The following is a 144,179-nucleotide window of genomic DNA, read 5'->3' as shown; positions in this document are numbered from 1 at the left end:
AATTTATCTTACAGGAATTTTCACTCGCCACTCCTCCAAAATGTTTTCCCATATAGAGGTCATCAGGGTTGTGTTATTTAAGATAGGTAGCTCCCAGTTCTTTAGCAATTTGGACTGGGAAAGGAAACCATGGGAGAATGTTTGAGTGCTTTTTTATTATTATTATTATTATTTTTAATCATTCAGCAGAACAGACTCCATAGAGAAAGAAATTGAAACATAGTTTAAAATTGTATTTCATATTCGATGGGTTTTGGGAGGTTTTTGTTTTGTTTTTGTCAATTTCAGATCATTTAGGAAATTATATCACTGGGGGAGCCAAATTTTTATCTAGAGTTCAGGAATTCCATCATTTTTGCTTCAGGTTTTAAATACTGTTAAATGTCATCACAACTGAAACTGGTATTTTTCTTTTAAAAATAGCCTCGTGTTGCCATAAAATCACTTATCCACCCTTCCCTCTACGTATGAATATGTGCCGCGTTGAATCATACCCCATTTTATTAATGATTACTTTGGATGATCAGATTTGGGTGGAGTGGGGTTTTTCTTCATTGCCATGTTTCATCAATGATTCACAAGTAAAATGTGTCATTTTTTTTTAATTAGGATCTTTGAGAGCAGTTTTAGGTTCCCAGCAAAATTGAGGGGTGCCAGCACAGAGATTTTCCACAGATCCTCCGTCTACACACACGCACAGCTTCTGCTCACGTCCCCCAGCAGAGGGGTCCACACATCGCCCCCCACCAGCACAGTGTGCATCACAATTCACTCACGGGGTCGTGCATCCTGTATGTTTGGACAAAGATATGAAGACGCGTACCTGTTAGGATATCATGCAGAGTGTTTTCACTGTCCTACAAAGGTTCAACGTTCTGCCCACTAGGCCAGTCCCCCTTCCCCAACCTTTGGCCACCATGGATCTTTTTACTCTCTGTAGAAGTTGGCCTTTTCCAGAATATCATCTCATTGCCATCAGATGGTAGGTAGCCTTTGCAGACTGGTTTCTTAGTAAATACATTTAACGTTCATCAGTGTCCCTTCCTAGCTTGACAGCGTCCTTGTCTTTCCCTTGGGAAGGATCATTTTGCCGGGTGCAGAGTTCTACGTTGGTGGTCTTCTCTCAACCCTTCAGATATTTCACTCCGCTGGGTTCTTGCTTGCACGGTTTCTGAGAAGCTGGATGAACCTCTCAACTTTGTTCCTCTACAGATTGTTTCTTCCACCAGCTGCTTTCAGGGCTTTTTCTGTATCTTCAGTTTTCTGTAGTTTGAAAACGGTATGACTGAGTATCTTTGTTTGTTTGATTGTTTGGGGGTTGGTTTGTGGTTTTTTCTGTTTTGTTTTGTTTTTGCACTTCTCCTGCTAAGTGTTCCCTGGAATCCCTGGATATGTGATTTGGGGTCTGACATCAACTGGGGGGAAGTCTCTGCCATTTTGTTTCAAATATTTCTTCTGTTCCTTTTTCTTTCCTCACCTGTTATTCCTCTTAAGCATATTTGACACCTTTTGTAACTGTTCCTCAGTTCTTTGATATTCTGTTTTGGTTTTGTTTTTGTCTCTTAAAGATTTTATTCTCTTTGCTTTTTGATTTTCCAGGACTCTACTGCTATGTCCTCAAGACCTGCGATTCTTTCCCCAGCACCGTCCAATCTACCAATGAGCCCGTCAAAGGCATCCTTCATTTCTGTCACAGTATTTTTTATCTCAAACATTTCTTTTTGGTTTCTTCTTAGGATTCCATATTTCTGCTTACATTTCCCATTGGTTCTTGCATGCAGTCTGATTTACCCCATTAGAGTCCTTGGCATATTAAGCAGAGGTGTTTTAAATTCCAACCTGTCCACCACGTCTGGATCTGATGCTTGCTCTTTCTTTTCAAGTCGTGTTTTTGGCCTTTTGGCAAGACTTGTAATTTTTTCCAGATAGCCAACACGAAGTGCCCAGTAAAAGGAACAATTGTAAATAGGCCTTTAGTAATATGGTTGGGAGGTGTGTGTGTAGGGGGGTGTGGGGGGGGAGTTGTTCCTTTAGTCCTGGGATTAGGTCTCAGACTTGCAGTGAACCCAGGCCTCTGGACTGAACTTCCTAAGTGTTTCTCAGTTTTTTTCTCCTCCTCGGGGTGGGACCAGATGGCTAGTGTTGGCTGGAGTTGAGTATTTCCCTCTTCCCTGGTGGAAGACGAAAACTGGCTTAAATTAGGTATTTGCCTTCCCCCAGGTCAGAGAGGCTCTGATTATACTCTTGGAGGGTTTATTAGTTTCCCCTGAGGGCAAGCATATAAAGAAGAACAGCCATGTACTAGTGTACATGGTTCAAAATGGTTGCTTTCCCCCTCCCCTTGCTGGGAGCAGAAGACGATTGTTCTCCATATTTACTGTGGAAACCTAGTCAAGCTTCTGGAGGTAAGTCTCATAATATTGTGGGGGTTCTGGAACCTTCCATGGCTGGGTCGCTATGGAGTTTTTAACTCCTAGACTTGCCCATGCTGAGCCATCAACCATTTCTCAGTTATGTTTCAGGTTTCCTATCCTGGCACTCATTCTGACGGAGGTGTCTGCTCTTGAGTCTCTGCTCTGGTAACTTTGTGACCCCCTGAATTCACCTGTCAGCCCCCCCAGTCTTGGGGGCAGCCATTTGTCGCATGTCCCCCCTTCTCTTAAGAACCTGAGAAGAGTTGTTGACTTCTCAAACTGTTTAACTTTTAACTTTTTACTTGTTCCAATGAAGTGGCAAGTTCTAAGCTCCTTACATGCAGAAATGAAAATCGATGTTATTTTTAAAGTAATTTTGAAACAAAAGTAAAACCTACTGAAGATTAAAATACAAGTAGATAACATTATCATTGATAGCACGGTGTAAAAGACCATAATTTTTTAATCTATAGAGGAGTTCTCCTTAACAGATGGTTAAGTTTGTATTTCTTCATAAAACATGTACATTGAGACATGTTTGGTTTCCTACATGTTGCAACTTATATCTAGGACTTTGATAGCTTAATGAGGAATAATATTTGATATTTGAGTCAGAAGTATCGTATTTAGAAGTCTTTCAGACATTAATTTCACCTGCTTGACACTGAATTCTTATTCCATTAATTTATTCAAGATTATTCTAATCTTACATCCCTTCTTATTGACCTGAAATTTCCTATTTTCCGCCAACTAGTTGAAAAATTAACAAATTATATATTTCTAACATAAAAAATAGTATCTTCCTTTTTTTCTTTCTTCTTTTTTAACCAAGACTTAACCCAGAGTGAGGATGTTTTTGGTAGTTGAACCATACTTTACAGGGTGCCTAAAGTTCTCTATTAATTGCTTTGCCTATGTCAGGTTTTTTAAACATTCCTCAGACCATTGCACAGTCTACCCGGTACCAGTTACCATGTGAAGAATTCATAGACACTAAATATAAGTTGGCATCTGTGCATGACGCAGGAACCACAACAGACAAGATCATGAACTGTGGAGGCAAACCGATTGCAGTTGAATCCTCGGTCCATTACTCATCAGCTGTGCGACCTTGAGCTGATTGTTTAACTGTCTTCTCATCTCTTTAATGAGGATAATAACAAGGCATGCCTTATAAAGTTGTTGTGAGGATAAAATAAGTTAGATAAGTCAAACATTTGGGTATCTCCTGGTGCATGGTAAGCACCAAGTGTTAGCTTTTATCTTTATCGTGAGAACAAACATCCAAGTATAACTTTTTCTTCCTTTTAGAACTTAGGAGTATACATTGACTGGTTACATTATTAGAAAAGCCATGTGTTAATTTGAAAATTATTTTAGAGAGTTGAAACAGATTTTGTAACCGGAGAATGCAGTTTAGTAGGTTGACCGTACAGTTTGGGTTACCTAGAGCAATCTTAGGTAACAATTATTGTTGTCCTGGGATTCATTTTTTTTAAAGATATAACTGATAAGTAGCTTTTGTAAGTTTAAAGTATAGCTTGTGTTGATTTGATCCATTTATATATTGCAATATGATCATCATAGTGTTAGCTAACACCTGTATCAAATTATTTCTTTTTCTGTGATGAGAATAATTAAGATCTAGTTTCTTAGTACTCTGAAGTTGATAATGCAGTATTGTTGACTATAATCACTATGCTGTAGGTTATTATCTACTAGTCGCAAGATGATCCCCCTTAACATCTCTCCAATCCCCTCACCTGCCACCTCTTGGTACCACCATTCCACTTTCTGTTTCTATGGGTTGGAGCTTTTTTTAGATTCCACATGAAAGTGATACACAGTATTTGTCTTTCTCTGACTTATCTCACTTAGCATAATGCCCACAGGGTCCATCTGTCTTGTCACAAACAGCAGGATTTGCATCTTTCTTGTGACTGAATAATATTCCATTGTATGTATCCATGTATCTATTGACAGGCACTTCATGTTGTTTCAGTATTATTGGGAATAATGCTGCAACGAACACGAGAGTGTAGATATATTTTCAAAGCCATTTTCAGTTTCTTTAGTTATATACTCAGAAGTGTGGTTACTGGATAATATGGTAGCTCTGTTTTTAATTTTTTGAGGAAATCTCATACTGTTTTCCACAGTGGCTGTAGGAGTTTGCATTCCCACCAACAGCGTAGGAGGGCTCCCTTTGCTCTTCATCCCTGCCAACACTTGTTAGCTCTTGTTTTCTTGATAGCCATCCTAAAAGGTGTGAGATGATAATCTCATTGCTCATTGATTTGCATTTCCCTTGATGGTTAGTGATGTTGAGCATCTTTTCATGTACCTGTTGGCTATTTGGATGTCTTATTTGGAAAAATGTCTGTTCGGTTCTTCTGTGTCCTTGGCATGCTTTGAATACCCTTTCTCTCTCAAAAGTAAGCCAGTTTGGATGATAAATGTTATGAATATTCTGTAATTAAGAGAGTAAAACTGTGTCACTGGAAGGATATGGTTAAGGTTAGACCTCAAACTTTTTAAAATTACTGTTACCTGATAAGTTGAAATAAGATGTTTTAGGCTTAAACACCTATTAGCAATTGGTAATTCATTCATTAGTTCGTTTAACAAATGTTTATGTAGTGCCTGTTTTGAGGATAAAGGTTTGAGCAAGACAGAAAAGCTCCCTGCCCATAGAGTTGACTTTTTGTGAAAAACATAGATAGTAGTAAGCAAACAAGTACCTAGAATAATTAACCAGAGTAGGCATAGTAAGTAAATGCTTTTTAATTGTTTTTGAAATAAATGAGAGATAATTGGTTTTGATTAATGCTCTGAAGAAAATTAGAAGGAGAGTATCTGGATGATATACAAGAAAATGGAAATGGCCTAAATGTTCAATCTAAATTGCCTGGATTTGGACAAGATAGCTGCGACCAGCCCTACTCCCATCCCCAGCCCTCTTCCAATGGAGGGTCTACCTCTGAGTTCAACTGGAGGAGAAATCGTCTCTCTCCACCTAGGCCCCAGGGTCTCCATAGGCTGTCAGTGGAAGTCCATGGGCAATTTTAATACCTGTAACAATTGACCTTCAAATCTAGACTGACTCTCTGGCATCCAGGCAGGATGATGTCCTTCATGAGTGAGGTTGTTCTAATGCCGGACTTACTGAAATGGAGAGAACTGAGGGAAGAGGATTTCTCCATCGTAAAATAGATCAAAACTACATACTCAAGATTGGTCTTCAGCCTGGCATATTTCTCTGGATACTGGAAGAATCCATTGTATCCTTGCCTTCTCTCTAGATGATGCTAACCTCGAAGCTTTTGTATTTTATTTTCAAAGTAATGTGAAATTATTGAAAAGCTTAAAGTAGGCAATGACATGATCTCATTTAAGAAAATGATTCTGTTGACTGTGTAGATAATGGATTGGAAAGGAGCAAGAACAAATGCAGGAAGGTCAGTTCACAAGTTGTGGGGATGGTGTGGCTTGGACAAGGACGCTGGTGGCATGAGGGGAGGAAATAGAGCAATTTGAGATACATTTTGCAAGACTTGTCGATGAATTACATATCGGAAATGGGAAAATGGAAGCGTTAAAACTAACTTTGTGTGTGGTGGTGGTAGTATTGTTTTCTTTGAGTCACTTGATGGTGATTTGGGGGCCTTGTCCACTTCCAGGGATCTCTCAGTGGTATGCTGGCCTGGGATGAGGAATACCCAGAGTGGTCACTGTACCTTACTGTAGTTCACCATTCAGCGGTAGTCATCGTTCCATAAAAACACGTGGGATAAGTTCTCTTTGTAGTACTGATTGTATTAGTGAGAATTTTAATACAGATGGTGGGAATATTCAGATCCAGTCCCTTGGGTCAGGATTCCATGAAGCCAACCTGCTCATCAGGACTCATCTACTAAGAGGGACTGAGAGGACTTCCCAGAAAGGGATTAGGGTATGGATCACAGTATCTATTTCAGTATTCCTTTAGTCCTTATTTAATTAGAGCTTTACTAGTTCAATTTCCACATTGACGTCTTTCCTAAGTATAATTTGGGGTGACAATTACTTGGATTTAAGATCATAAAGTTAAAAATACAGAGCTCCTAGTAAGCAAACTAATCCAATTCCAAGTAGGATGCAATATTGACAAAACATGTTGAAGTACCTGAAAAGGGGGAATGGGGATTAACATGATGCATAGGACTCTGTGTTTTTTTCCCAACTATCTTTGACATTGCACCAAATTTGGTATTACTAAATGTGACACTTCACCTATCATACTTTAAGTTTCTTCAGGGAAAAGAAAAATAAAGCAGTTTTTCTCTTGAGGAGTAAAGGACCAATGTTACGTTGTTATAGCAACAAAGTCACAAGACATTAGAGAGAAGGTTGGTTCTTCAAAAGTTGCTCTGACATGGTAATCATGCAGGAACAATGACATTTGTTTGAAATGCGCTCATTGTTACCTGATTATAATTGTCCCCAGAATGTTCTTTTTTTTTTTGTCTTTAAGAAAATGTCTATTTATTTATTTATTTATTTATTTATTTTTAATAAATTGATTTTTATTGGTGTTCAATTTACCAACATACAGAATAACACCCAGTGCTCATCCCGTCAAGTGTCCCCCTCAGTGCCCGTCACCCATTCACCCCCACCCCCCGCCCTCCTCCCCTTCCACCACCCCTAGTTCATTTCCCAGAGTTAGGAGTCTTTATGTTCTGTCCCCCTTTCTGATATTTCCCACACATTTCTTCTCCCTTCCCTTATATTCCCCTTCACTATTATTCATATTCCCCAAATGAATGAGAACATACACTGTTTGTCCTTCTCCGATTGACTTACTTCACTCAGCATAATACCCTCCAGTTCCATCCACGTTGAAGCAAATGGTGGGTATTTGTCGTTTCTAATGGCTGAGGAATATTCCATTGTGTACATAAACCACATCTTCTTTATCCATTCATCTTTCGATGGGCACCGAGGCTCAGAGCCCTTCCAAGTTTTAGAATTCCTTCCTCAGAGCCCTTTAAAAAGTTAATAAGCCGACTATTTATTACTTTATTAAGAAAATTAGTCCCGACATCTCACTGGGTCCAGTGTATTTAAGTCTATTTTCCAGTAATTTATGTATATCTGGAAACGGTTATATTGGCAAAAGGTGTGCATCACTTCTAGCTAGGCAGGAGTAGTGACCAGCCACCCTTACAACTATTTAGTTGGGTTTTGAGTGGAGGGTGACATCAATATTTAGATGATTTTTATTCTTTATCGACTGCCTGGTCACAAATAAGATTGTCATGTATAAAATGTAAGGATCATGAAGTATATAATAAAAGTGTAGGTTGCTATCAGTCAATAAATCCATTCCGTTTCTGAATAGAGTATCCTAGTCTTAAAATCCTTGGTTTTGGTATGTCTTCAGTAAATGTCAAAGTTTGATTAACTCTAAAATGGAGAATATATTACTTAAAGTTTTAACAGAAATATTTACATTTATCCCCAGTTTTAGTAGCAAAACACAATGGAAATGTCCCCAAATCTAATACAGTAACTTTCAGTCTTGCACAAGGATTTTTTCTACATACAAATTTCAGGTCCAATCCTTAGAGATCCTGATTCTGTAGGCTTGGAATGGTTCTATGCTACCTACGTTTGTTTCATTGGTGATTCTGGATTTGGACGAGAGAGCTGGGACCAGCCCTACTACTTCCACCCCAGCCCTTTCCTGATGGTGATTCATGGGTGATTATGTGTAACCTCGTCACTGTTTGAGGTCCTTGGGACTGATATTGTAGACAGGAAGCATCTTCTTTTTTTTTTTTAAGATTTTATTTATTTATTCATGAGAGACACAGAGAGAGAGAGGCAGAGACACAGGCAGAGGGAGAAGCAGGCTCCCTGCAGGGAGCCTGATGTGGGACTCGATCCTGGTTCTCCAAGATCATGCCCTGAGCCAAAGGCAGGCACTAAACCCCTGAGCCACCCAGGGATCCCTGGGAAGCATCTTCTTAAGTATTGTGAACATTGCTGAGAATTCTATAATGGGAACAGGCAAGATCATTCTTAATGTTGTACCAGAACTTTATTTCTAAAAAATCTATCAGTTCTTCAAAATCCACCTGAAAAGGATTCTCCTGGACAATGGTCTCCATCCAACAGTGTTTGTCAATAATTCATAGCTGGAAGAATGTTCTGGGTCAGAGGGACAAATAGGTGGCCCTGATGCCAGCTGGGCCCCTGCAGCCTTGCTGTAGTGGCTTGCACGGTGTATTTTAATTTGTTTTTAGTTGAACTAAACACTTTTTAAAGATCTATTTCAGAGCACAGGGAGGGGGAAGGGCAGAGGAGAAAGGGGAGAGAAGCAGACTCCCTGGTGAGCACAGCGCCCCAAGCAGTTCATAGCCTGAACCGAAATCAAGAGTCTGATGCTCAACCGACTGCACCACCCAGATGCCCCTGAACAAAACATTTTTAAACTATGCTTCAATTTTTACCATTTAGTTTTTGTTTCTTTTGGAGAAGCAGAAGTTCTGGCAGCATGGGGCCTGCTTTTCCACTGAGGCTGGACCATGCTCTCCCCTCACACGCAGCTGACTTCTCCAGGTTGTCACAGCTGCCCTCTCCCAAACCGAATGTGCAGGAGTGTGCATTTGCATGTGTCCCTACTTTGCCAGGGCCAGCCTCATGGGCATGTGGTCTATGCACTTCCCCTGGGCCCTGCCAATTAGGGCACCAGATGGAGCCTTCATTTAGGCCACGGATCTGATTGTCTTTTTCAACTAACGTACTCTTCTACCATTTTCAAGATTCGGCTCAAGTATTTTCCTCCAGGAACCTTTATCAGAATTACCAGATTAACTTAAGTGCCCCTCTTCTGGGCTCCCAGGGCCCCTATTTATTTCGAGAAACAAATACAACATTACATTGAAAATATTTGTTCTTCTTCCACTAAGACCAAGGATGGGAAGTAGGTGTTGTACACGTGGACTATGTGTAGGCATAGAAAAGGTTGGTGACAGTCATTAGGAACCCCAATAAGGGCAGGGACTATGCCACTTAGACATGCGTACATAAGGATCTGAGCTTCCACTTGGGCCATAGCAAGTCTAGGATTTTGCTGACTACCACAAAGGCAAAGTCTTTGCCCATAAGAGAATTTGCATGTTAGTACCCAGAGCATAATAGGTATTAATAATAATTTAAACTCTCAAAATCAAAAGAATAATACCATTTCTGGGGGATTCTAATGATTAATTGTTCTGTTTTGATTTTCCTCCTGCAAAGAAGATAAAGTGATCAATTTGCTTCAGGCTCAGGGTAGGAAACCATATCAGCTAATAATTTCCTACCTGAAGATTAAAGGTGAAAGCAAAAGATTTGTCAGCAGATGGGCTTTGAAACTGTCCTACCCCCAAGAGCCTCGTGCCTTAGGAATGAGGAAAGGAGAGAGTGGAGAAGGAAAAAGGTGAACGAGTACATAGCTGTGATTAGCTGGGGGATAATAGAGCAGGGAAGATTCCTGTACAGAAATAAAGTACAAAAACACACCTTAACTAAATGAATGCCCTTAATATCTCCCAACAATAGCAACAGCAGCAACAAATGAGCATCAAGAGGAAAGCTTAGCAGTTACAGGCAGGTGAGTCACAGAATGAAGAAAGTCTTCTAAACCTTGTCAAGAGATATGTGTTAAGTTCTTGGTTAAGATCACTATGAAAAGCCAGTATCTTTGTTCAGTAACATGGAGCTAATTTTGTTTTCTTTCATTTTTGGGTTCTGCAGAGAAATGGGAAGAAAAGAAGCAAAAAAAATGGGATAAACATGAATTTACCTGGAGCAGTAAATGTCTAAATAGAGTCCATTTTTATTTTTAGAGCTCTCCATCCATGTTCTAGTCACTGAAACCCCTTCAGGGATAGATTTGTGCTTTGAGGCTAATAGGCAACCACGATATCACAGAGCTCTCCCTCCATGGACTGGGAATGCCTAGGTGCACACAGTTCGGAATATTTCTTTATTAGATGAAGTATTTTTATCTGTCAGTTCATTTTACAAAGAGATCCTCCAGTTAGAGCTGTTATCTTTAAGTGCTGGAAAATAAAGCAAACCAAAAATCCAAAACTTATATTTGAACATTTTTTTTTCAAAAAAGCATAATCCATAGAAAAAGTATAGCAAAAAAGAAGAAAACACGGAAATTCAAATGTTGATTCTGTTGTCCTTTCATTTACATTTTGGTGTATGTTTCTCTAGATTTTAATGACATAAGTTTAAAAAGATTTTTCCCCTTGCTATGCTTCCTTCTCTCAGGAAGATTTGTGTGCAACGCTATTTTGGGGGGATAATTTCAGAAGATATATTTTCTGGGCTTAATCCAGTGTTCTTAATTGTCCCTTAGGGAAGTTGTACGGATGTATATATGCTCCACACTTGGAATGAGAGGGCTTCTCTCTATGTACTCAACCCAGCACTGAAGAGTGTCCTTTTTATTTGGCAGCAAACACATACCTTCTTTGTATAAAATATACTTCCAAATTTGTGATTTTATTTTCCATCTCAGTCTTACAGTGTATGAGGCTAATTTAATGCATATTTAGTTTAGAATGCTTTTTGTTTCGAGTGACGGAAAACTGAACTCGAATTGGCATAAGCACAAGTGGCAATTCATTGATTTGCATTGCTAAATATTCAGTTAGATCTCACTTCAGGCATTACTGAATACAGAGGCTCAAAATATTTTACAAAAAAAAAAAAATTCCCCCTTTCTTATCCACTGCCTCTGTTTTGACTAGACTCAAATAGGCTCTTCCTTATGTCACAAAATGGTAGCCAGTAACTCCCAAGAACAGATACTTCCAGTTTCAAATAAAGCATAAAAGAACAAGTGCTTCTGTGCCAGCAAATATCCTGAGTCACTCTGCTGGGCTCAGGATTGGCCATGTGGTCATATAATATCCGGTTACTATAGGCCATGTTGACTGGCTTGGTCCAAGTTACCAACTTCTTCTCTAGGATAAGTAGTCAGTAGCTCATAAACCAATGTGGGAAAAGGGAGCTCATTAAGTGAAAACCAAGGCTAAAGGCCAAAAGGAGGTGTTGAGGTAAATTACAAATAGTCTCTATAACATCATCCCTGTGTGTGTCTTATTTTTTTTTTTTTGACAAAACCGGATTGATAGGTTGTCTGTTCCTGGGTTTCCAAAGAGTAAGTGCTTGGGTGCTTGGATTAACTTGAAAAACCGTTTTCTGGGCGGGGGGGGGGGAGGAATCTCTACCTGTATCCTAATAATCCTTTTCATCTGCTTTCTTTTATTTTAATTGGTCGGTGTCATTCTAACGTCTTGACTCACATGCTCTGAGTTTGTCATTTAAGTTAAGGTGAAACCAGTTGGGCAAAAGCATGAAAACCACGTAGCTTTACAGAATGGATTCGGTAGTACGGAAGTCGGAATATCGTACTTATTCCAACTCAGCTTCTTGATGAACAGTTTCCAGTTGTCATGTGACCCAACGATACTGATGGAGAAAAATTTTATCATATTCAAGTAAAAGGATTATCAGTGTCCTGTGAAAGGTGAGTTAAAAAAAAGAAGGCATCCTGAGGGAGTCCGTTGGGAATCACTCTAAAGGTGATATTATATATAGTTATGAATTGAGGGCCCTTTTGGCGCAAAAGGACATGGGTTACAAAGTGAGGTAAGGGGTATATAATGCGTATAAAGTTTCTTCATTGCAATAAGAACAGAATTATGTAGGGAAACGTACATCACACTATTTCGTGTTCATGAAACAGCTAGGGTTGCTTACCACTGTATCTGCCCTTGGGTTTGTGATGGCACTTCTTTAATTCACACGTGCTAACTACTTCCTTCTGCTTCTTAGAAAATAATAAATTGCTTACTATTATTAAGAGTAGCCATGGGATCCCTGGGTGGCGCAGCGGTTTGGCGCCTGCCTTTGGCTCAGGGCGTGATCCTGGAGACCCGGGATCGAATCCCACGTCGGGCTCCCAGTGCATGGAGCCTGCTTCTCCCTCTGCCTGTGTCTCTGCCTTTCTCTCTCTCTGTATGACTATCGTAAATAAATAAAAAAAATTAAAAAAAAAAAAGAGTAGCCACCATTGGCTAGGCTGAGACATAATGAAGTGGAGCAGTTCCTAACTCTTGTACTCAGGCATTTAACTAGCAACAGTAATGTCCTTTGTGTCCAGGACGATGTGTATTTTCATGGAAATAAACCACACAAAGGCCTCCAGACATATGCTTGCTAAATATCCCTGACTCATTTCTCACTGAACATTTTTTGAGCATTTTCTTTAACTTGATGCTGTCAAACATCACCCGCTCCTGTTGTATTTTTGTACCCCACAGTCTATACAACCGCATTTCAATCTTTTGAATAAAATATCTTAGAGCCGTGTTTGTTAGATGATAGTCGAGAAGCCAGCCACTCGGGGCCCAGATGGCGTTGCCTCTGAGTAAATGAGGAAGATCCAAGATGAAAAACCTTTCACTTCCCAATGCAGTCTGACTGGAGCACAAGCAAGGTTAATTTACAAAACAGCATGATAGTTGACCCTGGCGACGCCTCAACACATTAATCTTGTGTCTAAGTGGCAGGCGGTGTGAAAGACCTCGCCTCATCCACCTCATGAAACACTCTACATAAACACAGAGTGAAATTCATAAATTATATTTAAATATGGCTTTTTGTGGAGTCTGGTGGTGGGGACAGTAGCGCCGCGTTGCCTGGGTTCAAGTCCTGCTTCTGCCTAAGTGGTTCTGTGACCTTAGGTAGTTGCCTCATCATCTTGGTATCTCAGTTTCCACATTTGGAAAATTAGATTACTACTAGAAACCTGCTTCCTAAGCTTACGGAGGAAAAGGTGGAGCGAGTTGTTCTATTGAAAGCTCTGGTAACAGCGACTCCCTAGAGCAAGCGTGCTAGTTTCGCATTTATCTTTTGGTGGGGCTGCCCACACGTCCTCTACCCTCTGCCCAACGTTTTGGGGCCTACCCGTTACAATACACGGTGCCCAGGTGTTGAAAGTGATGATGCCTGTGACCTTAAAAGGCTGTTCACACAGTGAATCAAACAGGTGTTTGGCCTTCTGTGACTTGGCCCCTCCTCAGTCTGTGGAGAAAAGTGGCAGCATGAGAGGATCAGAGACTTGGTGCCTGGTTCCCCCCACCACCTCCCCCCCATGGATCAGGGCTTCTCAGACTTCTCCAGGTGGAGGGGATGACCCCTAAAAACAGGAAAGAGGAGGGAGTGTGTGATTCCTGGGGGGGGGGCGGGGGTAGGAAGACCACAGCCCCTGCCCCATGGGGGGGTGGCACACATAGTCTGTAGGCCTCTCAGCACGAGCACTGTGGCCCGCTCTCCTCTCTGGATTCCTCCGATGCCAGCTCCCAGAAAGCCCGGCTGCCTCACCCCCTCCAAGCTAGTCCCTGACCCTGCTCTCTGGCTTCAGGGTAGCAGAACTAATCAGCCTAAGCTTGCTGTTTTCCTGCCCATAATGTTTGACAACGCTGAGCCCATGTAACCCCCCAGAAGGCGTGGTGCCTCACTGGAGACATGAAACTCTTCAGGTGAAACCCTGAGAGCAGGAGGGCTGTTAGTCTTCCCAAAACAGATGCACTGAGGAATGCACCTGCTCTCCCTGGAGATTATTTCTCTGCCAGAGCAATTGGTTATAAAGAGCCTTTTTTAAAGTCCTGGTTCAGCTTCACCTTCAGTTTAGAGGCCAGAGGGGTGAGGCCTCAGCCGGGTGCCAGGCGGGTGACAGGGCTATAAATGCTCGCCGCAGCTTATGGTTATGCTATCACTGTGGCTGAAGAGCGAGGGTAGCCATCTACAAGGACAGAGAAGGTAACCAGACGGGGAAAGAAATTTAAGAGCCTTGGAGAAAATCAAGCCTTAACAATAGCATCAAAAAAAGTAAGTACTTGAAGTGAAATTGGACCACTTTGGAGAAAAAGTGAAAATGTTCACTGCCTAGGCATTTCCTTAGACTCTGAGAAGCAGCTCCACTTTCAGCCTCAATCTGCTTGCTCCTTGACTTGTGGGATCTTCCAGATGGCAAGCAAATCATGGTTCCAGGCTCACTTGGCTCAGAATCTTGGCTCACGTTTCTTATTCCATTTGGACTTGTTAACAAGGATCCAGATTGTCTAATTCATGAATAGCTTATAAAGCACAAGACACCCTAACACTAGGAACTGTCCCCAATGTTGTCTCTCTCAGCCCTACGTGGGGTTCTTAGAATTCCCACCATAAGAGAGCAAAGATGGCCCCAGGAAAAGGAGGCGGCATCTCCACCGTGTCCATGTGGACAAATAGCCAAGGATCACTAATATCTGGACAACTGAAAATGTGAAGTCCATGTTTGCTCAGAAGCTCTGCTCCAGGAATGGTGGCCTCTGCTTTCCTCAAACCCCAGAAAAGAAGTACTTTCATTATTACGGCCCCATTGTACAGTAAAATAGCTGTTAGAGTTCAGTCATCCTAAACCAATTTTTTTGTACCTTCAAAGGGTCTGAAAGAGTAGATTTTATCTATTTCATCAAAATATGAGTGTTTAAAGTGGGGAAACAATGAAGCAGGATCTTACTTAATGCTCCCAAAAAAAATTTCAGTCTGCACATTAAATATGAAGCCCTCCAGGGGTCTACAGTTTCCTTTTATTGGTGTGCTCTACCTTGTTGGTTGTTTACAAAATTGAGATCCAGATTATTTAAAATCAGATAATCATGACTTTTGACTATTCTTTTTACGATAGTACCATGCCCCACTCCAAGTGTTTTCCTCCTAATATCAGTGATTTCTTTCATAGTTTTTATGGTAATCATTATTTTTAAGCTGTGTCTTAGCCTTTCTAAAGTTCATTAGAACCAAGATTTGTTTTTCTTGTTCAATGTTAAATTCTCAGCTTCCAGTACAGAGTCAGTACATAAGAAGTGCCACATTAATGTTAGTTAAATGTATTAACCCGGCCCTGTTTCTTGATGTCACATTTACAGATGAAGAAATGAGATTGAGTGGAGTTGTATTTGGTATGTTGGAGATGTTTTGTTCAAGGCAAAATCCAGAAGCGAGCCCTGGCCTGCTGACTCTTGGAGAGATGTTCCCTTTTAGAACAAGTTGCCTCTTTTCATATGCTTAAAAGAAGAAAAAGTTCTCAGCCTCCTCCAAGTGCATCTTAGAATCACCGTGGGAGCTTTGTCAAATCCCAATGCCCATATGCCACTCCTCATCAATTACTTAGAATCAGTATGTTTGAAGTTCTGTGGAAGATTCCAATGGGCTTTAAAGCCAAGAAGCTCTGTGTGTGTGTGTGTGTGTGTGTGTGTGTGTGTGTACATGACCATTCTGTGTGTGTGCACCCACAGGTGTGCAAGGGCAACCCCAGAGTTTGGATTTCATTTAGAAGCCAGGGAAGGGTTGGTTACACAAGCTTTGGCCAATGTATTTAATCAAGCCTGTGCTTATCCAAAGTGTAAAACTGGTCTGTTCAGAAAACCGGTTCAGTTTAAGAAAAGCTCTGGCCGTCTCGTGATGACTCTTGAATCCCAGCTGTTGGTTGGCTGTATTGTTGACATCTTCCCCAGATGATTCTCCAGTCACCATGCTTTGAGAAGTCCTACCTGGCTTACTATGTAGGACAGTTCAGGGGAAGGAGTGGAAGGACAGCAAAATAGCCAATTACTCTTCTAATGCGGTTCTCTAAACAAAAGTAGGGAAGACTTGAACTCAGGTGGTAACAGTGGCGACACAGTGGAGGGAATAGGAAGGATATTGAGACATTGTGCAAATAGCTCTAAAAGAGTTGGCATCTGATTAAATGCGAATGCTATGGGTTGTGGGGGGGACTTCGGAGAGCCTTAACAATGGTGCCTAGCCTGATTCCAGAAGTAATTTGTTACCCACATGTGGTAAATTAATACTTTGAGTGACAGTGTACCAATTTGCAAATTACTTCTTTCAGGGCATTAATGACTGAAGAGCATAATCACCATGGCATTATTTTTATTAGCATTAGCATTAATAAATATTTCATGAGCAACCAAAAATTACAGTGCCTATACTTTGAAGAATAGGTATTCCTCCAAAATATGAAATACAAACCTCAGGCTATCACCAGTGCCAAAAAAAATTCTGTAAATATTTATAAATAACAATTCATTTGAGTAGAAGATTAATTGAGATGAGTTGCAATTATGCTTAATGTTAAGTAGTTTTGTTTATGTCATTATAAATTGGAGGGCTTGAAGAATTGAGCAGCATGAATTCCAGTAACAATTTAGTGGCAACATTGGAAGAGTTTTATAAACTCTCTACATCTCAGTTGCCTTATCTGTGAACTGAAGAAAATAATGTATTTTAATCCACCTGACAGCAACAGTCTGAACCAGATTTTTTTTCTCCCTTACTGTAGGTCTTCAAGTTAAAAAAAAAAAAAGAAAGAAAGAAAGAAAGAAGAAAGAAAGAAAGAAAGAAAGAAAGAAAGAAAGAAAGAAAGAAAAAACAATGGAAGTAGATAGTTTAGGAAAAGCACTGGATAACGAATCTAATGTCTTGTGATCTAGTCTCTTTTCCATATGATGCAAGAATTAGACAATTTCTTTTTTTGAGCTCTAATGTTCAAAATTCAATATCACCGAATATGCTATTTTCAGGAGGATGAGGGGAGCACGATAATGGGGGAATTTCTGGAAAGATGAGGAAGCACAGTCGTCTGGATCTAAGGGGAAAGTCCTAGAATTGCTCTCGAGATTTTCTTTGTCCAACAATTGTATGAAAGTGCCAGAAGCAGGAGATGACAATGCGAGATCTTTCTATAATATTTTTAAAATTTTTTTCTGATAGAGGTGATTTTGTTGCCATTTTCAAATTTAGGGAGACAGGCTTTTTTATTATGGGAAAATTTAAGAGAATTTGCAAGAGAAGTCTTTTGCTTTGTCCAAATGCCAAGGATGCAATCAAGAAGGCACTTGATTTTGTGGCATTTTTGCAGATTCCTTTTCACCATGCTTGTGTAGGCATGTAAGTAACATAAATTAATGATTTAGTAGGATTGAGTTGATGAAGTGCAGCAATAAAGACTGCCAGGTACAGGAATAATTCAGCCTTTTATTTTAAGCCACTCGAAAGCTATAACACCAGAGGGAAATAGTCACACCATCAGCAAGCCCATAGAAAATGCTTTCACACCATTGGGAAAGGCTCTGCCAAATTTCTCAAGAAATTATGAAGTGAACTAGACAAAATAAGCCAAGCCATCAAACATCAACAAGACAGGTGTGAGTGGCTGGTAAGCACCATTTCCCTGACACATGTCATTTAGATGAGCAAGCCAGAGGATTATATAAAATGCAAATAGGAAATGATAATATCTAGCATCGAGACCACTACTTCAATAAGATTACTTTGAGGGGGAAAAACGTTAAAATTAGAATTCTTAAGAGTGTGGTACTGAGATCTGATAAAAATGACAAAGTTACTTAACAGGAAATGTAGAAAGTACCAAAGTTATTCAGTTTGGAGGAAAGAAATAATTCAAATATATATTGAAGAAAGACCTATGTGCCAGACTTTGAGCTCAGGTACATCAGATGCCTCGGTGGAGCTTACATTCTGGAGAAAGAAAAACAGACAATAACTATAGTAAATTAGTGTGTTAGAAGGGGTGTGCACTGGATAAAAAGAAATAGCATAAGGGACTGAAGTTGGGGGTTCACCCAAGGAGGATATAGACAGAGTAGTCAGGGTAGGAGTCACTGAAATGTAAGCAAACACTAGAAAACTCTAAGAACATTGGCCATGATGGGCGGGGTAGGGGGGTGGGGAGGGGGTGTTTCTTCCTCCAGACAGAAGGAACAGATAGAGCCAAAGTCCTGAGAGGTGAACATGCAGGGCATGATGTGAAACAGCAAATTTAGTTAGTGTGACTCCAAAGGCAAAAATGAGCAGGGGAGCTGGAGGTAAGCAGACGTCAGAGAGCAAGTGAGGTGAGCAGACCATGCAATCAGGTTGAGCCTGGAGGCCAGAGTGGGAAGAATGTTGGATTTTATGCAGGGTTTTAGGTAGAGGGGTGATATTATCGGCACAGAGGAGGCCACACTCCTGTGTTGAGACTAGACCGGGAGCTGGGCCAGGAAGCCTACGAGGAGGCTGTGGGGTATAGAAAAACAAGCAGCAGGATTTTCATGAAATGTGCTCCTCGCTGATTATCCACGAAGGGCCCGGGTTTCGTGGTATTTATCACTATCTGCTTCCCCAGCCTGACTCATAGCCAAGTGCACATGAAGCCGTGGATTTCAGAAGGCAGGAAGAGAATTGCTCAAATCTGGAGATTTGGTTTCTTTTCTCTTCAAACGTCTCCTGCAGAGACTGCCCCCCATTCTTCTAGTTCAAGTACTTTCTCTTCTGAAACCAAAGCCATGTTGCTGGTTCCTTCTTCTTGCCTGGGCCCTAATTCTTTGCCTCTAAATAACTTCTAGTTGCCACTTGGTCGCAAGAAGTCTATCAGTTATCCTGGGTTAAAACCAGTCTTTCATGGTTCCTTCTCTCATAGATGAAGGTTGTCTGTGAAAGGCATTAATGCTTCTTTCTTGTACAAATTGTTGGGCTTTTCCCCCTATGTCTATCACCTAAAACAAAGTACATCTCATCCTTGTATTACTGTACGTTTCCCAAGAGTTCCCTACTAGAGCCTACCTAAGACTCCCATAAACACAATATTCATTGATCTACAGAACCCTTCAAAGGTCTACAATGTATAACCTGGCATCTAAAGAAGGACCATTGAATGTATAAGTATTGTTAGAAGGAACAAAGGAAAAAGTCAATAGTTTAGATTGGATGATGATTAATGCCACAGTATATCAAAAATGTAATGATTTGAAAGATAGACAAAGCAGGAAAAGTAAGTTTTACCAATGTGAGTCCATGTTGCCATAATCCAATTGGATAAGCTGTTTTCAGTGGTGACATTGGTTGTCAATAGGGTATTGGTGGGAGGTTAAACAGATACAATGTTTCTATAAAGCAATCTGGCAATACCTAGTGAGAATTTTTTAAAAGTCCCATTAGCAGTATAATTAAAAGTTTGTTCATTTAATTAAGGATGGAGAATTTTAGTAAAAAGACATTTATATATTTAAAAAAAGACATTTATAAATATATTTTCAAAGAATTAGTTTCAAAAACTAGTTTTTCCCTATCCATCCCATCTTCTCTGTCTTTACTGTTCCTCTGTCTAGAGGCCTTTGTCAGCACTCTTAAGTGTTCTTCTCACTGGCCTACAGTGCCCCCTTCTAATGCATCCTCCACACTTGCCACAAGAATGAACTTTCTGGAAACGTTGTTCTCAGTGACACTGTCTGCAAGGATGGGAAAGTTCTGTGGATGGATGGTCCAGTATAGTAGCAGCTTAGTTGCATAGGACTATCGGGCAGGTAATGTGTGGCTAGTGCAACCGAATTTTAATTTTATTTGATCTTAACTAAGTTAAATTAAAACAAAATTGCACGTGGCTGGTGGCTACAGGATTGGATATTGCAGATCTAAAACACACATACCTTTTGCTGACTAGGCATGATCCTCTGAATAGCTTGTTAGTAAAGTAGATGCCAGGGTTTTATTTTGTCTTTGTTTATAGAAGAAAACAGCAAAGCCCTATTGGACTGTAGTCATTTTTCCCCAGAGACTGAAGGTAAGGGGCTAGATGAGTTGGGCATTTTCCTCTTTCTTTAGAGATGGACAGAACCAACAAAGGACAGTAATAGCCTTGGCCTAGGCTTGGACAGATGGTTGACACAGGGCTGACCCAACTTTCACCACCCCCAAATTCAAAGGTTTATTTATATTTTAAACAGAAGACATAGTACTTTCCTGTTCCCTTCCATACCAGTTATTTCAAGGGCAGAAGTCAATATGGCACATAGTAAAAACATATTAACTCCATTGCATTAAAAATTTTTGTTTAAGCCACATGAGTAGGATAAATCTGTTAGTAGGTCCTCTGAATATGAATTATCAATCTCCAGTGATTTTGAGGGAATTCTGGGCAAAATTTAAAGCACAAAAGTACACATTTCTTTCCATGTTATATAAAAAACATTCATGATCTGGTCCTTCCAACTCTCCAGTTTGGTCTTGTGTATTACTCCATGTTTTCCCACCACCCTATACCCATTTTGCCAAGCCATGTGAGCTAGTTGATACATATTGAGTATTCCTACTCACTGGGAATTTCTTATGTGCTAGATAACTGTCATCATTTTTCAGTTAATTTTTTACAATTTCATGGGAGTAGACATATCATCCCCATTTCACAGATGAAGAAATTAAAGCTTAGCTTAAGTAATTTACCCATTACTATATCACCAATATTTAGCATGATAGCAGGAACTGTATGCCAGAGCAATTGGTGAGATATGCATAAAGCAGCATGGATGGATCCCAAAAACTTGATCTGACTAAAAAAAAGAAAAAAAAATCCAACGTGCAATATCATTTACTAAAATTAAAAACTATATGCAAAAAATCTTGACACATTTAACGGAATATATGCACACACACCACATGCATATGTGTATATATATTTATGCATATATTAAGATGAATGAGTGGGACAGATGGGAGTGGGGGACATGGATAAAAGAAAATGAATGAGTGGATGGATGGATGAATGAACGAAACTAAAGAAGGGTCTTGTTTGAGCCAATTATAATATGTCAGCAGGACCTGGAGATAGAGGCAGGGACAGAATAAAATAATGTGTGAAATCGAAAAGTTTCCTTTGTGTAGAAAGTACTTGTATTGGAGAATGATGATACGAGGAATTGTGAATTGCCCTCTGAAGTTTTAAAAACAAATCTATCAGAGTACGTGCATTGCTGAACGAAAGCACTGGGTGCCAAAAGTGGGTATTTTAGCAACATTCCCGTTATTACTCATAAGGGATGTTATGTTTCACCACCGGGAGCTGAGAGAGCAGTTGATGTCATTTTATGGTTGGTTTGCTGTTTATTTTCCAGGTATCTTAGTTGTCTACTGCATGATTATTTTTACATATTGTAAAAAAAATTCTCAAAAGAGTTGTTAGATACTTAATTTGCCTGGCATATTTCTTTGTGTATTATATTTAACAGAAATATATTATATTTAACAGAATTATATATATATATATATATCTGTATCTGTCTCCTACTAGGTGCCAGAAACCATGCTAAGTTCTTTAGTGAATATCAAATACTTCTGATGATTAGGAAATAGGAAGTAGATAGCCTCCCAAAGCTTGAATTTTTTTTTCTTACCATCAAAGCTTATCGTGTTTAGTATTAAATTTAGTCCTAACGTCTAGAACAATCAAATTTATGCTAGCACATGCAGATTGTTTTAATTATATAATCCCGGCCCATCATTCCAGGCAATGATATCAAAGAAAGATTAAACTGCAGCCCTGTCTAGCAAAATGTGATACTTAGAAAGATCTTATGTGCAAGAAATTTGATCCACATTAAATTACTCTTCAACGTGTTTGTCAACATTTTGCTTCCCTTTGTGTTCATCCGTGTACATATTTCTCACCCAAATGACTGGCATCAGGAAAATATTTAAAAAGTGACATCTGGTCCAAAAAAAAACCCCCACCATTCTTTCTCCTTGTTGTTGTTGACTGACTAAATCTGGTTCTAATACTGAGTGGAATTTCCAAACATGACCCTGGGGCAAGAGAGAAAGCAAAAGTCAACATATTTCCCAAGGTATTAAACCTATCAGAAGGAAGTTCTAGTGTTTCCTTAAACACACACAATGCAAAATGAATCAAGATATGATGTCATGCTTTATTGAAGTATTTGTTTTCATTACAATTCACACAGTTCTTCAAGGTCAGAATGACACTGGTCCTACTAGAAAATATGGGATTTGTGTTGCATAAATCATTCTCTTTAGAAAACAAACCATGAATTTTCATGAATTTGGGACATAGCTCTAGGAGCTAGATGATATCAAAATTCAAAGATAAGGGACAGAATGTCTTTTTTAAAGGCTTCATTGGAAAAAAAGTTTAACTTTTGTGGTTATGCTGGAAAAAAAAATGCAAAGACCAGTACAGCCTATCCTTTTTTCTTTTAGAAGTTGTGGAGGTCTTTTTTTCAGCAGTGTGATTCCCTGACATCCCCCGACTCTGCCATTCTACTCAATTTCCTCTCACATCTTCTGTACAGCCCCCTCCCACATACACAGGACAGAAGTGGGACAAGTGGAGAAGAAAATGATGAGAGTAATGCCGAGGGAAGACAGCAGTGTGTTTAACATCACAAGATCAGAGGGAGCCCAGAAGCAGAACCTAGAAAAATCCTTTCACAGCATGCAATATAGAACAAAAATCCCTAGAAAACTCAAATACTACTATTATCATGTTTCAAAACAAGAAAGCTAAGAAAGGTGACAAAAGGACCCAAGAAAGGCTAGCACATACTTTTAGCCACCTGTGTGTCAGGTGGGAAGTTTTCATCAGAACGCTTTAATTCTTGTCTTTGATGTATGAGCCCAATCAAGACAATAATGTGTCCTTGAACCAAAATGAATCCCCTATGATAGGCTCTATCACTCGGGGTGATAAACAAAGCTTTTAAAGACATAAACTAGCTCCATAGGTGGCCTCCACTCACTCCAAGAAAGCTTTTGATTAAAAGAAAAAAAAATGTATGGAGGAGCAAAGTTGAATGAAGGCATACAGAAAGTTTTATTCCATTCGGAAGAAATAAACATGAAAATGAGGCCTCTTCAGTAACTCTACGAGGATGGACAAATGGAAGAAGCCAGACCATCAGATAAAAGGAGAAGGAACAACTTCGCCTCCATGGCCTCAAGATTTTTACTTTGAGGAGCATAACCATCGAGGGTTGAACTACCACCTAATTCTTCTCCACGGGGTTGCCTGACTAGCTCAACCACAGATAAGACCTCTGCTCAATGGGCTTTGCTGAGAAGGTTGAGGCGCAACCTGCAGGAAGCATGGACCCACTGGTGCTCCATTGGGTGGCAGCCTTCACAGATGAAGGGATGAATCCTGTGCAAACAAGTGACAGAAGCCAAAAAGCAGAGAAATGGAAGAACAATGGGAAATGGAGAAACTGAGATGAGATTTTCAGCATGAAGAGAAGTTCTAATGGAAAGGAATTTCTCCTGGTTTGAATGTTAGAAAGCTACAATAAAAAATGGAATCTCCTGGTGAGAATGGAAATATGGAAGGACTAGTTAGTGGGTGACTCACAAGAAGAAGCAATTATACCTTTCAGGCTTTGGAGCTGGTCGGGGAAAAACAGAATTGAGAGTCCTGTTAGTAAACTCACCCTTGAATTTCTCAGAATGCGGAGGACTTAGACGTGGCTGTGAACAGTGCTAAGTCACTCACTTTAACTCTCCGAAGGCACAGTTTTTAGAACACTCACACACTGTTGGGGGATAAGTTTGGTTGGATTCCGTTAGCTGCTGTTTTTCTAGGAGAAGTAAGTGAAAACTGTACATGAACCGACATTTCTAAAGCTACTACACAGAAGTTCTGGCAAATTTGGTGGTTTGAGAGCAAGGATATTACCGTCGGATTTCATTGCAGAAAAAACATAAAATAGGATGTTTTACTTTTTTCGTGTTTAACTTTTCAAGCTTAAATGGTAAAAAACTATGGGAATGAAAAAAAAAACTATGGGAATGTGGCAAAGCAAACGTCAATAAGAAGATACAATTTAAAAAAGAGTTGAAAATATCCTTTGTTATTTATCATCTTGTAGTGGAATAAAAGTGAATGTGATGAAATCACAATGGACTAAACTGACTTTTTCCTACAATTCAAAGCATTGGGCCAATTCTTCAAATCATGTGCAGATGGTAACAATTCTTGAGTTGTCTTCATAATGAGGGACTGGTGAGATAAGAAAACTTTAAATCAATATTTATTACCCAAACATACTTAAACCATATCTTTCATTTTTCTTTTACCAAATCTATGGTTTTCAAATTAGAACTGCTAACAATCAAAGACCTTCATAAATTCACCTATCATTAGAACCTGTTTTTGACAGTTCCACATTGAATTGTTGAAAAAGTGCTTCAAGGAAGCATCAAAATATCTATAACTATTAATGCCCATAAGGAAACCATGTACTAATGCATTTAAACAGTCGCCACTGTTTTATTCAAATGATTTTAAAGACTCGAGATGAATGATTTTTAGTTTAGCATCGTACAGAATTTTAATATAAATGAATCATTGGTTTAAAATGATTTAAAAATATTTGGCCTTTAAACATTGTTAGCATTTTTTCCCCCCGGCATAAAAAGTAGAGATTTGGGAAATACAGATTATTAAAAAAAAGAAGAAGAAGAAAGAAAGAAAGAAAGAAAGAAAGAAAGAAAGAAAGAAAGAAAGAAAGAAATTATGAAAAAGATTCTAATCTCACTAATTAGGTTCAACCACTGTTAAGTATTAGTATATTTTCCTGAGGGAGAGAGGGAAGGAAGAAGGGAAAGACAGAGGATATTTTATCATATTGAGGATTGGTTTAAAAAACAAACAATATATTCTTATATAAAAGATAGTGATACTTGTAAATATTTGTTATAACAGTTTGCCCAATTAGCCATTTGCCTACTGTGTTTTCATGTTTCTGAGTAGTTGTCATTTAAGTTTTTGTGAATTCACATGAGTTGGTCTTATAGAAGGTATGACTTCCTCTGAGGCGGGTTTTGTTTGTTTTTGGAGAAATGGTTCTCAAACACTTACTTCAGGGTCGTTTTACTCTCTTAAAAACCAGTGAGAACTCCAAGGAACTTTTATTTATATTGGTTGTATCTGTCAGTAGTTGATTAGCAATGAAAACCAAGACATTTAAAAAATCTGTACATTAATTCATTCAAAAATTGCATTAATAAATTCTTCATATGTTAACACAAATGGCATGTTTTTTTTTGTGAAAAATAACAATAAGTTCCAGGAAAAAAATACTCAGGAAAAAAATTTTCGTTAATTTACCTTTTTGCTAATCTTCTTCATATCTGACTTAATAGCAAAGAGCCGGTCTAATGTCAACTTTTTTATTCAATCTGTCACCACGTGATGTTTTGGCTGAAATATAGGGAGAAAATCCAGGCTACAGGGATATGTTGATGAGGAAGGAGTATTATAATAGCCTTTTCAAATGATCGTGGATATTCTTCATCAGCACACACACATAGGTTAATTGCAATAAGAAATCTGCAGCATGTCAATAAATTGTACTGTTGCATTAAAATCCATTGGCCTTCACATGGTCTTCTACCGACACATGATCTTCTAACATCATTCCTTGGTCTTAGGAAAACTTCTTGAGTTATACAGATCTTTCAAATGGTGACATTTTCCTTATAAAATATTTTTAAACATCACATGTACTGCTATCTTGGCTAATTTCATAATAAGATTTTGAGTATTGAGTCCATGTTTTCAAGAACTCTAATTTTTACTTGAAAAGCTTAACTGGGGATCCCTGGGTGGCGCAGCGGTTTGGCGCCTGCCTTTGGCCCAGGGCGCGATCCTGGAGACCCGGGATCGAATCCCACGTCGGGCTCCCGGTACATGGAGCCTGCTTCTCCCTCTGCCTGTGTCTCTGCCTCTCTCTCTCTCTCTCTGTCTCTCTGTGATGACTATCATAAATAAATAAAAATTAAAAAAAAATAAAAGCTTAACTGTTATTGGCAACAAATGCCCACAGCCGTGTTCCTGGAAGTGAGAGGTCTACTTCGGCCACTTTCAAGATAATGCCTGCCAGGTACCCAAGTCTGAATAACCAGTTCTGTCTGCTGGTAATTCCTTCATGAGATAGATAGACAGACAGACAGACAGATAGATAAAGAGATAGATGCTAGAGTACCGGGAAACTCAGTGGCTCATCAGCTTACAAGTCAATTACACACATTTTTTCCTCAAGACTGTCCTTGCTGCTTGCAGAAGTGTTTGCCCAATTTTGTCAGTTTATTCTAAAAAGCCTCGTGCCTGAGGGTTGAGGTTCAGTATTATTAACTATTAATACTTCATGAAAGGTATTCTCTGGTGCAAATGGCACCTTCTCTTAATTTACTTGAGGGCTCCTTCCAGAAAAGCGCGTGGCCTGCTCTCCTTGTTTACAGCATCAGCTTCCCAACTGTCTCCTTGTATCTACTCTGTTCCCCCAAATAGTAACCAAGTAACCCCTTTAAAATGTTAAATAAATGTCTCCAAAGCACAGAGTCTAGGAAGGAAAAAAGAGTAACGTTAAGTGGGGAAATGGGGCGAATACAACCATAACCAAGGGGGGAATGTGTAATATCCTAAAGGTCACGCAGATATTCTAAGAACTCCGTACGACATGACTGGATAAGCCCTTCACCTCTGCGGTTTCTTGCCCAAACCCCCAGACTTCAGTCTAATCGTGAGCTCAGCATCAGACAAGCCCAGGGTGGGGGACATTGTGCAGGATAACTTGGCTGCTACTCCTCCAAGACGGTCAACGTCATGAAAGACAAGGAACGATGGAGAAACAACCATAGACCAGAGGAGGCTGTGAAGCCATGATGACCCAAAGTACTCAGAGCATGGCCTGGGTCATGGAACAGATGAAGGGCATTAATGGAGAAACTGATGAAATCCGAGTAAGTCTAGAATGTGTGCTTAGCAGTAACGCAGCCATGTCGGTTATTTACTGTTGACAAAGACGTCGCGTAAGGTGTTAACAATGGGGAAACTGAGTGACACACATATGGGAGCTCTCACTGCTATCTGCAACTTCTCATTAAATCTGAAACTATTCCAAAATTAAAAAAAAAAAAGAGAGAGAGAGAGATGAGAAACTTGAGGCTGATCATTTTACTTCTTTGCTCAAAATTCCCTGCTTGCTAATCATTCAAAGTTAAAGCTAAGTGCTTAACAACTCCTATGTAATCTGGCCACCCATGAACTTCCTTTTTTTATTTATTTTTATTTTTTTTTCTATTTTTAATTTTTTAATTATTTTTTTACCCATGAACTTTCTAATCTTTTCCTAAGTAGTCTTTCCCCACCTCCCTTTGTTTCAGTCATTCAGGGCTCTGTGCTGTTGCTCTAACACAGGAAGCATTCATCTGCCCCAGGGCCTTTGCACTTGCTTCTCCCTTTGCCAGGTAGCAGTGTGATTTATTCCCAGACTTCCTTCAGATCTCTGAACAAATTTTAACCCTTTAAAGAAGATTTGTTTTTTTTTTTTTTTTACTGTTTTATATAAAATAATCATGTGTCCCACTCTGGCACTCCTTATTCATTTACTCTGCTCTGTTTTTTTCCATCTGATGTAACATCACCAGCTAATATGTTTACTTGTCCATTTTTAAAATTTCTTCCCCCCAGAATGCAATCTCTTTGAAAGTAGGGACTTTGTCCACTGCTACCCTTTAGCATTTAGAGCAGAACGTTGGATATAGTCAGCTCTCAATAAGTACTTTTTTTAAAATTTATTTTTTATTTTTTAATAAGTACTTTTTGAATAATAATTCAACAATAAAGTGTTTGTGGGTTCAATTAAAACAAGTAATGTAAGTAAGAAATAATTGTTTTGCTATCTAACGCTGCCAACCATTATTTCTGGGGAAAGCCAGGAACTTATTCTGATACTATGCCTTTGATTACTTTTGTGTGTTAAAATCTTTTGTTGATATTAACTGGCAGAGTTTTTTGAAATATCTCTTCTTGGCAAAGCAAAATAGTCAAAAATCTTATGTTCTCAAAACTGTTTCTGGAAATTTTACTGGTCAAAGAAATCCAGAACTTTGATTTTGAACTTCAATAGAATGCAAGGTTGTAGAGATTCAGGAAAAAAGTATGCTAGATATCAGTATGGAAGCACATTTCATGAAGACACAGGCATTCAGGTAAATCTAACTGATGTGAAATAGTAAAGAAGTTCTATATCTTATAATTCTGGTAGTTCTTTCTAGAATCAGGTGGAAAAAAAACTTTTCAACATATCTCCTCGAAGGTCATTATTTCTATGTATCTGCAGAACAACAGCAACAAAAACAGGCTAGGTCTTTTTTTCTAAGAAAGTCTTAGTTAAAGGATATATATTTTTGTGTTTATTTAATTTTCCCCCATATGAATATGTTGTTCTACTGTTTTTAAATATGTATATTTAATCCTTATTTTAATTCACATTGGCGCTAAGTGACAATCTAAGTAAAAAGTACACAATATTAGAGAAAAAGTCCTTCAGGATCTGATTGCATTGTCCTTCGCTAATTGTGCCTAACAATTTATTCAGTTTGAAACCTTTTTTTTTTAAATAGGTTTTACACCATTTATAAATAACAATAGAAAATTAAAGGCTGCATTACTGTATTTTGAGTTACCATATTTCTTAAAAGACATATTATTTTCTTGAGACATTTTTCCGAATTCTGAATAAGAAGCGTTCACTGGGATTCTGAACTTTATTCAAGTGTTTTTATTTTTATTGTTTATATTTGGGATCCACAGATGGTTACAATCGAACTGAAGGAACAGATTGTGTCCAATTTTAAATATTTATAAGAACTGATAAACTTCAAAAATGAAACATACTGGTTCTCCCTCCTGCCCCACTGTCCCAACCCCCAAAGAATTGGGTCTAGATTCTGGGTAATCGTGACTTTGCAGACCTGACAGTAGTATTTTATATATGGTAATAAGTAAATGTTGTTTATAAGGTCATCAAATACTTAGGGCATGGAAGAAAGTTCTGAGGTTGGAAATAATATCAATAAGTTGCTTTCCTAATAGGAGAACTTCGTTGACTTAAATTCAGCTCAAAATTAATCCTAAACATTAGGTATTAATTTATAACCTTGTGAGAGACTTACAACATGCACATTTCCATAATTCTGTATAAATGAGCTTTCTTTTTCTTTTTAACCACAGGTTGGTACCTTTTGACCACCTTCCCCTGTCTCACCTACCCCCTAGTCCCTTGCCTCAGGCCACCACAAACCTAGTCTCTGTATCTGTGAGTCCCCGTTTGCTTTTTGGGTTTTGAGATTTTGTGTTTTTTAATTCCACATATAAGTGAAATCATATGGTATTTGTGCTTCTTTCTCTGGCTATTTCACTTAGCATAATGCCTTCAAGGTCCATCTGTTACAAATGGTAGAATTTCCTAATTTTTTATGGCTAATTAATATTCCTGTGTGTGTGTGCGCACGCGCGTGTGTGCGTGCCCCACATTTATCCATTCTTTCAGTTATTGACGGCTACTGTAAGAATGCAATCTCAGCTGTTGTAAATAATGATACAATGAACATGGAGGTGTAGATATCTTTTTGAGTTAGTGGTGTTTTCATTTCTTTCAGATAAGTAGAAGTGGAATTGCTAGATCACATGATAGTCCCCTTATTAATTTTTTGAGAGACATCCATCCTGCTTTCATAGTGGCCGTACCAATGGACAGTCCCACCAACAGCACACAAGGGCTCTCTTTTCTTCTCTTTTCTTGCTAACACTTATTTTTTTTTGTCTTTTTCATACTAGCCATTCTGGCTGGGGCGAGGTGATATGTCATTGGGGTTTTAAGTCGCATTTCTCTGATGAATAGTGACTTCGAACATCTTTTCATGGACCTGTTAGCCATCTGCAGGTCGTCTTTGTAAAAATGTCTATTCAGATTCTCTCTATGGTCCATTTAAGGTTCGTCCTTTGAGGTCCTCCTTTGCTTGGAGCGTATAGCAATATGGAAAACAAGATCTATTTTTTAGAAAAAGGGCTATATATCTAAATTGTGTGTGTGTGTGTGGGTGGGTGTGTGTGTGTGTATACATATATTAGCTCAGAACAAGCTAAATGCCTCCGTGGAATAGACTCTGCAACAGGTACACAAAGTAGTAACGAACCTGCAGCAGTGAGCTTCGCTGGTCTCCAGGCCCTGACCCGGTCAAGGTAGCAGGACGTTCATTTACTGTGATGCAATGGCTCTTCATCAGCCTCCACTCTTAACGGTCTGGGATATTTTTTCTGACTCCTTGCCCCACGTTCCCCTCTGTCCTTTGAAAGGAGGATGGAAATAGTTGCTTTGGATCCCTAAGGATGCTGTGTTGAAATGATGGCGTGTATCTTGAAAGCCAGCAGGGAGGAGACTCCGATTTGAAGCCAACCCCAAACATTGGCTCTGGGAATCCATGTGGAACGTCCTCAGTCCAGAGTCACTAGTCATCAGCCGAAGACGTGATTCTGACAAGGGGACCCCAGGAGGCCAAATGGAGCAACTCAAAAACCCCTAGACAGGAGAAAGGAGAAACCTGGAATTGAGAGAGGAAAAACATTAAAAATGCCTTCAAGAGGAAAGTACAGGATGAGCATTCAAAACATCCGAGAAAAGCTACCCTTATAGAAGACTACCAACAAAGTCAAACTTCAGAAAAGGAATTCACATCAAATAAAAATAAGTGAAGAGTTTGTCAATGACTTCAAAAGGTTGGTTCATTGAGTAACTGACCCTGGGGAAATAACTGAGAAAGCAGAACGTGTTCCACCTTAACCATTAATGATCATTAGTAGGTAAATGGTTAAATGACGCTGGTACCATGAAATTGTTTGGGAGAGACCATCTCCACGGCACCGCTCACATCTCTGCATGTCTTGCTAGAACATTTGTATGATGAACAGCCTTGGAAGACGGAGATATTATCTCCCTCGGGAGCACAGGCTGGGTTTGTTCACTCTCCAGTGTAATAAATACAGTATCTTCCTCTAGGGCCAAAGTAAAGCTGCTCTGCTGATGGCCAGGGAACGACGATTCGGGTTCTCTAAGCGTCGGTCACTTCACTGTGGACGCGGGTGTTGCCCATCCTCCTTTGTGTGACCCTGTGGGAACTGGAGCTCAGGGCGCTGGTCTAAGTGCGGACACCCCTGATACTGCCGCTGCTGTTAGTATAGAACTTCTTTGTCACTAACCCGGGAATCTCATGTCATCTGCCAGCACCCACGAAGCTGTGGCAGGCTCGCTTTCAACTTGCAAATAGAGTAAAATCTCAGACCTTCAGAGCTGCTGAAATCGTTAAAAAGTTGAAATCTCCATGATATGGAAAGATCACCAAGACATACCGAGGAAAAAACTCACCAAAGTAATAATGTAATAAAGTAATAATGTACAATGTATTATGAGTATCTACACTACCACTCACACGTATTTGAGCCCAACATACGTGGATGAGTATAGAAATATTTAAAGAAAGTTCTGGAAGGATACATACAAAATAATAAAAAAATGATTACTGTTCTATTGGAAGAGAAGGAGGCTCAGTACCTGGTTAGAGGTGGGCTAGACAAAGACTAGGATACCAAGGAGAGCGTATTGAAGTGGTTGGCTCATGATCCACTCATTCTCCCTGGGGGTGGGGGGTGAGGAGGCACCACTGGGAGAAAAGAAGTGAACTGATCTCATCTTGCCAACCGGACTTACATATATACAGATTAATGATATTTGGTAGGTGAAAAAGACCTTCTCTATACAACTCTTCTAGTAGGAAGTCTCTGGCGAGAGATTGACTGTGGTAGATAAACTCAGAATATATGGATGCATAAGGCTTAATTAACTCCTTAGAAAATGTTCCATAAGTTCTAGAACTCTTGAGTATAAAATGTAGATGTTTCATAACTTCAGTGTTCCTGACTTGTCAGGTAACCCCATAAAACCTTACTTGGAGACTCCACGGGCCAGGATGGCGTGTCGAATGTGGGCGGAGAAACCTGGGAAGTGTGTGGAAGCTCCAGACCTGTTTCATCTGTGCTGCTTGGTTCAGGGTATCCTTAAAATTGTTTGACAGGCTTGCTCCTGGGTGAAATCCCTGATTTGCGGGAGTAGGAGTCTGCTCTGGCCACTGCGTTCTTCCCTCCTCAAGGCGCTGCTCTCCTGACCTTCTCTACCCAACCCTTAGATTTTGATGGTTGTTGACAAATCATCAAAAAATGCAGTGAACCCTTTCAACCTTCTTTTCTGTGTCTGCCTAATTAAAACTCTCATTTGCTTCTTTTTTTTTTTTTTGTAATTTTACCCTTGAGTTCTGTTACATAGTTTCTTCCAGGCATTTTTCCACTTTTCTGATAACTCATCGTTTAATGAGCATTTACTTAATTCTAGGTGCCTGGCCCACATTTCCCATTTAATACTCACAATACCCCTGTGTTACCACCTCTATGTGTTTTACAGAGGAGCATCATGAGGCACAAAGAATGCAATAATCTGCTCAAATTCAAACGGAGCCAAGATCAAACTCAAGCTTTTCTGATTCCAAAGCCTGGACTTCTTTCCCCATCTTCTCCTCTCAGATTCTTAAATATTGTTTTTCTGAAGTTTCTTTTCTTGCACTTCCATTCTTGCTCCAGATTTGGCTCTTAAACTTTTCTGGATCAAGCAGCACTTTGAAGGTGTGATGAAGGCTCTGGACTCATTTCTCAGCCAAGAGCGTATAGGAATAAATACAAACATATTGCATATTTTTTTACGGGTTTATGCTATAATCTGACCATGTCAGGAGATACCAGTCTACATGTTTATTCAAGTGATCTCCTCAGGTGGAGTGGCTTCAACTGGCACCTATTTGTGGTTTACCTTTTATAGCAAACACATCTGGTACCCTGACTCACATCCTCTAAGTGCCACCGCTGTTTGCACACGTGAATTGGGCAGATAATTCCCTGTGGACTTCTACCTATTTCATGCTCACCAAATTTGGCATCTAGGGACCCCCTACTGGCTCTCTGCACCAGGATTTCTAGTGTAGACTTTGTGGGAGCTGGACCAGCCAGGGCGAGTACAGCTTGGACGGTGCTGACACTGGCAGGGGCGATGTAGGCCAATGCAGTAGGAGTTTGTAGACTAATATCCCTGCCTCTCGTCCTTTCGGTGCACATTCCTGGGAGGCATCCTGTGCCCATCTCAGCTGGTACTGGCCGGATTGAGCCCCCGTGCCCATCTCAACAGCCTCAGTAACACCTTGAAATGAGCTCTTCTTTTCCACTTGCTTCCCTGTCCCTGATCCCTTAGTCCTGCTCTTGGGACCACCTCCCAGATAAACTAGATACAAGTTCTTGCTTCAGACGTTGCTTTCAGGGCAACTCTATCCAGCCTGAAACAACTCTCAAATTTCCTTTCCTAGTCCTGACCTCCCCTTGGAGGTTCCATCCTGCGCGTCAGGCCACCTGCACATTTTAACTTATTTTCTGCATATGGAGCCCTCATTCTGAGCACATTCCCTTCACCACAAGTTCCTCATATTAGTTAGTGACATCCCGTAGGGCGGTTCTTCAAGGTAAGGACTCCAGTGTCATCCCTGACTCTGCCTTCCTCCCCACTGTCCTGTCCTATCACTAAGAGCCATGTGTCTGATGGTCAGGACATCTGGATGTCGCCCCACGCTTTCACCCCACAGCCGTAGACTTGGAAGCGTCGGTAGGGACGATCATGGACCTCTCCAAACCACAGCTTCCCATCTGGTTTCACATCCTCCCTCCTGTCTCTGGCCTTCCCAGTGTCATTCATTCTCTGAAACATAAATCTGAAACCATCATCTTGCCTTAAGGTACAGTGTGTAGAATGAAATTTTGAATTATGTGGCCTGGCACCAAAACTCACCTTGACCACAGCTTCTGTTCTCAGTCTCATCTGTCACCCTGTCCATCCTCCTAAGTGGCCTTTTCTTTTTTTTTTGACTTCAATGAATGTTCTCCAGTATCAGGATGTGCCCTGATCTTCAGAGCTTTGTGTATTTGGGGAGGCTGCTCCTTTAGCTGGGCGGACCCCCTCCTCTCCTTGTTGTCTTGGGAAACCTGAAGTCACCTTTCAAGAACTGGCTCAAGATCATACGTTGACATAATTCTGGTTCCTGCCACGCCTCCGTCTTGTGCAATCCCATACAATTTTCACATTTCTGTGTCTTCTGAAGATGTGTTTCCATCTCTTGTTCCCATCTTGGTTTCCCTCCATCTGCCGTGAGCTTCAGAAATGCAGGAGCCAAGTCGGATTTATCTGGTCTTCCCAGGTGCCTTGAGAAAGTGCCAGACCTAACGGAATAGCCCTGAGGACATCAAGGGAGTCAGTTGTTGAAGGAAAGCACAGGGAGGAGAGGATGATGGGCTGGTGGTGGGGGGGGGGTATCAGTGGGCAGTGGGGGGAAGGAGGGGAAGAGTGATGATGGCAGTGGGGTTGGCGTTGGACAGGGAAAGCCAGACTTGTGGGAAGAAGAATGTGTGCAGTGAGAATGCAGAGGGCGGAGGGCTACGGATGATACGGATGTTCAGGTTCAGGGATTTACTCTAGATTAAAAAAAAAAATCCCACAGGTTATTCATGCTCAGTTTCCCGAGTCCTGTTATTTATACCGATTGCTGTACTCTCCAGATTAATGTTACAAATGATTCTTTACATTGTCGTGTACAGAAAGGCATCTAAGGTACAAAATGATGCGAAGCGACTTAAATAATCTCTATTTTGAAAATATTTTACATGCTGGGATTTGCCTTTTGAGAATCTCAATGCTCCAGGCTTCTGTCTCCGAGAATGTGGGGCATCGGTTTCTGAGTGTTTTCTATCTTACCTGACCTGAAAGCCAGAAAGGGAGCCCCAGGAGCAGTGGTATCTGGCTGCCGAAGACTCTGAAACTCTCAAAAATAAAACACTTGACATGCTTCCCCATGCAAGTAACTTCAGAGGGATAGATTTGATTTATAGTGTTAATTCTCCTCGCTAAACAATAGCAGGCAAGTAGAAAAGATGAGAAAATGTTTTTTGATTTTTTTTTTTAATATAGAAGATATGTTGGAGGGGCACCAGGCCTGTTATGATGGCCGAAGTTTCTGAATTTCTATGAAAAAGGATTTCCCACAGTTCTAATAAAAGGACTTTTTTTCCCTATGAGCGCAGTGTTCTTTTTCACTGTCTTGTAGACATAGAATATTGTGCCACAATTTGGTAGTCTTATGAATCTTTTTTTTTTTTTGGCTATACTGCCAATAGTCTCCTGATATTTTTCTTAGTAGAGTATAATTGTCTATATCTGTCCTCTCTCTCTATCATCTGTTTATCTGGGCTATTTTGCTACAGGTTTCTCCTCTTAGAGGTTTCTCCCTCTCCTATCTGCATTATGTATCTAGGTCTTGGTCTAGATATACCTTTGGAGATAAAGATATAGATAAGGAAACCTTCTTCAAATCAGTTGTTTTGGACATTCTTCCAGGATATATAAGTGGTTTTATCAAACAAGGACACACACACAATTCATTCTTTCCTGGCGTCTTTTTATACTTATTTTTTGTTTACACTTGGCTTACCTGATTGTGATAGAAACTTGTATTTCTAGCTGAATTGAAAGCCATCAGAAGATAGAAAAGGAAAACTAAAAAATGATATAAACACCATTTCTGGACTAGGTAAATACTATTGATGCATTGCAACTATAAACGTAGAGATTGTATGATTTTTATTCTCCCTTGAAGAAGTTCAATATGTTATTAATATTTCACTGTCAGATATTATATATATTATATAAAAATTTATATTATATTTATATATTTATATACACTTATAAATATAAATATTATAAATATTAAATATATTAATATATTAATAAATATTTAATATATAAACATATATTATATAAATATGTATATATATATATATATAAATAAATAAAACACACACACCAGTCACACCAGTTTCTCCCATTAGCTGGTAAGACTTCCTAGACCATAAACTATCCCTGAGAATTGATTCCACACTCTCTCAAATATGACTTCTCAGAAACCAAGTCCTTTAAAAATACAACATTTCATATATTTCTCAGACTACATGTCAAATCAGTATCATGCAAACATAATACTTTACTTTTCTTAGAGCATGGTGTTGAGAGGAAAAAATTTAATATATCTGTGCTACATCCACATTAATGGAATGGTGCAATATTGAAACTGCTTTTATCTGCCACATTTCTCAAATGAAAGCGGCAGCTAAATTTTATGGTAGTTAAAGTGTGAACCTTGCACACAATCTTGCCTACGCGGATGTGGCCCTTTGGTATTATTAAGGCAGTAGTCTTTATTCTGCATCTTGGGCTTTAAAAGTTCCTACGGACACGAAGCCTATCATGTGGTCATGTCTACGCCATAAAATCGTTCCAAAGTGTGCAGCAAATTCTCAGCAGAATTCATAAGCCTTTCGAGACATTCGAGTAACATTGTGCCTGGCATTTGTGAAGCAGGCTGTAGTGGAGACTACGGTCCACCTTGGCTCCCAAAGACACTGGACGTGAACTTATCCATAGTTCTTGAATGGTTTTGGAATAATCTGCCAGTTGTTGGCCTCTGCTGCTGTCCACCTACCTACCTATCTCGTACTTCCCGTACGAGGAGTGTGCAAATTCCAGTATTTAAAAAAATGATGGCTAGTATTACGGGGCTTCTATTCGAGTTTAGTTAAATCTTGCAGAGTAGTTTACCACGAAGCAGGGAAGGGGACACAGAGCAGCACCTTCCCGTATTAGTATGTTGAAATGCGATTATGTTTTAAATATTCTTATGTTGTTTTTTTAATGAATCGAGGATGTTTGAATCATTGCTGTGATGCTGCTAAACTCCTTGTATCACTCGCAGTCAACAGTAACTTTTCTTGAGCGGCTCTGATTGAGGGAGTGACATGCACTGTTGGCAAATCCCCCACGGAGTAACCTGAGCTCACACGGGCCTAGCCACGGTACAGTAATGACATGATTCTGAGGGGATTTGAAACCCTACCTCAATACATTTATTTCTGTTTTTCAACATATATTCAAAGCAATACTGTGGCATTGTAATGTGATTCTTGACAGGGCTAAGGTAAATTCATCATGCTAAACTGAAATGTTTCTGGCAGATGTCTACTCCGTAACAATCAGATTGTGTGTACTGTGATATATGACAACCACAGTGCTACTTCGAGTTGTAAAACTTACAAGTGGAATACTTTATTAATGCAAACTTGGAATGTAATTATGCAATGTGTTATCCCACCATGTTTTTTCAGCCAGAAAAACTTTTTGAAGACAATCCGCCAACTTCCAAATAATGGGAGTATTTTAGTGCACGTAGAAAGAATAGGACCCTTTCCTCACAAGGGTGTGCAGGCATTTTGATGCTTTGATATGATACAAAATCATAAACTTGTTGAAATTTAAGAAAGCCTACAAGGTAAAGTGTTTACTCTTATTAACTTTGCTCCCCATGGAAATAGTTGTGTGTCCCGAGCAGATGCTCTTCTTTAAAGACAAAATGATTACAATGCCAACATTAGGTACGGAAATATTTTTTTACCAAGATGTTTTGGGATAGCCTCTGCTTAACACATATGCCTCAGCGTCATTTATCATATGTTTAGGTCAAAGAACCTAAAGTTTCGTGTAAAGGAAAATGTAATCCAAACGAATGACAACTTTTTTTGACTTCCGTGATTACATGAAAGCCTCAGCACATGACTCCTTTTATTCTATGACATGATTCCTGAAAACAAAAACACCCAGAGAATTGGAATATACAACATTTTAAGAATCCGACAAATAAAAGTTTTACATTATGGTTTGGATTCCCATTGTCTTGTCCTCCATAACTTTTTTAACAATTAAATATTCTAGTGAACAAATAAAAAGCCCTTGGTTCTTTTTTTTTTTTTTTTTTTTTTTTTTTTAGGCTCTAGTTGCCAGATGCAAATCACACTACTGACTGGGCAGCTACATTGTCCTTCCCTTCAAGTACCAGCCTCTAGCATGAGGGACAGAAGGAGCCCAAGTGGCTTCCTCTTGCCCTGGTGTCTCCCTTCTCCTTTATTATTCTTAGTAAGCACCTATATTTTAAAGACCTCCTTGAAATTTAATTAGTATTTGCAATTGAATTTAAATATTTACATTTTAACATAAATATTTTTTAAGAAAACAGTCTAATTCTATGATTCTTTCACAATTCTTGTTTTATTGTGTGTGTGTGTGTCTGTGAAGAAAAAAAATAAAGTAGATTTGGGTCTTTTTTTTTTTTTTAAGAATTAAGGAAACATAATGTGTGATGCACAGAACTTAAGACAAATTAGGCAACCTCGTGGGGCCAGTAAACACCCTCCCAGACTAACACACAACTTGGAACCTGCCCAATTGAAAATTTGAATCAGGTTGTGCAAAAAAGACAAAGGCTGGCAAGAATGTAACTTTGGAAGATTTACTCACTAATTTTAGAGCTGCTGGAGGCCCACCAAAGAGATTTGGGTCATGCATTACCTAAGACTTATGATGGGAAGTAGACTTACTCATTAGTGCAATTAAAGAATGACTCATTTAACCAACAGTTAGTACTCAGTAAGTGAGTAGTGATCAGTTTAGCTAAAAACGATCAAAGAGTCAAAAGTGGAAATTGTCCTCTCTTCCAGTTATAGCATGCTTATAATTGTCACCCAGTGTGCCGTGGTAATACACCTCTGCGCATTGTTATTCAAGCTGCGTATACACACACACGGGTACTCCTTCATTCATAAATGAACACCTCTTACATTGGAACTACAACATTTTCTTCTGGTATTTTTCTCACTGGCTCCCCCCTGGAACACCATGTATACTTCCGTTCCCACCATGTAAACCCCAAGTGCAATTCTGAAGAAGTTTCCTAACGTCGGAGACGCTGTTTATAAACACTTTCAGACCCATTATCTCACTGAGTGAAAACATGACATTTGTGACCTTGAAACATTAATGGACTTTAAAACTTCTGTGCACTTGACCTGTAACATTCATGCATTGGTTTTGCATGCAAGCACTGGGCACACTTAAAATGTCCATATAGGGAGTGCCTGGTTGGCTCAGGGCATGATCCCGGGGTCCTGGGATCGAGTCCCGCATTGGGCTCCCTGCAGGGAGCCTGCTTCTCCCTCTACCTGTGTCTTTGCCCCTCTCTCTGTGCATCTCTCATGAATAAATAATTAAAATCGTAAAAAATAAAATGTCCATTCATCTGGGATAGTCTTTCAGTTCTCTTCCAAAACTGAATTTGTTCAATCCCTCCTCCACCCCCCATGTGGCCCTAGAGTCAGTGCCTTAGTTCAGGCCATCACCATCTTTTGTGTAAATGAATACACGATCTCTTACTGCCTCCTGACATTCATCTTCAGCCTCCTCTAGTCTGTCGTTCATACCGCTGCCCCAATAAAATATCAAAATATAAATTCGACCCCGTTTCCTTGATGACAGTCCTGAGAAAGCTTCACGTTGCCTACAGGTCTGAGTTCGGAAACCCTCAAGCAAGGCATTTCTGGTGCTGTGCTGCCTCGCTGGACTCCATTCTTCCACTTGCCATCGCCTGCACTCTACCCTTTTTAATATTCTTACAACTTGAGAATGAACACCTTAACCACTTGCTCTTCCTCCAATCCCAGTTTGAATAAGACTTCTGGGAAACCCTCCCGGCTATTCCAGGGAGCTTAGTCCCTCCTCCCTCTCTCCTCTTGCAGCAGTCCTACCTGTCTGTCTTCTAACTCTTGAATTCCATCAGATTAACGTGCGTTCTCTGAGAATCCAGTAATGGTCGCCTTGCTGTCACTACTCAGAGCACAGAATCTGGCACCCAGGTGACCAGTAAATGCTCCTTAACTAATTGAGTGACTGAGGTACCGATTAACATGTTGTCATTTACCAACCCAGGCCTGAACCAGAAAACTAAGGTTGATGTTGGACCTACTGCAGCTTGAAAGTGTCTGACTCTGAAGGTGTACAAATGTCCAGTTAAGTGGTTTTCCTATCTTTGTTCACGTTCATGTGGAGTCTCTAAATAGGACCTTTCTGGAGGGACTGATGTCCAGACCAAGAGTTCTATTGTGGGTCTGCTTGTACACAGATAATGAGTTTGTGTGGGTCCAGGTTGTGTGGAACGACGTTCAATTTCATCATCTCTGGGGATCCTAAATGTTCTATAACCTCAGTCGAAAACTTTGGATCACTCATGGTAATGACACCCCCTTTCCCTCTTCTGTGTCAGCTTGTTACAGTGTGAGACGTTGGTATGAAGATGTGTGATTATCGGACTTGAAATTGCTAAGTTCACGTCTGGAGTGTCTAGTGTAGTTCTTGTAAGAGTTGATTTGACCGTCCATGCTGGAGAGACACGCATCTAAGAAACCACCAGTTTACATTACTTCGATAGATCTTGGAAACACGTGATACCAAGATTGGACTCAGACAACATGTGCATATTTTCACACACACACACACACACACACACACACACACACACACACACACACACTTACTCTTACTACCTCGTTAGTGTCCTGGCAGAAAACAGATGGCTCACTCAAAGGGCTTAATTAAAGAGCACTTAATAAAAGAGATTGTTCACGGGGGAAGAATCTGTTGTAAGGTAAGCAGCGAGGGAAGCTGAAGTGTCAGAAGCCAGTACCAGTGGGAGTGGGTACTTCTCCAGGCCTGAAGGGGCAAAAGCAGGGAGCGGGAGCTGAAGAGAAGGCTGGCTACACGGTAGCACTGGATGTTGGTGGAGTAGTAAAGGTCATTACCTGGCAGGAAGGGGGCCAAGGAGTAGGGCAGGAATTAATACCTTGACCTCTCTCTCTTCCCACCTTCTGTTTCCCATCAGTGCTGCTATCAACCAAAGGCAGTTGGAAACCAGAAAGCGAGGGAGCCTGGCACAAAGGCAGAGATAGAGAACAGACTTAGACAGATGGAGAATGACCAGCAAACAATTGATGAAGAGCATCTAACTCCTTTTTTTTTTTTTTTTTTTTAGATTTTAATTATTTATTCATGAGAGACAGAGAGAAAGGCAGAGACACAGGCAGAGGGAGAAGCAGGCTCCCTCTGGGAAGCCCAATGAGGGACTCGATCACTCCCTGAGCTGAAGGCAGACGCTCAACCACTGAGCCACCCAGTTGCCCCAATAACATCTAGCTCTTGATTCCTTATCTATCCAGAAAAAAAGACAGCTTTGATAAACAGGGACAAGATAGTGCAATACTGAGCAGACTGGCTTTGCGTCAATGCACATAATGCGAATTAAGGGCAGTGGCTAGGATTTTCAGTCTCCCCGGGAACCTGTGCTAGGATGCCCACTCCAGGTGGCAAAGATGGGAGACAGAAAATAAGGCTGATGAGACTTCAGGTCCCCATGTCCTCATGCCAGCTTCAAGCAGTTGTGATTGAACCCATTCTGTTAAATTATATGTAAGATTTCCTAAGCCAAATATGGTTGGAATAGCAAGATCTGGGAATAGACATTGGGTTTCCTAGGTCTGAGGGAGCTACTTGAGGAAATGAACTTAAGCCACCTGTCCCCCGTTGTTTGGTCTGTAAACCAGAAGGGAAGATGCAGATCCTAGATGGATCACAGGGTTGTGAACATCAAATGGGAAAGCGGAAACGGCTTCCTTGTGAAAAGTTAAGCTCTACAAATGTCAGGCCCCATCACTCTTGGATACTATCTTATAAAGCTAGTCCCTGAGTATATGCCCGCAATCATCACATCCTCTCTCTTGACTATCTTTCCTCTACACATGGAGCACTTCACTCAACTCCAACTTAAACATCACATACAAAGAAAAGATAAGCAGTGAGAAAATCCAAATGTGTTGGCAATATCGCTGCACGTTAACAAGAAAGAGCTAGGTTCACGTTGAACTCCGTTTTCGTGGCGCCTAACTCTCCTTTCCATAGGTCCTATTAACTTCAAAGGGAGCTCCGTGCATGTAAATGATTATATTTATTGGATGCGCCAACTCCTTCTTATCCTCCGGGCACAATTAGAAATATCATAGAAAAATGAATGTCAGAGACTTGGATCCATATTTGATATTCTATGGGAAATTTCCTGTAGTTACAGATGTCAAAATCCTGCGCAATGGTCCAGGTATGAACATGTACTCTTTCTGCTTCTACCATCTTTGGAATGATTTCTCTCATTTTAGAATATTCCTTTCTACATTAAAGGAAAAAAAAAATGTTCTCTTTAGATCCAGATAAGCCAGTGATAAAATCTTGGCTTGTCCAACTTGGTGTGATTAAAAAAAAAAAAAAATTTGGACTGTAGAGCGCTGCTCGTTCAAGAATGTTAGAGCTTCCCTGGGATTCTATTGTTCATACTTACAGCGATCCTGTTCCTCCTTTAGGCCACTCTGGGAGCTGCTGGTTGAGTCAGTGTCTAGGAACTAAACTCCTGGGTGCCCAGTTTAATACTCCATCCACTAAGCCACCTGTAGTTTCCGTGTTCGTTGCAAATTCAGGCCATTATTAATATTCTTGTTAGGTGGCTATAACCTCGGGTGTTCTCGGGTTGAAATCGCCACAGTCGATGGGAGCCCGGGGTAGGTGTAGGAAGAGCTGCACTTTCCACACAGATTTGCTGTTTGTTCTGTTTAAATTCAGTTGTCTAGGGTCGCCTGGCTGGCTGAGTCAGTGGAGCGAGCAACTCTTGATCTCAGGGTTGTGAGTTCGAGCCCCATGTTGGGTGTAGAGTTTACTTACAAATAGAAATCTTACATAATCAGGCGTCCAGTGGCTCTTGGTGGAAATGTCTCTGGAACTAATTCTGACAAATTATGTCCTCACCCAGACTCCTCAGTGGACCTGACCTTGCAAGTGGTACAGATACGGTTCCTGGGCCATAAGTATCCTTACACATTATGTATCATACAAATAATATGCGTGTTACACTTCCGAGAGGGCAGGTTAAGTCTTTAACTGCACACTTCTTTAAAGTGACCCCTCAAAAAGAGAAAAATGGAAGAATTTCCTCAAATCAAATATTCAGAACGCTTATGAAAGAGAAAACGTGTACTACTGAGAAGATGAAAACCTTTTCTGGAAACGTACCCGCGTGAGGGGTGGGGCGACAGACACAGAGACTTACCTGATACTGTCATAAGCAAACTGATTTACGAAATAGTTATTCTAGGTAGTTTTACAGACAAATAAAACCATATCCACAAAGTAACCTGGATCCACTGCGAATTATTCGTAAGAAATAAGTAAGCAAAGACAGTCTAATTTTAGTAAATATTGATAGAGCAAAACAATCCAAAGTATATATAACAATCACATTTCTAGTGAAAATGTGTGTAAGTAGGTTTATTTTGAAAGGAAAAGTCCTACTCCCAGTGTCATAACCAATTAAATTCTCCAGGTAATGACCCCATTTGCATAGTGAGCGGAACCCACAAGTGGGAATTTTAATGGGCACACCACCTGAGTACAGTAATTGAGAGTGACACAACTTGAACTAGTTTTGTGCTTACCCCACTGAAAATTCTACTCATATTATTTTTAATGTCAAGCTACAAGTCAAATTTCAAGATGATGGATTTGTTCTTTTTTAAGCACTGAGTTTGAGTAAAAGAAATGCTTTAATTCTGTTATGCATTGCATATCTTTGCTTTAACTAATCTGTATTTCTGAGTCTCGCCCTTGCTTCATTTTCTTCAGTGATTGGAATTTAATTTTATTCATTAATTTGTGAATAATTAGATAAAAAAAAAATAATGTCCTCAGCAGCCAAATTGCTTTTGGATTGCAATTTAATGTACTTTTACCAGAATATGTATTCTCGTTAAGCTGGCATAATAGTTTACTAAAATGTAATTGTGTAAATATGCCCAATTATTCTTTCTGATGATCTAAGGAAATCTAATCGAATATGTATTCCTATCTCCCTCCTCCTCCGCCTCAACGCCAGTAAAACGCCCTTCCTGCAGAGCTGATCACAGATGCCTTGTCATCTGAAGGTGTTACTTTTAAAAGATGTTCTCCTTATCTCTCAGGCACTATTCATGTCCTTGAAAGAATTGTGCATTCTGATTGAGGGATCCTATGACGTCCACGTTAAATCATCTAATAAAGGTGATCTCAAGACTCTGAGAGTCAGACACACACATGAAGAACTGTGCTTTCTAGGTTTTGAGATGACATGTTAAAACTTCTTTTGTTTCACTCGAAGATTGCTTGAGATCCTAACTATTTGTAGGTGTTTGACACCACTCCGCCACACGTGTAATTGGCATAGCATCCAGCAGACAGGCTCTGTACATCTTTACGCTGCAACCTACCAAGTTAAGAAATGTATTGGTTCAATATAAAACAGCAGGCTGTTTTTAGACATAGTTACTAGTGCACAAGCTTTAATATGGCTTGGCTTCATCCTATAATGAGATCTTTTGGTTCCCTGCTCAACAGGCTTTATTCCTTTGCAAAAGGCTATGAACTATGTCAAGTGGATCAGCTGCTTTTGTACACCCTCTTTCTTGGCTTTGGAACGTAATTCTTTTGCTTCTACCCCTTTATGCATCAGACAGAACTTAAGAACCTTTTCAATTTTTCAAGCTAAACTTAGAATTTGTTTGAATTTGCTTTTTACGATTTTCCTAATAATTACCTTCTCTACTGAACCTCACACAAAGACCTGCCTGGAAGCGAGCACTTGATTGCAAAGCCATACTTTGTCTTTAACGCGCGTTAGCCATACCCCGTGGCGGGAACGTGTCAAAGGATGGCCATGGAGCGTGATTTCTTCCCGGCCACCCCACAGCCGAACGCAGCCCCGAGGTGAGGGACGGGGGGCACAAGTAACAGACAAACAATGGAACCAGGCCTTGTAGCCAGCGCTCAGGCAAGGCCAGGGGGGGGGGGGAGTCCTTGTGTTGACGTCGGGCAGCTTCGGAGCTGTCGGTGAGGCCCCTGTGGACACTGTCACACTGGTGTCCCGGCTTGGGGAGGAACGGGCTGGTGCAGTCCCTGCCTCCAAGAGAGCCTGCCTTCGGGCTGGGCTTGGCTGGGGCTGCGCTCCGAAGCCTTTGCACCCGGCTGGCTCCTGGCTTCGTGAGAACGTGATCGAGGCGTTTGGATTCATGGCGCTGTGAGGCAGAGGGAGCAGTTATTGTTGGGGATTTGGGGATGTGCAAATACTGGGTGGATTTAGTCACCACGGATCGTTTTTGCAAAAACCACCCTCCGCTGTAGGGCTGCATCGTGACATTACCCCGTCTACACACACACACACACACACACACACACACACTCTCACTCTCTCTCTCTTTCCCAGAGAATCTCGAATATTAAATAAGCAAATAAATACTAGCAGTTTTCTCATGAGAGGTGCCGAACTTCTGCCCTAGGTCGCAGCTCCCTGAGGGTCCTGACTCCACTGGGTTACCTGGAGAAAACAGGTACTGGAAATTTACTGGTTATAGTGGGGCATGGAGATGAAAGTTGTTCAAGGGACTGCCTTGTAAAAACAAAACAAAACTCTTCATCAAAAAACGTAAACAGCAAGTGTGGACTGAAGCCTATTAATATATGAACCAGTATTTAAAACAAAAATGGTAGGCTTTCCTACGTTAGTGTAAAGGGAAAAGAAAAATGGATACTGTAGTATTTGATGAAATTTTATCTTGCCTGTCAGATTAGATGTGATAAACCTACAGGTCTACAAATCACGAGTAATTGGAAAGGGCATTAAGGTCTTGAATAATTTGAAAAATAATCTCATTAATAAATAAACTTATTCATTAGGTGGTTGGCTAAACCCAAGCACTTAAACTGAGAAGGCAAGCCACAGACTCGGGACTCCAGTCTTATTTATGTTAGGCGGTGACTTTGACATTTATAACATTAGAATCTAGGGCACTGATAGAGTTTGTATGGATGAAGGGTGGAAAGTTATTACGTAAGGTTGCCTTGGTTACTCTTGGAAGTGTTCAGAGATATCCTGATGACTTTAGGTGAGGAAAAAGGATATAGTTGATAGACTAAGAATACAGAAATAAAATTATATTCCTAAATAAAAAGCCTTCTAACTAAAATGTCTTTTAGGGTGGGTGGGGGGTTAAATACTAACTATAAAACATCACCTACTACTTAAAGATGGTACCACTAAAAACCCTAGATGAAAATATTTCTGATGATTTAACTTTGGGTGAAATTCATTAAATCTAATACCTGATTTCATAGATGGTGTGTGTGTGTGTGTGTGTGTGTGTGTGTGTGTGTTATCTCAGTGTATATATTAAAAACAAAATTACCTTTGTTTCCATTTATTTACTTTGGAATTATCTCCTAATTTCTAAAAACCATTTACCTAAGACTATGTTTTAAAATCATATATTAACTATGATTTGCAGTATAAACGGATCTGAATCTTTCAGAGTTCATTTACAGGCATGAGTCATGTGATTTGCATAAGGAAATGAGGAAAGCTTCAGGAAGGGAAGTAACAAGATGAAAGCCTCGAGTTTTAAATTATGGTCAGATTCATTCAAATATCAATACAGTAATTAGGTAGAAAATATGCTAAAGCACAATAGAGAATTTTTTTTTATTTCAAAATAATGTATTCAGGATAATACAGGTCCAGTTTAAAAATATTAAAGGTTAGGTTTCCACATTTAAAAAGAGACCAAATCTGTAACTGTAAACTAGAGCACTTAGTCATGATGGCCATGTAATTCAACAAAACATTTTACATACAGAAATTCTAACATACACTGAAACTATTTTCACATTTTCCTACTTTGGTTCTTTTCTTTTTTAAAAATCATACAAGATACTTTATGGAATGACTAGAGTAGACGACAGAGAAAAAGTACTGTGAATATAAATATGAAAAGAAATTCTATCCACCAATATTCTCTGTTACGAAGAAACATTACTTTAAAAGTGCTAATATTTTCACTGCAAATAGTGGCAGACAAATCACTTTGCTGAAAAATCTCGCGAGATAAAAAAGTGACATTTTAACAATTCCAGGTCATCAGAAGGCTTTATATGTCAATACACAGATGATACTCTTATATCCTAACAGATACGTATAAGTTAACTTTGGGTATACGTAAATATTCAGATTCTGATTACTATGAAATAGTACAAAGATGTTCTTATAACTAATGTAACAAAAGGCATTCTTTAGACAAGAGAGAGACAAAGCGGTTTCCTATTAATTCTATTTAAACCTGACAATTTAAAGGGTGCTTGTATACACACACACACACACAGCGCTGAAAAGGGGATGCAGGAGTTTGCCTTTTTTTTTTTTTTCTTGAAGTCCTTTAAGTAACAGGATTAGAAGCTAGGTTTTATCTCAAAGGAGAAACCATAAGTGACATTCCAATGCTTTGGGTTAAAAACCTTAAAAGGCTAGGTTTGCTGAGGGCTTCCTAAAAAGATGCAAGTGTTTTCACTATCAATTTGAATTTCAGCTGAAGACCTGAAGTAACTATTAATCCAAAAGTATACTTCCAGAATTTCTACAAGGAATTACATTAAATCAAACCAAATTACAATTTTGGGAAGACCAGACTTAGGCAAGCACATGGTATGGAAACAGACTCCAGCTTTCCTTTGTGCTATGCCTTGCTAACTATATACTTCATCTCTACTCGACTTATTTTCTTTACGCCTGCAGCATCTTTATAACCTGCCATGTTGGTTGCGTTTAATATAAAGTCGCAATAGTGAAATCTGGTCACAGTGGTGGATGTCAAGTTTCCCACTGCATTTGAAAGAATGGTTTACATTTAAGACGGGTGGTGCTTATAAAACATTGGCTACAAAACAAGCCACCTCCCTCTCCAAAAAGACTTAGACCTCTCAAAAACAACAACAACAACAACAACAAACAAAAAAAAAACAGAACCAAAATGCTTTTGAATAAATCAAAATATTGGGATTTTAATATTTAAAAAAATCATCTAATTTAAATGCATTTATCAAAAGTATTCCAAATTCTTTATAAAATAGGGCTATTTTAATAAAGCATTAGGTTCTTATCAAAAACTTTATCATAACATTAAATGATGTGTAAAAAGCTGCATATTAATTTAAATTTTATAGTCTTTAAAAAACTATATTCCTGCAATTAAAAAAAAATACATACTTAAGGCATTTTTCTTTTAACTGCTTAAGGGTTCCCCACCTAAAACTTGGTCCTAAATCTAATTCATCCAAAAGGTCTCAAATGCCACCTTCTCCATGAAGCCTTGTGCATATTCCAGTTGACAAGAGTTATTATTTTCTGTGTGTTCCTAGAGCCTGGGCCTTCTCACATAATGCTCACTTCAGTGTGCCTTGACGAGTGGTTTGTCCGTGACAGGTCTCTTTCCTCTGCTAAACTGTATACCCCTCTGGACAGGAGCTCAATGGCAGGCCATTAACACACGGTAGGTGCTCAATGTCTGTTGAACAAGGGGAGAAAGAACCCAGGATGGAGATGAAACTGGGTCCCCAACTATGGTGCAGAGTTGTTTCCCAAAGTTCACTTTAAAGGAAGGGATGCTTCCTTTGAACCATGAAGAGATAAACATCAAAGATAAATTGTCTGGTTTAAATACCCACAGAGAAATAATACATTTGGAGCAAGGGGCTCCTAAGAATGGTTAAAAGAGACAAATATGCATAACAAGGAGGAGACATTTAGCATATACATATATTTTTTTGGTCAAAATGTCCCTCAGTCATTGTAACCTATTAAGTTTAAAAGTAGTTAAAATTTTCACATATTAAACCATGTAGTTTTGGTTAGAGAGAAAAGGCTTTCGGAGATTACTTAAAATAATGAGTTAACAGTGCAAATACTGGGTTGCTTCATGAGTATCTTACCATGCGTTTTTCTGCGCCTTTGAAAGAAAAATTCTTAAAACGCTCCAGTTTTAACACAAACATAAGATAAATACCTATGAAGGAAAACAGATTCCACAGCATTCCATACAGATTTCCAAACAGTCCGATGATTCACAACAAGCATCCATGATGCCACAATCCATGTCACATGGGCAGTTACAGTCATCCCCCATTTCGTCTCCACAGCAACAGCAGCAGGCTTCTGAGGTGCAGATGCCACAGGAAGCTTGGCCCAGGACAATATTGCAGAGGGTGAGGAATTCACAGAACAAGCAGGCCAGGATACAGTGGACACAGCAATCTTCGTTTTCAATTGGGAAGAGACCACATAGTGAGAAAAAAAAAATGAACACAAACATAAATCATCAGTGGACTGAATTAATAAGAATTGATCAAAATAGGTAATCCAGAACCCCACGACCTGCAGTCTTAGAAGTCTTTCTGTGAGCTGGGGGCTCACAAATAAACTTAAATTTTAGAAGAGCAATCTTTAGAAGTCGATACTGCATTCAGGAAAAAGAAGAAACCAAAAAGGTGGTGGTTGTGTGCACAGGTGTGTATGCGTGGCTTAGATTTTACTTCATTTTCACGTACTGTGCGGGGGTCTTAGTTGAGATTCCACTTCTCTGCACCTCTTTCCCATCTTCACTATATCCTACTGCTCTCTACTACACAGGCTAAACACCTTTCGTGACGTTAAAGTCCTTTAGAAATAGAAATTGGACTGCTCCACCCACCGGCTCCAAAATTGGAAGAAAAAAATATTCAGTATGATATATTCAGTCTGTTATGCAGCTGTTCCAGGATTACATCATCATCGTGATTTGTACGATAATTGTTTTAAAGATAGTTAGAAAGAGCTAGATTTATTATCGTATGAAGACAATAGAGTTTAACTGCCAGCAGCCAGTTCTCTTGAATGTGCCTTCAAACAAATACTCGTATTAACTAGTTCTAACACTTCTGACCTTACCTTTCGACTTCACTAGGGAATGCTTTCATTTCAAGGCCAAAAGGGGATTCTACACAAGCTCACTTGAAATTGAAGAACCTTGAACTGAGTATTCTTAAAGCCCTAAGAATATTCTTGAACATAAGATTCTTTCTGTATTATAAAACACATCCTACATAGAGCTATCTGTAATGGCTCTACCAATTTTAAAGGGGGGAAAGAATGGTCATCCCACCCAGCCGTAGAAGTAGAGGGTTACATCTTTGAAGCCTCCTCTGGTCCCTTCCTACCTAGAGTTTCCTCATCAAGAGGTCATCAATGTCTTGGATTTTGACTGAACCTTTCCCTGGCTTTTTTCACTGTACTTTTCACAACAGTGAATGTGGAAACATCCCTCCGTAACCTATCAGAAAGGTAAAAGGGTACTTTATGAATTCCTGTGAGTAGCATTCTTTTGTTCAACGCTGTTTATTTCCCCTCAGTGATTCATGTCGCTGTTGTTCACTTATTTTCCAGGTGTAGCGTATTCCAATTGATTAACTATGCCATTATTTATCCACACTATTTGTGAATGTATCTGTCATTTCCAGTGTTTTGCTATCCCAAACAGTACTGTCTGGAACAGTTTTGTGCCACTGTCCTAGAGCACACATGCTATGTCACTAGCAGAACTGGAAGCTCGCAAAGATATGCAAACTTGTTTCCAAAGCACTTGCTCCAAAATTTACTCCCCCCAACCAAGTTTGAGAATGCTCAATATCCACATCCTCATCAATCATGGAGACTGTCCTACTTCATATATGCCAGTTAGGTGAGTGTGAAAGGGGCATCTCATGGTGGTTTTACTTTGCATTTATTTACCTCCTCACTAGTAAGTTTAGATGTCTTTTCATGTTTCTTCTTCTTTGAAACAGGTGTTCAGGGCATTCATGTTTCCCTCTCATTTTTCTAATTAAGTTGTGCTTTTTTTTTTTCTTACTGATTTTAGAAGTTCTTCATCTATTCAAGATACCAGTCCTTTCTCAAAAATGACTCTGTTCTCAGTATGTGGCTCTTCTTAGGTTAAAATAAAATCAGAGACAGATGAGTTAATTTTTAGACCCTGAGAGCTTAAAGTAATAAAGAGAAATCTAAATCAAATCTTGTAGTTAGCTAGAGGTACGGGATTGATTACATGGCTGAGGAGGCATTAACAAGATTTGGTAGCAGAAAGAAATACAAAGTTTTAATGTCTGATTCAAAAGAAGGGAGCCCAGCCATGCTTATACACAGAAAGGAAGAAGAAACAAAGAATCAGGAGTGGACAGACTGAATGTGATTTTAGTTAAGAAGTCAACAGCCCTCAGGAGAAAGAGGGACGGGAGTGACATTCCAGACTAAATAGCTCATTGCCCCTCAGAGGACCTATCTATTCATTGGAGAATTAAAATCTCTTCCAGATTTTAAACAATGACAGTTGTCATACAGAAATGAGCAGCCATACGTCCAGAGTAGTCCGTCCAAACTCCTACTTTGAGCCAACAAGAGTCACAGATTAAGTCCATTAAATCTATTTTTAGTAAACAAAATGAGAAAGACACGTTCGCTGTCAGTAGATCAAACACTTCTTCTTTAACAAAACTGTGATTTCTGTAACTAATAGGTATGCGTGGTTGGTTTTTTTCATAGAATGGAAAGCCTAGTGTTAATGAAGTAAAATTATTTATTGCCTGTTTTCAGAATGGAGAATATGTTTTCATTGCTTTCATTTTTTAAACAATATTTTAGATACATACTTTGCACTAAACTCTGTTTACGGCTCTTTCCAAATATCAATTCACTTAATTCTAATAATCTCAAGAAGCAGTACTGGTATTTATCCTTGTTTCTACCAATATAGACTTAGAGAAATTTTAGAAAATGTGCCCAAAGTGGTAGAGGCCAGTAGCAGAGTCAGACTGAGAATCCGTGCCATTCACCCGGATTGGCCATGCTCTAACCTGGCGTGCGGCGCTGACTGTGGGGGTGGAGCCCTTGGTTCATCTTCCTTGGGAGAATGATCAGCTATAAATCCAAAACTTTCTGATTTGTTTTGATCTTTTAGCCTTGACTAGTGTTCCCTTCTCTTTTAAAGATGATTCTGAATTTCACTTTTAATAAAGGGTTGACAGTAAAGGTTAACCCTCAACAAGCACGAGCAAAGTTTGAGTGGAGAACGGATAAACTGCCAGTTACATTGTGGAAATAGAAGGTGGTAGGCAGCCAAGAGAGGTGGTGTCTCAAAAGAAACAAATCTGTAAATTTCAAACATGAAAATTAAGGTCCACAAATCTATGAATAAAAGTAGTAAATTCTGACATGGTAATGACACAGGTCTCAAAAGAGTAAGGTCTTTATGTAAATACTAAAACTTACCAAAAAAAAAAAAAAAAATCCTCTTAAAACACAGGTTCTACATAATTTACTAGAAAACCACTACTCTGAAAAACCAATCTATTTGTGGCACCTAAAAACCACAAACCAAAATGCACTGGAGAGATTACAGTGATATTAAACGAGGTGCATCTACAGAGACCTCAACCACAGACATGGTCATTATCTGTACTTCTTAAGTAAGAACTACCTGGGCAGTGACAACAACAAAAAGATCCCTAAATTCTACCAAATCAACTTGTTTTTCTTTTTGGTTGTGTTCTGGAAAGAGCAGTTTGATCCAACTGTGACCTGGGGTGGTGAAAAGAGTAAAGGAAGGCGGGAGAGCGGACAGCTGCTACCACTGTCACCCCCACCACCTCCAGGGGAATTAACAATCATAAACAGCATTACGATGTTGGTTTTATTTGAAGCAAAGAGAGGATTATAGGTATTAGCAAACTAAGAAGGCTAAAGAAGAGGAGTCCTCGGCATCGATGTAGCTCGCAGTCAGAAATAATTCTTTTCCCCCCTGTTCTTGAGGGTTTTTTTTTTTTTTTTTCCATTTTTACAGTTTTATTCAGTCATATTTGCAGTTTGGGCCAAGAGTATTTAACCTCTGAGAAGCCAACTAGGTTCTGGGAAGGATGCCTGTCCAAACTGGGCCAAGCAAGGATTGCGCAATTCAGCGTACTACCCAGAGGGCACTGACAGCTACTGTAAATTGAGGGAAACAAAGGGACATATAGCAGCCAAGTACCTTCCCAGAAAGCCTGAGCACAACGTTTCATGAAAAGAAACCAAAACTGTTACGAGTGACTGACGACAACAAACCCAAACAGAATGTTCAGAGTCCTAGGCCTGGTCATCGCTGTTAGACCCGGGCAGCTGGTCTACCGCAAGCAGCCAGCTGCACCCTGCCGTGAGGGGACACCTGACACCTGCATCACCAGCACCCTGGAAGACTGGTGGAGTCGGCTGTGACTGGTTCAGGGGGCGTGGTTCTGTCGGAAAGGAGACCCCGAGATCATTTTGGTAAGAACACATTCACGTCCTAATGAAACAATCCCAAACTGACCTAATCTGGTGTGGCCCCAAATGCTAAGAAAATACAAGGGAAAAGTTAGTGAACAGAACCCGACTAAGCCATCAGAAACCATTTGCGTGGTGAACCCAGCTCTAATCTGAAGGAGTCTCTTACAGTTCTTTAGCTTGCCCCTTTTAAGTTGTGATATGACAGGTGCTCTGAATTTCTTGGAACACAGACCCCACGCAGCAGAGTACCAGGAAGCGTGGAGCAGCGAATTCTGAGAAGAACCCCCAAACCGTGTGTGTGTGTGTGTGTGCGCGCGTGTGCGTGCAGATGTGTATGTGTTTTATCTCCTCTGATCTCTAATTCCGTTTCCTAGGCCTGAAACGCTTGAGACTCCTTTCTTAATCGGGGCCGCCAACAAGTAACCTGGGCACGGAGTGGAAGAGGTTTGTGATCGTTCTGAGCAGGCCGACAGCGCGCCAAAAAGCACTTGCAGATAAAAACACGAGCTGCCAATTATGTGTAATTAGTAATTTAGGCAATTGCCCGGAGTTCAAACCTGACTTTACAGCCGAAGCTACAGAGAAGCCACAGGTGTCCGCCTGTCTTTGGCGGCGCAGGCTCCCCTCTGCCCGTGGGGGCGCAGCGGGGCTGGCTGTACGAGGAGGCCTCACGGGTGGAGGCCTGCTTCTTCCCAGACGCGCCTGTGCTGCCACCGTGGTTTCTCGACGCCAAATCACAAAAGCAGGCTGCAAGTGGGTTTTAGGAATCCTGAATCGCCGCCAGGACAGCTAAGTGTCTGGCCTCGGTGCCGAGGCAGCTGGCACGGCTGAGACACAGACCCCTCCAGGGAGCTCTGCTGCTCAGGTGTTCGCAGGGGCAGGAGATTCAGGGACACCGCAGCTCGGCTCCAGGCCGGCCTGGCCTCGGCCCCGCGGTGACCCACTGCCTGCACGCGCGGCCCGAGCGGACCTCCTCCACAGAACCCTCTGGAACGCTGCTGTCCCCGGGAGGCCGTGCATCGTAGCCAGAACACAGCCAACATTTTCCTAGTAGGGAAGAAAGTGAGTTAGGTCAGGAGGTGAAAGGAAGAGAAGAGCACGCGCAGGAGAACTGCACAATTATCTTCACTATTGGCTTCCCCCCAGCAGACCCGAGGGGACCCTGGGAAAAGACGAAGACTGCTGTCCCACACCCCACAGGGGGGCTCCTGGAGGGTCCTCCCGCGCGTCCACGTGCTGGGTCCATCCTGCACCTAGGGGAGGCGCGCTTGCCGTCTCAAGGGCCGTGGTGGACGGCGCACGGTGTTCGCTTCTCCTCTCCTCTCTCCCGCTGCCTGCCCCGTGGTTGATTCGCTGAATATTCCACACTCTGGGAGGTCGGATCCAGGGACGGTTACTCACGACTGAGGTCTAGCACGGAGTCACGGAGGCCGGGAGCGAGGCCTGTGCACCACAGCACCTTTCCTTGGTCCTCAGGAGCCGTACAAAGAACTCGGAGTAAAGGCTCAGTTGGTAGAGGGGCTCACTTAAAACGCTCACGTGTGTACTCAGCGTGTGAGCCAACAGCAGGGTAAAGGAAAACAAAAGAGGGGGGGGGGCGCGAATAACATTTTACATTAATTTACCAAATCTCTCCACTGTATTAAGATAACAAATTGGTAGCTGGTACTAACAGTACTGTCCTCAGAGGGGCACGGTGAGGACTGAAAGGGACAATGCCCATAAAGTGCTCACGGAGGGATTTCGTGTGGGAGTACTTATTAAATATGACTGTGATAGTAACGAAGATAATGGAAGATGATTTATTCTAGGGAGGCCACGCCTCTTTACCTACCAATATATATAATTTTTAATTTTATTTATTCATGAGAGACACACAGAAAGAGAGGCAGACACACAGGTAGAGGGAGGAGCAGGCTCCCTGCGGGGAGCCCGATGTGGGACTCGATCCTGGGACTCTGGGATCACGCCCTGAGCCAAAGGCAGACGCTCCACTGCTGAGCCACCCGGGTGTCCCCCTACCAATATTTCTTTCACGCTGCTCATGACCCCAAAATTGGGCTGCTCCATTTTAACCAAAGGAGGTTTATAAAAGGCTCAGTTTATAGTTGAAACACTTGGAGGGACCCAAAATGGCAATGCTAAGAGACAACCTGCAGAAGAGTGAAGCAGGCGGAAATCTGTCCAGAAAGAATTAGTAAATCTTGTGTTTGGCTGCAGCGGAAGACTTAAAATAATAATCTTTTCCATATTTAAATTACATCCATTTGTTTCTCAGGAAGCTAGAAGGCATAAGCAGAGAACGGCTATACTTTACCTGAACTGATTCACTGCTAACTTTATTCAATGGGCCGGTTGGAATATCTCTAATTCAAAAGGTTTACTTAATAAAAAAAAAAAAATTAACTTCTGGGATAACAAAATCCACTTTAGATCTTAGAAGCATTTTCCTAGAGAGACTATGTCTAACGGTCTGCTGAAATTGGTCACAATGCCATCTGAGGCTAGGAAAAAATATATTCTTTCATTAACACTAGGATTTACGTTCTTAAAATTGTACAAAAACGATCTAAGAAATCTCTCCCAAAACCTTAATATTTTTTTCCCATTTCCACAACTGTGCTTGTCTAAATACTGTGCAAAAGTACATTAAGAATCAGCTTTTTTTTTTTTTAAGCCAAATAGTGTCCACTGGGGTGACACTGCAAAAGGTGGTGGTGGTGATGATAAAATGACACCTTTGCCATATCAGATGCTTTTTATGAATTTGTTTATGGAGATATAATTAACATGTAACATTAGTTTCAGGTGTACATGACTCAACATATTCACACTGAAATGATCACTGCAATATGTCTCGTTTACTATCTGTCATCATAGTTCCCCCCCCCCCACCTTTGGAGAACGTCTAAGATCTATTCTTAGCCACTTTCAAATATGTAATCACCATGCTGTATACTACATCCCCATGACTTATTTATTTTGTAACTTGATGTTTGGTGCTTTTGGACTCCTTCATCCATATTACCCACCTCCACCCCCAAACCCTCACCGTCTCAGGCCACCACCTACCTAATCCGTTCTTTATACCTCTGAGCTCATATTTTTTTTGGTTTTTAGATGCCACATATAAGTGTGATCCTAGGGTATTTGTCTTTCTCTGACTTCTACATTTAGCATAATGTCCGCAAGGTCCATCATGTTCCAAAGGCAAGATGTCCCTCTTTTTTTTTTTTTAATGGCTGAATGTTCAATTGTGTATATACACACACAAATATGTATACACCTATATATATAAAATATATATATTATATAATGTAATTTACATATATATTGATCAAACCATTTATATTCAAGCATTAAGCATTTCCATATCTTGGAGTATTATAAATTTGGAGTATTATAAATTATTATAAATAATGCTCCAGTGAACATGGCAGTGGATATGTCTTTTTGAATTAGTTTTTTCATTTCTTTTGGATAAATAGCCAGAACTAGAATTACTGAGTCATATAGCAGTTTCATTTTTAATTTTTGAGCAACCTCCATACTGTTTTCAATAGTAGCTAAACTAATTTACATTCCCACCAACAGTGTGCAAGGGATCTCTTTTCTCCACAACCTCAACAGCACTTGTTATTTCGTGTCTTGTTATTAGCCAATCTGACAAGTGTGAGGTGGTATTTCATTGGGGTGTTGATTTGCATCTCCCTGACGATTTGATGATTAGTGATCCTGAGCACCTTTTCATAGACATGTTGGCCATCTGTATATCATCTTCGGAAAAATATATATTGAGATCTGCCCATTTTAAATTAGATTATTTATTTTGCTATTGAGTTGTATGAATTCTCTCTACATTTTGGATATTAACCCCCTATTAGGTTTTACAAATATCTTCTCCCATTCCATAGCTTGTGATTTTGTTTTCCTGATGGATCCCTCTGCTGTGCAGAAGCCTTTTATTTATTTTTTATTTTTCAAATTTTATTATTTGTCCAAAATTTATTTATGCATGAGAGGCACAGGTAGAGAGAGAAGCAGGCTCCCTGTGGGGAGCCCGATGCGGAACTCGATCCTGGGACTCCAGGATCACACCCTGAGCTGAAGGCAGACGCTCAACCATTGAGCCACCCGAGGCGTTCCTGCAGAAGCCTTTTAGCTTGACATGGTCACCCTTGTTTATTCTAGGTTTGCTTTTGGTATCAAGTCTAAAAAATCACCACCCAATTACAAGTCAAGGAATAGCTTACTACTGCCTGTATTTTCTTCTGGGGGTTTGATGGTTTCAGGTCTTACAGTCTTCAGTCTATCCTGAGTTAACTTTTTGCATGGTAGAAAATAGTGGTCCAGGTTCCTCCTTCTGCATGTGGCTGTCTAGTTTTCCCAGCACCATTTACTAAAGAGACTTTTACTCATTGCATATTCTTGGCTCACTGTCAAAAATTAACCGACCATATATGCATGGGTTTATCTCCGGGGCCTCTATTCTGTTCCACTGATCTGTGTTTTTGTTTTTATGCCAGTATCACCATGCTTTGCTTACTGCCGCTTTATAATATAGATAAAATGAGACAGCGTGAGGCTTTCAGCTTTGTCATTCTTCCTGAAGACTGAGTTGGCTATTCAGGGTCTTTTGTAATTCCAAACAAACTTTAGGACTGTTTGTTCTGTTTCTCTAATGCCCCTGCCATTGTGATAGGGATTTCTCTGAACCTGTAGGTTGTTCGGGGTAGCACGGACATTCTTACAATATCCTGCCAGTGCTTGAGTGCAGGATATTTTCAAACATATTTGTGTCGTCTTTAGTTTCTTTCACGAATGTCTGGTAGTTTCAGGGTACACGACTTTTACCTTCCGGGGTTAAATTTATTCCTGGGTATTTTACTCTTTGATGCAAATGTAAATGAGCCTGTTTTCTTAATTTCTCTTTCTGGTATTCTATTAGTATATAGAAATACCACAGATTTTTCATACTGATTTTGGATCCTGCAACTTCACTGACTTGATTGATTAGGTCTAAGAGGTTTTTTTTTTTTTTTTTTTTTTTTTTTTTGTAGGAGTCTTTAGGGTTTTCTATACGTATCATGTAATAGTTTGACTTCTTCCTCTCCAATGTGTATGTCTTCAATTTCTTTTTCTTGCCTAATTGCTCTGGTCAGAATTTCTAATACTATGTGGAGTAACAGTGGTAAGAGTGGGCATCCTTGTCTTACTCCTGATCTTAGAGGAAAAGCTTTCAAGCTTTTCACCGTTGATTATGTTAGCTGTGGGTTGGTCATATATGGCTTTTGTTACACTGAGATACATTCCTTTTGTACATAGTTATGGGACTTTTTTTTTTTAATTTTTTTTATTTATTTATGATAGTCACAGAGAGAGAGAGAGAGAGAGGCAGAGACACAGGCAGAGGGAGAAGCAGGCTCCATGCACCGGGAGCCTGACATGGGATTCGATCCCGGGTCTCCAGGATCATGCCCTGGGCCAAAGGCGGGCGCCAAACCGCTGCGCCACCCAGGGATCCCAAGTTATGGGACTTTTAATCATACATTCATATGTTGAATTTTGTTTTTTTTTCTGCATCTATTGATCATATAATTTTTATCTTTCATTTTATTAACATGGCATATACACTGATTTGCAGATATTGAACCATTTTTGCATCCCAGGAATAAATCCTATCTGATCATAACGTATGATCTTTTAAATGTATTGTTGAATTTGGGTTGCTAATATTTTGTTGAGAATATTTGCATGCATGTTCATCAAGGATTCTGGCTTGTAATTTTTTTTTCTTCTCTTGCAGCATCGTGGTGTCATTTTTGTATCAGGGTATTGCTAGTCTTATAAAATTAGTCTGGAAGTATTTCCTCCTCTTCTCTGTTTCTGGAAGAATTTGAGAAGGCTTAGTCTTACTTTGAATGTTTGGTAAAATTGACCAGAGAAGCCATCTGGTCCTGACTTGTTTTTTGGGGGAATTTTGATTACTGATTCAATCTTCTTATTAGTAATCAGTCTGTTCATAATTTCTATTTTATTATGATTCACTCTTGGTAGGTTTGTGTTTCTGGGAATCATCTACTCTTCTAGGTTGAATAACTGGTTGGAATATAATTGTGCATAGTACTCTCTTAAAATCTTTTGTATTTCTGTGAGAACATTTGTAATGTCTCCTCTTCCATCTATGATTCTGAGTCTTTTTTTTTTTTTTTTTGGTGAATTTAAAGGTTCACCAATTTTGCATCTCTTTTCAAAGAACCAGCTCTTGGTTTCATTGATCATTTCTATTACCTTTTAGGCCTCTATTTCATTTACTTCCCCATAATCTTTGCTGCTTCTTCCTTCTACCAACTTTGGTCTTCATTTGTTTTTCTAATGCCTTGAGGTATAAATTTAGGTTGGGATTTTTCTTGTTTCTTGAGGTAGGCATTTATCGTTATGAACTTCCCTTGTAGAACTGCTTTTGCTGCATCCATTATTTTTGTTATGTTGTAGTTCTATTTCATGGTCTCAGGGCATTTTTTGATTTGTCCTTTGATCCACTGATTGTTCAGTAGACTGTTTAATTTCCACATAATTGTTAAGTTTCCATTTTTCTTGTAACTGATTTCTAATTTCATACCACTGTGGCTGGAAAAGATGCTTAATAGGATTTCAATCTTCTTGAATTGATTTAGACTTCCTCTGTGGCCTAACATACTCATTCCATGTAAAGAATGTGTATTGTTACTTTTGGGTATAATGTTCTGTGTGTATCTGTTAAGTCCATCTGGTCTAATGAGCTGCTTAAGGACAATGTTTCCCTATTGATTTTCTATCTGGATGATCTATTGATGAAAGTGGGGTATTAAAATCCTCTACTATTATTATATTACTGTTTTTCCTTTTGGGTCTGTAAGTATTTCCTTTACATATTTAGGTGTTCCTCCGTGGGTAGTTAAATATTTAAAATCTTATATCCTTTTGTTGGATTCACCCCTTTTGTCAGTATATGATTATCTTGTCTCTTTTTATAGTAACTTATTCATTCATTCATTGATGTTAATTATTCATGAGACACAGAGAGAGAGACAGAGGCAGAGACACAGGCAGAGAGAGAAGCAGACTCCCTGAAGGGAGCCTGATGTGGGACTTGATCCCAGGAACACAATCTGAGCCAAAGGCAAACACTCAACCACTGAGCCACCCAGGCTTCCCTTACAGTCCTTATTTTAAAGTCTATTTTGTCTGATCTAAATATAGCTACTCTTTCTTGTTTCAATTTGCATGGAAGATCTTTTATTAAACATCCCTTCATTTTCAGTCTGTGTGACTATACATCTGAAATGGGTCTATTGTAAGTAACACATAGATGAGTCTTGTGTTTTCATCCAACACTTTTAAGGAAAGAATTTAGTCCATTTACATTTAAGTAATATACTTACTGCAATTTGTATTTTTCCCCCCGTTTTGTAGTTCTTCTGTTTCTTCCTTTCACTTGCTCTCTTCCTTTGTAACCTATGATTTTCCTGTATGAATGTGGTATGCTAAGATTGATTTCTCTTTTTCATATTTTGTGTATCTTCTATAGGTTCTTGCTTTGTAGTTATCAACAGGTTTAAATACAGTGACACTTCTAACAGTCTATCTTAAGTTTATAACTCGTTTTAATGCATTCTAAAGCTCTACGTTTTTACTTTCTCCCTCTTTTTATCTTAAGTACTTATTGTAGTTTCATTTTTATTACTTTTCTCTTTTAACTTTCATACTACCTTTATAAGTGATTAATCTGCCACGTTTATAACATTATCCTGAATTTTACTATACTTTCATATGTTTTCCTGTACTAACTAGTGCCCTTTCCCCTCAGCTTAAACATTACTGTTCAGTGGGCTTAACTCTTTTCTTTCTGGAAAATGCTTTCTCTCTCCTGAAATCCAGAACTTGGTTGTGCATTTTTTTCTTTCAGCACTTGAAATTTATCATGCCACTCCCTTCTGTCCCACAAGGTTCTACTGAAAAAAATCTGAGGATACTCTCTAGGGGTTCCCTTGTATATATGTTGTTTTTTCTCTTGCTGCTTTTAAGATTCTCTCCTTCTGTTTAACTTTTGACATATTAATTATAATGTATCTTGGTATGACTTGGGTTCATCATATTTGGAAATCTCTCAGCCCTCTATATCTGGATGTCTGTTTTCTTCAGCAGGTTGGGAAAATGCTCAGCCATTACTTTCTCAAATAACTTTTCTGCCCCTTCTCTCTGTGATCCCTTCAATGTGAATGCTGGCCCACTTGATGTTGTCACATAACTCCCTTAAGCTATCTTAACTTCTCCATTCTTTTTTTCTTTCTGCTGCTCTGATGAGGTGAGTTCCACTGCTGTTTTGAGTTCACTGATCCTTTCTTCTGCTTCATATAGTCTGCTGTTGAATCCTTCTATTATTATTTTTTTTGCTCTGTGACTTCCATTGGGTAATTTCTTACATTTCCATCTCTTTAAGTTCTCACTGTGTTCACTCCTCTCAAGTTTGATGAACATCTTTAAAATCATTATTTTGAACTCACTGTTAGATAAACTGCTTACCTCCACTTAATTAAGAACTTTTTCTTAGGCTTTGTCTTGTTCTTTTAAAACCTAGTCCTCTCTTTATTCATTCTTCTTGACTTTCTCTGTTGGCTTCTGTGCATTAGATAAAACAGCCACCTTGCCCATTGTGAAGAAGCACAGTGGCTTTGTGTAGCAGATGAATCTTACCATTCAACCCTATCCTAGCTCTTGGTTGTATCTCAAACCTTTGTGATTGTCCAATAGCCTACTTTATTTTTAGTGGCTCCCAGTGGTTGAGAGTGTGCTAAAACTTATCAATGTTCTTCTACAAGGAAAGGATCTCAGTCAGCACCTAGATTCAAACTGTTTGGAAGAAAGACCCTGCCCGACCCCTCAGCCCCTGCAGCAATAGCTTATAACGTATGCAAAAATACTTGCATAGTCTTGTAGGAACTACAAGTATGAATCCCACTGGCTTCCAAGGCTTAGGCAATCTAGAGGTGTCTACTGGGTGACAGTTAAAAAATTAGGGCAGCAGATGGATATACAAGTTCCTTTAGGAAGATGCTAGTAATCCAGAGCAAGGTAGGAGGAGAGCTTAAAGAAAGCATCCATAGGTCTGTGGCTCTGGAATGCTTATTGTTAGGCTCCTAGATATATGCCCCACCTGAAGCCTGCCCAAAGTCAAAGCTCATGTTAAGCAAATAGGCCTCTCTCACAGAAACACTAGGGGGATGTTTCAGTCTTCTATCTGTGCAATGCCCTAGGCAGCTGGCCCAGAACAGTCCCTCCTGTGTTAGTCTGTGGGACCCAGGAACACAGGCCCTGCTGTCCACCAAGACTTGGGCACCAGACACCTGTTCTAAGCTCATCTTCTCCCAAAGACACTGGTATTCTAGACAACAAAGATAGGGCCCCCATTCTGAGGTCTCTGGAGAGGACTGCAGTGTCTTAGCTGGAGGGAGGCAGAGGGAAAGCAACCTCCCTAAGATGGTAGCTGCCAGCCTGTTAGTTACCTGTCAGTTCTCAGACTATCCTTCCAGGCCCCTAGATGTGTGTTAAATTAGATGCCTGCCCCTAATACTGACACTTTATTTAAAGAGTATTTACTTATCTTCAGCTCTAGGCACCTCTAGCTGCCTCTATACTGGGCCATGGGGCATATGGATCCGAGAGCACAAGCCCCTTACTAGCCTTTCCTCAGTTTAACAGTCTTTTTTGGGTTGGGTCTTGGGGATGCAAGTCCATTGGCTTAAAACTAGATGTTTGGGGGCTCATCTATTAGATGCAGCCGTAAAGGTTAGGGTGCCAAAGGTGGGGTTCAAACCCTTCGCTCTTCAGGGAGAAGCTCCAGGTTTTGAGTTTCCTTCTAATTGTGTGTCACTGCACCGAGGTGAGCTTTACAACAAGACTGCATCTCTGCCACTCCTGCGTGCTTTGGATGTGGGTTTTTTTCTTTGCCGTATGTGTAAGATTCACACAGCTAGTTTCTAGGTTCTCTCAGGAGAAATGGTTCCATATGTAGCTGTAGATTTGGGGTGTCACTGAGAGGAGGTGTGTTCAGAATCGTACATTGACATCTTGAACAAGAACTCCCTATATCAGATGCTTAGTCACCCATTATTAGCATATTACTGAACCCCACAGGATTGCCCAGGTTACCTGTGACCCAAGATCTTGTGGGCACACACAAAAAAGAGAAGCTGACCGTGTTCACAGGGCTGGCATCAGGCACCCTAATTCTCCATGTGCTTGCATCTCTGCAATCCAAAGAGCTGAGAGGCCCTGGTAGTTAGTGCACACTACTGGTGGCAGGACTGCATCTCCAGCAGGGGGGATAGGCCTCCCACAGGCAAGAATAGCCTTGCCTTGAGAAGGCCCAGGATGTGCTCCCCAGTCCTGATAGAAGAGCCAGGCCCCAACCAAAGAGGCACAGCAGTCTGACAGACATTCCAAGCAGATGAAGAAGAACAAGCTGAGTGAAATGAGACACCAAAGCACATTTCAAAGCAGTGCACAGGAGGTAAATCCTGTTATTTATGGAATTAATTTGTGAATCAATGATGGCATTGTTACTCTTTCCACATACCTCCCTCTCCACCCATGTTATCTATTAATATCATTTGGTTTTGAGGTTTATTTTTTTTTTTATGGCCTCAGATGAACAGGACAGCATGACATTGAAATTATAAGGTATAAATACCTCCACCTTAATTTAGTGTACAAACAATTCTGGAGCCAAGAAAATCCATGAACATGTTGTTTGCAAGTAGTCTAATACTGACAAACCTGTTTTCTCATCCAATAAAAATCCTGTAGCCTTGTTATTTTAAATTGTAGAAAAGAAGATAAAAAATAAAAATCCTCTTAATTAGCTGCCTCTCGATGCTCTGTACTTCATCTGGGCCACCCCCAACTGAGGTTTTCCTGAGTCACAGCTCATTACCTACTGTGGCCATTCAGGCCAGTGAATACCAAAGAAATGCCACAACTGTCTGTGGTGGTTGTCTGTCTGTTTGGTTTTGGTGAGGCTTCTAGCAACAAGGAAATGGCATTCTTGGAGGCACAAAAACCTATTTTCTAAGCCTTGACTCTGTCACTTACTGGCCAAATGACCTTCAACAAATCATTTCACTCAGTATCTATATGCATATAATGAAGAAAATGATCTCCAAATTCTTTCCATACACTAAGTTTCTATGAAAATCTAGCTCAAGGTCTTTTCTTGGCACAGAACAGAGCCATTACATGGCTTTACACAATATTCAAAGTACAATGGAAAGTTAATTAATGCTGAATATGTGTTGATCCCAAGTTGGCTAAGCCCCAGGAGCAGATGGTCTGATGGCATGTGTTAGGTGAAGAGAAAGTAAAGGTGGTTCCAGGTAGTCGGGAGGTTATTCAAAGGCACACAGGCAAGAACATGCTAGTTTTAGAGATGCAAGTGGCTCAATATTATTGGGGCAGGGAAAACCAAGGAGAAAGCTTTCAATTTTCCATTTTCGAAAGGAGGAGGTAGTAGCAGCACCAGTGGTACCAATATGGTGTCAGGGGGACTGATAAAGTGACTGAGGAATATAGTAGAGGTGGTCGGATCAACAGGAGTTGATAAGACCATGGATGAGGCACTGATGGGAAGACTCGAGTCAGGTATGACTCCCTGGTTTCTGGAGCCACTTACTAAGAAATATAGGAAGAAAAATAGTGTGCCTTAAAATAGTTTGGGGAGGCACCTGGGTGGCTCAGTCAGTTAAGCATCTGACTCTTGACCTCAGCTCTCGTCTTCATCTGAGGGTTGTTAGTTCAAGGCCCCATCCTGGGCTCCAAGCTGGGCATGGAACCTACTCCTACTTAAAGGAATCTACTTAAAATAATCATAATACTTTAAATGTAAGACATGGTAAATCTGTCAAATGGAAATGTTCAAGAGGTGGCTGGAGCCACTGGCCTAGAGCTTGAGAGAGAGAGAGGTCCAGGCTAGGGCACCCCAGGTAGCTGAAATTCTTATAATGAATAACATTATTAAGGCGTCCAGGAAGAAAGTAATGAGCAAAGGAGAAGGGGAAAAACAACACTTGAGAAAAGGACTGGGGAAAAGAGACGACTTACCAAGGGCGTAAAAACTCCAAGGAAGGGAGGTGCCATGGAAATAGGAAAGAAAAAGATTTCAAGGAGATTGTGTCAAATACTACGCTGAGCCGGAGAAATTTCAGTGATGTGATAGGGATGAAAGTGAATAGCAGTGGGAAGAGGAGTAATTGAAAAATGAAGTAGAGCCTGCACATGCAGATATCCTTTTAAGAAATCTGTGCAGGGAAAGCGTCTTCTCCCTATGGAGAGTGAGGGAAAATTTCTGCGAGTTTCATTTAAAGAGAGTGGTGACAAAAGAGAAGAGCCATGGTGCAAAATGGAGAGTGCAGGTCTGCTTGTCTGCATCCTTCACTGCCATGTCCAGTCCCCAAAAGGGTGCCTGCCCCAGAAAAAGCTTGATAATGACTTGTTGAATGAATGACGGACATACTAGGGGTTTGCTAAGGGATTCTGAAAATCCAGCTGAGACCCAAGACCACACATGGGTCATGATGGTGATTTATAGGGAGGTTGAGGTGTCCTCAGTAGTGCTCAACTCCCTTGGCACAGAGAGGAGTTGCAAAGACAGTCCAGACTGTGGTTCTGAAAGGCAGGGATGCCAGAAGGACAGGGTCTCATCAAGGGATCCAAGCATCAAGAAGGAAGACACTCTATGGAAGGCCAGACAGATACAATGGGTTCAACCAGGCTTCAAGAGCCAGTATGCTCCTACTCCTTTCTGGGTAGAAGTATAATTTTTAAAAAGTAACAGAATAATCAAAAGCACTAGGTTTAAAAATAAAATGGGACTGCTCTACAGACTCGGGTACACAGGCCTGGGCACAGGGCAGATCCTTCAATACCTGTTGACTTCCTGAAATTCATTTGTACGGCCTGAGGCAGAGATTACTTTTGGTTTTTACTTCATCTTCTCCTGTCACTCCAGAGAACATATTTTCCAGGAGACATCTACCACCGATGTTGAAAAGTTCTTTCTAAAATAACTCCTCTTCTGTCATTCCAAAATGCAATTTCTGCATCCCTCGCTGAGCATAATTATTAGAAAAAAAAATAAACTTCAGCTTCTAGTGTCAACTTTAAATTATGTTATGTTATGGGGATATTATTCCCCAAGAGGTCCAGTTCTTTCAGTTTGATTTCCCAAGAGAATTCAGAGTAGAGATTTAGGCAGGTTTAATATGTCTTTGGAAAACTAGTATATCAATCCATTTTGCTCTTTTCTTTCAATTATCTTCATATTTCCCTGCAATTCCTGGATTTCTTAATCTTTTGAGGAGACAACTACTATTTATTTGTATGAATATTTACCCTCTCAAAAGAAGGAATATCATGAATTTCCCTGAGCAAACTGTTTTCTCATTCAATTTTACGCTGCCTGCCTCCTCTACCTGCCTGACACCATGTCCACCACTTTCTATTTTCTCTTCTACCAGGGTCCTGTGCTGGGAAGAGGGCCTGAGGTCACAGTATGTTATATATCAATTAAAATCCTTTTGAAAGATTGGCCTGAGACCCCACAAACAAAATTTTCACCAGGTGGTTGACTTTTGATGTATTTCCTGTTTTTTCCTGTACTTATTTATGGAGAGTTAAATAAAGACTACCCAAATTGTGGCATGCAAAACCACAGAAATCATTTTCTCCATGGCTCTGTATCCTGATATTACTGACTAGGGTGTGGTTAAAAAATAATTTTACAAAAGTACGCATGAAAATGTAAACATGAGAACAACGGTTACTTGGGAATTTACTATGTGACATAGTTTTTAAGGTGGAAATTTACGCTTATTTCAATTTCATAGGAGCCAAAAAAGAAAGCTATTAAAAAAATCTGTGTTTTTGCATTATGAAAACTGCACACGGAAATATAAGGTTATAAAGAATGCTTAGGATGTAGCAAAGCAGGGTAGAGCCTGGTATTGGTTGTTTTGTGTGCTGTGGACAAAATATTTTTAAAAGTGTAAAATAAAAATGATTTCAAAGGAAACCAAAATTGTTAAAATGTTAAAACTTGACATAGAATAAAAATAGGTGCTTCTTCTAACACATCAACTACCATAATTTTACAGTAGTGGTTAAAATAAATAGTATTTCAGGATTTCTGCAAGAATGGTAATAGGATATGAAAATATCAGCGACAAAGAGATCTATTATTTCCATTTCTAATTGAGGGAAAGCTAGATTTCAAATATAGAAGTTAACGAAAATAATTTTTTTTTCTCCCAAAGCTAAGAACTCCTCAACTGGAGAATTGTAAGTGGATATTTCTAAAAAGCTTCCTAGTGTATTCAACTTAAACTTTATAAGAAAAAATTTTATCTTGCAAGAAGTTTTCAGAAATAAGCCAAACTTTTACCATCAGCTCCCCTCTATCCTATTTTATACTAAACTAAGAATTATACAAAAAACTGTACTAGTTGAACACTATACATTACTAAATTAATGCAAACATTTCTAAGAGAAATTATACACATTTCTTCTACATTACTTCAATTAGTTTTAAAAATCACATTCTCAAATGACCCTGCCTCACTTCAAACAGTGCAGCAACTATGTATTCTGAAAGACATCAACTCCAATACCACGAGAGTCTAATTCAACCTTGAACAAGAAATCATTGTTTAAAAAATTTGGGGTCTTGGCTTAAAAGATATAGCCCTGAAAATCTCCATGTACCCATACTCACAAACATACAAAGCTAAGAATAAACCTATCGGAAAATAATATTAAAACATCACTACTGAAAATGTCATGAATCACTGCCATTTGGGTTCCTCTAAATTGCAATAAACTGTTCAATGAAATCATGCAAAACTTCTGAGTCAGGAGGGAGAGAAAGTGAGAAGATGAGACAAAGGGGAGGTGGTGATGAGGATAGGCAGATGGACAGATACATGGAAGGTATAACCAAAATGAGCCAAAACTCTGCTTGCAGGCTAGATCTGCAAAGAGAGAAGCTTCTCTAGGGACAAAACAGACCTATTCCTGGAGATGAAGGACACCCTTTTGTTCCTGTTCCTTCGGAATCTTTTTTTAACCTGTTCCAAATTAATTTCACCCCAATACTATAATTCTCTATTCTTAAACATTTTTGGGCGTATTTAAGCAACTGAGACAATAGATCTTTTGATTATACAGGGATGATGGTGGGGGCACACGAAGAAAAGAACTAAAAGAAAAGAATAAAACATGGGGCAAAAAAAACCTTGGGAAATTTATGAAGGCACCAAGACAAAAAATACACGGTAGAGTATCATCAAAAAACGGTTTTAGTTGAAGTCAAAGGAACATGACTATAACCTAGTTAGACTTAACGGTTTGAATTTTCTCTTTCTTCCAGATTGTCAGTAGGCGGACCACATAATGTTTGGGCATAAATTATTAGTATAGATTACACATCAGTATTTTCTTCAGTTCATTAGCTTATTTAAGTATTTTCATTCTTTAATCCTCAAATCCTAATTTTTTTTTCAATGTAAATACTGTAGCTAAAGTGGTAAATTTTAGGTTAAAGTGAAACATAAAATATCTTGGTTTATCTAAGCATCTGAGACTTTTGCTGAAAGTGGTCACCTCCAATATTTGAAGATAAAAATTATATCCAATGAGCAATACTTTGATACTATTTTCCTTCTGTATACTTCACAAACAGCAAGAGACTCATGAGTCATCAGCCAGTTTTTGTCAGAAGATTCAAAACATCCTGCACATTCTGTATCTTTTCCCAAAAACTTCCTCCTTTGAGAATTGTAGTATTACGCAGTGTCTAGTGCTATTATTGTAACTATGAAATAATTTTTTGAAATCCTTCTAAAACGAATGGAAACTTTTATCATAATTACCATCGTTCCAAAAGATAAAATATTTTCTTAAAATGGAAGGTTTCCAAAGCTGTAATATCCATGCCAAATCCTACTGGTCATCTGTAAGATACGTGGCTCAATAAATGTATAGCGCCTGCTGTAGTATAGTGCTTAGAGGTAGGAGGCACTTTCTAAGATCACCCCAAAGCATGGCTGCTTTCTTTTCATGGTCCATAACTGGAGAAGGATACAATACAGATACAGATATCAGTAAACTACAGCATAAGGCATATATCTCCTCCCATCTCTCTCTGAGACATCCTATTCTCACCTCCAGTAGCTCATTACCACTAACAATCACCCAATCTCTCATGTCTGAAAACATTCCCCCCTTCAGCAAAATTCCTTGAACTGGAGTAGCCCAGACTTGCAATATTCAATTCCTCTTTTCATTCTCTCTAGAACCAACTTCAATTAGACTTTTGTCCCCATCACAACACCAAAAGTATGAAGGTCACCACAATGTCAAGGGTCACCTCTCACTTATGCTTTTGGATATCTCAGTTGAATTTGATGCATGATCATTCTCTTTATCTTGAAACACCTGTCTTCATTTGGTTTCCAAGCTGTCCCTCTTTAGTGGTACCTTCACCATCACCAGTTACTCGTCCTATTTTTTTTTTTTTTAATGGTTCTTCTTCCTTTTCTGACCTCTCTACATGGAGTAGTCCAGGGCTCAGTTTTTAGAATGATTACCTTTACCTGCATCCTGAGCAGTGGTTCTTAACTCTGTATGCACACTGAAATCCTGTGGGGGGCTTGGAAAGGATATTGATACCTTAGCCACTCCTACCCCATTCTAAATGAATTAGAATCTCTGGGGGCAAAGCCCAGAGAGTGGTAATGTCCAGAATATCTTACTCCAAATACCCAGTGCTAAGTTTGAGAACCCCAGTTCTAGGTGATGCCATCCACCGAGCATTCTATACCTTGATGACTCATAGAATATATCCTGGGCTGCAGACCATTCCTCTGAATTATAAAGAGTTATCCTCAGATCCATGACTATGACCAAAATCCTCCTCCTCCTCCACCAATGAACCACTGTTCTTCCTGTAGTGACAACTTGTTACTTGAGTCCAAAAAACTTGGGAGTCATCCTTGACTTCTGTCTTTCTCTCATACTGAAATCTCATCTTTCAGTAAATCTTACTCCACCTTCAAAATATATCCCTATGCCACAACATCTCACCACCACCATCTCATCCTGATCTAACCCAGCCATCTCCCATTTGAATTCCCGCGGGAGGCACACAGCAGGCCTTGATTTTCAGCTTTTGCGTGTCTGTTGTAGTGAACTCTCAGCACCAGAAGCAGGTGCTGCTGACATGGTAAGTTAGATCATGTCCTTCATCTGTTCAAAATCCTTACAATGGCTCTTCAGCATTCTCATTAGCTGTTCTCCCTTCGCTATTCAAATGTCTGAGGACCTTCAATTTTGAAGTAAGATGTCTGAAGCTGTCCAATGTCTTTACTTGTAGGTACCACACAAGAGGTAACAGGATTCCATTACCATTATCTTTCTTAAAAACTCGAGGAAAAGAATCACAACTTTTATCAGATTCTCAAAGAAGCCCAGGAACCAAAAATGAATCACTGTCTAGAAGACTATCATAATCAATATGACAATTTATTCCAGGTTAGGTCTTAACCTTTTCAAGCTTTTGCCTGCAACAGTAATTCAGTCAAGAGTAGGCCACATAATACATTTTAAAATTAACTTCTATTTATGTAATGGTTTCCTTATTTTTCCTACACTTTTCTTCTAATTCTTTAACTGCCTTTTTTACTTGCTGATGCTGTATTTCCTTTCTTATACTGCATATAGTTAAGCTATGATTTAAATTCAATCAGGGGCCTTACCCATCTAAAATATAAGAAGCTATAAACTTCCTTCAACTTATGGTCTAAAATGCAACGGTCAGAAACTGGGAACTCCGAATCCTAACTGCCCACTCTATCAATGCCTTCCATTCCAATGCCAGTTAGTGTTCTTGGAATGGGGTAGGAGTAGGGGCTTGAGATAGGCTTTTTAATATCACTTGAGGTCACATTTCCTCATACCTAGTCGGTAGAGTCATCTAGGTTAACAATTCAGTAAATGCTTCTCTGGTCACTGAATTCTCTTTGGTAAAGATATATAACTACATAATTCAGTATAATTGAACTCAAGAGTCAAACTCTAAAGAACCTATATCCTGGCTCCTGAAGAAGTTAACGCCTTTACCTTTTTACATATTCAAATTTTTCCTCCCTCCTAGATCCTTTTCATTGAAATGTAAACACATTCAAAGCCATCTTAAAATAATACCTAACAAACAACCAACCTCCCTGGACCCACTCTTCCACCCTGGTTTTTAGCCTTTCTAGAACTACTGTTCTCAGTATGTTTCCTCAACATTCCACAACCCACATCATCCTGGCTTCTCCATGAAAATGGCTCTAAATTATGTCACCAAATGACGTCCACAATGAAATCCAACAGAATTATTTCAGTATTCATCCTGCTGAACCTGTCAATTATCTGGTCCTTTTCCTAAAACATTCTTTCCATGACACTACCCTTTCCAGTTTTTTTTTTTCTCAGCAAGATAATCATCCACCTCTCTTTGCCTCTGACCTCTCCCAAGGGTTATCTTATCAGTGTCTTGGCCTCACTCTGACTTACTCTATTTGACATCACCTGTAATGCAAAGTCTGAACTTTCCATGGGACTGTCTCCGGAGCACGTAAGCTAAACCCACATTCCCAGCCCACCAAGCTGGCTGGCCTCCAGTGATCCCTGAGTCACTTAGTTTTCAGCCATCTGATCTTTTCTCTTAAATCTCTTAGAGAAACTCATCCAAATTCACAGTTTCAAATGTTCTATGAGAATATAAACTAATGTACTTGGGTCAAACTCCCCCCAAGCTCCAATTGTGTATTTCCAAATGCTGTTGGACTGTATATATCATCATTTAAAATCGAACTGGTCTACAGCTCAACTCAAACTACACTGAGTTATTCATGATTTCCTAATTTCTATTAATTTTCTAATTCAGTTAGTTGAGAAAATGAAGGACCATCCTGATTAGGATGTACGGCTGACTACTATTAAGTTCTATTCACATTTAACCCTGGGCTAGGATCCAGCACTTAATCCCGAAACCCTAAAGCAAATCTCTGGTTCTCACTGCTCACATCCTGCACAAACCATGGGGTTGAAAATAAAGTTTCATCCTAGAGCAGGGTGGCTGCTGTACCTACCTAGTGCCGTTTGACGTAGTAACAGCACCACCTAAATAAACTTTTCATCATGAAAGAAAAAATTAAAACTCTGGTGTATTAATAGGGTCTTAAGACTGATTCAATTTTTCCATTTAGCCTATTATTCTAAAGCAGAGTTTCTAAATAGTCTCTTGGCTCTGTCACCCCACACCCCAGAGCTTCCTGGCCAATCTATCTGTATCTCTATTGTTTTATTTCCTCCCCACCCACCTCCTGAGTGAATGCTAAGCCAATTTAATTGTCAGAGCAGTGGTGGAATCATCTTGTCTACAAAACCCAAAAGCCAAAGGTAAAGGAGGTAAAATCCACACATAGCTGATGGCTCCTTCTCTTCTTTAACCTGGCCTGCAAAGTGGTCTACTCTTTTAAAAGACGCAGTTCTGAGATGCTTCAAATGTTAAATTCTATCTATTTCAGAACCTTATAAAATCTTTTCTGTGCTCCTCATCAAAGTGATAGGTACGAGAATAATTTACTCTAGAACATAAATTATATAGTTAACCTCTTTTCCTAAACTCTAAAGGAAGTGTATTTAAATATTTACAGTTGGTCCTAATGACACAGTTACCATTTATAAATACTTTGGATAGATAATTGGTTCAGTTTAAAAAAAAAACAACTGATTAAATATCTCAAGTGAGTAAAAATGATTTATATGTGCAGAATGATTTATACTCTGACACCGTCAGCTTTGATCATGCCTTTTTTCCTCACACACCCATCTCATTGTATTACTGTTGTTCCACTGAGTTTGTTAGTTGAGCAGTGAAATTTACTAATGGCCTGTTTTCCACTGGACTGGCAAATACTGCCTCGGAAAGCAGAATTCTAAACCTTTCTCCCACACAATCATTTTGACATGGAATGGAAGGCACAGTGCCTGAGAAAACAGCACAAAACAAAACATCATCCAAGCAAACTAAGTATTTTGAGGAATGCAGCGACAGATCTTGCCAAAGCCACAGAAAGTTTGTTTCTGGAAGCTCAGATTATAACACTACAGTCATATCATAAAATCCTATTATTCTTCCACTAAAATACTTGTATTTCTATAATTACAGGCAAAACTGACGTTTTTATGGGGGAAAAGGAATGTAAGATTTTATAATATTATGTAACGGAGAATGAACAATTCAATTTGAATTTTACCTTTTTTTCTGGTTTTAGGGGTTGGGCACATGTTGTTGACTGAGGACCACAATGATGGGGAAATGATGGGGATGAGAGGTCAAGTTCTTAGTTCGAGTCCTACCTCTGGAGTTTCTTTTCGCCTTGTGCTGACCTCAGATGTTTGCACTCCTACAGCTCCACATTTCTCGCCCTTGCGGATTTTAGCCATTGAGGTTTCAACCATCACGTCTATGCAATGCTAAAGAACAAGTACCTGTGTTCTCAGGTTTATGCTCCTTACTTGCTTCAACATTGTCTGAACACGGTATTACAAGCCCGACTCTAGGCTCTGCTGGAAATTAGAAGAAGAAGATGGTATTCTCTTTTTGCCTTCAGTGAAATTATGTTTTAGTGCAGGAAGACAGATAAAGTTCAGTATCATTGTGAATGTGGAAGGTGCTAGGGGGACACAAAAGAGGGACAATTAGCTAAAAATTGAGCACCAGAAGATGATGCCCAAGTTGCACAGCTCAAAAAGGCAAAGGAAATTATGAGAACATTCCAGGCTGAGGGGAGAGAAGCAGCAAGGGCATTTAGTTGTGTCACTTAACCATAGGTCCAGGGACTTCTAACAACTGCAGTAAGGGCACACTTTCAAACACATGGAATTATGTCAAGGTTTGCAGTGAGGGAGGGTAGGGGAAATCAAGGAAGGGGGGCAGGGCAGGATGTGTCTGATCACCGGTGAGCTTTCCTTTTTTTTTTTTTTAATATTTATTTATTCATGATAGACATGGGGGGGAGAAGACACAGGGAGAAGCAGGGAGACACAGGGAGAAGCAGGCTTCATGCCAGGAGCCCGATGCGAGACTTGATCCTGGGACTCCAGGATCACACCCTGGACCAAAGGCAGGTGCCAAACCACTGAGCCACCCAGGGATCCCAAACCGGTGAGCTTTTCAAACAGTCATGCTCAATTGTACTACATCCCCTCTGAAGGCTGTGTGCCCCACCCAGACTCCCAATCATGCCTCCTTCCTCCCACGGACACTACTATGCCCTGTCTCTCCAGTATAAACGCCTATGCTACAAATACAAGGGGAAATACACCGAAAAGGGGGAGGAAGTCGGCTCTAAAAAGTTGAAAAAGCTCAGACAAGTAGGAAGCCAAGAGTATAGGTCGAAGAAAGGGAAGCAGAGAAAAACCAGTAAAATTGGACGACTGGGCTTAGGTCTATCCAAAGACTTTCTAGAGCTTGGTAGCATCCCAGCTCAACAAGTCTAAAGTAATTCATCAAGTCATATATGGCAATAGTTACTTTTAACGTACAAAAGGATTATAAAAGCAATCTGTGCGTGGGTGCTCACTAGGTAGCCACACTGAACAGGTAAGAAGGCATCTGGTTTTAAGTAATTCCTGCATTACAGAGAGAAAAGAATTTTTGTCCAAGAAATATACACTGGATATAAAATGGTGTCCTTCAGAGAAGATTAGTAAAGCTTGGAGGAACAAGGCATCCCAGGGTTGCTGTGGACTTGCCCTTTGTCACATTTCCAGTCTCAATGCTCCTAATTCAGCTTTCACAACAGTGAACCGTTGATGGTTCTCTGAACAAAACACATTAATCCATAACACCCTTTCAGCCTTTGAATGTCTCTCTCTACCCTCAAGTCTCTGTTGAGTCTCCATTGCAGTTCACATTCCTAACCCATGTAAAGTTCCTCAGGTGACGCTGCTGTCACTATCATCATCAAACACTTCATCTGAGCCAGATGGCTGTTCTAACTCCAAGAAATTTGATATCAACTCAATTCCTCTTTACAACAATCCTATGAAGAAGTATGAATGATATGCCCATTTTATATTTAAGAGACTGAAGCATATAAAGCCTACAGAAGAAAACATTATGGGACAGTAATAAAGCTAATATTTGAGCTGAAGCAGGCTGGAAGCTTCCAGCATCTATGCTCTAATTACTAGGCCACGCAGCCTCTGTGTGATTAAAAGGAGATGGATCCTAGGTACTGTTATATACACAAGGCTCTTGACTGTCTTGTTCAGCATTTATGTTCAAGGAGCTTCTGGGGCTGGAGATGTATATATGATGGCACATTAACCCAAAACATACAAAGTCTGTTCTAGAAACATCTTTTTTGAAACAATCTTTACACAAATATAGAGCTGTAACTGGCACACCTAAAATGTGTTAGGATTTACCATTCCTATGATAAGAAAAGTGTCTTAGAGTCTAATGAAAACCCTTGGCAATTTGAATATTATATGATACTAAATTATACTATAATTATTTCAAAGGTCAAGAATCTTAAACATTTAGTCTTAAAACTCTCCACCTGGCTGATGCAATCAGAAAATTAAAGAATGTATGAAAATACTTAATTATACAAAACAAGTAGAATCTACCTATTTAATAACCTTTAAATAAAAGGTACGATATTTCCCAACATGGTATTCTTTTTTCTTCTATTGCACAAAAGGAACTTTTTAAAATAACATTTTTTTTTTAATGAATTTGAGTACACATTTTCTTTTCTAGTGCTAGTTTCAAGGAAGAATAGGATAAAGGTGTGTGAAATAAAACACTATCACTTATTAACTGGTGGGAAACCATGAAGCTACTGTCCTGGGCACCACCATTTAAAAAAAGAAAAGAAACAGACTCAGGTGAGTCCAGCCTCCTAAAGAATTTGCAGTCTGGTGGAAAGGAAAACAAGCACAGGGCAAAAGCGTGTAAATTCCTTTCAAAGTTTTAGTAAGAAAGGCTTCTAGAAGGCACATGTATAAGAAGATCCTTGCCTAACCCCTAGGTGACCCAGTCACAATCCAGTGGTGGTGGACCAGTGGTGGAGTGACCAGTAATTACCTTTACCTCAGGGAAATTTAGTAAGGCAAAATACCAGTGCTTAAGAGCATAGACGGTGGAGCCAGAACGTCTAGGGTTCAATCTCATCTCTACTATATACCAATTGATGTCAGTGGGTTCACTTGGCCTGTCTTTTATAAATGAGAAAACTGAGGCCCAATTAGATAATTACATAGAGTCGACTGACTTACAGTGCTTTGGGGAGGGTAAAATGAGATCATGTGAGTGAAGGAGGAACACAGAATGAGTTAACTGATGAATCAACATAGCTTAAGAAGAGATTGGATGGTGCACATTCCTAGTTGCACCCAGGCTGTACCTAACCCACAGTTTCATCTTACGAGATGTCGCCAACATGCTGGCTCAGTTATGGGGCTGGGTCAGTCTTTAGCTCTGTGTAAGCAAGAGGTGCATATCTTTCAGTTTTTCCAAACTTGGTCAGCAAAGAGGCCCTTCCTTCTCTTAATGAAGCAAAATAAAATAGTTAATTCCATCATCTTAGCCAGAAAAATGCCTACTTGTCACTTTTATGGGCAACACAAAAATAACCACAAGCACCATTTGTACAGAAAAAAAACACACTGTCAAACTATGATTAGCTGATTTTGAAGCTTACAATGGATATTACTTTGCTATTCATTTGCTCATTTTACTGTAAGAGGAACAGGCATCGACAATAAAAACTGTTAAGAAAATGTGAAACAAAAACCAAACTGAGAAAACTATTAAACCTCTCCTTTTTTTTTGAAATAACTTTTATCCATTTCTCTTCATGTCCTAAATCAAGCCTGTTCAAGACTGACTGTTCTGACATACAGACCTCCTGAAATCCAGATACTATCCCTGTTCAACAAAACCATTCCTGCCATTGCCCTGTCCCAACTCAGCACGTATTAAATTTCTGCTCAACCAGGAATCACATATTCTGTAGAGCAAGAAACCTGCCTGAAGCAAAGCAGTTTTGCTGTGAGGACAGCATCACAGAATCTTGGAACCCAACCTAACTTGGAAGATCTCTACTCCAAACCATTTTATAGAAAAAGCAGCTCCAGAGAAACCCGAATAACCCAGAGAGCTGGTGGCCGAGCTCGCAACTTTTGTACTTTCACTTGCCATCTACCAGTTCTGTCCTTTTTTGTTGAACTACAGCACATCGCCAGAGAAGAAATTTTAACTTCAAAACTGAAAAGTCAGGGCCCAACTTTAAAAAGCATCAAAAAGCATAAGAACATCTAATTTGGAGAATATATGAACCGGGACAAGGAAATATCCATCTAGATTTGAGCAGTTACAACAAAAGGAAGATAGAGTTGGCTAAATTCTATAGCCTCACAGCCAAGTTCTGGATAGGACATTGTATGATGTATTTAGACCTCTTCATTTGTATTTCATATTACTTGTACCCCCAGTCCAATCTGGAAAAGATTTTTTGATAGAGCAGGATTATCCTTAATCCTTATCTCCCTCACATACTCACAGGACTGAGTGAGGAAGAGGAGGAGATAAACAGGGAAAGTACAACTCTTTCAATACTACTGATTTTCTTCCTTGTTTGTATGTTACTTAGGAAGCTGCACTCCTAGGGCACCTGGGTGGCTCCACTGGTTAAGCATCTGACTCTTGATTTCAGCTCAGGTCATGATCTCAGAATTGAGGGACTGAACCCCACATCCGGCTCCGTGTTGGGCATGGAGCCTGTTTAAGATTCTTTCTTTCTCTCTGCCCCTCCCTCCACTCACACACGCTCTAATAAATAAAAATCTTAAAAAAAAAAACAAAACAAAACCCTGCATTCTTCTATCAGAAATAACTTCAGACACGATTTTAAAAATAAGCAAATAACGGAAAAATTTTTAAAAATTCTGGAAGCTATCTCGAGTTGGATGTATATGCACCTTTCAGGTTGGATTGAGAGACCGTTCTTTAAAATAAGTAAATATCAAATGGCAAATAAAAGGTTAAGGCTGTGATAAGTAAATTCAAATGTATAAAACAAGTAGATTTCAATTATTTCACCCAATCACCTAGAAGCAAAGATACTCTAAAGAAAATTGCATTGCCTTCCCAACTCCTTGGAGAGCCAGTTTAGTTAACAGCCTACCTCTGCTTCAGAGATGACCATACAGCTTACATGTCAAACTCATTTTAAAGTGTCAATCATGTCCCTTTCAATCTAATTAGTTTGGAAAGTAGTGTCACTGACCTGGAACTATGCAGACCATTTATTACCATATCATTTGATCAACCTAACACTCTACCTCAGTTGAGTTTGAGACACCTGTAGCCAAAACGTAATATCCTTTCTCCCACTCATTCTTGGTAACTCTCAATACAATTTCCTATTTACAACTCAATATATCTCTATGAATAAGCATGGCCAACTTCACAGAAGCATCGACAGATTTTTCCTTATTTAAGATTTCATGGTAATTAAAATTGAAAGGTAAGGGGAATAAGGAAAAAAATCAGATATACCTGAACCAGAGGAGGAAATATCTATCTACATCTATATTTAAGAAACAGACTTGAGTTATTTGATCCCAAGAACGGCTAAAGGAGAGGAAAAAGGAAGAACAGAGGAACATGGATAGGCTGGCAGAAATCTGGGACCTTACATATGGTAGGGAGACTATTCTTTTTTAAAAAATACATAATATGGCAAGCTATTTTTGTAAGACGAGTCTGTGGGTTGTAAACTCATTGTCATCAGATGGGTTTATGTTATACTGAAGAAAATCTCTACCTGGTTTAGAGTATTTAACCTGGCCAAGGGGAGGATGAAGCAGAAGACATAATAACTGGCTCCTGAGAGGTCAGGGAATGCCCACATAGCTGCACAGGAGAAACTACAGGCCAAAGCACAGTGAGCAGGGAATGAGGTAGGGCCAGAGGGGGTGGCAGTACTGGTGGCTAGAAGATGCTAGCCAGTGAAGCCAGAGATCCCCTGGCCCACTCCCTGGCAGGGATATTAAAAAAAAAAAAAAAAAAAAAAAAAAATCACCGAATCTTTTTCTCTTTTTAGTTTTGCATTTTTAAGAACTGATTTGCAAGACAAAAATCTAAGCAGGTAATCTTATCACTGAACCACATAATAACACATGAATCAGGGACAGACAAAATACATGCATCCACCACTAGCATGTTGCATTTGTATTTTTAAATGTGGTACGAGAAACAGCTAAGTGTATCAATTCTATTTAAAGTAATGACTCTTCACTCTAGAAGAATCTAGAGCAGGATGTCAGCTGCTGGCACTTCCCTTCCTAGCCTGGGTTTCCCTTTGGAGAGGTTGCATTTTACCAAAATTCCCATTGTCTGAAAGATAAGCAAGTTTCCTCATTCATGTTTGCTTGATCAAGTAGTTATTGGTGAATATGACTTTGTATCTGTTCAAATAAAATAAGCATACATCTCAAACTTACCTTCAGGTGAAGAGCCTGTCTTTTGGGAAAAGACAGCATTTACTTTACTCTTCTTACTGATATCGCTGTTTACAGACAAGCTGGACTGAATTTTTCTATGCATTTTGTGAGAAACAGGTGCTGAAAGTCTTCGATTATCTGCAGATACGTGTTTGGCCCCCTGGTGAATTCCATTCCCATTGCTCAGACTTGTGTGGCCGTTCTTTATCTTGCTGGTTTCCTCCTCGCTTGGTTCCTGTGAGCATGTCGGAAGCTGAGGCAAGCGCTGGGGTTGGGCTAGACGACAGGAAAAGTTTCTCCAGTTAAAAAAGAAATATTTGAAAATCGTCAACATATATTCAGTCACAGACTTTTTTTTTCTGGGCTTTACACCCATGATTCTACAAAATAGAAAGAAAGAAGTAAAATATTAATAAATATGGACAGAGAGAAAACAATTAGTAAAAAAACGAAAGTGGGAGCGGGGTCATCAAAAGTGGCTTTATACAACGAATTTGAATATAACGAGAAAGACTGTTTTGTGTTTTAAGAAAATTTAAGTTGGAAATCTGAAAAGGTCATTCCACACTCATTCAACGGCAAGTGTTTATTTTCTATGTACTGGGTCCCTCTTTTGTGTGCTAGAAACAGAGCAATATTTTCTTACTATCCCTGATAATGGGATGAAATACTTAATCATCTTTTTGGATAAAAGGAAAAGAACAATGAATCCAAGTATCAAAACTGAACAATACAGAAAGACAGTTGTTTTCAGTTTCATTTTATTTTAATTTTTAAAAAAGTTTTATTTATTTAAGTAATTTCTAGACCCAATAAGGGGCTCCAACTCATGACCCCAAGATCAAGAGTTGCATGCTCTTCTGACTGAGGCCAGCCAGGCACCCCTTCAATTTCACTTTAAATCCCGGAGGAAAAAAATAAATAAAAATAAATAAACAAATCCCGGAGAAAACCTTTTCTGTATTTATTTTTTTAATTTGGTACCATAAACCATTATGAAAAGTTGGTAATAGAAGAGAGCTTCCTCTTAATCTGATAAAACAAATCTGCCAGAATTAAATGTCAGCACTTTAGAAATGTCCCCATTTAGGTCAGGACCAAGAAAAAGCAGCCCAGCTTCATCCCTCTTATTTGACATTACACTGGAGGTCCTGGCGATAGCAATATAACATGAAAAAGAAACAAAAGGTCTGAGAAAAAATATTTTTGAGATGTACCTAATTTGAAGGTTCTCAGGGAAATTTAGACTACAAATTGTGAAATAAGAATTAAATAAGGGATCCCTGGGTGGCGCAGCGGTTTGGCGCCTGCCTTTGGCCCAGGGCGAGATCCTGGAGACCCAGGATCAAATCCCACGTCGGGCTCCCGGTGCATGGAGCCTGCTTCTCCCTCTGACTGTGTCTCTGCCTCTCTCTCTCTCTCTGTGACTATCATAAATAAATAAAAATTTAAAAAAAGAATTAAATAAGATATATACAAGATCAACCATATTAAAATCAACAAAGTTCCTTTATGCCAACAGTCACCAAGCAGCAAATAAGAAAAAAATGAACTCTTCACAACATAAAGGAAAAAAAGAAAAAAATAAGCCACCAAAACCCTCCCATAAGTATCTAAGAATTAAGCTAGGACAAAATGGGCAGAGATTTTTATGGCAAAAACCACAGAACAAAACTCAAGGACATAAAATCCTACCAAATGTAAATTTTAATTCTACCCAATTTATTTATTTAGTGTAATTCCCATAAAATTTCCAACAGGCTTTTACATGGAACTCGAGCAGCTGATCCAAAAATTTATAAGGAAGAGCAACCAAGAATCACTAAAGCAATTTTAAGAAAGAAAAAGAGGGTTACGACACTTCCCTTAGTGCATAGTCTTCTTCAGAAACTACAGGAACTAAGGCCAAGTGATGTTGGTCCAGGCACAGTCAGATAACCAGGGGAAAAGCAGAGAGAGCTCCACAGATGTGTGTGTGTGTGTGTGTGCACATACAAGTGCATACACACCTTATAGAAATAAATTACAGATGGATTAAATGCCTATATATGAAAAGCAAAACATTCCAGATTGAACAAATATGAGGGGTGCCTGGGTGGCACAGTTGGCTAAGCACCCGACTCTTAAAAGTTTCAGCTCAGGTCATGATCCCAGAGTCCTGAGATCAGCTCCTCAGGCTCCCTGCTCAGGCAGGAGTCTGCTTCTCCCTCTGCCCCTCTCCCTACTTATGCTCTCAGAAGCTTGTACACACACTCTTTCTCTCTTTTTTCAAATATATCAATAAAATCTTTAAAAGAAAACATAAGAGGCTTAATACCATGACACTGAGGAGAGACAAATTTGATTCTTTGGACAAAGAATCATAAAAAAAGTAGGATGACTATTCATCATTTGTGCTGCCTGGCATTTCTGAACACCCTCGCAGATTTTGTCAATTCCTCTGCAGCTAGAGGGCAGGTATGCGACCTAAGTCCTACCGCGCACAAGTATGACTTCCACGCAGTCACACCAGGGAGGCGGTACCTCCTTCTCAGCAGACAGTAAAGAAGGTGTTTACTGGTCCTGGCAGTGGGGTGCGGTGTCCGATATCCACTCCCTAGTAGACCGTGTGCTAATGGTACAGCAGTGGGGTTTTCTTTCTTTCTTTCTTTCTTTCTTTCTTTCTTTCTTTCTTTCTTTCTTTCTTTCTTTCTTTCTCTTTCTTTCTTTCCTTTCTTTCTTTCTTTCTTTTTTTTTTTTTTTTTAAAGCAGTGGGGTTTTCAACAGAGAAGCCTCAATGAATGGATGGGAATGATCCTTGGCTGTGTAACTGTTGGGAGAGTCTGTGTGCGAATCAATTTTTTTTTTTCTCTATTTCAGTTAGCCAAAATGGATTCTGTTTTTTGCAGCTAAAGAATCCTGACTCCTCTCCCCCCAGCCCCAAATGTTATTTGTTTACATTGGTTAAGTAATGAGATTATTCAAATCAACATTTACATTCATTGAGTAGCTCCTAAGCAAAGCTATCAATCATAGCAGTTGGGCAAAAAACAGAAAGAACCAAAACCATTCATTGCCAAAATTTAACTATTTTGTAATTTCCTGGATTTTCAAAATCAAAAACTGCTGTTCTAATTGGTCTTCTTTCCCATTTATGATTATGAACAGTTATGAAATATAAATTAAATCTGAATGCTAGTAAGTCTTCAATTTAGAAAAGGTATTGCATGCAAAGCTTAGCAATTATACGTGGCATTGACAATGTCTAAAAGGGCCTGATTATCTGTGATCTGGGGATTAGCTAAAACGGTATATATTTTTGACAAAGACGACAGTTGGCAGTTGAGTAAGTCTTTAGCACACATTGTTTACTTCAATTCTTGTTCACATATCCTATGTCTCTTAAAGAAAAATATCTTAACATATCAAAACAGTCCATTCATGAATGTGCATATTTCAAGAAAAAAAATCACGTACTTAACAAAAGCATGCTTTCCTACCAAATCTGTTAACATTAATATCTGATTTGTTAACTAGCCTATGAACTCCTCATACAGTTTTTCAGTTCTTCAGCGATAAAGGAGGATGATTATCTAAAAATTAAATATTTGGGACTACTACAAAGTAATGGTGGGAAAATATATCAAAATATTTTGTTTTTTTTTACTCTTTTTTTTTAATTTTTTTTATTTATTTATGATAGTCACACACACACACACACACACACACACACAGAGAGAGAGAGAGAGGCAGAGAGATAGGCAGAGGGAGAAGCAGGCTCCATGCACTGGGAGCCCGATGTGGGATTCGATCCTGGGTCTCCAGGATCGCGCCCTGGGCCAAAGGCAGGCGCTAAACCGCTGCGCCACCCAGGGATCCCTTTTTTCTTTACTCTTGATGGAAAACAAAAACGGTCACTTCTCTGTTTAGCAGCTACATATGACCTTCTCGTAACAAAAATGGACAAGGAATCTGCAGAAGGAGACCTATTTCTTATGGGTGTGCAATCATTTGATCTAGAGATTAATCTGCTGCTCCTGTAGCTTCTTGTATCAACTAGAATGACATCCTAATGACTGCTATTGAACATAGAGAGTTATGCATATGTATTTAAAGGGATGCCAAAGAAGACAGTTAAACCTAATTTGATGTTCTTTTCAGAGCACTTACCAGTAATCTCGCCAAATAAATGGAATGTTTTGGGCCACTTTTTCTCTGAAAAGAATATTTCAAGCAATCAGAGAGCTTGGTTAAAGTGAAATGTCCAACTGACCAATGCTAAGGAGACTTCTTATCAATCAAAAATGCCCTGTCATAGTCCATAATCCAAGATAAATTTAAAATTACTATGTCATGGTTAAACATTTTCAATAAATAAAAATAAAGGTGGTAAAAGACAACTATGTCCTGCCACCAAATTCTCAAACTGACAGATCTGACCTTTTTCTACTATCAAAATTGACTATTTGCAAATTACCGGGTATGGCTTGAGTGGTATTCAAACATATCCTTAATGATTTATCTACACTTCAATCTTCAAAATGATATCTATTTCTGTTGGCAGATAAATGATAGTACATTTATTTTTGTTTCACTGTCACTTAATTATTTCTACTATAGTTTGTACGATGGTCAGGTAACAACCAAGTATTAGCTCTTTACATCAGGTTTTTAACATTAACACAATTTCTTAGTTTTATGATTTGGTCAGATACATGCAGTATGTAAGTCAAATGAAAACTGGATAAACCCTTGACGTGTTAGCTAGCTTAACATTTATTTTAACTTCACTGCTAATTTTTCATGGGTGTGACTTGAATCTTTTGGTAAAATTATAAGTAAAACCAAGTTGGAAACATGATTTTATTCTCAAATAAAGAACAAAAACATCTCACTGATTAAACCCTAACTACTTGGCTTTAAACAGATTTCTTTCCCTTACTGTGTAAAAGTTGTGTATGGCTTTAAAAAAAAAAAAAAGCACACTAATATGGGAACGACACAATGCTTCTTAAAACACCAGTGATGCCTAGGGACCCTCACTCTCCCTTTAATGATCCACTGCTCTCATTCAGCTGTCTTTCTTTTTTCAAATCTTTACATATGTGACAGCTCTCAAAAGTAGACCATAGACCATCTGGCATTTTCAGAGGTGTAACTTGTGCAAATTCAGCTCTATTGGGAGCACACTGCTATCTTCTGCCTGCGTTATAAAGGGACAATAGAATGTAGAACTTATGAGTTGTTTTGAATTATTCATTTTTTTGCCTGTATATTCAAGAAATTTTACAAACTCTGCATTTTGTACTACATAATCACATGCGTTAAAGGTACAAAGAAACTTTTTGACACCTCTTTTCTACAGAAAGCTGGCATTTTGTTTGATATGTGAACATTCAGCATCTGTTATATCATTCTAAACAGGATGGGTGCTTCTACAAAAGACCCCATTTTAAACTTCCTCTATATGAGCAAAAAAATGTATTCTTGATATTCAGTAACGAATGCAATACACATCAAAATTTCAAATACCAGTCATATGAACATTCAGCATCTTCAAACCAGGATAGCATTGGTCACCCGCTTACCATATGTGTAAAGAATTTTTTTTTAAATCACTGCTCACACAATGGTGCATGATTGTAATTTTAATATCCGTGATGAATAGTTACAAATGTCTTAAGAAATACTGTGCTTTCTGGGTTCAAATGTTTTCAATCAGGAAGGAAACCAATAGAATTAAATCCAGTGATTTTCAATAAGAATTATAAATATGGGAGTAATGAGTCAATAGCATGAACTTTTGATAATTCAAAAAAAAAAAAAAAAACCTGGGTGATATTGTAGCCAGTAATAACTACACTTGAAACTGCAGCTGCTGGAGTGGCAATATAAAGCAACATTTTGTTATAGCATATAATCTATTAGTATGTGCAAGTCATCTTCAGTCTCTGCTCTTTCACAAATCAGATTTAATAAAATTACAAAAGAATTATCATACCATGTACCCAGTTTAAAAGGTGGTTGTACACAGACACAAAAAATTTTAAATGCTTAGAATTTAAAATTGTAACAAAATTATCAAAATAAAATTCTGTCGGGGGAGGGGGGTGACTCAGTATGAACCAAATTTACTTGTCCCAGAGATAATTAACAAAGCTTTTACTGGGTGCTCAATATTATGCTACCCTGTGGTCACCATGGAACAGAGACAAACATGCCCATGTGCACACATGCATGCACAACCACTAAAGTGTTAGAGATTATATATAAATAAAATAGTGTTTTATTCTATATACATATAACATGCATATATATAGAGATTATATATATGAATAAAATGAAGTCTTACTATAAATACATATAATATGCATCTATATACAATAACAGCTTTAAAAGTCACTTCAAGAAGCACTAATGAGTAACACTTTTATTTGTTATAATGTAAACTTAGGCTAAAATCAACTAAAATAAATGTGCTAATGGCCACCTCTGTTCCTCAGCTTGATGCAAACCTTTCTTGGTGTACCCTAGATCGGCCTGGTACTCCAACACTTCCACAGTCTGGGGGCTCCTGGCATTTTCTACCTGTTTCCTCAGTTCCCCTCCAAAGGCATATCCGAAAACTTTTTATTTACCTCTTGAGCCTCTGAACTTTTTCATCACATATTACATCTTCACTTTATTTAATGTGTATATTAACAAGGTGGAATATATTTTGAAATTGTGACCTTTTGGGAACATTGATCACTTTGAGAATGCCAAGCCAATTCTGTTGACTCAGAATGCATAGGATAGAGAAGACTGTCTTATGATGACAGCATTTTTAACAGTAATTCATCAGTCATCACTGGCAGGGGTTGAAAATACTTCTTCCCAAACAAAAGGATAAACTTTTAGAGGCTGTTTGGAGAATCAATCATTTTCTTCATTGGGTAAAGAACATTTAGCAAGTACTTAAACATATTTCAGTAGGGCCTAAAAGAGTGAGTACTGCTAGCTCTTTTCTCAAATTCATGCTCCCCATTGTCCTGGGCTCTTGGCGAACCCACTTCCCCAGACTTCCCTGCGGCTCAGTTCAGCCACGTATCCATGTTCACTTTGAAAGAATGAGAGCAGAAATTATTTCTGCTGCTTCCAAGCCTAGGCCTAAGCCTGGGGTGTGTCCTCTATACTTTCTTTCTTGCACTTGCCAGCAACCCAGCTTTGACCACAGCCTAGGGAAGTATCTTAGGCATATTGAAGAAACCAAACAGAAGGAATCTGCAGGGCAGCAGGGAGGAGAGCCTCTCACTGACCTGGAATGCTCATCCTATACCGTTCCATAAGAAATAAACTTTTTTTGAGCAGTGGGATTAATGCTGGGACTCACTGTTATAAAACGCTAATAGCTCCTATCAAGTCCTATTAACAATGCACATTATATATACAGGTATGTGAACTGGCTGGCCCCTAGCCCAAATGACCCAAAAGATAGCACATTCCACAAGAAAGCAAGCAACGGGACATTGGTAGCAGTAGGAAGACAAGTGCCAAATCCACAGCCCGTGGTTAATCTTAGAAGACAGCAGAGGAGCTTTACAATGTAGAAGCTGACGATTACTGACTACATCATATAGTTCTGTAGGAAAAGGACTCTGGTACGACTTTGCCATTCGAAATCAATTTTTATCTTCACCACAGCTGATAGGAAATCCAGTAGAGTGACCAGCCATCTCGTTTAGTCAGGACTAAGGAAGGTGCTGGGATGCAGAACTTTTAGTCTGGAAACCAGGACAGTCCCAGGTGAATCAGACAAGTTGGTCACCTTTGTATCAGGAGTAATTTGTGCACAACTGCTGCCGTTTTCCGCCAAAAGACACTGGCATAGGCAGATGCAGGGAAGGGCATAGACTTTGAACGAGACCCACTAGGGTCTGAATTCTAGAGTCAGTATTTCCTGGTTCTGTGAGCCTGAGAAAGTGACTTCATTCCCCTGGGCATTAGGACCTTCACTGGCCAAATGAGGAAAATCACCATGTGTATGGACAGGTTTAACAATTCCCAGTTTCATACCACTGTTTTTCTCTTTCCTTACTCTACAAAATTTTCCTGTCATTTCTTGCTGATTTACTATTTGACTTTTATTTTTAATTCTCTTACTAGGGATTTTTCCCCCTATAAATCAACGGAAAACCTTTTTATAAATAAGGTTTCAAAAAAATACACAAACATTATCTTTCATTTTCCAGAAAAATAACTTGATTGAAAAATACAGGAAAATATAAGGATTATTAAAGAAAATAATCAGCATTTTCTTTTAAGATCTGCACATTTTACTGAAAAGTCCCCAGCAGTAAGCCAACAAACAACAAGAAATTTTTATTATATTTCCTCCACTGTAGCTTTTCTTAAAGATTGGTTTTTATCCCCAGATGAATGACAAATTTGGCTTTATTTTATGCCAGCTCTTACATATCATAGTTTCTAGGTAACTTATGTGGATAATGTGACACACACTTGACAGAATATTCTTCAGTTTAAGTTAGCAGCTTCCTTATGGACCATTATCTATAAGCTTTATTTATATAGTAAAAGATCATATTGTCTTTTGATATAATCCCATAGAGAAGATGGGCTCTCTTTGCCATGGTATCCCTTTGTTCTCTGACTCAATAGGTATTGCCAACATTTGATTCAACTAATAAAGTGACCACTGCTTAAAATTATTTATAACTATACATCTAAATAAATGCATATGTACTTATATTTTGTAGAAAATAAATAGCTTACAGGCAGTGTTTTTTGTATGAAAGAAAACATATGAATAAAAAGATACCAAAAAAATCAAAATCTTCCAAAAAATCTATTTTACATTCTGAAATTTTATGTTTTCTTTTCTTTTTTTTTTTAATTATAAAAGGCATTTCTTTGGTTTTTTAAAAAACAATTAATGGGCCAACAAGCAGAAGCCTGAAAAGTCCTACTATTATAGTGTTAAGTCTTAGCAAATAGCTTTCCTCAGAATTCTCCAAACAACACAAAGACAAGAATCAGATATCAACGACTTAAAATTTAATCTTTAGACCCTAAGTTAAATATTTCTTTGACCTTGCTGATGTTTCACCATAGGCTTATAGGAAAAGATTTTAAAAAATTAACATCTGTTCTTATAAGTAATCACTTTATTTTTATTTTTTTTAAAGATTTTATTTATTTATTCATGAGACACACACACACACACACACACACACACACAGAGAGAGAGAGAGAGAGAGAGAGAGAGAGAGAGAGAGAGAGGCAGAGACACAGGCAGAGGGAGAAGCAGGCTCCATGCAGGGAGCCTGACGTGGGACTTGATCCCGGGTCCCCAGGATCAGGCCCTGAGCCGAAGGTGGCACTAAACCGCTGAGCTGCCCCATAAGTAATCACTTTAAAAGCACCTGATTAGTTATCACGATGGGATAGTATGCACTCACATACCTTTAACATGTCCGAAATATTTCACTTAACAACATCAAACAACATATACCGTAGTAAAATTAGTCTTGGTAACTACTAAGGAAAGTATACACTGACAATCCCAAATATCTGAAACTTCAGGATTTATTCTGAGACTTCACATACTGATTACGGCTTCAAGGACCACGAAGCATGTAAGAAGACCTCCCGTTAAGAAGCATGCAGCACTCTTAGGTTTCCACTTAAGATACGCATAGACACACTTGGATAGATGCCCAACTACTCTCTGACATAGGTCCTCGACCCATCCCTGCCTATGGGTGCCTTTAGCCTTCCCCCATGAGACCAGGGCTCTCCAGTCAAGCAAGGATACCAGTCAAAAAACCTTGAAGCTAAGTACACTGATCAAATATAAAAACCTGCATCGAGTAGGCTGTTAAAATGTGCAGCCACCTAAGTGAAGCCGAGAATGGAAAGGATGAAGAGCACTACATCCTACCACAGAACATGTAGTTCCTATGAACCAGTAGCAAAGCAGTTAGTTAAAATACCATGCCATAGTTCTTGGAACACGGATCATGTGCGTATAAAGACTGGAGCTTTGGGGTACTCTGCAGGAAACTACTCATACACTGGTATATTGGGCTTCTATGGCTTTCAGTAGCTGTTACGATAAAACAACAAACTCCATTCTAACTGGCCGTGGTTAAAAGCCACCTGGAAAAAAAAGAGAGAGAGCGCGCTACTATAACCTACAAGCAACACAAACCTAGTGACACACAAATAATAAATTTGCTAGTGTGTAAATCCAAATAGGTGCACCCCCTCTGCATAGACAAATTTCAAAAGCCTTCCTTGCCTGAGTGCACACCTTGGTGGTTACGGCCAGGCCTGGATTTTTGGCCTCCACTTGCCTTTGAGCAATTCACAGACATACAACTTGCAGCAACAGACCCCCTAGCCAGTGAGGTGAGAGCACCAAAGTTCAGAGCATCATATATGTTAACTGAATGTCAGCAGCCAGATTATGTGTTCAGTCAAAATTTAGTGTGCTGGTTCGGTAAATGTGAATTGCTGAGAAAGGAAGAGGGAGGGCATCAAGAACTGGGCAGCCTGAAACTACAGATGCTGCCAGGTGCCTCCTGCGCACACTGCCCATCAGTAGTTCATGTAACTCATTCACAGGGAATACAGTCCAGGGAAGGAGCAGCCGCCAGGGTCAAGCCTCACCACCCACAGAAGTGATGCTAATGACAGCAAGCTACCACAAGGAGACAGAGGGAGAGCAGCACTCAAAAACCAAAGTGGGAAGTCAAGGGACCAGAGTCAAAGATCATTATTCAACACAACTTTGGATGCCAGTTACCAGAAAATGAAGTCTTCCTCCACCACCTCCCAAAAAAGGGTACTAATAAGCAACTAACAAAGATGTTAAAGAAATTATATTGCTAGAAAAATCTCTAGCTTAGCAAATAAAGGCTTGTGACAGTTCCACCCTAAGGCAATCCCTGAATCGAAGTCCTTGTTAACAACAAGAAGAGAATGGCTAAGGCCCCTATAAGGGAATCCTCCCTGAAGCCCTTCTTAGTTATGGTCATGAAGGACACTCAACAAGGGAAATCTTGGCAGAGAATCCTGGAGCAAGCACATCCACTGCCTACAGAACACGGGCCTAGGTCAAGGGAAAAACCTCTATAAAGAGATGCTTTGGTACCATCCCTCACCAGGAGTATATGGATATTCCCCAGACCAGTACTGTACTTGAGAGCTGACACTGTGTCTATCCTGTATTTCCTTCACCAACATACAGTCAGGTGTGTGTTAAAACACAAGTTTTAAGATCATGAGGAGCTAAATCCAAATTTGACTGAGATCACATTTCTGAACCATCTCAAAGGAGGAATCAACATCACCCAGAGGTCTGCAGAACGACTGCATGACACTAGCTCTAGACGCATCATCTGAATGTGACTTTGATTTGCCTCTCATTATGGAGAGACGGAGTACACATATGTTTGTTCAAAGGATAATTGGATCTCATTAAGAATATTCTGAGATCATATGCATGGAAATAAAAAGTATCTGTGTGTACACACACACACACACACACGCACGTAACTGTGTGCCGGTCAATCAAGGACTGGACCATAGCGGACACCTAACCTTGATCCATCCAGCATCACCCACCTTCTTCTGGTGTCAGGCTAGCTATTAATGAGAGCAGGACTCCAATTTACTAACAAAAATCCTTCAAAAAATAAAGGTTCTTGTTACATAGGTTTTGTATACAGTGCTTAACACTGGGCCTTTACTGATTTGCCTTTGATTATAGTGAGTGCCTTAAAGACAAAATTCCGTCTTCTTAGAGTTCCATCAACCTTATCAGGCACATACCTGCTGACAAAGAACCTTGTACAATGTTCAGCACCCAGTGGACACCCAGTGAAAATTAACTGATGATGATGAATTATACTAGCTTTTAAGCTGTCACTTGATCCCAGTATATAACAACCTTCCTGAATAAATCAAGCAACAGTTTGGTATTCAATACCATTATAAACTTCATCCTTCACCTTCATGAGTCTAGGGAATTGCTGTAAAAGCATAATATGAGGATGGTGGAGCTACAGCAAGGATTCGAGAAATTCTCTCTGCTATAACAAGGGAATTAAAGATTCAGTTACAGATATCATACAATGTGTAGGGAAATGCATCAAAAATACTAGTTAAGTGACCTTCTTGAAAATAGCATTAAAAAGTCAGTACTAAATTATATATCTAAAAGTTTTTCCCCCCTCCCTTTATTAAAAGTAAATCCAACTTAAAATGTACAAGTAAAACTGGTATCTCTTGGAGGTTAGAGCAGTGGAAATGCAAATGAAGTTCCAGTTAGAAGACAGGGAATCAGGTAGAGGAAACAATGCACTGCTAACTGAACATTTAAAAAGAAATTTATTTCTGGTAGCTTATACAAGGTAAATCAGAAAAAAAGTAAATTCCACTGTTATTCCCCCGAGCTTTTATGATAGGTCATAACCCACAAAGTTCACTGGTGAGTATTTGTTATTGGGATAGCTTTTCACTCTTCAATAAATTCCTTTAAGATATGGCCTGAGACAAGGAAACCTTTTGTGTTTTAGTTCTAACAACAGTTCTCATTATAGACAATGCTCTCTGACATAATTTAAAGATTTAGGACTCCATGCAAAGTTCTCAAAATTGACTCCAAGACTGGGAAGGTCCCAATGATCATGCCTAACTCCTATAGGAGATCCTGGAGCACTTCCTCCATAAGGGAAATAGTGAACAAGCAGCTTATCCAACCTAACTGAAAACAATATTCAAAAAAAAAAAAAAATCAGTGCAATAAAGTTTTCCTTTTTTTTTTTTTTGCAATAAAATTTTCCAAACCTGTGGAGGCAGATTCACATATGTGAATTTTAAATTCTTTTTTTACATGTGAACAACAGACCACAGCTTAAACATAATGGAAAGGTTTCAATATGTAAATGAATAGGTAAAAATAACATGATTTTCTTATTCTTATCTTGTCTTCTCCTAAGATGGAATCTCACACCCGCTCCCCACCCCCTTACAGGGCTACTTTAAATTTTTGGAGCCTGATTTAGAGATTATGAATTTTAGATTCTTATCTTCATCGATGTATCAAGACATTTTAACCTCTATGGGGATAAAATGTCACCCAAACATAAGGCCCAAGAAATGGCTTGAACACAGAGAAAAAAACTCATTAACCACATTTAAAGATGAACACAATGGAGACCATTTCTAAAAACATCTCTTCTCTGACTTTACCATTAAAACCCACTAAATCCATCAAGGACAAACTAACTTATATATATATTATAAAACACTTGTTAAGTACCATACTATAGTGCCAGGCACTATTCAAGGCATAAGAGATTTTACAAAATTTAAAACACCCTCCCCCCATGAAGCTTACAAGTATTTAATAGCTTACATAATGAGAAATCCAAAGATAGGGGGACTCTAACAATATTAGTTTTGCAAGTTCTATATTTTTACTGCCATCCTTGACATGTCAACTTTCCCACCTGACTGTTCTCCTCACAGTTACAAGACTCTCTGAAACAGCTCCAGACATCATCACATCCAGAGACAATGGCAGCCCTTGAAAAAAGACGTACTCTTTCTTACTATCTTTTTAGGAATACACACATACATACACACACACACACACATATAAAACCTTTCCTCCAGGAGATGTCCCTCAGGTTTCACTGGTGACCCATGTTCACTGGGTCAACATGCTGAAACTAAAGCATTGGTTTAAAGGTCTGCTCTCTCTACCAAACTGTATGTATGCTTCTCTGTAGAAAGAAACATGTCATTCATTTGTTCATATAGTCACTTAATGAGCACTTTACTAAGTGCCCAGCACTTCTGACAACCTGCTCCAGCACCAGACCAGTGGTCATTAGACAAACGAATGAAGAAATGGCAGAAGTGATAATGTTCATTCTGCAGCTCCCAATTACAATTATTTAAGTAAAATAAAATGATTGGCAACAGGACAGTCAGTTGAACAGGGGTCTTAAAAACTCCTATTAGTTTCTAGCAATTACTTTCAACCCTATAGCCCTGTAACAACTAGCCCACACACATTGTGTTATGTGTAAAGGCCAGTTACTAGTTGTAATTCAGATGAAATGGGAAAAATGTGAATGTCTCATTTACTCATCACCATAGAGCTCATATTTATTCCATGAACATTTAGAATGTTGCTCTGCCTTCCAACAGTAGATAAAAACTCCTAAGTAATAACCGGAGCCAGTAAAAACCAACAACAGATCTTAGCACCTGGAGACAAAGAGTGTTTATAGAAGTGCCTGTTATGTCTAAAATCATGTTTTCTTTATATGTTATGCTCTCTTTTACCAAATACTTACATGGCATTTCAACAAAGACCTAAAGGGGAAGATGCCTCACCAAGAGGAGGAACAAGGTTCCAGGCCAGCCTAACAACACATGCGAAGTTCCAAAGCAGAACAGGGCTCAGTGCATTTGCTGACCTGACGGAAAGCCAGCATGGCTAGATAACACTCCCATAGTCCTTTAGACCATATATTTATTGCCTAATTCAAATGATAAACATTAACACAGATATTGGAAAAATCACAGAATGTGCTTCCATCAATACTTCCTGGCAATATTCTTTCAGATATTGTGCTTCTTTACCATATAAGCCATTACCATAATAAATTATTCACTTATAAGACCACTCTCAGGAAAAGTGACCAGAAGTTGACTTAAATACCTTACTGTGAATCAAAATACTCCCAATGAAAGACTTTTTAGGAAGTTACCAAAAGGGGCCATCAACCGTATATAAATGTAAAATACAACCACAATTTTGAGTATTAGGAAACATTTGTAGAAATCTTATCCTTTAATTACTTCCCAAGAAAGAAACACACACATCCATTTCTCTGAAATGTGCAAATCTATTTATACTGAAATTGTTCTGGGGATAGAGAGACTAGCAGGAATTATTGAATGTTTTTTAATAGTAAAATGAATGGTTGTGAGAGAATCTTGCTACTGTTCTTATGAATCGGCTTGGATTTTAGGAATAAGACTATCACTGCGATTTGTATTTATCTTCCTATTTTATTCTAATTTCCCAAATCCGATTCCTTTACTCAAATACAATTCTAACAATAGCTCTCCACCTTTTTCCAACTCCACAGGGCTTACTGAGCAACACATATCCTTTAATAATATCTTGTGTGATTTCAAAAAATCAACTCCTCCAGTGATTCTCATATCCTTTGGCTTGCGCGCCTCACTGGAGAATCCTAATTTTAATACAGGAGCCACAGATGCAAACTCTTAGGAAAGAACAGGAGCAAACTCTTAGAAAAGAACAAAATGGGCAACTGGACAGTCAGTTGAATAGGTTTATCTACCTGGGGTCTTAAAAATTCCTATTAGTTTCTAGCAATTATTTTGTCTTAATATAGCCTTTCAAAGACAAATGCCATATGATTTCACCCACATGTGGAATTTAAGAAACAAATGAGCAAAGAGAAAAAAAAAAAGAGGGAGACAAATCAAGAAAAAGACTCTTAACTACAGAGAACTAACTGATGGTTAGCAGAGGGGAAGCGGGTAGGGGATGGGTAAAATAGGTGATGGGGATTAGGCGTGCACTTGTCATGAGCCCCAGGTTGTATGAAGTGCTGAATCACTATATTGTACACCTGAATCTATTATTACATTGTATGTTAATGCAATGGAATTTAAATAAAAACTTTTAAAAAATGTAGCCTTTCAAATACCACATTGTAGTTTACTAATTACAAGTGGTAACTATATACTCTCATTGATAATCAAAGATCATTTGCAATAATTTTAGCCCTGCTTCTGCCACTAATTTACTTGGGTCTCTTTGGATGAATTGTTTACCTCTTTATGCTTCAATTTGCCATCTGAAACAAAACAAAATAAAAGCCCACAGAGGTTGAGCACACTGATTTCTAAGGGATGTTCCCTAACTTTACTATTGTAAGAGTACAGGCCCATGATTCATTTTTAATACGTAGAAAAACAAACGTAAATATGGCATGCGATACATAGAAAACTGGAAAATATGAATGTAAGCACCCACACTGTTAGATACTTAAAATTCAGAATCTTTAAGTCATCTAGATAATATCTCTTAACACAATTATTCAAATGTCATCTATTTCTAGAGAAAAAAGTATGAGAGAGTGGAAGGTGTGACACATAAACAGAACCATTCAATGGGAGTTCAAGGTTAACCAGAGAGAGTAACGGTAGCGATGGAGAGCTCTGCTGTCCACCTCTGGCCAACGATGACTCAATTAACAAGGTTCACTTAGCCAGGAGTCAGGAACTCAGGGCTGCTACTAGTGGCAATGGTAACCAGCAGGGGGTAAAATTAAATCTCTTCCATTTTTGCAGTCCAAATGGGAAAAGTAGTGACCAAAAGACAGTATGACAGTATTTTCTCTATATGGTGTGTGATATCTGATTTATGACCATCTACCTTAAGGGGAAAGGAGGCTGAGATGGTATCTGTGGACTGGTCCTTAAGGCAGCTATTTGCACTGAGCACCCTACAGTCAGAATGCCACTCACTCTCATACTCTGCTGTGCAGCAGGTGCTCAGGGTCTGGAGCCACCCTGGTTTTAATCCTCCAGAGCATCCCTTTCTTGTGTCCTGTGAGTCAGTGTGGGAATAATATGGTTACTCAGACTCAAAGGGTGGAACAGACCCAATGGTCTAAGTTACCTGTAAGCAAACTTCTAATTGACATACTTCTGCACTCTAGATTTCATCCAAGATCCCAAGAGCCTTCATGCCTCCTGATCTTGAACCTTTTGGGGGTAGTGCCATATTGGGTCATGCTGACACTCAGCATGGATAGTCAGTGCTACAAAGCCAGTTATTATTTTGTCATCTATTTTCTATCTTTCAGAAAATGTTTAACATCTCTGATCTGTCATTTCCTTGTCTGTTCTTGCTTTCCTTAAATTTATGTCTTTATAAAATTATCATTAATTTACAATCATTTAAGTGGGATTTCCAAAGAGAATGGAATATATATGTTAAATCTGCCATGTTGACAAAACATGATTTTTAAAAACAATCACACACGCACACACACACACACACACACACACAAATCTCAAGAAAATTTGGCAAAAAATTAACACTTGTTAAATCTGAGCTTGGTTAGTATGAGGGTGTTTTCAATATTCTCCCCCCCCCTTTTAGAGGAGCTAATTTAATGAAAAATCCGAATTCTATTTATTAAGCACGTAAGTCCACAAATCAGTGAATTGCTACTGATTGGTAACTTAGGCAAAAGCATCGTTTTATCTTGAAAACACTAATAAAGTGGGATATTACCAGGAAACAAGGGCAAAACAGTATCCCTTTTCTAGAAAAATAATCTTTTGTTTTGCCTAAGATATTTCATTATATTTAAAACTGAAATTCATTTTAAAATAAAGAGGGGGCATCTTTGGTGCAGTGGTTCATGTCCTTACATTTTTGCAGGCAACACTGATGATGTGTTTTAGGTTCTAGGTTTTGAAGATCATAAAAAGAAGCCATCCTGTGTGTGCCTGACTCTCCCTTATGAACTCCCGGATAACCAAGGAGAGAATCCAGAGAATCACACTCTACTTTCTTTACTGGTTCTTTCCTTAGGTTCTCTGGATCTGCCTGAAAATAGAATTAAGGAAGGGAGCCCATTCTTTCCAAAGCAAAACTCAAAATAATCCAGCAGCACTTCTTCCTTTAACCTGGGAACTAGTTATTCTTATCATAATGGAGACCAAATTCCATCTGGAAACACAGAGGTAACAAAGTCCTTCCACATAGGTTTTCATGTTTGCTTCCTCACTAAACCATGAGGTAATGAGGAAGACCATACCTTCCCCTTCCGTCCATATTCTGAAGATGCAGAACATGAAGGGACTTTGCCCAATGCCACCAAGCTAATGAGTTTTAGGCAGGATTACAATCTGAATCCTAGGACTCCCATCTTACCTTCTCTACAGACACATGGCCTTTCTCTAAGTACTGGTGTTGTGCACCTCCCTTACAAGTCTGGTCAGGAGCCTCCTTCCTGTCAAGCACAGAGCTGGCTGACAAGTCAAGCTTTGGCCCGTTATTTCATTTTCACTTTTGCCCCAAACACTTCATCTATTTGGAATACGAAGTCAATCTCATTGGCTTGCCACATGCCACCTTAAAAAAGCCCCATGCTATGTTTGTATCTGATACAAGTGACCCCTCTAGTTCCTCCTGACTCTTTGTATGCAATCATTAACAGCATGAGAAATCCCAGCACTTAGCCTGCAAGGTGGCCTAGAGTGGATCGCATCAGGCCCAACTGACTGGACTGACTGGCTACTCTCTAGCTGAAGCAACCTGCAAGCAGACTTATAATTATCTGAATAACGAAACTTCTTTATGACATTTTCCAACGGTTGAGTTCTATTACTGTGCCAAAAACAAAAATAAAACAAAAAAACAGGGATCCATTAAAGGTGGAGATAGACACGATAATGAGCCTCTCCCCAAACAGACTATCTCCCCAAACAGACTATTTTTGCATTTGCATTAATATGCAAAGAGATGAAGACAACACTGTATCTGCAATTAAAAGAGAAATGACTACAACAATCCCAAAATGACTGAACGTCATCCTTCCCTTCCAGAAATGCTATTCTAGGACTATAAACTACCTATCTTTCCAATTCATTGTAATTTAGTGTTTCATATACTAAAATGGACACTAAAATCTGTCATTATTACTGACCAAGCTATAATCGCACCTACTCGGCTTGCCAGAGCTGTAGATTCTGACTCTGTGAGCTTAGTTATCCTTTTTTTTTTTTTTTTTGGTTGAAGAAGTAGTGGTTGGGCTTTTGTTTCCTTGTTTTTAGTAAAAAACAAAACAAAAATTAAATGCCGAAGATGAACACTCCCACATATTTGTGCTTTTTGCACATTAAGTATGCACTCGATGAACTGTTCCTTTAAATATTTTTACCTTAACACCGTAGATGTCGTCAGAAAAACAAACTAAATTAAAGACTTCTTCCCAGTGAGTGTTCCAACAAACCCCTCATTTTCTTTAGGCTTAATGGAGACAAGGAATTGCTCATGAATGCGATGTTGATCAAAATAAGCAAACCTGAGAAAGTTGATGAGCAAGGTGATGAATGCTTGGCTAAGGAATGGGCCCACTTCTCAGGAAGAAAACTTATGAACATATTTAAGATAATGATAATAACTGTACCCACTTCAGACTACAAACTTCAAAGGGTTGTGCAAAAAATACAGTATTTTGTTTGTGTGTCTCAAACACTCGGGAGCAGATGGTAAACTGTCCTTGCAAAGGGCCGTATACTACGTATGCCATGTATCTGGAGCCTAATTAATTAGTTTCCATGGTAAAACTGAAACCTTTGAAGGAATTCCCTCAAGGTGAGAATGAAGAGATAGGATTGCTGGAGAACAGGTTTGTCTGGGATATTTATTTCTTGAAGCAAAATAGCTCCCTCCATAGAGTCAGTTTCTTCTCTTTTACTTAATAAAAAACTCTCTCCACCTTCTTCTACCCTCAGAATATATTTATTCCATAATTCCAAATCTTCTTACTCTTCGAATGCTGAATTTTCTGGGATAGATCCATTATTCAGACTTTCATAAAAGGGTTAACTCTTAAATAACTAAATGACCACGCTCCTTTAAATGCTTAGTGTGGTATGATGATTCTTATACAAGCAAATGATTATTACTGGTTTACTAATGTTTTCCCGGCAGCCCTATAAATATTTGCTATTATTCTTCTTTTAGTAACTAGTTCCAAATGAGCAAACTATGAACTTTTATACAGTAAGAATGGTGTAAAACTGCCCCTAATAAATCTTCTCCGCCTTATGCTATATTTCCATACCATTGAAAGAAATAGCTGATATTGCACAAAGTTTTTGAAATACACTGTTCTCCAAAGTATGTGCTTCATCAGCAATTTATTTTAACATCCACATCTCCCTCTCTAAAGGAACTGAAACTAATTATGTATTGTCCCAAATGCCCAGATACCACTGATATCATATGAATTCATATATTATTCAAAAAGCTGATCTTTTTTTACTTATTAATATGACTCTTAGGTAAACTGTATCTCTATTATAAGGGACTTTGCTTTATTCCAAGAACAAACTCTAGCTATAATAGTTAAGGAGGTATTCTTTCCCTATATCTACAAACACTTGATTGGAAGGCTGCTTATTGCAGAGATTTTTAACTGAAAGAGATAGCTTATTCCCATTCGGGACAGAGTGTCAAGAGTAGATGAAAGCGGGCATTTGTAATTCCTCAGAAAAACAGGCAAAAGGGTTTTCACCCTTAAGAAATCTGACTCTTACATAACATAAACCTTGATCTTGGGTTAATACATCAAGATCCCAAAGATAATCAAATAATTCCTTATGGCGGCATCAAGTTTTCGATTTTAAAGTCCTTACAATGCACTATCCAACCCTATCATGCCACTTAACGAGAGGCTACAAGAAGAAATTATAATAATTCTTCTCCAATTTCATAAAACTTAAAGTGGTACATAGTGAAACTAAAAGTAAGAAACAATTTCTGAACAATGTAAACATCTATCTAGAAAACAACTTCCCAAAAGCACCAAGGGTTAAAATAAGAGGGTGGTGCCCGGGTTCTCCCTAATAGGTAGCCATGGCTATCAGCCCCCATCCTATACAGGTCATCAATCACAACTGTAAGAAACTACTTTCCAAAGGAAAAAAAAAAAAAGGCTTTAAATATTTAAATAAAAAACTCTGTTCAACCTTTTTTATACGTTTTTGTGCTCTAGGGCAATATACTCAATTGAACATCTCATCAGTTCTAAGTCTGAGCTGTACCTCAAAATTAACTGAGAAGCTCTCAGAAATCAAGGTTGTCCAGGCTCTACCCGCATTTGATTCTAGGTTCAGTGGTGTGGAGTGAGTGGGGCCTGGATATCAGTATGTCTTCAAGCTGATGTAAATCATGGAGAACCATCGCTCTGAACAAAGGGATAGGACTATAGCATCATATTCCTGCCCTGGGTACCTTCACAGCTTTGGTTATTCTGAGTTCTTCTGGGTGCAGAAGGAAAATGCACATCTTCACACCGTAAAAAAGAACAGCAGATGTCCAGATTCCCTGCCTATCTCTTAAAAGGAGAACAAGTATGTTCTCATGGAGGCAATGAGGAAATAGTTCCAAAAACCAAAGAAGTCTTTTTTCTAAGATGTCAGGTATATAGGAAGCCCAGGAACTGTCTTGAATTTATCACAACAAAGATAAAATTCCAAAGGAATATAGTATAGTAAAATTTTCCTAACTCTTTCACGATCCAACACAAAGGCAGGATACAGTCACATAATTAATAGTGACAGAATGGTGATAATTTCCAACTGGGAAAATGGATTAGAATTTTCAACTTGGAATAAACTTATAATTTGGGAAAACTATCATCTTCCCTTTGACCTGAATGTGATCTCTAGGAGACCATGAACACCACACAAAGTCCCAACCCTTTCCCTACTCCATCCGCCATCTGAGAACCAAGGCTAGAGAATTCAGGATAAGAGAGCTGTGTGCCCCTAGGTACACTGCTTGACTTTGCTGAGCTCAGTCTCATCTATAGACAATAAGACTTATTGCACCTGCCTGATAAAGTTGCTGATAGGCCAAGTGAGATCATCAATATGAAAAATTTCATTAACTGTAAAAAGCTCTAAGTAATAACACTGTTAATATTACTAATAAAAAGCATCCTTTGATATGCATGAACTATAGACTGAGAAAATTAGCTCCTTAAGAGAGGCAAAGATAGTCAATCCACATTTTAAGACAAATTACTACAGCTTAACCAATTCAAAGCTGTCAGTCTCCTACAGAGAAGCTAAATGTAGTCAAAAGGTACAGATTTTCATTTATTCAACAATTAACATGACAGTGTTGGGAACAAACTCTGTGCATGGCCCTGGGCTATATGCTGGGAGGGCGACAAAGCTGGATGAGCCGCCAATTCCGCCTTTAAGGAGCCTTCAGTTCAGTGACAAGAAGAGGGCCATCATCCACACTGCAGGACAATGTTGAAATTAACAAGTCCTTTAGGAGAAATGAAGATAAACCCTCTCTGCAAGTCCAAAAGGGGAGCAATCACAGCAGGCCTTGCTTATACAGCTGGAGATGTGGGGAGACAGGTAACATGAGTGAAGCATGAGAGAAGGAAAAGATTGGGGATGTAGAGGGAAGAACAAGGAATATATTTTGGCTACAGCAGAACTACGTGAAAGGAAATTGTGGAGGAGCAAGGCACAATTTCTTTTATTCCCATAGTCATCCAAAATAACTTCTGGAAAGTCCACTGTGGTCCTGGATCCGTGCTAATTGCTGGGGATGCAACCTAAAGCCAGCAGATTGCAAACAAGCCATAGCAAAAACAAGTTACAAATTGTGATAACAAGTGAAAGGAAAGGGTGTTTGGAGAAACAGGGAAGCCTCTCTTTGGCCAGGGTGGGGGTGGGTGGGTGGGTAGAGTGTAAAAACTCAGAGACAGAAAGGAACTAACTCAGGCATCTGTAGGACTGGAGGACGGAAAGGAAGCAAGTAGAGCTCTGAGGTAGAGGGAAGAATTTCAAGTAGGAAACAGGTCCTATCAAACACTACAGAAAGAGAGAGGGCTGAAAAGAGGCCACTGGGCAAACTGACCTATCAGTTTTGAGATCATTATTAGTTGCATTTAACCTTTAGGACATATATCAAGGTAGACTAAGAAGCAGCCATTTAGAACAGAACTAGGTTTGAATACCAGGAGCTGGTGCTAAAATATAACCTAAAACGTCTCAGTGATAGAGATAGATATATTAGAATATAATCTGCATCTTTGGAAAATTGTGTCATAAAATCAAAAGAATGGACCAAAAGCAAAAATCAATTAGAAATTAAAGTACAGCTGAGGAGCAGAGGGGTCTCAGCTGAGATCAGAGAAACATGTATTTGTACTAAAGCCAATCCTACTGCGTGTGACATCTTTTATCTGTGATTCCCAGCCCCTGGAATCTGAGCAAAGAAGACTGACCATGTTGTCTGTTACCTTATTATCAAGGCAAAGAGTACACAAGGTCATAGAATTAAGGGAAATAATGAAAGATCATTTGTGGATGTCAGCAGGCTATGAAAAAAAAAGGCATGGAAAGTTACAGAGATGAGATTCTATGGAGAAAAAACTTAAGTTATCAAATTAGGCATAATTAAGGTAAGGAATGGGCAGAAATGGAAAAGTGAACTTCTGATTTCAAAATCTTAGAGAAGAGGCCTTGGCGGTAACAAGGTCCAAGGGGTGTCTATGTAAGGTGGCTCATGTCAAACAGACAAAGTCCTCTGAGTTAAAGAAGTCAAGCATCAGTGCGATTTCAACGAAATTAAAAGCAGCTCTATAATTTAAGGAAATTAAAAGAAGCCTCGGCTTGGAGGACAAATCAGATACTAGTTAGGGACCGAACAGGTTATGCTGGAAGGTGGAGCAAGATGCATGAGCAGCTGTAGCCACATCACACTCCGCGCCACTCCATGTGATGACTAATTTAAGACTCTACTATTGGACTCTGGGTGTCAGCAACTACCAACACCGCTTCACATCAACCTTCCAGGCACTGGGAATGGTAGTAAGGTTCAAATTTAATGTTGAAATAAATTGATTTTTTTTACCCTGATTTGAATCAGTCCAAACAAATTTGGACTACCTAGCAAAAGTCAGTGTTATTCAGTCTCCTATAAAAAAGGTCTTCTGATATATATTTAAGAGACGTTCTAAATATTACACACATAGATTTTGCTGGGGTATAATTTTTAAGAAATTAAATAAGATTGACCTTGCATTTAAAAAAAAGAAAAAGGCAAATTATATACACCTACCTAAAAAATACCGAATGGCATTTGCTCTGTTTCAACATGAAAGGCCAAACAAAAGTCAACCACCTGAAAGAGGTGAAAACGAAAACCTAAATAGGTAAGAATTGGGTTTAATTTAACATTTCCAGCAGTAAATATTCATATTCAGAGCTATCTGATATGACTTTTAACAATTTACTGGAGGGGGATGCCTGGGTGGCTCAGTGGCTGAAAGACTGCCTTGGGCTCAGGGTGTGATTCTGGGACTGAGTCCCGCATCGGGCTCCCCACAGAGAGCCTGCTTCTCCCTCTGCCTGTGTCTCTGCCTCTCTGTGTGTCTCTCATGAATAAATAAATAAAATCCTTTTAAAAAAATTACTGGGGGTGCCTGGGCAGCTCAGTTGGTTGACTCTTGATTTTGGCTCAGGTCATGATCTCAGGGTGGTGAGACTGATCACCACCCCTGTCAGGCTCTGTGCTTAGTGGGGAGTCGATTTGAGATTCTTTTTCTCCTTGTCTCTCCTCCTATTGTATTCTCTCTCTCTCTCTCTCTCTCAAATAAATAAATCTCTTAAAAAATTTACTAGGCACAGAAGAAGTATAGTCCGAAGAACCCAGCTCACAGGAAGGGTAGGAAAATGCTAACTGCATACAATCACACCATTCCTTGATGTGCTGTTCTCACCGCTGCTGCCTACGTTTCACTCACCTTTGTGATTATGACAGCACCCTTGCAGCCCTGAACAAATATGGAGAAGATGTCCTGCAAAGGTGGGCCTCTACGTTGATGACAAGACAGAATCTTTTTCCATTAAGATAAGGAACGATGGGCGGCATCCAAAGATGCCATGTATGGTCTTATTAGAACACAATGGCATGGGGGGCGCCTGGGTGGCTTAATCGGTTAAGCGATCGACTCTTGGTCTCAGTTCAGATCATGATCTCAAGGTCACAGAGCCCCAAGTCAGCTCCAAGCTCAGAGCAGAGTCTGCTTGAGATTCTTCTCTCTCTCCTCCCCCTCGGCTCCTCCCCCTGGCTTATGCTTGCTCTCTCTCTAAAAATAAATAAATACAATCTCAAGATCACACTGGCATGAATCAATTATTTATAACAATTTGAGATGGTGGGAATCTTTTTGTTTCTTCTTAAATTTCCCATTCCAAATTCTCTAGCACCATGGGAAATGTACTTAATTAGATTATATTCCAGCGCAGAACAAATTTCTCCACCCACTCTCTTCTCTAGCTCACTTAATGCAATTTTGCCCTCTAATACCAGCATCAGAGGGTTTTAAAAGAAATTTCATTGACTTTTGGGTGTCTTACTGTGGAACCCTAGGACTTGAGAAGAATCCAGCTTCTGATGGAAAACTGGAGCATAGCTTTACCACTGAGTTCTGAAAGACTCACTGAAGGCAACCCAGAACAAATCATGGTACAGACTCCCAGCTGTGCTAAGATGGAGGGGAAGGAGTGGGGAGGGATTTCCACCAACCCTCCTCATTCTCATACACCCTCTCCTGTGCTGTGCCGTGGATAAAGCTGAAGCCAGAAGCAAGCCTCGGTCCTCCTGTGGCTGGATAAAAGCTGGCAACCACTGCCTTCAAGAGTCCACTGCATGGCAATTGTCCCAAGTACCTATATACAAGCTACTTATGCTTGTGACAAAGGCAGGATCTGCCCAGCCCAGAAAAACTTCCTCATTCTACAATTTCAGAGACTCACTGAAAAAAGCAATTGTAAAATGGGTATACAGTATTCTTTTTTGCTTACCAGAACTGAATCCCCATTACCTTGATGCCTCCAGCCAGGCCCAGCTTCATGGCCATGTGACCTGTGTCTGAGGAGTAACAGAGAGTCCCATGCTCAGAAGGACCCTGAGCTTGTTTAGTGCTTGCCATTGCCATCTTGAAATTCACACTGTTTGAATAAGGGGATCCAAATTCTCATTTTGCGCTATAGTCCACACACACCCCACCCACCAACTTATTTAGCTGGTGCTGTCTCCTGCAGAGCCTGAAGGGATCTGAATCCTCCTAGCTTATCTGTGACTTAAAGCACTTCTCACAGGTGACTGGGCTATCATGTAGCTTTGGGAAGCTGGGCCCTTACCCTAGTATTTTTTGCTATATGGGAAATTTTCTTTTTAAAATACTATTGCTTTTAGTATGATAAAATAATTCACTCCAAGGGGGAAAAATCAATGATACAGAGGAAAGTATATAGAATATTAAGTGAAAGTTCTCTTCACCAGTACATCCCCACTCAATTTCAATAGCTCCCTAAAAGTAACTATTGTGAAGAGACAACTTCTATTCAGGAAAAAAAAAATACATACACCTATAATTTGATACAAGTTATATACACACATTTGTATAAGAGACAATTACATAATATTTTTATTTATTTATTTATTTATTTATTTATTTATTTATTTATTTATTTATTTATTTATTTATTTATTTTACAATAGTCACACACAGAGAGAGAGAGAGAGGCAGAGACACAGGCAGAGGGAGAAGCAGGCTCCATGCACCGGGAGCCGGACGTGGGATTCGATCCCGGGTCTCCAGGATCACGCCCTGGGCCAAAGGCAGGCGCCAAACCGCTGCGCCACCCAGGGTTCCCTACATATATCTTTTTAAAAAATCCCTATTTTGTATGTTACTGAATAGAGAAGACCTTTCTGACTCTTACTATGAAGCCAATCACCAGCTCCAAACAACATGCACTATTTTTCATTCATCTCAGAGTCCTCAGCTTAGAGAATATCAACTACTCTTCCATTCCTCTACAACAGGTGACTAATCTTAGGGCAAAGCAGAAAGAACCAGAGATCACCAACTTGCTGGCCTCTCCTAAACTGTTCAGTTTCAAAGAGGAATTCAGATGATTGAGACTCAAAAAAAACCCTAGACAAACCCCAGCTTTGCCTCTTATTGGCCATGCTGATTGAAACAACACTCTGGATGTTTCCCCACTTGCTGAACAGGGTAATTTTTATGAAACCTCCAAAATTTCTTCTAAATCTAGCACTCTGGGTTTGGAAGAAACTATTTCAGTCACCCATCCTTGCAACCGCCATCTTACACCTTGTCCTCACCAGGGATTGCTCCACTTCAAAAATCTTAAATTCTTACTTCCCATTCTCATAATCCATCTCTTTCCACTTCTCCTCTTCACATACTCCATTGATATCTGTTCTGTGTCTTCAGAAATAGAAACCTCCTGGGGGTTGTTAGCCTCTCTGGCTATTTTTCTTACTTGTTAGGCCTTTTTTGTTTTTACTTCCTTCTCAACCCATTGGACATCCACAGCCCAGAATTTCAAACCCTCTTTGGACAATGTCCTTAAATCCTTTGCCCTACTGTCCTTTCATCACAACTATCTTCTGTCCAAACTAAGAATTCTGGTTTCATTACCACCTGCTATTTGCCTACCCCATATAGCTCACTGATCGTACACCACTGAAAGTAGAATCCTCCTATCTGCCATGACCCCTTCCAAGACATAGCTTTCTAAGTTGGATCAACACAACAGTCTCTCAGTTGGTCTCCTAACACTTTTGGTTTCCCATTATTTTATTTTATTTTATTTTATTTTATTTTATTTTATTTTATTTTATTTTATTTTATTTATTTTATTTATTTTATTTATTTTATTTTATTTTATTTTATTTTATTTATTTTATTTATTTATTTATTTATGATAGTCACAGAGAGAGAGAGAGAGAGAGAGGCGCAGAGACATAGGCAGAGGGAGAAGCAGGCTCCATGCACCAGGAGCCCGATGTGGGATTCGATCCTGGGTCTCCAGGATTGCGCCCTGGGCCAAAGGCAGGCGCCAAACTGCTGCGCCACCCAGGGATCCCTTGGTTTCCCATTCTTATTTATATTCCAACTACTGCAACAGTAATCGTCCTAAAATATAGGCAAACAAAAACATAAACCTACTTAAGTCACTACTCCCGTCGATACTTTCCATCTTCCCTTAACCCTCCGCTAACGGATTCTTTGCCGTTCACCACTCTCCAGCTTTCTTCGAACATTTTACATCTCAGCTTACACAAAACTTCTGCAACTCTCCTCAAGCTGACCTTTTACCTCTCGACCTGTAAGTATGCTGTTTTGGGGGCTTGGGACACTATGGCTCCATCCACTCCCATGGTCTGCCTGAGTTGGCTAACCCTTTAGGCATTACCGCGGAGATCACTCCCTCTGGAAAGCCCTCTTTGACCTCTCCCCAATGTGAGACTTTGTGTTTCTCCAATGTGAAAATACAGCAGCTTGCCCTTTCCCATCACAGCACTCATAACATACATTATTTCAAGACTATAAACTCTGAACGCAGAGACCACACCTGTGCTGTTCATTGCTCTATCACAAACAGAACACCGGGTCAGCACACTGTAACACTCCATCTTAATGTAATTGATTTCTTATTCAGCTTTAGAAGTTATATTTGACTCCTAATCCTGAAAGTTATCCATGAATAACATGCTCTACAAAGAATAATTTATGTGTAAATTCACACAGTGTTCAGCTCCAGGAAGTTGGGAGGTTTGAGAACTAAAATTATCTAGACCGCAGCATTTATGGTCTTGATCTTTATAATGTTAGTTATTTCTTTGGTGGTTAGCATTTTCAGGGTGATCTCTGAGGTAATTTCCAGGCCTCAGTTCCTCCCTGAGGCTCAAAGATACTCCCAAATGGGAAATGAATAAATCTGGTTCCCTCACTGAACCCCATCTATCACTTCTACTCAATACCATCTCATCTCCCCCAGTAAAGACCAAAAGATTCTAGAGATATCAGAAAGAGACTGAAAACCCTGGACAAAAGGGCAGCAGCAGAGAGACTGGAAATGAAACAAGTCATGGTATAGGGTAAGGGTGAAGGGTAAAGTCATCAACTAGAACATTCACAGGAATAGTAAGAACACCAATAGCAACAACACACATTATACTTTATAGAACACAAAGCATTTAAAAACTAGTTTAGAAAGGTAGAGAAAGATAAGAGAAGGAAGAAGAGAGGGAGAGAAGGAAATGGGGTGAAGAGGTTGGGAGTAGGTAAGAGATGGAGGGAGGGATGGAGGAAGGGCTGCAGGGATGGAGGGATGGGGGGAGGAAAGGAGGGAGCGAAGGACAGAGGGAGGGACAAAACTAGTCTCAGACTCTTTTCTTATCAGCCAGCCAAGAAAAAGAAGAAATAGGGAACCAAAAAAGGTCCTACATAAAGTGCCATTTCTGCCTATATTCACAGACAGTGAGATGCTATTCAGAGCACTGCCATACTTCACTGAGAACTCTTCAGAAGGACTTATCAGAGAAGAGCAGTCAAACCTATGACTTGACTGCCTGAATACCTTAGAGTCATCTAAAAATATTTGGAATTTGACATGAATGAATCATGTATGGCTTGGGAGTAAGGAGGGGGTTAGAAGGAATAAAAGGCAGAATGTATTGGTTTAGAATGTTCATGATAGAACCTTAAAGTCTGAAGTAATACAAGCAAGATGGGTAAAAAAGACCTCATTAATTCTATGTGCTTCTTATGCATTTATCGAGCATAAACCATGTAGCATCCAGTGTGTTGCCTACTGCTGTGACATACACACAAATCAACAATCTCAAGAAAACATGGGTCTATACACCCAGTATGTCTGGACATGCAACTCATTGGAATCATGGATGAAAAAGAAAAAAGAAAGGAAGAAAGGAAGGAAGGAAGGAAGGAAGGAAGGAAGGAAGGAAGGAAGGAAGAAAGAAAGAAAGAAAGAAAGAAAGAAAGAAAGAAAGAAAGAAAGAAAGAAAGAAAGAAAGAAAGAAAGAAGAAAAAAAAAGAAAACCCTAAAACACAAAACAAAGCTTTGTAACTGATACTTGCGCCTGAGAATAGTAATAATGAAAACCAATAAACTCATTCAAGATTTATACACATAGCTCTCTGCTAATTAAGCACACAAAATACATTTTCTCATATAATCCTTAAAATAACACAACCAGATATACAGAATTAGCACCTTCATTTAAAAAAATGAGAAATCTGATCAGAGTTTAAGTAACTTACCCAATACCAGCAATAATCATGTACTCAGGATCCAAACCTGGCAGTCAGCATCCAGGACCCTGAGTTGTAAGATGCCCAAAGCAAAAACATGGGCAATGGTTCTCTCTACATCTTGATCAAAATCCAGATGAGCTTGGAATAATGTACTCTAAGGAAGAAGTGTGTCAGTAAACTTGAGGTGCATTCTAGAATGTAGCCTAATGGTGGTCATTGACCAATGAGATAAACACAGGTAACCATCACAAAAAGCTTATGATTGTCCACCCAATCCTGAAACCAAATCACGAGTTGGATTTTGGAATAACTTATGGCTCAAGATTCTTCTTGACAGCAATAAGCCAAAGCATCTCAACTGCAGCTACATAACCATTTGGTCAGCATATTTTTTTTTAAAAAGAGAGTTTTTCTGAGAGACAAATGGAAGGAAAGATACTGAGCAAGATGAAGTCACAAAGACTTACTCCCAATATGGGATCCCAGGATTAATGAGCACACAATATTAAGAGAGAATTCCAGATCACCTTAGAAATGTAACACGAAAGCTATTTCCCCCAATCTTACTGGGCGGTACTTATTTTGGGGGCTTGTTTATGTCCTCTTTTATATAAAGTGAATTCTAAAAGGTAAACATTAATAATATGAACTATAATGTGCATTCAGACATCAGAACTGCTGGTAAAATTTAAATCCAAATCTCTCACGCTCTTTCCTTATCATCAAGTAAGAAATGTTTTTGGTATATAAACAGTATGCCTGAATATCTGCCTTTTTAAAAATATCTGACATAGAAGAAGCATTCCCTCAAGTGATAAAGTAATATTCTCTAAGGAGTGATCAGAGGTAAGTTGTCAAAGTCTTGGCAAAGAAGTAACAGAGCTCCTCAGAACCGAGCCTGGTGGTGTTGAAGGGAAACTCCAAGGATGCCAAGAGGAAGGTTTCCAGAGCAGGACTGGTGAAAACACAGGATGAATTAGCCCCATAAAGAGGAGACAAGTGTGAATTAGAGAAGCAGCTTGCATTCTACTACCAATTAAGTGCTTACTATTATGAGCTAAAAACTCTTCAAAATGAATAAATGGGTTAACTAGAATGAGGATTACCATTTAAGTGGAGCATTCTGACTTTGCTTCAGATCATGGGAATTCTGCAAAATCACAAAGGAGAGAATTAGCTGAACGAAATAGTTTAATTTAATGGGAAATTTATTTCAGAAGAAGAGCTGAGGAAAATTTCTGGAGTTAAGTAATGACATTTAGAATTAGGAGATGTTTCTGTAAAAGCAATGTCCAAGGATAAAGTTAAGTAATAAGAATTTTCAGAAAGACCTAGAAAAATCTGCAATAGAGACCTGAGGCACTTTAGAAAGAAGAACAAAGAAAAATGGAAGCGTGCTCTCTCTCTCTCTAGGAAATAATTAGAATAGAATTTGACCTAAATTAAAGGAAAATACTACACATATCTGAGTATAAACACAGGCACACTCACACAACACTCCTTCCTACCTAACCTTAGAAATCCCCCCAAAGACTAAGATCAAAATGTTACTTCTGTTCCTTTTCTAGTCTAATTAAAACATGAAATGTTGCCTACTGCCTGTTATCAGTTTATGCATATTATGGGTTAAACAGAAAAATTAATATTAATTGAGGGTGTCACTTCCCTGCCACATTTATTTTACCAATTCAGAGGAACAGTGATGATAAAAACATGGCATAGCTCCAAATTATATACTGAATTATATACAATAATCTGAGGGGAAAAGCCAAAGTCTGAACTAGTGTTCTCATAAAAAGACATAAACTCTAAAATATAAGCCCCATTCCAGAAATTATAGACCAAAACATTTCCTCAGAATATGGATCCCTTTTAAAGTCATACTTTTAAAAGAAAATTCATAAGATGAAAAAATAAAACCTTCTGATCATAAAATTTCCTCAAAAACCTCCATTACATTTTTAATTCTTTACTGTTTTTTTTTTTAAACCAACTTGAGTAGTTGGAATTTTTTTTTAATTTAAATTTCATAAGAAAGAGAATCACAATGCACATTCCCTGACCAGATTGTGTGTGGCCTATTTATTCGAAATGTTTGATTCCATATGGATTCCTTCTCTTTTATTTATAACTTCCAGAAAGGATTCTCTGTAATAAGTTAGCAACTCAAGGGCAACCAATTTGAAATCCAGGCCCTGAGAGCACTGTACCTGAGGTCTGCCACCTGCAATGTTTTCTAGAAGGACCAGGGAAGATGCACAAAGCTCAAACTTCTGTGTGGAGCATGAACCAAGTGTGAGCCACAAGCGGGTGGTCCACTGAGGTCAGGGTTAAAGTTCAAAGAATAATTTGGAAATTATTCTCAGCTTGGATCTCGTTTATGAGGCCTGAGAATACACCCTTTAATTAGAATACAATTTCCAAAGCAACCACTCCCTTGACTTTCCAGAGCTCAGTTATTCTCAGAAAAGTAAAAACAGCCTCATCACACTGACAGCTAACAGCCCCCTATAAATTACGCCTTAAACGTCCAACAAAGAAAGCAGCAGCCATCCGGGACAATGCAGCCGTGAGCCGCCAGCCCTTCTAACCACTCTCAAGAATAGATAGAGCAAAAGAAGGCCTGTTGAACAGACTCACTCCCCTCTGCTGCTTGCTTATGCAGCTGAGCTGTCCCATGGAAGCTTGGAAAAAGAGTGGGTTGTGCATTTGAAAATGTTCCCACACCCCAGCCGGCCTCATTTTTCTGATGATCCCTGTATCCAGCCAACCTCGCGCTACAGTGGGAACACTAAAATCAATTCCATGAGAGCCAGCTGTCGGCCTCTTCCACAGTGCTCAGGGAGCCACACAGGACTCCTGGAATGGGAGCCAGCCCGGGCCTGACTCACCGCAGATGTTCCCCTCTGCCCCCATGAGCCAGGACCTTCTTTCCAGGGCTTATTGTTAGGACAAAAGTTTTTTACTGGGCCCCCCTAAATGTGCTGGATGCTGAGAGGAAAACACATGCCTCCCTCACTGTGGGGTTAAGAGAGATAGACAGTGAATTACACAGAGATGACCACCTACTCTACAGGGAAGGCCAAAGGAGGAAATCCAGACAGCCTTGTGGAGTTTAGTGTCAGGCAGTTGGAACAGCAGAAGCTATCACAGTGTCAAACTTTGAAGTGCTAGCCAGACTTGAGGCGAGTTTAAAGATGACATAAAACGTTCCGTTTTGGCAAACCCAGATATCAGATTTTTCTGTAGACCCAACAAAGTTGCCTTTGCCTAGAAAAGTGTGACCAGATAGAGGATAAAAATACAGTTTCTGAAATCTGTGATTAGAATTCAGAGTCCGAAGTCACCCGCAAGTATTTGGAAATTCTTGCCAACAGTGTTTTGGCCAGGAGTGGCATTTCTGTCATTGGCCTTTCTCTTGGATATCCTTTCAGCTGTCCGTCTTCCAGCAGCCCTCTCAGAGGGGGCCATAGCGCTCTGTCTCTGCATTTGTTCAGCGTGTGTTAGGAAAACCAGATGGTGGCTCCCGGATGCTCCCTTGTACCAAGCATCCCTTGGTACAGGCCGAACCATCATTATCTCAAAAGAGAAACTATTTCATGCAACTTATGGTATTTTTTTTTTAATCACTGTCCATGTAACCGGTATAGACAACAGGGAGAAAAGTTCATTTCAAATCCTTTCCCTTTAATGGTATGAATTCTGTAACTAAGATCAAGCTTCCCCCATCAGCACTGCAATAATCTTTATACTTACATGCTCACTAGAGAGAATAATTCGTTATATGGCAAATTCAACTTTTGAGCCTACCGGGGGAAAGCTCCAGGTCTACACAGGAGAACCCGACACAGAATCAGTCTGAATAGCACCCAAAAGATACCGCTGTTGCCAGGCAATCCCACAGTCAAATGACAATATCACACAGCTTTTGTATATACTTTATAGAGCACTTTCAGGAAGAGGAAGAGAATAAAAAGAAACCAAGTGGTACTAAAAATGTTAATTATAAACAACAACAACACAACAAAAGAAAACCGGTTTAGAATCATTTGGCCATAAGAACAGGAACCGGAATGGTATCACCAAAGAATCACTGACTGTCCTTTTTCTCTGTCTTTATCTTTTTAGTTTCACAGTCCACTTAGAGTTGTTGGAATTATACTTTGTCAGTGCTCAAAAACAAATTTTTATCTCTATGAGAATTAAATCCAAAATTTAGAGGTCAATTCTTCCTTTTTTTTTAAAGGATGAAAATGGACAAACAGTATTACTTCTATTTTAGTTTCAGCCCTACATTTTAAAATATTCATGAATATATTTTCAGAGAAACTCTGTTGATTTATAGATTTCCAAGAGAGTATTATGGAATAATTAACAGAAAGCATATTATCACAGCCATAGACCCAAATCACTCTGATTTTTCTCCAAAGATACTCACTTTGTATGAGTTCGTCATCTGAACAATTTCCCCAAACGGGCTGGTCTTGCATCTCTCCACGTGAGAAGCAGCTATCGGTAGCTTGAGTTATAGTTCTCTCAGCGTTTTCTTTATCACATTTTTCTAAATAAAACAAAAGATACATATTATTAAATGTTACCTATTTTTCTATTTTAAAACTTCTTCCAAATGCTTCCAAGTCTGCCATAATTTAAGAAAATGGAAGCAGCATCTCTATTGAGACTGTTGCATAGGTTACTGAAGCAGTAATAGATTTATTAAGCACCTACCATGTGACGAGCATCAAAGAAACAAATATATTCACAGTAAAAATAACCTGTTAAGATTATTATAAATAAGTCATGGTAACACAAGTGGTCTGCCATGACAGAGATATGTGGAACGGACATGTAAAGGATGAAAGTAAGTCCATACATTTAGGGGACGGGTGTGGCAGGGAAAGCATGCCAAAGAAGAGAGCTCATGGAATGACTGGGATAAAAGTCAGCCAGCAGATGAATGAGGAGCCACTGAGAAGTGTGAGCAAGTACAGAAAGCAGAGAGTGCAGAGCTCTCTCTGTGGAAATTTGGGAAAAGAGGCAAGGACTGTGTCATGCATTTTCAGAAAGGAAGGATATTTAGGATGGGAGATTTATACACGGGTTTATGGGTTCTCAGGAGGAAGGCCAGGAAGGAAAAGTAGTATCTTATCAGGAACATCATCACTCAATCAAAAGGCTAACTACAACACAAGGTAAAATCCATGTTCTAAGAGGTCCAGAGCACTAAAGATGTTCAAAGGAAGCCAAAGAAACTCATCCAGATTCAGAGCTCAAGAAAAGCAGTAGAGCAAGAGGTGCATGTTGGATGGTCTTTAAAACATTAGCAGGAATTCTGAAAGCAGAGATGGGCGAAAGGCCATCCCAGGTAGGAGAATGGCATGGGCAAACTCCACAACCAAAGGTTCCAACTCTCTGGAGTTTGAAATACTTTAAGGGGGACATTAGATGATAGAACTGGAAAGGTCTGATTAGAGACACAGCATGGATATTTGAATGTGAAGGTGAGGGTGAGAAGTCTGGATCAAATTTAAAGGCAAGATACGTAAGTCAAAATAGCCATTAAAGCTTTATGAAGTGCCTTATCAGAACCATGTATTAGGTAGATTAATACATTTGTACACAGTAGTGTCTCACTTCTGACTGCGTTTTAACTCACTTGGGGGGCTTTTTTTAAAAAAAAAAAAAGCAGATTCCTGGGCTCTGGGCCCCACCAAAGATTCTATTTCAATTTGGCAGTGGTGCACTTCAGTAATTTTACTACACTTACGTCCTTGAGAATCGCTAGAGTATGGATGTACCTAAGAGGGAGAAGAGAAGAAGGGAAACTAAGAGAGATTTAGAATAGTTCAATTAGAGTTCAACCAACTGAATGACAAGACGGAAAAGGAGGTAGATGTGATAACATAGCCAGAGATCTGCACAGATAATCAGGGAGGATGGAATTGGAGATGATGGAGCACTCCTGGTCAAGGATTTGACTGGGAAAACCTAGAGATGAGGAGGATAATTTATTACTTTAAAAAACATATATCTGTACATAGGAGATGTTCAGACTATGTGCTAGGCAGTGAGGATGCAAAAGACTGTGAGATGTCGCTCAGGCCTTCATGGACTTCATGGTTTAGTGGATGAATTTCATACTGCACATTTGAATTTGCAAATCATAAGTAAATCACATTATAGCTGGAAACACTGATCTTCCTAAACTTGACTGCTAAAGCCATTGAAGTGAATGGGCTCATCAAGAGTTAATGCATTAAAATAAGAGTACCAAGAAGGGTCTGTATAATTAGAAAGGAGTCAGGGAAGGACGAGAAGCTGGATGATGTCAAGCCATGGAAGCAAGGAAAGGAAAGAGATTCAAACAGAAGTTGTTAGTCAACTGTGTTAACATTTCCAGTGGAAGGAAAAAATTTCTGCACATGCAAAAGTTTCTCATGTACCATGGGGATTTCACAACAATTGAAAAGTTCTGCCATGAAACACATTTCAACAAATGAAAATAGATGGACACCCACTTAGGACTAAATCCAGAGGCTAAAATCCCTGGAATAAAAAAAAAAAAAAAAGTCTTCAATGCTAAGTATTTTCAGAAAGCAAAACCATATTCAGATAGCAGTAAAATATAAATCAGAAGCATGCTAAACCAATATGTTCTAGAAGATTTATGTAACATTTACTCAGCATTATCCTAGAGAAAATGTAATCTTCCTGAGAGGTGTTAGTTTCAATTAAAATCTTTACTTTTTTAAACAACTCCAGAAATCTTTCCACTGTTACAGTCAACTCAAGGCCTTTCTGAGATTATCAACAGAAGAGCTTTTTATAAAAACTCACTAGTATACATAAACTAGCTCATCAGCAAAGTCCTACATACTTGCTGCTACTGTTATGTAGCTAACTGCCGCCAGGTGTCATGCTAGTAGGCTTGATTCAATTAGTAACTTTAATTGAAGCTGAATGAAATTAATTATATAATTTTGAGCTGTTCAAGTTTAATTCCATTAAAATTAATTCATGAAACCAGGGCATTATGAAGCATTGCTGACTAAAAGAAAATAGGTATGAATAAAGCCTCTAGACACACTTGACTCACATTTGAATCATGTCCAATATTCAAGTGCTCAACACAGGCCCTCTAGACTCTCCACTGAATAAATGAAAACGTCATGTGGTCCATATACACATGGGTCTAGTAGTGACCCACTAGTAAGGGGAATATAAAGTTCCTTCTGCTTTAAGGCACAGTTTTCACTTTTTCTTTTTCTTTTTTTTAAGTTTCCTTATCTGTGAAATTCTAGACCGAGAGTCCTCCTTGGGTCAAAAAAGAAAAACTATCATTCTCTGTCCCATTATATTCAAGAAATAATAAGTAAAACGTAATTACTATCAAATCACAATCATCAGTCTATCCAACTCTGCCTTCTTTGAAAGGTAATTGTCTTGGCCCAAAAGTTGGTCTCAGCTTTTTGCTATGACTCTACAGCACCCAGCCCAAAGCAAGGCCCTGAAAAGGTTCTAAGTGTAAAAATAAAGTTGACTTTTGCCAATACTCCACATCTATAAACTAAACCTCCGTGACCACTTGAGTCCTGTACAACTTTGTAACAAACATAAATTATTTTTTTTAACAGAGCCGTACTATTTATTAATGCAATGCATATATGGCAGCCTCATAAATGCTACGCAGTTACATCTAACACTGAAGAAACGTACTGAGGCAGAGGAAGAGTTAATCGATAGACAATTGCAAGATGACCACCACAACGTCCAGCCACAGAACCAACTTTATTACAACTTTCAATATTTTGGGTCAGTCACTACTCATTCAGATGGCAAACGGGCGGCTTCCAATAGCACATTTCTATGATCAGTGTAGGTTTACAGTGTTACTTCTGAACTGCAGAAGCAACCACGGTCCTGGTTTAATCACTTCCTTTCTGGGTTTATGAAGGTCTGTAGTTGCCATTCAACTAGTACGTGGTCCCCCAAGATATATCCCATAGGTAATCAAGTAACTTCGTGATGCAGGAGGTCAGTCTGTACCTTTCCACAAGAATTCTGTACATACATCCAACCAGCACTCCTCTGTAACTTAACAATTTTCCCTTAAAATGAGACCTTCATCATCTCAGTAATGCCGTTCTTTTGTGCCAGTGGTTCTCTACTATTGAGCTCCTTAAACATCAAGATACACAGGTCCCTGGTGCTTGAGTGGCTCAGTTGGTTAAGTGTCTGCCTTCAGCTCAGGTCATGATCTCAGGGTCCTGGGATGGAGCCCCATGTTCCTTTGGCTCTCTGCTCAGCAGAGAGTCTACTTCTCCCTCTCCCTCTGCTCCTCCTCATGCTTTCTATCTCATCAATAAAATATTAAATAAAAAAATGCATAGGTCCCAACCTCAGAGGTCCCATTTCAGGTGGTATGTGAGGAGTTCTATCATCATATACGGCTAGGTGTAGGGGATACTGTTCTAATTAAGTTCTGTTCTACACAATTTGGAGAAAACTCAGGAGAGCCTACTAAACACTAAGATATAGACCTTGCTTCTCATCACCTCGTCGCAGTACTCCAAGTAATCAGAAAATGCAATTTTGCTTCATTCATAGTATAGAGGTATTCAGTTCTGTCCCCATGTCAGGACAACTATGAGAATACGAAACCTGAGCCACAGATAACAGTGATCAGTTCTACTAATGGATGAATATAGAAGCATGTTTCAGAAATTAAAATAAAAATTGAATACACTTTAAAGATAGCACTAGACCAAGGAATAGCTGCCTACTACTGGTGGCTGCTCCCAAAAGGCTGGTTTCCTAAGAATTCTAGTTACTCTGAACCATGAAGGAATCTCTGGCAGGGGGTGGGGGTGGGGGACGGGACAGACGACGACAAACAAAAGAAACCCCAACAACAACAACAACAACAAACAAAAACCTCAGTCCCCGACCAAAATAATCCTCTAGCTGGGGTGACCCAACATATACACCAAACAGGCAACTACAAAACCAAAACTAATGAAAACTGCCCTGGGTTATAATTCTGATTCAGAAACTGACCAGCTGTGTAGCTGGGGCTCATTTTCTTTAACCGGAAATGAGGGCATGGAGCTGGATAGTTGCAGAGGCCTTTTTTTTTTTTGTCTCTAAAATTCTGTAAATCTGACTCTGCAAAGGGGCTAAACAACAGAGCCAGAGCTTCATTTACACATTGAAGGGTGTTTAGAATGGAGTGGAGGAAATCAAAGAAAAGCCTTTGTGAGGCATTGGATTTGAGTTAATTCTCAAAGAAAATAAGTGTGAATAAGCAAAAGAATCAGAGGAAAAAAAATAAGGATTCTAAAGACCCGTTTACTTATTTTTTATTTATTTTTAAAGATCTTATTAATTTACTCATGAGACACACAGAGAGAGAGGAAGAGACAGAGGCAGAGGGCAGGCTCCCTGGAGGGAGCCCCATGCAGGACTTGATCCCAGGACCCCAGGATCATGTCCTGAGCCAAAGGCAGACACTGGGCCACTCAGGTACCCCTAAGCGACCTATTTATATAAGATATGTCCTACGCATAAACAACTATCTTATAGGATCAATACTCTTTATTTTTTTTTGCTATTTTTCTGAAGAAGAGTATGTATGGATGGTGGGAAGTAATCTCTCTCTAATCTCACTCATTCCTGCTGAAGGAGGAGAATGAACCAGGCAAATAGAATTTCTATTTACTTTAAAATTCTATACTATTTTACCAAGTTGGTATTATCCAAATTTAAAACTTTGAGAATGAGAATTTTACTTACCTCAGAGAGTTCAACCTAGTTGAATAGTGGTTAACAAAAGAAAAAAATCTAAGCGCATTAAAAATAAGCAAATTAGGGATCCCTGGGTGGCGCAGCAGTTTGGCGCCTGCCTTTGGCCCAGGGCGCGATCCTGGAGACCCGGGATCAAATCCCACATTGGGCTCCCGGTGCATGGAGCCTGCTTCTCCCTCTGCCTATGTCTCTGCCTCTCTCTCTCTTTCTCTCTCTGTGACTATCATAAATAAATAAAAAATTAAAAAAAGCAAATTAGATATTAATGTATGTACAATATAATATTATGTTCTATGCCACCTAACAACCACTCAGCTGGTGTATGGTTGTTAAACAAGTTTTTAAAAAATGAAAAAATACTTCCTTTTGTTGAAAGAGTAAATTAGTGAATTTGTGCAATTACAGTTTTAGCAATTTTCAAAGGACTTTAATATATAATATTCATTTGATCTTCAGAACCGTCAATGATATTTTAAGAAGAGCACGTTAGCTCCATTTTACTGATGAGAATACAGAATGAATCTTAGAGACAGATAGTCAGTTGAAAATAGGATAAAAGTCAGAGCTGGAAAACATCTTGCAGCTCAGCTAATTTCATACTGTACGTGGTATAGAAAGACCCTTTGCAACATTCAGCCCCTTAAAATTCCAGGGAATGGACACCTCACAAAGAAACACATCCTACTCTTGGTCAGTTAGGTTCATTAGCAAGTTATTAATTATTTTGAATGTAAATTTGCTACCGGATAATTTATAACTAGTCCCAGTTCTGCCCACTGCAGGTAGAAACAGTAAATGTAAACTTCTCTAAAAGACAACAGTTCCAACTACTGAAGAGGGATATAGTTTCAGATCAGTCTGTAAGCAAACATACTCCCTTCAATAGCTAAATGCTGTTAGCACATAATAGTAAAGGAATCTAGTCATGCTGCATGAGGATGATTAGTTCTCAAACTTACTAATGAGCTTTTGAAGTTCGGTATGTGCCATAGTTTTCCAAGAAATGGAGACAATATTGTCATGTACAAAAGTTCAGAGATATCTTGAGTCTTTTCTGACGAAAAAAAAAAAAGACTCATTAGGTTCTTTGGTACAGAAATACCATCTCTAAATTGTACTTTGCTCTGGAAGTGGTAAAGAGCAAAGGATCTCAAATCAGGACACCTGGGCCCACCACTAAACACTATGGATCCTAGGCAAATTCGTTTCATCAAAATAGGAACAACGACAGAATCTACCTCATAAGGTGGATGTGAAAATGAATGGAATCATGCCTGGGAAGCAGAGTTTCCGGTATATAATAAGGGCTCATCCCCATTTCCCATTATTACCTCACTAACTGTTACTACAATAAGCATCTTTTAAAAACTTGGCATAAAGTTATTATATGGAAGCTGTTGAGGGCAGTATCTATTCAGTAATCCCTATGTGGAAAAACCCTGCAAGAAATCTGTTTCCAGGCTGAGTATAAGGAAAACTATTGTGTCCTCTGAGAAGCTATACATTTTTTTTCCTGATGCACATATTAAAGAAAATGCTTTCTTGGGATCCCTGGGTGGCGCAGCGGTTTAGCGCCTGCCTTTGGCCCAGGGCGCGATCCTGGAGACCCAGGATCGAATCCCACATCGGGCTCCCGGTGCATGGAGCCTGCTTCTCCCTCTGCCTGTGTCTCTGCCTCTCTCTCTCTCTCTGTGACTATCATAAGTAAATAAAATTTAAAAAAAAAAAAAAAAAAAAGAAAATGCTTTCTTTCTGACCCAAATTTACAGACAAAATTGAGTGAATCTGACCCTACAGTCTCCCTGTTTTTTCGATTTTCCCCCATGCTTGGATCTCCCAGGTACCTATATTTTCCATTCCTATGTTTTATTCTTCTTTTAAAATGTACTCTTATGAACTACCTCAAACATGCTGAACTAGGCAGAAGTATATGTAAATGCACAAGCCAACCATCAAATACATTTTCTACTTGTTATCCATACTTTATTTGCTTATTTCATGAAAGGCTATAAAAGATGGTGCTTGGCAGAAATCTTTATAAAATCTCATAAAACTTTGTGTAAAAAACACATATATTTGTATATAAAAATTATAAAGTTACTTTTTTTTAAAGACTCATTTATTTATTCATGAGAGACACAGACAGAGAGAGACAGACAGAGACACAGGCAGAGGGAGAAGCAGGCTCCGGCTCCGTGCAGGGGAGCCCGACGTGGGACTCGATCCTGGGTCTTTAGGATCACGCCGTTGGCCGAGGGCGATGCTTAACCGCTGAGCCACCCAAGCTGCCCTAAAGTTACTTTCTTTATGCTTAAAGGGGCCTTGGGGGCTTCTGCATGTTAGATCTCATCCAGTTCAATATTTGATAATAATCTATGACAAGTCATTTATAATCTATGTAAGATGTATATTCTCACTGCTATGTAATGTATATTCATAGTTCCTTTTTCTGAAAACAAAATTGCTTTAAACGATTTTTACTCTTCCATTAAAATACTGGTATTCCATTAAAATGTGGCTCAGCGGTTTAGCGCCGCCTCCAGCCCAGGGTGTGATCCTGGAGTCCTGGATCAAGTCCCATGTGGGGCTCCTTGCATGGAGCCTTCTTCTCCCTCTGCCTGTGTCTGTTCCTCCTCCCTCCCTCCCTCTCTCTCCGTCTCTCATGAATAAATAAAATCTTTAAAAAATATATTTAAAATAATACCAGTATTATTTCAGATGATCTATGTGTGTTCATTAGGTGTTTTACTGTATGTTGGCAAATCAAACTCCAATAAAAATATATATATATACAAAAAAAAAAAAAAGAAAAAAAGAAATCTCAAATAATCCAAGACTAAAATCTCTGGGCAAAGTAAAAAATTTGGGTCTGTTTGTTCCAGAGGCTCAGAACAATGTAGAAATGTACAAATGCTTCCCAAATGTAACCTCTAAAAACCAAAGATAAAGCAGCTCTCAGGAAGACCTGAGGCTCTGGTATTTTACTTCTTCACTCATCAAAAAAACACAAACAAATATACAAAACCCTCAAGCCTAATGACCTTCAAGAAGCACAGCAAAGCCAACCTGCTTTGCCTAATGTTCTTAGATTAAAATCTCATTGTCTAAAAAAGGTTAAGATAACCAAAAGCATTTTTAACAGATGAATGAGCATATGCGTAAAGTTCCATAATTTTGTAAAGGCAGTAAAGTTATTATATAAGCACAGATCATTATAATAAAGTTTATAGAAATAAATACCTAAATCAATTTAATGTAATCAATTCGTTGTTACCAATAATTTGAAAAGGGACACTTCTGAGTAAAATCTGAATGAAATGCATTCCTTCAAAGGGCTTCTTAGGCATTCTGAAGCTTGAGGTGCACTGAAATTCAAGAGTGATAAAAATGACATGACTCAACTAGTTCACAGGCTGGGGATAGACAGAGCGGGTTATACACATAGCCATGTGGAAAAATTCCAAATTTAGATAAATATACAATTGAATATGACTATGCAAATGAAAAGGTATGAAATCCAGTAATAGTTCCAGTATTATCTCAGTAAATCAGGGCTCTAAGTAAATGGCAGAAAGAGCAGGAGAGGTGAGAGCAAGCTGATGACCAGGTGACCTGGTGACCAGGACACATTACTTGAGTCCCCTCTATCTCTTCCGTTTGGGACAGAGGGGACTAAACCTACAGTTCCTTGTCCTAAAAACAGATTTTCAGGATGACCTACCCTGAAGCATAGTGAACCCCTATCTCTTCAAACAGATGTTGAATTGTGTTCTTTTAACCAAGTATGCTCACACTAAAACCAAACACCGGCTTATGGAACTGGGAGCCAGATGGGCTTTTGGAGGTCTCAGATCAACCTGATAAGCCTGAATTCAGATGAACACCCTCATCATCCAATATTCCCAAGAACAAGCCAAGGAGCGTAGGCATGAATGCTTCCAGGACGGGGACATAGCCTCAGTGCACCTCTCACTCTAGTTTGGGACTGCTTTGACAATTCAAAGACTTTCCTCACAGTTAGCTAAAATCTGCTTCCCTGTATTTTTCACTTACTCATCCTATTTTGCTCTTTGCAATCAAAGTCTAATCTTCCTTCCACATGACAGTCTCTCACTAGAAAATACTTCATGCTCTTGTGTCTTTATCTTCTCTGTGCAAACACCCTCAACTCCTTCACTGGCTTTTGCAGGGCCTTTTTTTACATCCTGCTCACCCCTATGGGAAGGACAGTCTCCTTCCTATTGTCTAAAAAGCTGCTATGAAAGAGTTTTGTCGTACTGACTGTGAGAATCCAAGGGAGGCCATATCCACAGCAGCTCTCTCACTTAGCAATTGACTAAGCCTATTACAAAAAGGAATTGAGGACTGACATCTTCCCCCTTTTTTAAATGATGTCACACACCCATCTTTAGTTTTTTTTTTTTTTTTTCATGATCACTATTGTAACTGCCATAATTCTAAAACTTTTCTGTAACCTCTCAGTTCTATCAGGTGCGGGTGGACCCTTAATTTGTTTCACTGTTATGAAAATTAAGGCCAATGGAAATCAAAAGTGAACCAAAGGGGGTTGTTTCATCTGTAAAGGCTTTTCAAAACTATGATTTGAGTCCAATCTTGATATAAGTCAGTGAGAGAGGATGAAGAAGAGCATGTCACATAGCAGTGAAACCAAAAATAAGATAATAAGAGAGTGAGAACGTCACTGGAATTTAATTTTTAGACTTTAGAATGATGGACACGGATTATAGGTCAGGGGATGTATCCTCTCCAGTCATTCTCCTAAAGGCCCAAACCAGAGCCACTCACAGAATTCGCTAACCTGGCTCCTTGCCTTCTGGATCATTTCTTTGAGACACTGCCTTCTTTGGATTCTCCTTTAAGACAAACAATCCATTCTGTCTCCACAATCTTTGTGATCTCGTTAACTTCTGCAGTGGTCCATGATGACCACATCCAGGAGAAGGACTTGTATAGATCCATTACTCCAGACCCGTGTGCTAATCTATAGATCGGAAATTTCAACTCTACATGAATCGATCTTTAGCAACTCCAATTCAACATTTCCCAAAATCATCACCACTTCTCTTCTGTCCCTGTGACGATTTCTCCAACTGTAGTCTACATTGTGGTCAGTGGTATTCACAGAATCATCTTTCAATTCTCTCTTTTCCCTGTCCCAACATAATCAATTATGGAAGTTACAACTTCCCAATTTCTCTCAGATGTATACTGTTTTTTTTTTTTTCCTATGCCCACTACCGGTACCAATCCTTTTCTCTTCCAACCAGAAATACTGAATAGGTTACTCCTTAGCTCAAGAAAAATTAAATTCATTTTGCACCTTGATGAAAAACTGGCATCTATTTTCAGTTGCATATATTTTAATGTGAGCTCCTACCCCATTCCCATGCTCCAGAATTTCATCTTGCATTTCAGTGAGAAATAAAGAGTAATACCATACCCCTCAGAAAATGCATGTCACTTAAGTGATGAAAAAACTTAAGTGCAGAGTAGGTCCACATTCACAGAATCCAAAAGATCAAGGGCTGATCCACCCTGGAAAAGAGTAGGAGGACTGTATCTCGGAGCAGAAGCCGGTTCCTTTGTTCTGTGCCAGCTGCCTTCAGAGGGCCTGTCACATACTCAACCACAAACTGCTTTATTTTTAGTGCTCAACTCTGCATCATCCAAACCAAAAAGGCCTACAAACTATATTCTTCAGATGGAGTCACGAGCAGTCCAGCCCAGACAAAACGGACTTCTCGCCATTCTGAGTTTCTCATTCAACCTCTGAATGTGTGTGCTGCACCAGTCGGCTGGCAACTGGCCATAAACTAATCTGTCACATGGTCCTTGTCGTAATCTTGAACTGATATTTAGACAAGGAATTAACATTTAATTTGGCACATTTATATCTCATCCTCTCTCTCACCTACTTCACACGAATTCCTTGTGGGCAAACCAGGTACTACACATTCTTAATCTTCACAGGACTTTGTACGTAGTAGGCACACACAAAAGTATCTGTTAATAGTGTTTCTCTTCAAACATGTCCATAATGAAATCTACGTGTTGGTAAGAAAGTTAATGTCAGACTTCACTCCTGAAACTACTAGGAAACTCAGGCATAAAAACACATGCATATGAATCATCTTACTTCAGATCATGTGGGTGTAAATCTGAAAACAGAAGTGGACTGCAAGTAGAAACCACAAACGAAATTAATGTTAAAATAACTCTGTGCATAGCTGCTACTTAGTGAACCCTAACTGATTAAATTAGAAACTTTAAATACAACTCAATTTCAAAAGCAAGGCTAAAAGCTTTCCTTCTTCAGAATTTGTATGCTGGTATGAAAAGAAGATACAAAAAGTGCAAATAACTTCAGGAAAGAAGGAGAGGAGGGAAGGGGAAAAGAGAGACACAAAGATAAAGAATACAGAGAGGCATCCAAAACACTGGTGCACAAATAACGTGTAAGATTCAGACAGCAGGAAGAATGGCAGCTCCTTTCCTCTACTGCAATGAATCAACACCACCCACCTATCCAAACATCTAGAGTCTAACCAGTGCAGCAGCACTCTTCCCATAATCAAAATCGATGATAAAGACCTTTAGAAACAGAAACATGAAAATCGCATCTCTCGCCTTTACATACACTAGAATAATTCCAATATCTCAGAAAGACAATTTGGTTGTTCTCCTTTGTGGGGTTATTGTATCATTCTAATTTTCCATTTGCAAATGGCTTAACTTCCGATTGTGTCAACTTATGCTTCCTTATTTTCCCCAAATCTTTTATTATTACAAAAGTATAATGCTAGTAAAATAACTGCACACAGCTATTAGAACTTTCCATGAAATCACCTGAACAAGATCCAGGAAATAAGGTTCAAAGAAACAGGAAAGGCTCTTACACACCCAAAAATTTCAATTTCTCCACTAGCCCTATAAAGGTCATTCAATTATATATAATATGTGTAATATCATAAATATCAATAGCATATTAATATATATTATGTATATGTATATAAAATTTATAATAAATTTATTTAAACAAACAAACAAAAAATCCTTCTGTATTAACTGACCAAACAAGGCCAACAGGCATGGCTGTTGCTGGCCAGAAACCTTGGCCTGCCAACTGCACTTCTGGTCTCTAGGGCTCCCCATGTACCCTAGAACACAAGATCAGTTAGAACAAACATACTTCCCCCACATGCGCTAACCTCCTCCCTTGTTCCCCACTGCTTCTACCCTGCCAACCTCCAACCCTACGCTAATTCCAAAAATTCATTCTATCAGCTTCTATTCTCAAGCTCCCTCATGCTCCTTGCTGAGAAAGGCAATCAACCATGCTGACCGTGTCCACTCAAAATTCATGCCATTCATTCTTAGTTAAGCCCCCAGTGTTACTGAGCAGCCCTTTTGTTTGCCCCGGATTGAATCCCTCTTGAATACTTCATTCTTTGAAATCTTTTCCACACATCTCAAATTTCTTGACTCATCCTAACCGCTCCCCCCCCCCAACCCTTACTCTCAGCAAATGTTACCATCTACTTTGCTGAGAAGATCCAGGCCTCCCACGATCTTTTTATATCAAATTTTCTCTGGATTATCGCTCATCATTTTCTCCCATGCCCATCTGAACAGGGAATATTCTCCATTTTCCTGACAGGTCTCTGTCCTGTTCTGTCCCAGAATTTGACTCTTTCAATTACACAGCCCCACCACACTACCAGTGTACTGCATACCCTTGCATTCAATCTCTCTATCCTCTGGATCTCTTTCCATTAGCACATGGTGATCACGTTCAAAATGCACCCATCCAACCGAAGCCCTTTATACACCTTGCTTCTCCTTTACCAAACCAAAGCTTCTTTCATCTTCCACGACCACTAAACTTCTAATGCTTCTGTAACCAATCTTTCTGGACTCTTTCTGCATTCTTTTCCCTTCTCCTCCCTAAATGTGGTCGTGCCTCCAAATCTGCTCCTCAGTCCTCTCTCTCACTCTTGTCCTCATCCATCAGCTACCTGGTAGTGAACTCTGAGCCTGGGAGCCTGACCCTTACTACTCTCCTAGGCATGAGTTCTACTTTTCAGTGGCTTACTGACTATTAGAGCACGGGATTAAGTTCCAAGAACCAATATGAGCAAAAGATGATTCAACAGCTCCTCCCTAGGTTTCCACTCAGGCTAAAAAGGCAAACCCATGGACAACCTTAAATTTCTACCTTTCCAGCATCTTCCATATTAAATATGTTGCCCAACTCTATCAACTGAATTCAGTAACATTTAGACACCATGCTTTAGGAGATTCACAGATGACAAAAATCAAAGCACTCAAGGGGCTCTCACAGCTAAGTAGAACTCTATCCTACTTTTGCCATTGTTCTTAAATTCATTTTCTTAATTCCATTCCTACTGGTGCTGCCCTATGTCGTCTTTTGTCAGGTGACTGTAATAGCCCCCTGGATAATCACTACCTTCATTCTTGACCCTCCCATCAACAACATCCTTTGCAATGCCACCAGATTTATTTTCCTAAAATCACCAATTTGGTCCTGTCTTTCTCAAGAACTTTCAATAGTTCATCACTGTCAACAGAAAGGATATACAAACACCTCTGAGGAGAATTAGGGTCATCCTCAAAAATCACCTTAGTTTTTCTTTTCAACCTTATCTCACTCTTTGTTCCTTCATAAAGACCATCCAATAGGCTTACTGAAGTACTCAACATCCTGTAGTAATCCCCTCCAAGCTCTGCTTTTCTGGCATCCATCTCCACAGAGCTGAGTCCTACAATCATGCTTCTTCGTCAACTCAAATCAAAGTTTTCCTTGAGGTTTTCCCAAATGCCCCAGCTAGACATACTTTCTCTCTCCCATGTTCAGCCATTGCATTTTCTTTCTTTCTTTTTTAAAGATTTTATTTATTTATTCATGAGAGAGACACAGAGAGGTAGAGCCAGAGGGAGAAGCAGGCTCCCCGGGAGCCTAATGAAGGACTCAATCCTAGGACACCGGGATCATGACCTGAGCCAAAAGCAGACGCTCAACCACTGAGCCACCCAGGCGTCCCTACCATTACACTTTCTTTGCACATCTATTAAAGCACCTATCAGTCTACCTTGCATTATAGTTATGGGTGAATGAACGTGTTGCCCCATCATTCTGCAAGACTCCAATTTCATTCAGTCTATTTCTCTCTGTATTTGTCACATTGCAAGGTTCAATTTATTACTGTTTCTAAGAGAAAGGATAATCAAGATCCCAAAACTCCACTTACAAGTGAACGCAAGTAATATGCAAATTATGCACTCTTTTCCTTATTATTCTACAATCCTGGGATTTCCAAAGAGAAGTGTAAGGTGGCAGGACAAGAATACCTACTGAGGTGGTGGAAGAAAATATTAAAATATCTATTTCACTCATTTTTATCCCATCCATTTACAACTCCTATTTAAGTATCTCTTTTCTAGTTCACAACAGATTTGTATTCTAGTACACAGAACTTTAGAAAGTTCTTTGGAGATAAATGCTCAGCATTATTTTTATTAATTGAGGTATGTAATAAAAATGCTGAAGAGCAGTAATACAGACTATATATGGGAGTGATAGGATTTAAAATCTGGAACTTGAAAAAGACTTTTAAAAAGCTTTCTGAAGCCTTTCTATTAAAAAAAAGAGACTTATTAGAAATCTATCAATATAACTTGTCTTTCTACAGAAAAAAAGACTCTAAAACAATGATTCTCAACTAGAATACCTGGAGCCTGTAAAAATGCAGATTCTTGAGCCTTCCATCCAGAGGTTGATTCTTTAAATCTAGAGTGGGGCCCAAATGCCAGTTGTCTTGAGAAATTAGGAGAGCATGTGACATTCTAGGCCAGATAATTCTTTGTTGTAAGGTGCTGCTCTGTCTTGTGCATTGTAACACAGTTAGCATTATCCCTGGCTTCTACCCACCAGATCCCGGGAGGACCCGCTCCATTCACTGTATGTCTACTAAACACTCCAGATGTTGCCAAATGTCTCCTGGAGGGCACAATCACTGCCAACTGGAACCAGAGATAGAAGCTATACAAAGATGACACACTTTGAGAAATGCCATCCTTAATCGGAAGGAAAAAAACAGTATGATACAAGTAGAAGACTATGGGTATCACAAGCATACATTGCATAAATTGAAATAAACAGGCTTTCCATAAAGGAAATCTGATTAGCCACTATAAACTCCTGACAACTCAGCTAAGCTTCTAAGTCAAAGCTCTTCTTATGTAATTTCAACTCGAAGATTTTCTCCCTAGCTTCTATTTTAAATTATTTTTAATTAACTTCACTGGCATTTTGCATCCTGCTATGAAAAGTCTGCCTAATAGTCTCAGAGGACTCTCCCAAGAGAAAAGAGTGCATTAAATCACACATTATCACATTAAAGTATATTCCAGCACTCGCAGTCCAACAGACTAAGTCTTGGCAACTGCAATGGGGTGGGTGTGGGGCGGGGGGTGATGCAGGGACTGGAACAGGCTCAAGTGATTCACAGTATCCAAAGCCTATTATCTTCAATTCACCCATCCGTAAAAAACAGTTCTACTGATTCTCTACTTCAACTACATTTATCACAGTGATAAATATTCCGCAATTTGTGGTTCTACCCCGATTTTTACTGACTGCATGAGACCTTGGCCAAGTCACTTAAATTCTTTGGATATCCTTTCTAAAGAGTGAGCCAGTTGGACCAAATTATTTCTAAAAATCCTAATTACAAGTCACAAGGGTATGAATGAAGCACTTAATTAAAAAGCCCTTTCCATTATATGGATTCTAGTAACTACTGCACAAAAAGGTAAGTACCTACATTTTCCATGTTGATAACACAATGAATTTTAGGATGATTAATCCAAAAAAAAAAAAAAAAAGGGCAATTAGATGAAACACATACACAAGTTCCACTCTCTTTTACAACGAAATTAAATTTGGTCCAAATCATCTACCTACTAGGACATTTATACAGATACTCTGCATAATAGTTGTGAGTACGTGTTTACGTTCTATTTTCTGTAACAGAGATAGCAGATCAGCTGCCTAGAGGCCGTTTCCAGCCTGAAAGTGTGGTTGCTTTGTTGTCTTGGACAAAAATTGTATTTAATCAATTGCCAACTTTTAAAGAGGGAGAGATGATACATAAAAATCTGTATTTCCAGTGTCTCTTGAAGTATTGGAAGATATTAGCCCAAATGGCAACAATGAGCTGGAGCTGAACCGTACCGCCTCCTGGCCCGTGAGCCTTCTCAAGGCCCGCAATCCCTGCTGCTCCCCTATCTTCTGACTTCTGTCCTGGTTCCTGCTTATAGCCTGAAGCATATGAGCTTCCATCCTTGCTCTGTAACAATTTTCGAAATACACAGAAAATATTTTTAATGCTTTCAAAGCAATAGAATTTTCCTTGCAGAATCACAGGAAAAGAGTAGAAATTTTAAAGAGAGAGAAGGATGCTATTAATAAGGAAAACCTTCCTAACTCTGAATGTTGATGAGTAAGAGTTACACTGTAGGTTTCTAACAACCGTCTGAAAGACTGGATTCTAGATTTGATGGTGAGTTCACTAGAGACCCCTTAAAATGTCTTTTAACTTTAACACTGTATGCCCTTAGTTAGCAGGATGGATAGCTCATCATACTGCAGTAATATATGTACGGATTTTATCTTGTCATCTATGTATCTTTGCTTACAAGGTAAGACTTGACCTTATACGTCCCCTTCATGAAAAGATATTTTCTGCTAATTTTCATAAAACGCTCCATTTTTCTCACTGATTTTAATATATAAAATTTTTAAATTAACTTTCAATTAACTAAGCAGCCACATCATACCAGAAAATGATTAAACCATTCTTCTGAAAGGATGATAAAAGAATCCAAGGACAGAAGGAAGAGGATAAAAGAACTCAAGAGCGTGAGAGTAGAATGCTCTGTGAGCAAAGCCCCTTCATTTGCTAATGTCTTTACCAATAAAAACAACCTACCCATGGAAGGCTGCATCTTGGATCTTGTACCCTACCCACTGAGTCCAAGATTTTTTGTGTTTCAATTACACCTTACGAAATCTGCTTGTTGAGACACAGTATTCAACAAGATTCTGAGGAGTTTCCTTTTTAAAAAAATCAACTTTATATTATACTTAAACTGAGGCCTATTCAAAAGATGTGAGTCAAAGATGAACTAATAAAAAAGCACTATATAACTATGTTGCTGAGGATCGGCCAACAGTTAGGTACAATATAACCCAAGAGTTTTCACACTGATAACGTAGGTGTTGTATGTCGTCAGCTCGACCTCAGAACATTCTAGATTTCATAAGGTCCGATCATGTGGTATTTTACAGTATTGCATCTGCACAGGTACATTAAGTACCACTGCAAATTCTGACCTTAAAGATGCATTGTTAAAGTTGGACATTGTAGATCATCACTGTCAAATCTGTTTTTGTAGTATATTTGATATGGATTTTGACATAAGCATTGTTTAACAATAGTGATTAACAGTGCAAGTGTGAACATAAACATCAATGAGTCGGTAAACCTATGAAGGAGCATGCCTAACAGGGAAATGACCCTGTTGGCAATACAACGTGCAGAACATGGGCTGCTTCTGGGAAAATATGTTTATCATTCTAGCTCTCTGATGCACTCTATTTTCTCTTTAGAAAAAAATGACTCACTGTTTAGAAGCAAAAACAAAAACAAAGCAATGATAAAACATAATTCAATTTAACAGCCTGGAATGCCAGAACATTTTAATTTAGCCATGGATGTTTTCTGCTTTCACCTTTTCTGAGTTCAACATTAACTTCTTCTTTTCCATTTTTTGCTGCCTTAAGACAAAAACCAAACCAAACCAAAAACAATCCCAAGGAGCTGACTACATTATTGTCAAAGAAAAAGAAAAGCTATCAGATATGCTTAAAATCAAGAGTATAAAGCAGGCTGCTGAGACCTGGGAAATTATTTAGCTTATATCAGTATCAGAACTTTTTTTTTTTTTTTTTTTAAATCAGAGCCACCCTTAGAGGAAAATACATCAGAAGAGTAAGGCCCTTGTTCACCGTGGCTGCAGAAAACCTAAAGTATGTTACCTTCCAGAGAGGAAAAAAAAAAAAAAAAAAAAAAAAAGAGGGCTATTGCCTGACTTGTTTATAAGCTTACTAGGGAAGTTTCCCAGGAACAAGATGATTTTCTTTATAGGTCGCCTGTGTTTATACTCTGGAAGAACACAAAGGAGTTAATTCATTCTTGGGAGGTGTTTCTTTTAAAGCATGTTTTTGTTGTTGTTGTTGTTGTTGTTTTTTCACAACGAAAACAGTCCGTGAGACACAGGCGTGAGCCACCGCAGAGCAACGGGCCACAGGAACCTGTAAGACCCCCGAGGTGCGGAGCGGCCCGCGAGACGCGGCCAGAGGAGCGGGGAGGGCGCTGGTTCCGAGCGCGGCAGCGGCAGCGGCGGGCGCGGGGCTGCGGGGCTGCGGGGCTGCGGGCGCGGGCTGCGGGGCTGCGGGGCTGCGGGGCTGCGGGGCTGCGGGCCCAGGGCCGGGGGAGGCGGGGGTGGGGGGTGGCGCCGCCGACCCCACACTTAGGAGTCTCAGGCCCCAAGACGCAGATGCTTAGGAGAGAGGCAACCGCGTCCTCCAGGCTCCCCCCGCCCCCCGCAGCCCAAGCAAGGGAGGGGGTGGAGGGACCGGCCGATCCCGCCCTCTTACCGGTTGTGGGTCCGGGGCGGGAGACCTAGAGAACTTGCTGGAGTCCCACTAAGTGTGCAGAAGTCCCCAGCTCGGGGCAGCCCGGCCCCCGGCCCCCGCCCCCCCCCCCCCGCCCGGGGACGCTCGGCGACCCGGCGGCTTGCAGCGCAAGCGGACACTCACTCACCCTGGGCTGGGGCGCCCGGCCGGCCGCCGCCCGCCTCGGCCCCGCGCTGGGGCCCGGGAGCGAGCGCCGCGCCCGCGCCGGACATGGGCCGCTGCACCGCGCCGGGCTCCGCGCCCCGGGCGGCCGGGAAGGCTCCTAGGCGCTGGCCGCCGACAGCCGACTGCTCCGGGCGGGGGGAGAGGGAGAAAAGCGTTTGTGGAGCGCGGCGCACACCCCCGCACGCCCGCCCCCTCCGCCGCCCTCCCCAAACCCCACCCCGGAGAAGTTTTGATTTGAAACTGCCCCCCCCCCCCGCGCACGCTGCCAGGGGCGGGGGGCCCCCAGCCCTGCTCCTCCCCCGGCCGCCGCGGGCCGCCACCTACCTCGGCATCCCCCCCAGCTCTCTCGGAGCCCCTTCTCCTCCCCCTCCCTCCCCTCCTCCTCCTCTTCCGCCCGGAAAGTTAGCGGCGCGGCGGCGGCGGCATCTCGCCCCTGCGGCCCGGTGGCCCGGCGGCCGCCCCTGCGCGGCGCTCCCCGCCTCGCTCGGGCTCGGCCCCGACACTGCAGCGCCCGCCCCCTGCCCCCCGGCTCCCGGCCCCCCGCCCCCCGCCCCTCTCTGCGGCCGGCTCGGTCCGGCCCGCTCCCGGCTCCCCGCTCCCGGCTCCCCGCCGCCCGCCGAGGGGCGCGTCCCCTCTCGGCCTCCCTTTCCCCCTCCGCCCCCCTCCGCTCCTCAAACACTTCTCCCTCTGTGGCTCTTTTTCATCACATCCGGATCGGGAGGCCTCGAACTCCTGGCGGGCGGCCCGAGGCAGGGGGCGGTGCGACGTGGGCTCGCTGCAGCCCCGCGCTGCCCGGGTCAGGAGGCCGGAGGCCGGGGCTGGGGCTGAGGAGGGACTCGGCTGGGCCCGGCCAGGCTCACCCATCCCCTCTCCCCACGGCCTTCCTTCCCAGGCCTGCCCCAGACCTGCTGAAGATCGGGGAACTCCCTGACACCCGGAGAAGACACCTCTGGGCTGGGCAATGCGAAACCCATAAAAGTACAAATAACAGATCGAACCTTACTGGTGGGCTAGGACAGCAAAAGCGTGGTTTGGAAAACTTGACCCCCTGGCGGAGTGCTTCAACTCTTAATCTATGCCCCTGAAGTTACCTTTAGTCTCTTTTTCAAGTCTCTATTCTGGTCAAACAGGATCCTTAGATCCGGAAAACCTGTTGCACTTGCTTGAATCAACTGCAGGCATCTGGGCAGACAAGTTGAGGAAGCCTTGGCCCAGGGCCCCCAAGCCAGGCCTACTGCAAGCTGGTCGGCTTCTGTGGCAAGATAAACTTGTGGTCCGAAGCATCAAGCCCACTAACTCTCAGACGTTCTGATTGTAGCTTAATCAGATGAGCCTAGAAGAACAAGTACCAAGTAATTTGCAGATATAAAATACTTGAATAATATATTCAAATAACTTTTGCTCTTTTTCCCCCCACTGTCAGTGAAATGCAGAATTCATTTGTAAAAGGGTAGAACAAACTCACTCTCTGACTCTCTAGGACAACAGAGGAATGGCGGTCATGTTATCAAAATGGAAAAAAAAAAGTCCACTGGATAGATACATCTTTCCAGGTGTATCATGAATCGTATCCCAGGAACTTCTCCAAAAAAAAAAAACCAATTGGAACTGATTCTAATTAATTGAGAAGGTCTGTTTCTTAGCTTTAGAGTCCGTGCAACCAAACTTACTTTCAATTAAACCTGAAAAAGACAGACTTTGAAGTTTCTGATGACAGTTATTAAGACCATACTCACCAAAAGACAAATGACATTTTCCCTAATGATCTATGACTAACACATTTTTTTTTCTTTTGTTTGTTTTTAGTTTAGAAGCTGCAGATATGGTATGCAAAAAAGTGCTTTAACTTTCCTGAAAACTTGTACAGGGGCCTGGACTCTGGAATCACGCCCATCAGCTCTGAAAACTGCACTGCCGTTAGAGAATGAACATTTACGAAGCATCACTGTGTACCACAGCGTTATCTGCAATCAAAAGAACACCATAGGAAGTAACCACTCTGAAAGATTGTTTCATCCTTTTCATACTATTTCCTTGGCTCTTTTTTTTATCCCCTCACAAAGATGTTAAAGTCCATGAATATCAGTAAGTTATTCCCCTCTTATAGAAAGTCATAGTCAGTGATAAGTATTTGGTAATTTCACGTAGAGTACTCAATGTTGCGCACATGGTAGATGATTCAATCAGTACTCCTTGAATTTAAATATCTTACTTTTTAGTGGAGAAGGAATAAAATTCAAATAAAAATATTAGGAATAAGTGAGAGGCTGTGTTACAGAATCACGAGGATGATCAAATGCTGTATCTTGTTCAGCTGTGTGACTTTGGGCACCTTAGTCAAACTCTCTATGCCTTGGTTGCCTCATAAAGTAAGGATTGTAAGAGAAACGCTTCACAGAGTCCCATGGGGACAGTAAGATAATTATAAAAATAATTATAAAATAATTAAAATAGAAAAAATATAAAAAGCTAATTCTCCCATAGCATTTGGAAGGATGGCAGATATGAGGACAGGTACGTACTCAAAAGTGTTAACTGTTATTATACAGCAGAAGCATTTCGATGGATTACACTGAGCATGGCATGATGACTAGACCACAAGGGCCACATCCAAATACCAGGTAACCATGCAGGCACTTTACACAAACTTTCTCAACGAATTCTTACATCAGCTCTACCACTAGCTTGCCAGGATTACAATGTTAGAATTTAGAACTCAAATCTATCAAAGTATAAGGCACACCATCTTGCTTCTGTAGGTAAATTCAGGTTATACCTTTGTAAGGTGTAAAGGTGGTATCTGATAGACCAGAAATTGTGGGCTCCTAAGTGTTCCCCAAGCTGCCCATTTACCCCATCCCTTGATGTGTTTGTTGAGTCTGACTAATCCCTTAGCTGGGTTCCTGATGAGCAGCACTCTGCTCTCATTCTCTCATTCTTGTATTCAACAAATATGTATGGAGGCGTACGGCAGCACTGTTGTGGGTGCTGGGGACATAGTTATAAAGATGATAAATGTGCCCACTGCCTTCATGGTGTTCACAGTCTAGAAGGAAATACAGATATACAACCACTCAACAAGAGTTGCTGAGTGGCAAGGCAAGGGAAGCTCTGGGATGCTAGGATAGTAACCTAGCAGGGAGGTGGAGTCTGCTCTAGGAGTCAAGGGAAAGCTCCTGGAAAAAAATTATGTCTCTGCTGAGACCAGAAGGAGAAAGTGAAAAGAGGAGAAACAGACTGCTCCAGGTAGAAGGAGCCATGTGGGGAAGCCGAATGATGGGGATGGAGCTCTAGAAAAAAGGGGGTCTTACCAGCCTTGAACAAGGAGGATATATTACCCAAACTTCAGTTTATAATAGCCACTCTGGCATAATGTGTAAAACAATGGAAGCTCTGAGACCAGAGCTCGGGAGTCCAATAAGCAAGCAAGCGATGATGCTGGCAGTGGGAATGAAACCAAACAGAGGTCAAAGGTGGGGAGCTAGGGGAATCAAAGGGGACTTCCAGGTTTCTGTATCTAGGTGGAGGGTGGTAATACTACCCATGGAGATGGAAAATATTTAGGAGAAGCAGGGTTGGGAAAAGCTGCTGAATTAATCATGAAGATGATGTAGTTAGTGTCTGAGGTGCCTGCCTGGGACACTAATTGGAAGCATCCAGAATGTTGCTGGGTGGGTGTTTGGAATATAAGCACATAGATGATATTTCACTGGCTAGAAGTTATGAGCCCCCAAGATGAACATGTACTGTAAGAGCAGGAGGCCTAAGACACAGCTAGGCCCTGAAACTCAATACAAAGGTGTCCTCACTGGCCCTTCTTCCTTTCTCCACGCCCTTCCCAATGTCCTAATATTGTTATCTCTCTGGCTTAAGACTACCATTACTTAGTTACTACTGCTGCCAGTGCCCCACCCACCTCCCAGAAACCCATGGGTATCACACCACGGGCTTTGTTAAAGCAGATTTTGCAACACCTCATACTATTGTGATCTGGATGGGTGGAAACCGTCCCTGGGACCAGCCCTCCATTGCAATTAAATGCTCCAGTCTTGGCTCAAAGCCCTTTACCACTGAAATCGCAATGTGTATTACAACCATTTCTGCCTAGTGATATACATACTAGTGATGATATAGTATGTGAATACATTGTGAGAGAAGTCTGACGTGAGCCAAGCAGATAAAATGAATTAAATGAGTTTATAAAGCATCCTTATGGATAATCTTCATCGTTCATTCAACATTCATCAAACATTTATTGTGTACCTACAATATACTAGGCCACATGTTAGGTACAGGAGCTAAAAATTTTGATTTGAGGTCTTGAAAAGCAGCTCAATTAACTTTCACTTGGGCCAAGGATTATTGGCATAGCTAAAGTCAAAGTTAATATCCTCACACAGTTGTTTTTTTTTTTTTTTAAGATTTTATTTTCTTATTTATGAGAAACACGGGGGGGGGGGGGGGGGAGGCAGAGACACAGGCAGAAACAGGCTCCATGCATGAAACCTGATGGGTGACTTGATCCTGAGACTCCGGGATCACGCCCTGAGCCAGAGACAGATACTCAACTGCTGAGCCACCCAGGCGTTCCCTCTCACACAGTTATTTAAACCAGAGTTCTACAAGCAGGCTGTGTAATCGTGCAAGCATCCCAGGTGGTGCACAAAACAATTCTCTGGAATGTGAGAAAATATTTAACATGAGCATTTTAATTTTTTTATTTTATTATTTGTAATTATATAATGTATATAACAGTACAAAAGCACTTGTGTATCATTTATAAATATGCACTAGGGGTTCATACTAAAATATATTCTATCATTTGCTTTGTAAAAAAAAAGGTTTAAATGCTTCATATCATTTAAGGTGTATTCATTCAGTCATTCCCAGATTGTACCAAGATTAGTTTTTCTAGAAAACACCTACCTACCTCATTTATGTGGAAGTGTGACTTTAGCAAGCCCAAAATCCAGGTCACAGAAACTAGGAAATAACCCTAAGACTCTAAAAACCAAAAATAACCTTTATGACCTTCACATCATGCCAACACAATGGCCATCGACGTTCTCAAATCCTACTCATTTTTTGTGTGTGGGTGAACACACACCTCTAAACAAACTTTATTGTTTTAGCTCACAAAAAATTTAGGGTGCAGGGGCTTTGAGAAAAAGACATTAGCTAAGGGAGCAATTAGGTCAGAAAAAATGACAGCAGAAGAAATGGCAGATGACAGATAGGGAAGATACAGGAAAATAAACACGTTATAACGGTGCCTTTGTGAATTCAGCCCAGTGAAACAGTGAATGTTCCTAACGAGGGTCTAGGTCATTAAGAAAGATTCTGCTACATTAGTACTGCATTCTGTTTCTTAGGGAAGCAGGTCAGTGTTTTTGCACTTCAGGGAAAAATCTTACCAAAAAATGTTCACATAAAAAATTGTTGCTACTTGAAAGAATATCTTTCACAGAATTACATTTTTATAGCTGCAAGGGAAATGAGCAACTGTGATTCTAGGCCAATTTGTTTTAACTGTGTTTCTCCACCTCCTAGTGCTTTCTCGAAGAGGAGAGGTCAAGTGGACAGGTTTCTGGAATCCCATTTCTTACTTCAAATAGAGCACTTTCCTCTTTTTAACACATCAGCCCGTCCCTTCAAATTTTTTAAATGAGAAAACCCATCCATTTTTTTAACATTTGAAAGCCACCATCTTGCCCAGCTCCTTCATTTAACATGCAAAGAGACATAAAGAAAAGTTCATGAAGCTCAACAAATGTATACAGAGTATTTACTGTGTGTCAAACGGTGTGTTGCACACTTTGTCTATTCAAAAACAGAGGGAACAGTAGGAGCTCCTGGTGTGTAGTGCCAGGGGGAGGGGCAGGGAGCAGGGGGAACAGGGACAGTCAAATAAGGAACAATTGTACTACACAAACACGAAGAAAGCAGCACCGAACTGCTCAGCCGTAGGTGGGGACAGTCAGGGGATGTTTCAGAGCAATGACAATATTGAACCGAGTATTGCCGATGAGTAAAAGTTTGCCTGTCGAGGAGCTCAGGGAATTCCAGAAAGAAGGGGTAACGCATGCAAACGCACAAGGGTGGGAAAGCACCACAGGAGTTATATGATTTGGCAAAGGTCGCCCAGTGGGTTTGCTACAGGACTGGCACTACGGAGTGGAAGCTTCTTGACATCCAGGCTTCCTGTTCCAATCTATCCAGCTAAGTCAGGTAAATGAATCCATCCTTTTTAAGTGATGGTGAAGAAAGGGCATCACCTGATCTTATATTTAGGAATTTCAAAGATTTTCTGTTGTAAATATGTGACCAAAGAACTGGGCACAGGATCTCGTGTTGCTGGAGGAGTCTGACTTGTCCTTCCTTCCTCGCCAAGCCCTCGGTTACTGTCCCTTCCAGTTGGCTGACTGCTCTGGCCCGGGGCTCTGGCCTTCGGGGTATTTCCTTGCTGTCACTGTACTTTTCTGCTTGTGTTTTGAAGGAAGGCAGGGAGACAGTAAGCCACACAATGGCACATGTCAGATAAGAACAGCGTGGGTGAGGACAGAAATGGAAATGGGCACATCAGACGCAAGAGACAATAAGACTTTTTCTTGGTAGACAGAAAGCAAACCTGGATATACCAGGTACTGTGGAAAAGTAACAAATAAAAGCGGCCCCTGAAAATGATCACTGATCTGCTAAAACTGACCATCATGACAGAGACGTTTGGAAGATGATCCTGAGACTTCTAACAGACTATGGAAAAAGGCAAGATTTTCTTGAATCCCCTCCTGCCTTCCATTATTTTCATCTCTCCTACTTAAGCAGCCTCTGCACCCCAGGCACTTGGAGTCCCATACTATTCTCCTGCTACCCCAGGGGCCCAACATTAGTCTCTGTGCAAATAATGTGCCGGAGTTTAAAGGAAAGAATTAGACTTAATATATGAAACACAAAGATATAAATAGCTCATCGTCTTCCTAATTCTAGGAGCAACAGTCTTGTGCTTATGTTCGTAGTACCCCAAAATGTACCCAGGCCCATAAGGGGGGCATAGATTATTTACTGCCAATTATTTTGGTGGCTGGAGTCGGAATCAACCTGTATAGCCATCTCTGGGAGAGCATGATGGGGTGAATGCAGAGCATGGGGTACTTAGTGTAACTAGTAGGAGACAGATTACATGCACATGATAGCAAAATAAATAAATAAATAAATAATCTTTAAAACACTGTATTTAGTGAAAAGAGTAAGAAACAATATAATTTTAGCACAGCATCAATTAATGATTAAAAATATGTGCACGCAAAACAACATAATTTATAAGACTACACACAAGCAAAAGGACTTACATAAACACTTTACAATGGTAATCTATGGGAGGAAGGAAAAGAGTGAACAGGAATCAAAAAAACACATATATGCCAACAAGCATATGTGCAAGAAGTGGGACTTGCACAGACCAGTAATGATAATGTGCCATGTAACAAGGTACTGATTAACCCACTTCTTTCGGAGGTTCAAAACAATGACAACAACTACGCAGAGAAGGAGGAAAAGGAGAAGGGCAGTGGGAGTGGAGGGGGGAAAGCATGGAGAGGTCAGAGAGGATGATGATGATAATGACTCATCTGAATTTGTATTTGGTAGATTATCAGGCGCTGGGCAATAAAATGAGAAGAAATGAGGATGTCGTCACATATATACTGGGGGAGGGGTATCTAAAATCACTACAGATACGATTACCTAATTTATCTGTGTTAGAGGTCAGCAGCACCAGAATACTATGGTTACCACAGCCAACCTATACAAAGGTATGTCTTCTTTTCTCACTCTCTATAAATAAATACATTAATAAGTATTTAAAATGAAGAGATCATCCTGGATTATCCAGATAGGCTTTCATTTCAATGCCAGGTATGAAGGTGTTTTTTACATGTCACCATGACTGAGTCATGGAATGCCCAGAGAGATGATTGAATGCTATTTCTAGGTATCCCTGAGCCTCTAGACAAAGTGCAGCCCTGTCAACAATTCCCCCTCTATAAATAAACAGATAAAATTTGAGAGAGGTTAAATAGAGAACACTGATGTACCAGTTAGGTCCTGGCAGTACAGAATTCTTTTCTTCAAATGCAAGATGCTAAACACTGGGAGATAATGGAAAGTGAAGCCTTCATAAAGTTTGAGAGACCTGGGGCAGGTAGACATTCACCACATAGACACACGCAGAAATACGTAAGGACAGAGTGGTTAGTGAAGAAGACAACGGGGTGCCTTGGGAGTGTGCAAGAGCAGCCCGGAATTAGAGACCAAGTCCCCTCTAAAAGAGAAAGGACAGATAAAAGAAGAGATTAAAATATGTGATTCGTGGTAAGTAGTAGGAACTGGGGCCTGGGATAGGGCACGAGGGGTGGCATCAAACCCTGTGTGGAGAGAACAATTTCAAGAATGATACGGGTTTGGAGGAGAGCCTGCTTAAAGAGGATTCAACCAGAGGAGAAGGTAGGAAGGAGGAAGGTACAGTGAGAGCAGTCAGAGAATTCCAAACCCTGCACCTGTTCTTTTGCACTTCTTAGGACAGGTGGGCCTAGTGCAAAACAGGACCTCGTTTTACAGTCCAGAAACTTTCAATTCATCTCAGAATCCTATCAGAGGGATTTCTAGCCTAAGTTTTTAAAAATTTTATGAATTTTTAAAATTTTAATCTCAGTATAGTTAATTAACAGTTTTATGTTAGTTTTAGACTAAGTTTTTTTTTTTTAACTCTCTAATAATGAGAATGTTCAATTATCCCCAGTGATCAGACATCAATCCTACTGAGGTATGGATGTTATTGGCCACATTATACTGGCAAAAATCTACCTGACAGTGGTAGGAAAAAAAAAAAAAAAGTTTGGAAGGCTCGTTTGTATTTACAGCAAAAACTGCACCACTGATACCACCGAGAGAATTATGTTGCCCTATGATGTTGCTGGAGTAGGACATCGGTTAGAGTTGGGGTCATTTATCTCTTAATCCTACAGTCTTAATTTTTTAATCTCTAAAGAACAGAGAATCTCTCCTGCATCTCTTTGTAATGAAGAAGGGGGTATTTGGAAAGCCCATTATCTAGTAATTTCTTAAACAAGAGAGAAGGAAAGGTACAATTACAAAGTTATTTCAAAATAAAAGGAGATCTCTAAGTCACATAAAACCATCAATGGCAAGATGATAAGAAAGATAAGGTTGAAACAAACCTTTACAAAATGAAACCATGACATTTAAAATTGCTAGAATGCCTTTGGAATATTCTCTTTGGTCTGTACTGAGACCCAGGGCACTCGCTTTTCCGATACTAGCTGACAGACATGGTGGTGATCATTCAGCATTAGAGACACTACACCTGTTTCCTACAGGATGTGCATACCTTCACAACCAGAAGGAAGTAACTTCTTAGGACCATCTATAATTTTTTTTCCCTGCTAAATCAATTTTTGGAGAGGGTTTAGGATTTTCTTAGCATAGCTTTTAAAAAATTATTTCTAAAATTGAATGTAGTGATCCCTTGGTGGCTCAGTGGTTGAGCCTCTGCCTTCGGCTCAGGGCGTGATCCTGGGATCCATTGAGTCCCGCATGGGGCTCCCTGCTGAGAGCCTGCTTCTCCCTCTGCCTCTGTCTCTGCTTCTCTCTCTTTCTGTGTCTCTCATTAATAAATAAATCTTTAAAAATAAATAAATAAAATAAAATGGAATGTAATTCACAAAATAACCATAACTGCATTAAAAGCAAGGTTACGTAAGATTAAGCTACGATTCTGATTTTTAGTTTAGCATAATAAACATAAATCACTCTTGTCTTTGGCTCTGCTAAACTCATGCTTTCCAACACTCAATGGCTCTTAAGGGGCCACACCTGTCCCCTAGCCCCTCAAGCCAGAGTAGACAATGGGCCAAGGGGAAAAGAAGACTTCTGAGAACTTGAAACTTTAATCCAAGAGAAAGATGAAAACCATTGTAAAACAGTCACCAGTTTGAAATATTTCCCTAGTGGCCTTTGACCCAGGGCAACAGATACATTAAAAAATTGTACATTTTAAGTGAGATGAAATGAAAGAAAACCATTTTTTTTTTAGTCTCTAATAAGCTCAACATCATTCCTTTTTTTGTTGTTAAAATTCCTCCAAGTCATAACCTCTACTTGTAAGAATCATGCTTCTAGGATTATGGATGATGATCACAATTAATAAAAACTTTTACCGGGGATCCCTGGGTGGCTCAGCGGTTTAGCGCCTGCCTTTGG

General features: G+C 39.8%; 1 protein-coding gene across 3 annotated transcripts; it reads right to left on the bottom strand.

The window, feature by feature from the left end:
- Window positions 1-46,793: 46,793 nt before the first annotated feature.
- On the bottom strand, window positions 46,794-134,032 carry MDFIC (MyoD family inhibitor domain containing). 3 transcript variants are annotated; one of them, XM_055314596.1, is made up of 5 exons: window positions 133,864-134,023; window positions 114,570-114,692; window positions 80,160-80,435; window positions 49,171-49,418; window positions 46,794-48,672 (listed from the first exon to the last, which is right to left on the bottom strand). In XM_055314596.1, exons 1-4 carry the CDS (start codon window positions 133,946-133,948, stop codon window positions 49,171-49,173), a joined length of 732 nt encoding a protein of 243 aa, XP_055170571.1. In that variant the 5' UTR covers window positions 133,949-134,023; the 3' UTR covers window positions 46,794-48,672. The 3 variants fall into 3 exon arrangements, with proteins under 3 accessions (XP_055170571.1, XP_055170573.1, XP_055170572.1); XM_055314598.1 differs by having other exon boundaries at window positions 46,794-49,418; window positions 133,864-134,032; XM_055314597.1 differs by lacking the exon at window positions 133,864-134,023 and adding an exon at window positions 120,895-120,940 and having other exon boundaries at window positions 46,794-49,418.
- Between the last annotated feature and the right edge of the window lie 10,147 nt (window positions 134,033-144,179).

The sequence above is a fragment of the Nyctereutes procyonoides genome, unplaced genomic scaffold (genome assembly GCF_905146905.1).
Source record: "Nyctereutes procyonoides isolate TBG_1078 unplaced genomic scaffold, NYPRO_anot_genome, whole genome shotgun sequence".
NCBI lineage: Eukaryota > Metazoa > Chordata > Mammalia > Carnivora > Canidae > Nyctereutes > Nyctereutes procyonoides.
Note: the sequence above shows the minus strand (reverse complement) of the source record. Positions and strands in the feature narration are given on the sequence as shown.

Bases quoted from the DNA above. Each gene is read 5' to 3' on its own strand.
- MDFIC (XM_055314598.1), bottom strand. From the start codon at position 133,948: ATGTCCGGCGCGGGCGCGGCGCTCGCTCCCGGGCCCCAGCGCGGGGCC. The intron at 114,693-133,863 runs GTGAGTGAGTGT...TGTTTTATTTAG, and splicing joins GCCGGGCGCCCCAGCCCAGG to AAAAATGTGATAAAGAAAAC. The intron at 80,436-114,569 runs GTGAGTATCTTT...CCTGTCGTCTAG, and splicing joins AGATGACGAACTCATACAAA to CCCAACCCCAGCGCTTGCCT.